The 139,862-nt window shown below is 44.9% G+C and overlaps 10 protein-coding genes, 1 long non-coding RNA gene and 1 other non-coding gene across 23 annotated transcripts in view; 4 read left to right on the plus strand and 8 right to left on the minus strand.

The window, feature by feature from the left end:
• The first annotated feature begins 5,946 nt into the window (after positions 1 to 5,946).
• LOC115540134 (hydroxycarboxylic acid receptor 1-like) lies at positions 5,947 to 14,750 on the plus strand. The gene is made up of 4 exons (XM_030351191.1): positions 5,947 to 5,954; positions 6,570 to 6,695; positions 6,806 to 7,229; positions 14,583 to 14,750. Exons 1-4 carry the CDS (start codon positions 5,947 to 5,949, stop codon positions 14,748 to 14,750), a joined length of 726 nt encoding a protein of 241 aa, XP_030207051.1.
• A 9,725-nt stretch (positions 14,751 to 24,475) lies between these two features.
• Positions 24,476 to 33,652, minus strand: dhx35 (DEAH-box helicase 35). Its single transcript, XM_030354759.1, has 21 exons — positions 33,570 to 33,652; positions 32,944 to 33,071; positions 32,724 to 32,816; positions 32,297 to 32,374; positions 31,859 to 31,963; positions 31,708 to 31,769; positions 31,548 to 31,617; positions 31,351 to 31,410; positions 30,930 to 31,042; positions 30,730 to 30,826; positions 30,465 to 30,623; positions 30,057 to 30,267; positions 29,178 to 29,302; positions 28,934 to 28,988; positions 28,505 to 28,695; positions 28,345 to 28,422; positions 27,877 to 28,006; positions 27,673 to 27,754; positions 27,508 to 27,579; positions 26,719 to 26,830; positions 24,476 to 25,618 (listed from the first exon to the last, which is right to left on the minus strand). Exons 1-21 carry the CDS (start codon positions 33,607 to 33,609, stop codon positions 25,580 to 25,582), a joined length of 2,100 nt encoding a protein of 699 aa, XP_030210619.1. The 5' UTR covers positions 33,610 to 33,652; the 3' UTR covers positions 24,476 to 25,579.
• Positions 33,653 to 33,863: 211 nt separating this feature from the next.
• Positions 33,864 to 37,000, minus strand: rab5if (RAB5 interacting factor). The gene is made up of 4 exons (XM_030354772.1): positions 36,687 to 37,000; positions 36,166 to 36,269; positions 35,898 to 36,027; positions 33,864 to 35,025 (listed from the first exon to the last, which is right to left on the minus strand). The coding sequence occupies exons 1-4, from the start codon at positions 36,792 to 36,794 to the stop codon at positions 34,984 to 34,986; spliced, it is 384 nt and encodes a 127-aa protein (XP_030210632.1). The 5' UTR covers positions 36,795 to 37,000; the 3' UTR covers positions 33,864 to 34,983.
• A 1,935-nt stretch (positions 37,001 to 38,935) lies between these two features.
• Positions 38,936 to 53,213, plus strand: zhx3b (zinc fingers and homeoboxes 3b). 2 transcript variants are annotated; one of them, XM_030359158.1, is made up of 7 exons: positions 38,936 to 39,141; positions 46,428 to 47,341; positions 47,439 to 47,543; positions 47,768 to 49,381; positions 49,702 to 50,526; positions 51,606 to 51,933; positions 52,051 to 53,213. In XM_030359158.1, the coding sequence occupies exons 2-7, from the start codon at positions 46,604 to 46,606 to the stop codon at positions 52,059 to 52,061; spliced, it is 3,621 nt and encodes a 1,206-aa protein (XP_030215018.1). In that variant the 5' UTR covers positions 38,936 to 39,141; positions 46,428 to 46,603; the 3' UTR covers positions 52,062 to 53,213. The 2 variants fall into 2 exon arrangements, with proteins under 2 accessions (XP_030215018.1, XP_030215010.1); XM_030359150.1 differs by having other exon boundaries at positions 39,139 to 39,389.
• Positions 53,214 to 53,465: 252 nt separating this feature from the next.
• Positions 53,466 to 84,844, minus strand: plcg1 (phospholipase C, gamma 1). The gene is made up of 33 exons (XM_030359138.1): positions 84,454 to 84,844; positions 83,420 to 83,707; positions 79,774 to 79,926; positions 79,119 to 79,212; positions 78,672 to 78,719; positions 77,879 to 77,963; positions 77,435 to 77,521; positions 76,956 to 76,978; positions 76,660 to 76,729; positions 76,420 to 76,521; positions 75,328 to 75,446; positions 74,647 to 74,732; positions 74,080 to 74,200; positions 72,918 to 73,086; positions 72,499 to 72,621; positions 72,200 to 72,301; positions 71,687 to 71,874; positions 69,184 to 69,384; positions 67,655 to 67,774; positions 66,774 to 66,954; positions 66,487 to 66,564; positions 65,666 to 65,769; positions 64,822 to 64,915; positions 64,514 to 64,583; positions 63,714 to 63,877; positions 62,895 to 62,991; positions 62,534 to 62,758; positions 61,682 to 61,830; positions 60,410 to 60,524; positions 58,367 to 58,528; positions 57,523 to 57,611; positions 56,360 to 56,634; positions 53,466 to 56,088 (listed from the first exon to the last, which is right to left on the minus strand). The coding sequence occupies exons 2-33, from the start codon at positions 83,634 to 83,636 to the stop codon at positions 56,049 to 56,051; spliced, it is 3,951 nt and encodes a 1,316-aa protein (XP_030214998.1). The 5' UTR covers positions 83,637 to 83,707; positions 84,454 to 84,844; the 3' UTR covers positions 53,466 to 56,048.
• Positions 84,845 to 85,291: 447 nt separating this feature from the next.
• Positions 85,292 to 96,423, minus strand: top1b (DNA topoisomerase Ib). Its single transcript, XM_030359169.1, has 21 exons — positions 96,255 to 96,423; positions 95,947 to 95,971; positions 94,403 to 94,499; positions 93,705 to 93,831; positions 93,561 to 93,616; positions 93,252 to 93,350; positions 93,001 to 93,091; positions 92,808 to 92,893; positions 92,446 to 92,561; positions 92,225 to 92,346; positions 92,012 to 92,134; positions 91,701 to 91,888; positions 90,674 to 90,818; positions 90,058 to 90,201; positions 89,243 to 89,428; positions 88,486 to 88,554; positions 88,250 to 88,364; positions 87,977 to 88,104; positions 87,734 to 87,828; positions 87,227 to 87,376; positions 85,292 to 86,476 (listed from the first exon to the last, which is right to left on the minus strand). The coding sequence occupies exons 1-21, from the start codon at positions 96,285 to 96,287 to the stop codon at positions 86,374 to 86,376; spliced, it is 2,298 nt and encodes a 765-aa protein (XP_030215029.1). The 5' UTR covers positions 96,288 to 96,423; the 3' UTR covers positions 85,292 to 86,373.
• A 349-nt stretch (positions 96,424 to 96,772) lies between these two features.
• ncoa6 (nuclear receptor coactivator 6) lies at positions 96,773 to 109,592 on the minus strand. 6 transcript variants are annotated; one of them, XR_003977142.1, is made up of 17 exons: positions 109,332 to 109,592; positions 108,287 to 108,628; positions 107,977 to 108,132; positions 107,738 to 107,860; positions 107,030 to 107,149; positions 106,059 to 106,946; positions 105,524 to 105,667; positions 103,641 to 105,177; positions 103,422 to 103,540; positions 102,892 to 103,274; positions 102,553 to 102,789; positions 99,498 to 102,462; positions 98,625 to 98,681; positions 98,487 to 98,514; positions 97,943 to 98,308; positions 97,537 to 97,673; positions 96,773 to 97,141 (listed from the first exon to the last, which is right to left on the minus strand). XR_003977142.1 is itself a non-coding variant. In XM_030359092.1 (17 exons), exons 2-17 carry the CDS (start codon positions 108,579 to 108,581, stop codon positions 97,095 to 97,097), a joined length of 7,278 nt encoding a protein of 2,425 aa, XP_030214952.1. In that variant the 5' UTR covers positions 108,582 to 108,628; positions 109,332 to 109,591; the 3' UTR covers positions 96,773 to 97,094. The 6 variants fall into 6 exon arrangements, 4 of the variants coding, with proteins under 4 accessions (XP_030214952.1, XP_030214984.1, XP_030214962.1 ...); XM_030359092.1 differs by having other exon boundaries at positions 97,943 to 97,984; positions 109,332 to 109,591; XM_030359117.1 differs by lacking the exon at positions 96,773 to 97,141 and having other exon boundaries at positions 97,943 to 97,984; positions 98,243 to 98,308.
• A 365-nt stretch (positions 109,593 to 109,957) lies between these two features.
• On the minus strand, positions 109,958 to 117,519 carry ggt7 (gamma-glutamyltransferase 7). 2 transcript variants are annotated; one of them, XM_030361413.1, is made up of 16 exons: positions 117,334 to 117,519; positions 116,574 to 116,989; positions 116,218 to 116,444; positions 115,931 to 116,082; positions 115,724 to 115,841; positions 114,568 to 114,635; positions 114,026 to 114,099; positions 113,672 to 113,865; positions 113,253 to 113,340; positions 113,004 to 113,131; positions 112,603 to 112,691; positions 112,342 to 112,494; positions 112,093 to 112,207; positions 111,855 to 111,992; positions 111,644 to 111,743; positions 109,958 to 111,502 (listed from the first exon to the last, which is right to left on the minus strand). In XM_030361413.1, the coding sequence occupies exons 2-16, from the start codon at positions 116,785 to 116,787 to the stop codon at positions 111,327 to 111,329; spliced, it is 2,034 nt and encodes a 677-aa protein (XP_030217273.1). In that variant the 5' UTR covers positions 116,788 to 116,989; positions 117,334 to 117,519; the 3' UTR covers positions 109,958 to 111,326. The 2 variants fall into 2 exon arrangements, with proteins under 2 accessions (XP_030217273.1, XP_030217282.1); XM_030361422.1 differs by having other exon boundaries at positions 116,574 to 116,789; positions 117,334 to 117,481.
• A 1,115-nt stretch (positions 117,520 to 118,634) lies between these two features.
• Positions 118,635 to 128,529, minus strand: tp53inp2b (tumor protein p53 inducible nuclear protein 2b). Of its 5 annotated transcripts, XR_003976206.1 has the most exons (5): positions 126,482 to 126,789; positions 123,971 to 124,357; positions 122,700 to 123,243; positions 122,289 to 122,606; positions 118,635 to 121,106 (listed from the first exon to the last, which is right to left on the minus strand). XR_003976206.1 is itself a non-coding variant. In XM_030351943.1 (4 exons), the coding sequence occupies exons 2-4, from the start codon at positions 124,092 to 124,094 to the stop codon at positions 122,351 to 122,353; spliced, it is 924 nt and encodes a 307-aa protein (XP_030207803.1). In that variant the 5' UTR covers positions 124,095 to 124,357; positions 128,362 to 128,529; the 3' UTR covers positions 118,635 to 122,350. The 5 variants fall into 5 exon arrangements, 4 of the variants coding, with proteins under 4 accessions (XP_030207803.1, XP_030207786.1, XP_030207815.1 ...); XM_030351943.1 differs by lacking the exon at positions 126,482 to 126,789 and adding an exon at positions 128,362 to 128,529 and having other exon boundaries at positions 118,635 to 122,606; XM_030351926.1 differs by having other exon boundaries at positions 118,635 to 122,606.
• Positions 128,530 to 131,522: 2,993 nt separating this feature from the next.
• On the plus strand, positions 131,523 to 131,594 carry trnaa-ugc (transfer RNA alanine (anticodon UGC)). Its single transcript has one exon. It is a non-coding gene; the product is annotated as a tRNA-Ala (tRNA).
• Positions 131,595 to 134,673: 3,079 nt separating this feature from the next.
• On the minus strand, positions 134,674 to 139,060 carry LOC115547497 (uncharacterized). Its single transcript, XR_003977378.1, has 4 exons — positions 138,636 to 139,060; positions 136,378 to 136,449; positions 135,124 to 135,236; positions 134,674 to 135,025 (listed from the first exon to the last, which is right to left on the minus strand). It is a non-coding gene; the product is annotated as an uncharacterized LOC115547497 (long non-coding RNA).
• Positions 139,061 to 139,383: 323 nt separating this feature from the next.
• Positions 139,384 to 139,862, plus strand: part of snai1b (snail family zinc finger 1b) — a 2,793-nt gene continuing 2,314 nt past the window's right edge. The window contains exon 1 of the mRNA XM_030365715.1: positions 139,384 to 139,709. Coding sequence (XP_030221575.1) covers positions 139,634 to 139,709 — 76 coding nt within the window. The 5' untranslated portion in view covers positions 139,384 to 139,633. The remainder of the gene's footprint in view (positions 139,710 to 139,862) is intronic.

Below are 139,862 nucleotides of genomic sequence, written 5' to 3' on the forward strand. Positions count from 1 at the left end.
GATGACAATGGTTCCAGGACATAACAATTCTTTCTCTAACAACTCAACAACAAATGTAATCTTTGGAAACTGTGGAATTCAATTACCAGCACTTTTAACATACAACCAAGGAATGGCAGTCACCATTCTGATTCCTTACATTGTTTTTTGTCTCCCAGCCAACCTATGGGTGATGTGGCTTATCACTCACGGAACAAAGGACTCATTGGCAGCTGAGCTTTTCCATCTAAATATGGCAATATGCGAGACCCTTTTCCTGTTGGGGACTCCTTTACAATTTTACTGCTTGTTTGACCCTGCTGGTAGTGACCAAGTTGTTACATACATGCTTTTGGCATTTTCAACGTTATTATGGTTCGGCCGTCCCCTGTTCCAGTGTTGCATCTGTGTGGAGCGCTACCTGGCTGTCATTCACCCTTTGACCTTCATCAGGTAACCAATAGCATTTTCTGGTTCCAGTGAAATTTGCCAAAACTGCTGAGGTTGTGTTTGATTCGATACGAACCAAATGCTATGTTGCATCATGTCATTTTTTGACAGATTCAAGCCCCTGAGATTCAGAGTAGTCTGCAGTGGACTGATGTGGGTCGCCGTAACAGTCATCTTGTTGAGCATTTGGAAAGTTTATAAACCATCACGCATTATTACAATCAGCTTTTTCATGACACTGTCTGTAATTGTGTTCTGTTGTTTGTCAGTTCTTTGGTCCTTGAAGCAGCCAGGGCCAGTAAAGACAGAGAGGTCAGGGGGTAACAATATTAAGAGTAGAGCCTTCAACATAATTTCATTGAATCTGGGGATTCTTTTGGTTACTTATTTGCCTACCTTGGTGATCGCGTCTTTAGAAACTATTTTGTATCAGGATATCTTTGGTTATCTGTTTACTCCTACAATGTATGTGACAATGTTGGGTGGGATTGCCCAACCTTTACTTAATCTGCACAAGGCTGGGAAACTGCCTAGGACATAGGTTTAAAATAGTTTAAAAAGATACAAGAACTCGTTATAACGAGAATTTTTCTCTTTTCTTTTCATCATCATCATTTTTCATAATTTTTCTCGTTATATTGGGATCTTTTCTAATTATATTGAGATATTTTCCTCTTATATTGAAATCTTTCCCTGTTATATTCAGATATTATCTTGTTATATTGAGATTTTTTCCTGTTTAATTTAATATTTTCTCCTTATATTGACATCTTTTCCTGTTAAAGTAAGATATTTTCTCCTTGTATTGACATATTTGACTGTTATATTGACATATTTTCTCGTTATATTGACATATTTTCTTGTTATATTGTGATATTTTCCTGCTATATTATTTTTATTTTTTTGTATATTATTTTCTTGTCAAACATATAAGTTACAAAAACATGAATACGATTTTATTAGCTTAAAATGAATTGGACATAACCGTAGTGAATACTGATCGATAGTGATTTCAATAATGTTATCAATAAAATCACCCCCTGTAACTGATGAAATCTATTAATAAAAATGCTGACCAGCCCATATGTCTCTATGTTTACAATAGTTTTACAATAGACACTACAAAAACCGCTACAACTCACACTACACAACGAGCTGAGCTACACTAGTTCAACGTGGTATCACGCAGTTTTGTGCTCATGCTTGAGAAAATTAATCTATTGAAATCATCCCAGAGTACGATTGGCCGACTTTTTGCATACTACACAGAAAGGAAAGTTAACCCATATATTTTGAATGGGAGTGTTTCTCCGACTACTTTGTGCTACACAGAACAACTTCTGAACCAATCAATTTCAAATGGGACTTCAGAAGGAGTGTGCGCAGATAGAACAGTTCACCCTTTAGTTATACGACGAAAATATCATGCAACACAGAACGAAATGTGAACTAATACCGATACCGCTGCTTTGGCTATCTGCCGATACCGATATCAGTCCGATACTTTGTTTGACTCTTGAACAAATAATAATAATAATAATAAAGGAATGTAATGGAAGCACTTTGTTCATGATTCCCAATTAGCCACCTAAAAACATCTCACAAAAAAAAAGTTAAATGCCTTTAATCAAGGAAAAAAGATGTGAACAGAGTTCAAATCAAAGCCCAAATGGAGTAAACAAGGTAAACATTCACAAAATTTAAAAAATGTCAAATGGTTGGAAACATATAAAGGGAAGAATTAAACAAATAACTAAAGTGATACATTTTGAATTAATTTGAGATAAAATATAGAATAGCTGAGCTGTTAAAGCTGGTAGTTTGAAATGGTTGAATCAAGTGTGTGTGCCTTTGTGTCTCATCACTTGTAGTAACCAGGAAAAGTGTTATTGATGTTATTCTTTCACATGTAGTTTACAGTTTACTACTGCTGGCTGAGTTTGTGTCCACTGGTAATTGCCAAATACGCAGACTTTAGATGTCAATCTAAAGTCTGATTGTTGAGACTAATGCATTGCTAAATATGCCCAAAGATAAGTTTGTTTCCCAAGCTCTCTACAAACTTTTGGACCTATCTCCTTCTACATTTTTTTCACCTAGGGACTCCATTCCAATTTTAAAATGTTCAGATTAGCTTGGAATCACTTGCTACCTTTAAGAGATTCAAATTTTTTTATATTCTTTTTTTCAATGTTAGTCAATGACAGATTTCATTTTCAGCATTTAAACTTTTTTCAGAATCTTTTTTTTTTTCATACCCGCTTTCATACCCACTTTTCCAGTTGGTCTCATTGACGTTGAGGCTAGAGCATGAGGACTTTCTAGATGATGCTCTGGCCCAAGGTGGCTATGAAAGCTTACCATTGCGGACGTCAAGGAGCCTCAACAAAGTCAATATTTAACCTTGAAACACCAAGTGAAGATGTTTAACTCTTCACATTATTTGTTTCACACCATTTACAATGCATGTTTACATTGTTTACTCCATTTAGAATCTGTTCAAATCCCTTGATTTGATTTAAGCCATTTCACATTTCTTTACTTCTTACACTATGTGGCTTTACTAAAACATACTTTCAACCTCACTTTGCCCTACAGCACTCACCGCATTTTCTGCAGGAACTGCATTTTCTATTTTTCATGAAGAATTGTTGTTTCATAAATCAGATACAAATGAAAATAATCAGGACAAACAGTATTTTGTGAGCTGTACCTGGATTTCATTTGTTTTATTTATCACAAAACAATTGGTCATGTGTGACAGATGAATATAGATTGTTGAAAGCTGTGTTCTATTAGACAGATGACGAGGTGAGCTGAACCAGAAGGCTGCCTTAGAAACATACAACTGACAAATTGTAACACCTATTAAGACAACTTTTTACCTCCAAATTAAACAAATTGCCCTCATTTTTCATTGCAGTCAATAACAAATTAAAACCAATGTGCATTAGGCCTGCTCTCCCTATGCATTGTTTACAACAACTTGTAGAAGAAATTCTTCATTATGGTAATGATGAACACTGAAAATACAATGAATTCCATCTCTAGTGCCTTGCTACTACCTTCCTCACTTACAGCCTCTTCTGCCAGGAGGATGGGTTCTGAGACCCCCTGGTACCTCCTTCTCAGCCACATGAGGTTGATTCACCCCATTACATTATTTTTCCACTGCATGCCTGCATACCTGTAGCCAGTTATGAGGTCACCAAGGTCAGGACCTCAGTAATTATTTTTCATCTATTTTTTTTAATTTCAACTAAAAACATTTTGGTAAATTATCTGCTGTTGAGAACTTGTCTGTGTTGAGTGCATGGTTATTGTATTTTAGACTGCCTACTTTGTGTCCGCCGTGTGTGACATCTGGTTGTGTGTGCAGGAGCAAAGTAAACTATTTTTCAAACCGTGACTACGGCCCTTTCTGTGAGAACCACATTTATTCAAATATTTCTTACAGATTGACATGTACTGCAGACTATCCCAACAAAGGCCTTTGCACACGATCTGCATGATTCAGTGCAGACACGATCATTGCCTGAAGTTGATTTTATTTGTTTATTTAAATATAAATCAACGGTAGCATTTGCATTTGATTTTTTTAGTTATCCAAACACAATTGTTCATGTTTGACAGATGAATATAAACCCTGAACAATTAGAAATGCATTGTTCACAACAACTTGCATGTGACATTCTTCATTATGTTACTGATGAACACTGAAAATACATTCAGTCCATCCCCAGTGCCTTGCTACTACCTTCCTCACTTACAGCCTCTTCTGCCAGGAGGATGGGTTCTGAGACCCCCTGGTACCTCCTTCTCAGCCTCATGAGGCTGATTCACCCCATTACATTATTTCCCATCTGTATTTCCACCTTATTCCTTTCATCATGCATTTCCTTAACTAAATGTCTGTGATTATATATGAGTGAAATCTGTGAGCCTACCTATGAGGTCACCAAGGTCAGGACATCAATAGTTCGTCTTGAGGGAAAATAAAAAAAAATGTAACTAAAAAACCTTTTGTAAATTATTTGCTGTTATTTGCTTTTCTGAGATAAGCGCATGGTTATTGTATGTTAGACCTCCTACTTTGTGTCCGCCATGTGTGACATCTGGTTGTGTGTGCAGGAGCCAAGTACACAATTTTTCAAACCGTGGCTAGGGCCTTTTCTGAGAGAACCACATTTATTCAAATAATTCTTACATATCTACATGTGCTGCAGACTATCCCAACAAAGGATTTTGCACACGATCTGCATGATTCAGTGCCGACACATTTATTGACTGAAATTCATTTTTTTTCTTTATCTAAATAGAAATCAAATGTAATATTTGCATTTGATTTTCTTAGTTATCACAACACAATTGGTAATGTGTGACGAATGAATGTAAATTGATGAGAGCTGTGTTCCATTAGTCAGATGACGAGGTGAGCTGGAAAGTCCTCACGAAGGTCCACACGCTCTAGCCTCAACGTCAATGAGACCAACTAGAAATATACAAAGCTGCTATTAACCATCAGGCTGCATTAGAAACAAAAGAATATGATTTGTGCTACGATAACTAAAATCTGTAAAGTAATGTTCTGTTTTTGTTTTCTAAGACCTATTTCAAGTCATTCTTCTAATCTAATCTAAACTTAATTGTTTTAGATTATTTCATTATATTATATAGGTTAAGGGTAGTAATAAATAGATATCACGCGATTTCGTGCAAATGCTTACGAAAATGAATCTATTGAAATCATCCCAGAGCGTGATGTCCGACTTTTTGCGTGCTGCACAGAAAGGAAATTAAACCTATGCATTTTGAATGGGAGTGTTTCTCTGACTTTTTCGGGCTACACAGAATGACTTTTGAACCAATGAATTTGAATTGGGAGATTTTCTTCGACTTCAAAAGGAGTGTGCCCAGATAGTACAGTACACCGGCCCTCTAGTTATATATACATGAAAACCACAAATGCAACAAAGGGTAAATGCCGTATCATGGATCATGGATACTTCCTATATTATTTGCAGCAGACCTCCTCAAAAACTGAAACTAAGCCCGTCCATTACCACGAAATATCGTGCTACATAAAACGAAATGTGAACCAATTAGGGCTGTAACGATACATCAACTCACGATTTGATTTGTATCACGATTTTTGGATTTTTTTAAATTAAAAAGCATTTTATTTAAACAACACTTATCTAACAATTAACTTAATGTAACATTTAATAACAAATAATTCGGAAAACCTTGAACAGAAAGAATACTATTAAAGTATAGTAAAATTAATAAATAAATAACTAAAGATTAAATAAATGAAGATTGCAGTTGGAGGATGCTTGCAGGTAGGCAAAAAAAAAACTCAACTAGTTCTGTTGTTTAGGCTAACGTATTTTGAAATATTAATGAATAAATAATAGTAATTTGAATAGTTTGGTAGCACTGTTTATTTATCACAACACAATTGTTCATGTTTGACGGATGAATATATAATGGGGAAAGCTGTGTTCCCTTAGTCAGATGACGAGGTGGGCTGAACCAGAAGGTTGCATTAGAAACATCAGACAGTTTGGACTTTTAGAATTTGTGTTACGAGTACTGAAAGCGGTAAAGGCATTTTCTGTTTTTGTTTGAAAGACCTATTTCAAGTTATTCTTCTTATTACTATATAATCTAGACTTAATTATTCTTTCTGAAAAAGTAGGTTTGGAATAGTAATCCAAATGTTTTACTTTTAAGGAAACCTTTTTGCTGAGCCTTTTAATGCTGGAAGATCAGCCAAATCAGATGTGAAACTATTTTCAGGAGCCAAACGGGAGCATTTGGGGCGATGACAATGGTTCCAGAACATATTAACAATTCTTTCTCTGACAACTCAACGAAAAATGTAAACTATGAAGCGTGTGGAATTCCACTCTCATTACCAGGGGTCATTATATACAGACAAGGAATGGCCGTCACCATTCTGATTCCTTGCATGGTTGTTGCCTCCCAGCCAACCTTTGGGTGATGTGGCTTATCACTCACAGAACAAAGGATTCATTGGCAGCTGAGCTTTTCCATCTAAATTTGGCAATATGCAAGACCCTTTTCCTGTTGGGGCTTCCTTTACTATTCTACTGCTTGTTTGACCCTGCTGGTAGTGACCCAGTTGCTAAATACCTGCTTTTGGAATTTTCGACGTTAACATGGTTCGGCCGTCCCCTGTTCCAGTGTTGCATCGGTGTGGAGCGCTACCTGGCTGTCATTCACCCTTTGACCTTCATCAGGTAACCAAAAGCATTGTTCTGGTTCCAGTGAAATTAACCTTAACTGCTGAGGTTGTGTTTGATTCGATACCAACCACATACTGTGTTGTATCATGTGATTTTTTTTACAGGTTCAAGCCCTTGAGATTCAGAGTAGTCTGCAGTGGACTGATGTGGGTCGCCGTAACAGTCATCCTGTTGAGCATTGGGAAAGTTGATGAACCAGAAGGCATTATTACAATCAGCTTTTTCATGACACTGTCTGTAATTATGTTCTGTTGTTTGTCAGTTCTTTGGTCCTTGAAGCAGCCAGGGCCAGTAGAGACAGAGAGGACAGCGGGTAACATTATTAAGAGAAGAGCCTTCAACATCATTTCATTGAATCTGGGAAATCTTTTGGTTACTTATTTGCCCACCATTGTGATCTCATCTTTGAAAACTATTTTGTCTCTGAATATCTTTTTTTATCTGTTTATTTCTGCTATGTGTCTGACAGTGTTGGGTGGGATTGCCCAACCTTTACTTCATCTGCAAAAGGCTGGGAAACTGCCTAGGGCATGTGTTTTTACGGCAGTAAAACCATAGTGGAAAAATAAAAATAGATACAGGAACTCGTTATAACAAGATGTTTTCTCATCATGAGATCATTTTCTGGAGATCTTTTCTCGTTATATTGAGATATTTTCCTCTTATATTGAAATCTTTCCCCGTTATATTGAGATCTTTTCTCGTTATATTGAGAACTTTTTCTGTAAAATGTACATATTTTCTCCATATATTGACATATTTTACTGTTATAATTACATATTTTCTCATTATATTGACATATTTTCTCGTTATATTGTGATAATTTCCTGTTTTATTTTGGGGTTTTTTGTGTATTATTTGCTTGTCAAACATATAAGTTAACAAAAACATAAATACGATTTTACCAGCTTAAAATGACTTGGACATATCCGTAGTGAATGCTGATCGATAGTGACTTCAATAATGTTATCAATAAAATCACTTCCTGCAACTGATGAAATCTATTACAGGCGTCGACATTAACGGTTGCCCGCTTGCCCGGGGCAACCAAAAGTCATATTTGGGCAAGTTGAGATTGATTTCTGGTTGCCCGAACGGGCGAGTGGATTTTGGGTGGATGTTAATAGAAAGGCTATTTATTCAAATGTTTTTAGAAACTGCAGAACAACCTTTTTTGCCGCAAAATAACACAAAATATAAGTATTTGCAATTGATCAGCGCGCCGTCTTCTCTTCTCTCGGAAAGAAAGAGTTGACAGACCCGCATCGCTTCAGTACGAATATAGCCCCGCCTTCTGTCACTCGCAGTGCGTTCTCTGGCCGTGATTCGAAGGTGTTGGCTAAAGGTTAGCCACCAAAGCTAGCATCGAAAGTGCAGCGCCTCTGCGAACGGTTTAGGTAGAAGGAAAATGGAGTAGTGATGGAGGAGTGCAGTTTGGAAGTACTTTGGATTGAGGCAAATTACCAAGGAAAGTCATATGCAAGAACACGGTTTTGGGTTTCATAACTGTGCACATGCACAGCAATAGCGATCTTTTTCACGAAATTGGACCCTCACAAACTATATATTACATGAAAGCTGAGCCTCCACTTATTCCAACAGTCCAAACCATATCTTTCTGTGACTAAAACTCGCAAATAACAACTCAAGAAGAAACGTCCCCTTTTCTTTTAACAACCAAAAATGAAGTATTACCTTTGTGATTTTTGTCAACAAAGTTGATTCTGGTCGAATAAAATCACCATAAACAGATAACCCAGTGTCTGGGCCAAATTTTGCAACTAAACATGGTATTTTCAATCAATGAATAAGAGAAGGTTTCTTAGGAAATAGGTAAATTGCCTTCAATCAGAAAACTTATTCTTCAGCCCAATCTAGTGGCCATATGTTTATTTGCGAGTGTTTGGCTTGGTGCATTCGAATATATTTGCCCTGAAATTTAAATAGAGGTGTCAAGTGTCAAAATTGTAAGATATCTACCTTTATTTGTGTCTCATAGTAAGACATCGCTCCCAAATGATAACGACCAACTGATAATTATTTCAGGTGGAAATGTTATCTTCCACTTATGCTGTGTTCCATGGCTTTATTCACTTTAACCAAGTATCATCCCCATTGAATATTTCACTTGCACAACAATCTTTCTTATGGCACAAAGATGACATTGTCGCCCTTGCAGTTTTGGAGATATACTCTATTTACTTTGGGTATGTTCTTTCCTGAAAAAAACTTTTCCCCTGATATCGAAAATGGTATAGAATATCGATATTTTTCCAGGTATAGTGTCAGTTAGAAAATCCAGTATCGTCACTGACAACACTACTAGAAACGCGATTGTGATTATTCAGTTAGAGCTACAAGAAACGTGAAAGTTAAAAAAGACATATCTTTGCTACTACCTCTGACATTTAGTTAAGTACATTTGCATGAAATCATGCAGGTCTACATATAACTTGGCGATAGCTTTAATAGGTTGCAACGATGGACTGAAATCACTTCATGGCACGATGTGACCGCTCGATAAATAAGTAAACAAAGGGAAGTTTGTTATTTTTTAAACACAACATGTGTGGAAGCTAACATTCAGCTTCAGTCTGAGCTAGGATGATTTTTCTGAGCCCCCCCAAAACCAGGCCGCGTGCCTGGCAAAAAGAGGCCTGTTCAAGATTCTGATTATAATTTGGGCAAGTGAACATCACATTCGGGCAAGTTGAACCTGACCTGTACTTGCCCGATGGGCAAGTGCTTTTGAAACCTTAATGTCAATGTTTATTAATACAGGGGTTGACATTGTCAACCCCTGTATTAATAAAAATGCCGACCGGCCCTTACATCTCTTTGTTTACAATAGACACTACAGAAACCGCTCCAACTCACACTACACAACGAGCCGAGCTACATTAGTTCAACCCGGTATCGAGCGATTTCGTGCTCATGCTCACGTAAATTAATCTATTGAAATCGTCCCAGAGCACGATTGTCAGACTTTTTGCGTTCTACACAGAAAGGAAAGTAAACCCATATATTTTGAATGGGAGTGTTTCTGAAACCTTTTTCTGCTACACAGAACTACTTTTGAACCAATCAATTTCAATCGGGAGAACAATTAATGGGACAAAGAAATCAAGGGATATTTAGCATAGAAAAAACATTTGTGATTAATCGCGATTGCTCGCGATTAATCGTGAGTTAACTATGACATTAATTATTTAATTAATTAATTATTTTAATCGCTTGACAGCACTAATTTAAATATTTAAATATGTATATATATTAGCACAAAAAGTAAGGAAATTTGTGTTTGGTTGATTATTTCTCTGTGGTAACGCTGCTTTTTGGCAATAAATCTTATACCGTTAGAAAGCCTGTTTAATTCACTTTCAAATGGTGCCCCATTTGTAAGGAACATGCATTTGTGGGATGAGCAGCAGCGCTGAGTATGTGGGTTGCGCCCATGAAAATTTTGATTTGCCAAACAGGTCATTCTGCCATTGACTCGTTTGGTGTTTGGTGGATTGGATGATTGAAATTTGAGGAAACAAAACATATTGCCAATTTAACAATTTATTCATTTCACAAACAGGAGCCTCAGTAGTGTGTGGAAGAACCATACACAGCCACAACAGCCTGGCACCTCCTCCTCATGTTGGTCACCAGCCTGGTCATACACTGCTGTGAGATGGCATCCCATTCTTCAACCAGTATTTGGTCATACACTGCTGTGAGATGACATCCCATTCTTCAACCAGTAATTGTCACAAGTCAGCCAACGTGGTTGTGTTGGTCACTCTGGCACGAACAGCACGCCTAAGCTGATCCCACAAGTTTTCAATGGGGTTGAGTTCAGGACTGCTAGCAGGCCATTCCATCCTCTCCACTCCCACATTCTGGAGGTAGTCTCTGAAAAACCCCGCCCTGTGGGGGCGAGCGTTGTCATCTTAGAGGATAGAGTTCGGTCCCAGACTGTGGAGATATGGGATTGCCACTGGTTGCAGAATCTCATCTCTATATCTCTCTGCATTGAGACTGCCTCCAATCTCAATGCAGAGATTTTCCAGTGAGGGAGATGCCGCCCCACACCATCACACTGCATCCACCAAAATATGTTATTCTATCGGTGCAGCAATCAGCATAGCGTTCTCCACGTCTTCTCCACACTTTGACCCTACGATCCAACTGCCGTAGGCAGAATCTAGACTCATCACTGAACATAACGTTCCTCCACATGTTCAGGTTCCAGTGCACGTGGTGCAGACACCAGCGCAAACGGGCCTGACGGGGAAGGGCAGTCATGGCAGCACTTCCTAAAGCCCTATGAGACCGGATATAGGCTGTGTGTAGTGTATTCCGGGTTGTCTGGGCAGACAGCCGTCGGCCATATCGTCCTGCAAACCTTGACTTAAAATCTGTAGAAGACAGCTTACGGCACCTAAATGCTGACAGGGTGATGAAATGGTCTTCTTGGGGTGTCGTCTTTTTGAGACGCCAACTTCGCGGCCTGTTTCAGACATCCCCCATTATATGGAACTTGGCCTTCAGTTTGGAGAGGGTACTAGGGCTCACTCCAAATAATGCTTCAATTTGGTTTTGCGGAACACCAGCTTGAAGTTACACTATTGCAAGGGCCAGATCAGTCAAACGTGGCATGCAGATTCTTGGAGCAGACATTGACTGTAGCTGAACTGACAGTAGTAGGGCCCATGCTCACAGGTGCGGCAGCACCTGGGGGTACCAGAAGCTCAAAACAAGTGTCAATAGCAACAGCAAAATAACCTGTTTGGCAATGGCAGAAAAGATTTGGCAAATTTTTCATGGGCGCAACCCACATACTCAGCGCTGCTGCTCATCCCACAAATGCATGTTCCTTACAAATGGGGCAGCATTTGAAAGGGAACTAAACAGGCTTTCTAACGGTATAATATTTATTGCCAAAAAGCATTATTACCACAGAGAAATAATCTACCAAACAAAAATGTCCTTACTTTTTGTGCTAAGTTTATATCGATTCATTTTCTTTCGTTGCTTTGAAAAGTTCTGGTGCAAATATCTTAACCCCTGCCCTCGCGACATGCCTAATAAATATATATACCAAGTGAAGATGTTCAACTTCACTTTATTTGTATGGACTTTGTATATATACAAATATACATACATATATATATATATATATATATATATATATATATATATATATATATATATATATATATATATACGTATACATATATATATACATATACATATATATACATATATATATACACACATATACATATGTATATATATATATACACATACATACATACATACATACACACGTACATACATACATACATACATACATACATACATACATACATACATACATACATACATACATACATACCAGTGGCGGCTGGTGGTTTTTAAAGTGAGGGAGGAAGGAATTGGCCCGCCATTGGCCTGCTTGCACTGTTGGTGTATGGTGGCATAAGAATGTGAGACTCAAGTTGTTTCAGGGTGTTTTGGTGAACTACAAAATAGCAGGGAGGGAGTTATGTGAACAAAATGTATACAAAGCCACCAGTGGCATCACTGTAATTTGAGAAGGAAAGGATGCAAAGCATATTAGTCAAATCAGGCCTACTATTGATTTGTAAAAGTAAATAAAAAAATCTGGGCCTATTATTGGGCCTATTTTTGCCCTCACTGACTGAAGTTATTTAGCTATGTTTATTTTCAGTTAAAATTGCTTGTAATGCTACCAGTAAGTCATGCGTACCTAGCAAACCATGTAGCACTCACAACACTGACGTTGCCATTACTTCTGATGACCTTGATTTTGGGAAGTGGTCTACCTCTTTCTGAATGAATGGAATGGTTTTTGTAATAAGACGTTAACAATGTCCTCCGTTTCCAATGTTTCCATTGTGCATTTAGGATCTCGCTATCGCAGATTTCACTTACTCTGCGTCTCTCAGACTGAGCACCGCGGCAATGCAGACCGGGTTTGTTATCGACAGCGTTGCCAGATTGGGCAGATTTCCCGCCCAATGATAATTTTTCCAGCCTAACATGGTTAAAAGTAGCCCAATTGGGTGGGAAATCGGACCAATCTGGCAACACTGCTCAACATCCAGGGATCCTGCTTATTGGTTCATAGCGCAGACGGATAGATTTTTGCGCGAATCAGACCCCTTAAGGTCCCACCCACTCAGAGGAGGATTTTCCTCCTCTCTTCCATTGAAACCCATGTTATCCACCGGCCGCCAGTACTTTCGGGAAAATGAATGGGAGTGGACGGCGGCGGAGGGAGGACGTTCCTCCCTGAAGTAATTGTCAATAGGCGATAGGGGGTGCTAATGTCCCTTTACCCAGGGAAACGAACATTATATATTCAAAGGCAATAAAGTAGTCATATTTAAGGGCATTAATTCATTACAATAGTCGGGGCAATCTAAATGTTTTATTCTCAACAATGTTAGGGAGGATCTTCCTCCCTCTCCTCAATGGAGAAGCCTCCACTGATACATACATACATACATACATACATATATATATATATGTCGCAATACCTCTTTTTCACTTCCGATACCGATACCAAAGCTTTGGCTATATGCCGATACCGATATCAGTCCGATACTTTGTTTGACTCTTGAACAAATAATAATAATAACACAGTATATGGAAGCACTTTGCTCATGATTGCCAATAAGCCACCCAAGAACATCTAACTTAATAAAACTTTAATGCCTTTAATCAAGTAAAAATAGTTCAAAGCCCAAATGGAGTAAACAAGGTAAACATTCACAATATTAAAAAAATGTCATATGGTTGGAAACATATAAAGGGAGGAATTAATCCAATAACTAAAGTGATAAAGTTTGAATTCACTTGAGATGAAATATAGAATAGCTGAGCTGTTAAAAATGATAGTTTGAAATGGTTTAATCAAGTCATGTGCGTGTGAGTGTCTTTGTGTCTCATCACTTGTAGTAACCAAGAAAAGTTATTCTTTCACATGTAGTTTACAGTTTACTACTGCTGTCCGAGTTTGTGTTCCCTTCTAAAGCCAATTACACACTTACAGATCCCTGCCTCCATTAAAAGGATTGGTCAAAACAAATGTAAAGCGCAAAATACTGAAATGCCCTGTTAACCCAGATTTGAGCTAATCAGACTTTAGATGTCTATCTAAAGTCAGATTGGTGAGACTAATGCATTGCTAAATGTGTCAGATAGATAACAGATAAGTTTGTTTACTGAGCTATGTATACCACCATTATGTCTCACACACATCAGGCAGGCATGATGGGACGCCGAACAGCAACTGTAGTAAAAATGATTCATGCTTTTCATCAACCTCCCCAACAGGCTGTGTTTGAGCCCCTGTTCAATGTGCTGTAGCCGTGGTAACGGCAGCAACAGGACCAGGAACATCATCATAACTACTGGGGGAGTGTTTGGATGCGGGTCTGTGGATTCATCTTCCGTTTTGATAGATTGACCCCAGGGTTCTCGATTTGTAAACACTAAAAGAGGCAGGCTCGAATCAGAAAATAAGTGAGAGCAGACAAGAGGACTTGTTGGAGAAAGCGTGATAAATGAGTGACTGAGATGGATAACCGGTCAGTAAAGTATTGAAGAGACCATAATTCTGTGTTGTTAGCAATTAATTGGCCACCTCTGCTATACTTTCAAATGCACAATAAAATGACAATCATATTAATGATGATAATACATGATTAATGATGTTACAGTACTACATATAGGCTATATACAATCTATTTTTGTCTGACGTAAATTGTTCCATCACATAAACTACATCTAAGGCATTGTGAGAAAGAACAGGCATACACCCAAGGTATTTCATCTCTCCTGCCCTGGCCCCCGGTTCAACAGTGGCCCAACCCAGTGACCTATCAGGATAACGCCAACCCTGAGCCTCCTCACAGTCCTCTGGGGCCCAGGGGCCACCGAGGGCCAGAGAAGGTGCCGGCTCCCAGAAACAATAGAGGAGACTGTGTCCGGTCGGCCAGCGCCCGGGCTGAGGCAGAAGGCGCCCCGTAACCATTGTTCTGCCATCCCTCTGACAACCAGTGATTTAGCACCGGGGCTGCCCCGGGAGCGTTAGGGGAGGGACAGCAGTGTGTGTGTGTGTGTGTGTGTGTGTGTGTGTGTGTGTGTGTATGTGTGTGTGTGTGTGGGGGGGGGGGGGGTTCAGAGTGAGGCTCCACGCCCCCCCCCCCCCCCCCCCCCCGAACCCCTCCATCCGTGAGATGGCCGAATGAATCATGACTGACCCAATGTTGGGCCTGAGCCTGGCCTCTCCGTATCCCCCCCCCACCCCCCCGAAACCTAACCCAGCCCCCCATCCACCCCCATTGCCCTCACCTCTCTCTGGACAAACATGACAAATCTGGTGTTTATTTACTTAAAAAGACCTGGAGAAGTAGCTAAGGGGGGGGGGCGGATAAAAAACTGTGTAAAATCAATACTAACTTAGCAGTTCTTGCCCTGCTGCGGCCAGTCAGGAGTGTAATGAGGGCCCCAGGCGGCGCGGGACGCAGCTGGCTGACCATCGGGAGCAGAGGTTGAAGGAAAGACTTGCAGGAAATACGAGGCCACTACCGAACGCATCTTCAGTTCAACCCGCTATTCATTCGAGCGTTGCCGTCATATCGCCGGGTTATTAATTAGCCGTAAACACAGCAATTTAATATTTTTCATGTGATTCTGTAAACAGTGCGCGTGTGCTGATGAGTGATGCCTTCGTCCCGTCTATAACACAGCAGCCACGGCCCGAGGTGCTGTCGGCGCATGTTTTCTGTCTGATCCGGGGGAGATAGAAATGTCTCAGAGTTGGAGTTCAGACAGAGGATCATTGCATGTCTCGGAGAGCCCCCCAGGCTCGGGGACAGAGGGAAAACAGATAAGGAATGCCCCCGGGGTGATGAGAGGCTGGGGGGCCGCCGGCGGGCCGAGCCCTCAACAGAAACAGCAGCAGCAGCAGCAAACCATCAGGGTCTGTGTCATATCCTACATCACGTCAGCCGCCCATTCCATCTCACCACGGGCAGAGCATACACGCAGCATTGGCCATGGATGAAAGTGGTAGAAAATGGGAGTCATTGTAAACCATTTTCTGGAGCCCCGGAGCCCACCCCCCCCCCCAGCAACCAAACCACCAGCACAACCCCCTCCATCTCCACCCTCTTCTTCCACAGTTCTCTTGAAGACAAATGGGTCTAGGGTAATGACAGAGTGCCTGGTCCACAAATCAGCAGCGGCCAGCCTGCTCGTCCGCTGCTTCCTCCTCCTCTTGCTGCGGCTCCGGCGCGCCCCCCCTCCTCCCACCCCCCCCCTCGCCCCTCCTCAACCTCAGCCCTTCCATTAGTCATGTGCACGCGGGCAACAGCAGCCAGCAGTCGTAATTAGACAAGGACAAATCGCCAGCCACGGACACGGACGGGTCCGGCCACTAAATAAGGCCCCGTTTCCATACCGACCAAGTGGGCGGCGAGCTGGACCAAAGAGATTGGGGTATAGGAGACTGGAGCTGGGGAGGGGCGGGTACTTTTCAGCCGGTGCTACACTGTGGTCTCGGCCCTGCCTGGCCACTCATTCGTTTCCTTACAGGTCTGTGGCTCAGAGCCTCCTTGCTTACCGTACATCCCCACTCTTGCCTATGCATCCTCATCGTCACAAACACTTAATCGGCTCCAAGATGGAGCCCAGTGGTGTTGATGTGAGTGCCAGTGTAGGCAGTACACCTGACTCTGGGGTCAAAGTGAGAACATGATGGAGCAAGATGTCAGTAAAATGTATACTGCAATTTATCATATGTATAATTAAATTATTCCATTCTCTGAAATTATCATTTTGAAAAGAAAATATAATTTTGTTGACCATAATGGGTTAACATAATTTATGTGAACCATATGTATTGCCTTCCACATGGATTATAATGCTAATAATGTAGTGCAGGAACATAAACAGCACGTTGTGCAGTTTATCCCTTTACACGGGTAAGTCGTTTTGTAAAAAAAGCAACAGCTTTGAGGTTTATTCAAAATAATTGCTCCTTACAATACCATTAGATAAAAGGAAATTGTACTGAAGGTCAGTATTATAGATACCCTATAGATAACATGAGTAAACCCTATTTGATTTGCTTTACCACTTAATCGCATTTCAATTTAAGAGGTTGCAGTTTAACCAACTCTTAAATGATAGCGTCTGCATTACAGAGTAACATTTGTTAAAAAACATTGCAAATACTTGAAAGTTCAATTAGTGTTGTTTAAAGTGGTCAAACTGTTCATAATTTTTTTTTTATTGCATATTATTTGTCCAGACGATTTCTTGAAAAACCTGAAGCCTCTGCTGCTATCCATCTTTTATGCTCGTAAACTAACTTTGTTCGTTTCAACATGGCTCAGGATCCAATACCATTAGTAGGTGCAAGCAAAAAACCTTCCAGGAATCAATGTTTATATGGGTTCAAGAGAAACGTATAGGTTAAAAATGCAACAGAGCTAGAAACCCCATACTGCAACTCTCCCTCCCACACCAGTCAATGCAGGACCACTACGTCACTTGTTTTTGCGGTTGTCAAACCCAACTCCAAATAAATAAATTAAGCAAGTAAAGCGAAGCAGGAGCTATAAAGAGGTTTCAGGGTACATTAGGCGTAACATTAGATGGGTGGAATTAGCAAAAACGAAAAACCATCAAATCGCATTACACACTGCCAGAGAAACTAGCCGTCAACAAAATATAAATTAGTGCTATATCAAGGTGGAGCGGGCTGAATCTCCAGAGGAGTATCAGTAACAATTGTTTTGGCCAGGTCAGAGCTGCACCCCGCCTGCTCCCTTGGTGGAGCGGGGTCGACCATGAACTGACCGCCACACACACATACATACATGGCATGCTCCAGCAGAGCAAACTTTATTGATCTCCATCCTAATTTTCTAATTAGTTTTTTATTGGATTTCATAATCGTCATCAGGACACATCAAAAGAAACCCGAAACCCCAGCAAGATTTTCTGCCCTCCTCGACATAATTTTTCGAGTTTCATTTTTTTTTTCTCAAATGAAGCCATGTATTCAATTTCAACACCCCAGCTGTGAGAGCAACCCTCTGCTTTTTTTTTTTGCTTCACTTTTCCACCCCAACTCCTTGGACAGCAAACACTGCACAAACACACCATTTTTCCCATGTGCAGTAAGTGATGTTTAGCATCGCACATTTTCTGCATGATCTGCTGCTATTTGTCACACTCCTGCTCTCCCCCTAGTCGCCCCTACTTGTGGCGTTCCTTAAACACGCGCAAGGAAGCCAAAAGTGCAAAAGAAAATAGTTAAGAAACATTGTCCCTTGCCGACAGTTATTCTGGGCACTGAATTATCAGTGTCCTCTTAGTGTCCCTTATAGGCTTCCATGGCTCAGGTTAATTCATGGGGACCAAAGGAACTCTAGCCACCCCTCGACCCATCCATTAAAGGGACGGAAGGAAATAGCCGTTTTTACACAAGAAAAAAAACAGCATGATGGAAAATGTATTCAACAATTTTCGGAACTGAAGACGTTTGCCAGCTGGCGATTTCTCCCAGCACATGTAACATAACACGCCCTCCGCTATCCTGTCACACTGTCTCTGGGCCCTGGATGACACCAGTTAGTGGGTATTTTTTTTAACACAGGAAACGTGGTTGTAGTCCCAGTGTACTGTAAAGCTCTGAGATCATCAACGCGCTGAGAGATTCAGAGTCCAACCTGGGGCCATAGTTTCCAGGAAATACAAAGTTTGGCCGTGAAGCGGTCATTACAAATATTTGTGTGTACCATTGAGAGATTGATGACTCATGAGGAATGAAGAATATCAAAGCGGTTAAGAGACGAGGAACATTAATATTCTCTTAAACAGAACGGGACCATTATCACGTCATGATAAACTAAAAACTACAGACACAACTGTCAAATTAAAAGGAACGGGTGTTCATTGGGTAGTCCGATGGCTCACTATTGCTTCAGTCACCCTCAAGAAAACCATTCATTCTTCATTTCTAATAATGCAATATATAAATCAGAGACATTGCTTTGGTGCCATTACTATTGCAAAACCTTTTGAAATCTCCTTGGTGAACACGGCTGTGAATTACAAAATATGTTACGTTTTGGCAGGGACAGCAGCTGTAGCAGAAGAGTTAAAGACTAACAAATTTGGTAAAAGTAATTCTCCAAGTCTATACAAGCCAGGTTGGGTTTTGGCCTCGATCCTTGAAGTTCTGCCAATATGCTAGGATATTGTCCTCTACTACTTTTCTCTTTCCCTGCACCCCTCAATCACCACCCTCGGTCAGTATAAGGTGTGTAACGGGGCCACAGGTCAGTGGAAGGGGCTTAAATCCCGGTGAAGATGTTCTTGGCCTTGATCACGGTGCCCATCGATCCCTGGCTGATTCCCACTCAGATACGTCTTATTTTATTAGTGGCTTCGGCCTTCTACCGCCCAATTTCACTGTGATCAATACCAACATCGGGATAGCCCATATTTTTCTCACTTTTAGTGCCTTAACACTGTTTAACCGTGTCACCTGATAAACGGCACGCCCTTCCCAAACACTGATTTCCTATTGATTTCTCCTTCATTCTACCATTCCTTCCTTCGTCACTCTCCCATTGTTTTTATCTCCGCTTGTCTCCCTCTCTTCTCCTCACTCAATGCCTCGCCTCCCCTTCCTTCGGTAGGGGAGGGCGCTATGTCGGCCATTTTACTATCCTCTCAACCACAGTCACTCATTCTGTTGATGGTGATGGTGAGCTCAGTCATGCCAGGGCACCTTGAAATCATGTACTTCATCATCGCTCTTAATGAGAATAAGTGAAGTATTATCCAAATGCCACATCTATGGTTCATGAATAATTCGTAACACGGCAATCATTTAAAACAATTGGAAGTCTCTCGTGGAAAGTTTTCGCTATAAGTGAAAAAGAATTGCTCAGTTTCTTAAAAAAAAAGTTGACATGGCATTAAGGGTTCATAGCGTGCCATGTACTGTTGCGCTAACCTGCAATGTGTGCATGCATACAGGCACCTATACTATGTATCTGTGCACGCAAGCATGGATGTAAGGGTGGCCAAGTATCCAAAGAGCACAATATAGTGCACGCAATGCAACAGATGCTATGACAACCTGGTAGGAGACAGCTCCATCCATCATCACTTGTAGCCCTGATGATCAAAGCAGGGGCTGGACAGGAGAGCAGCATGCACTGGGAGTTCCAGCAGGCAGCATAGAGTATCTGTGTAAGACAACCTGCAAATGTAAGATCTAATTCAAAATTAGATTAAAAAGTTACGAGTGGATGACATTCCTGAAAAATAGACATTCCTATTGTTTTTTAAATTATGTAAGATATAGACCTAAATATAGGTAAGAGTTATTGCTGATAGTCAACTAATCATCCATATCAACTAAAGCAAATATTATAAATTGACTGAGATTATCTGTCCCTATTACAGTTAGAACTGTAAAATGAGGCCCCACAACATCATGTTATATATTATTATATTGTTTAAGCGGCAGGGCCTGGCTAAGTCAAATGCTATCCTTTTTAATACTGAAACATTTTTAACATAGTATGAAAGCACATGGTTTACGGATGGAAGAAAAACAAGTCCAGGTCTCTACAAACAGTCATATAAACAGCATCTGTAAGAAGATCCACTCACACAAGGTGACATATTTTATTAGTCCTCCACCCCTGCACTGTAACAGTGGGTGACGTGATGAACTGACATCTACAGGAAAGTTACACTGAGAGGGAGGAAGCCCGCTGAGGAACTGACCATGAAGGCACGATACGAGAGTGGGTGAGAGCAGAGACTTCCGATTAACACAAACGGAGAGGGTGCAGGGAGCTCCCCGAGAGAAGCAACCAGCATTTTGAACAGCGTGATTTTTTTTGAAAATACTGAGCACATCTGCACCAGGTCTGTATCAACGGCCGCGACCAGAGAGGAGCTAGAGCACCAGCTAGTGTTGGCGGAGCTTCACCGCCTGTGAGCGCGCCTCACACCCAACACATAAATCACGAGCAGGGGAGTGTAAAATTCAATCGGCTCCTTCCATCCATTTCACGTGAAGCAGACTGAAGGCTGGCCTTGTAGTGCCTGAAAAAGAAGGAAAGGGAAGAAAGTGGAGGGGCTGGGGCTGGGGGGGGGGGGGGGGGTTGTGTGCAGGGAAGAGGCGCTCCCTACACTTCATCAGGACCCCTACTTCATAACAAATGGAGTGTCTCTACGGCGGAGGAGTGCCATCAGAAACGCGCGTTCTCTCTATCCATTTAATTCCGGCGCTGGAGGAAGGGTCAGGGAGGGGAGCAGTGGGCGCGGGGTTCTGTTCGCCGCCCGGCGCTTTCCCAGTCACACAGTAAACTACCTTTTAGGAATTGTTTCTCAATAAGAAATGATCAGTCCATTTATCTGCACCAGGCGGGCCTGTCTCCTCACCCGGACCTCCAATATTTTTCGTTTGACCTGATCAGGGCTATAAACTAGGCCGAGACACTTTCAATTTGTCACCCGGGGAGGCCTCTGCAATTCCAGGCTACTGATTGCATCCTACCTAGCAAATGTAAAAATCACTCCCCTGCTTGAATCTTCTTTGTTTTGGGGGCCGGGGAGGGGGGAATATTTTCAGCCAAGCTGTATCCTGTTTTCATGGAATGATATTATTTCACGTCCATTCGTGTCATGAATGCGATGACGCTTTTTGTTTTTTAGAGCTGCTGTTCAGATATATGACATTGATTTGGATTTATGAGGTTGTTTGGTATCGTGGATATCAAATACAATTGCATACAGGTTTTGTACCTTTTTTTCCTGCCTGGTCTGAAAACTTGCTTTTTAGGAATCAAATTTGGTAACCTCATTAAACAGTTTGGGCTGACTGAAATGAACTATGAATGGCTGTTCCTTCTTGATCGTCATTATCCACATTAGTAATGATCGTGCCATAAAATGTAGAATATAGTCAGGTCTATATGAAACATTCTGTGCTATTTGCCTGCGTGCTAAGTTACTTATTTCGAACTTGCAACAGTCTTGCGCTAATACATTTGGTTAATATGTGGTCAAAGAAGGTGGCCAGATATTTGATATTTTTTGGAACAAAACGTCCCAACAGAACATTTTGACCTTCCCCAGTTCTTATCCAACATTACACTTGGGCTCACAGTGCTATACCAGTGTTTTAAAGAACCAGCCTAGACCATTTAAAACTGTTAGCCTGAACACGTCACGCTTGAATAGTCACCAAGGAGAGAAATATTAACCTGTTTGTTTTCTTTCAAAACACGTATAAACTTTGAACAGGGGTAATTACAATTCACACCTGACTTCCTTTCCCATTAAACCACCAGAAACAGTTAAACATTCCTTAAATTAGATGGAACATGTCAATGATTTTTTTGAAGCACTGAAACACCAAGGGAAACAGTCAACCCCATACACACAACCTGTTCAAATTGCTGCCTCGTTCAAACCACATGCCCACTATTAATCACTGATACATCCGGCTGTCATGCCTGGTATCATGGCCATCGTTGCACAGCCATAATGGTCAACTGAGTGGAACACAAAAACACATGCAGATATTTCATCTATATTGTCTTATACTTCCATATAGGCGATCGTGATATTTGGACTCACTCAGGTCAAATCTCCTCTCGTGTTCTGAATCGTCGACTGCTGGGCTTCAACCTGCTATGCTTCCAATGGATCCTGTAATAGCAGCAATAATACAATATCAATGGCGAGCACTGAAGGAATTAAGCTTTGGTGTGTAGTACATCTGCATGATTTATTGATTATTTATTTGCAATGTGCATTTCTAAATAAGTGAAATTACATTACAAAGAGTTGGAATGTGTGCTAAATTGAGAATGTAGGCCCTGCTGTACCTGCTTTTCAATTCCTAAAAGCATCTTTAGGAAGATCTTTATAATGCATTACTGAGGCAATAGCACAACTAAATGGTTATGGTGTGGGACTGTGAACTGCATTAACACAAATTCACACATTTTCCACTGGACATTAGATTGAATCCAGTAGCATATTTCGATTTTACTTATTTATTTGTCCCAATAGGAACATAAATTATCATCGGCTTTGTTGGTTTAAATTCACATTGTGCACCACCTGAATCAACAGGCGGTTTAAACTAACGATACAGCTCACATCATGTGAAACAGTTTGTGTTGGTTTTACACAGCAGCCATGTGTCCATAGTTGAGAAAGTTGTTTTTGTTTTGTTGGTTTGAGTTTGAAAATACCTTAGAGTTGCAATTTACAATTTAAAATATTGCTGCTGGGCCTGGGCCCCACAAAATGAACATCATAACGAGTAGATAATCGTACTTCCGGATTCATTATCCCGGATCCACGTGGTGTTAGGACCTATATCTGAAGGTATTTTCGGTATGGCTTATTTTCGGCAGAGTGGATGACCCCCTCAGAAACTCCTTGCAAACGTTGATTAATTTAATCAAATTAATTTAAAAAGTAAATTTAGCTGAATAATGCTTTAACCACATTTGACATAAAACTGGTAATCAAGCAGCATGCCTGGTCATCCGGAGCCCGTACTGACTCCAGCTCATTGGAGATATAGCCTACTATACAAATATGACGACTACATCAACATTATTTTCATGTCTAAACCTAAGTAAACACCGAAATACATCCCTAATAGAAAGGGGCTCAGTGGAGTCGAATACAAAATTATAATTCTGATTTAGACTAGATTATTGAAACCTTTACGTCCTCCTCGTCGGGAACGCTCCTTCCCTTTCTTGCAAAGTCCAACATTGACACCCCCTGGATAAGTAAGGCACTGCATGCAAACAACAGTAACAGCATCCACAGGCATACCAAAGACATGGGAACACCTCAGAGCATGGACATACGACTTTATTTGATGGTGTATTCAAGAGATGATAGGGAACAGAGCGCTTTGTCAAAGTTAAACAACTACATGGTTTTAAATGTTATAGTTTGGCTGCATACAGATTCTGGGTACCAGCACAAAGGTTAATGAATCATTGTATACGACTGCTATATTTGTGATTAATCTATACACTGATTTCCAATATATTACTATATATCACATGCAGTAATTCCTCAGATTTCTACTTATCTAATCAGTTCAAATATTTCTTGAAATTATTGTGTTGTCCTTAAATGGTTAACGGTCTCACTTGATCTAGTTATTTCAAGAATACGTCATCTAAAAAAATCATGCAGGCATGAGTTCATAACGTTGTGGAGTTTACTTGACAATTTCACTTTTATGAACCAAATGTAACAATACAAGAACTATTTCCTTGCTCAACTGATTGCTTTCAATTCCTTAACCCAACATTTTAACTGAAAATATTTAAATAAAAAAAAACAAGGATAAAAGAGAAAAATGCATGAGGTAGGCATTCTTTGAAAAAAGAAAAAAGGATAGAATAACTAAAGATGAGGTTGATGCCTCCTGGGCACCTCCCGTTGGAGGTGTATCACCCACTGCCAACTGGGAGTAGACCCCCGTGGTAACCCAAGGATGCCCTTAAGGGATTCCATCTCCTAGCCTGCCTGGGAACACCTAGGGGTCTCCCTGGAGGAGCTAAACTAGAGGAAGTTGCCGGGGGAAACGGGCACCTGGACTGCGGCTGTACCCGCCCTAATGCCACTGTAACTAAAAGTGGAGAACCGGTTTTCAAAAAGATGGATGCATGAACGGATAGCAAGAAATGTTTTAATCAAAAACGTTGTCATCAATCCTGACAACACGAATGGAAATGCAAAAATGTATTTGAAGTAAAAATAAACAATACAGCAAGAGGGGACAAAAACATAAATGCTACTTTCTTTCTGATGCTGTTCAATGAATGTATAAGTGGATGCAAGCACAGGAACAAATGGCACTTCATTTTGGTTTTTGAATTCACAGTTTTGTAATTCAAACGCTCAAGTTTTACCTTCACATTCCATTTGAGAATAGAAAGTGAAATATGGTTGATAAAAAATTGGCACAGTGTGGTATCAAGGCTACTTTGATTGAGATAGCCAGTTGTACACTGACAACAGTTTGAAAACAGTAGTCCGAAGGAAAACAACTCATTCACATTTGTCATTCAATCAGGGGTCATCACATGAATTTTAAAACATTTCCAGCCACAGCAAGAAACATTAATGTGTTATTAAGGGACAATCAAATTAAAGATGATAAGCTTCCAACATTTTAAAATGAAAATTTGCTCTGCATCGCAAACGAAAACCAAACAGAAACAAACAACAGAAAGAGGCACCCAGTCTATGCGGCAAGATAATAAAAAAATAACTCCCTCAAAAGTAGAAAATCCAAACAATCTGATGTCCTTAATTTTTGTGCTGCACTGCAACAGGAAAATATACAGCTTTATGAAACAAAGACGCCAAGCTCTAGGGAATAGGTCAGTCTCTTACAGAGCTGTCATTGAAAACACTTATTACTATCTACAGGCATGTTTGGTCGCCACTATCTGACCACATCTGAAAGGACACAAGTAAGGCACATCCTGAACTCCTGCCACATCCAACAACTGACCAAATCACAATCAGACACTCCGCTGGCTTCTAGACAAAATAACAAAAATAACTAAAACCGCTTACAAACGTAAGCAAATCACCAGTGTCCAATCTAGCATGGCCAAATAGGGCCTCCTTTGTGGAGGGGCATGACTGTGCAGATGAACAAGAAGTTACGTTACATGTATATATAAACAGGAAGATGGGTGGGGGCACAGTGGTGCTTTAACTGTGGGGATAACTGTGGTCTTCATGGCTGATCTGGGTAGGTCTCAGAGAACACGGGATCTCTTACTGGCTAGTGACCCATGCTAAAGGAACACAGAGAATAATGTATGTGGTTAGAATCAATGCATGACACAGTGGGGAGTCCACGATTAAATACTAACAATATGACTGGATTATATCTGCAAAATGGGTTGGCATACTTAATTTCTTTTTTTTTAACTGCATTTGTCCCATAGGATCTATTTATGAACAAGCTCCACTATATTTAGTAACAAGCTCCAAAAATATTTATTTCGAACATATATCATGCAGTGTTTCCCACAGACCAGGTAGCAATGTGTGGCTGGGGGGGGACGGGGACGTAGCACGTGGACTGCTGGGGGGGGGGGGGGGGGGGGGGGGGGGGGGGTATAATATATACAAACTATAACCGCATTTCACATTAATCGCAATTATTACTCGGGTCTTCTAAATGCCATGGATCGCTCCGTTCACTTGCATGGGCCCATAACAACTTCCAGCGGTGAATTATATTTGATAATTCACCGTTGCCAAGTATAATCATGAGTATAATTGACCGCTGTCAAGGAAAACAAAGGATTTTTTGCCTCTAATGACGTCTTTGGTATCAATCCGCAAGTACCGGTAACTTGTCAACCCCAGCGTCTTCGCTTGCAAAGCGACGTCAACGTATTTGGTGGACTATTCCTCTGCTGATCAACACTAAGAATGCTGGTAACAAATAAATTGTAAAAAGACACACCATGTGAAGTTATTTTTTCGTTTTTGCAATTTGCAATTATTTTCGAAAATGACCGGCGTTCTATACATTATCCCTTACATATCCCGCTGCTTCGGGTTTGCCTTTGTAGACACGTTGAGAGGAGGAGCGGGCGAATCCGCTGTCAGTGCGTGTGCATGTATGATACGCGGGTTTATCCAATAAGTGGTAACCGCGCACCATTGGCATGTATGCACACTTGTCTCTGTGTGCGTGTGTGAACGAGAATGACAGGGAGAAAGAGTGCTATACGGAGATTAATGAACGGAACGATATTTATATAAAAAAATCGCTTAAAAAAATAATCAATTTGTGGCGCTCGGTGTTGATTTTGTGGCGCTGCGCCACACATTGGTCTATGCATGGGAAACACTGTCATGACTATTTGTGAGTTTTCCTTACCTGGGCTTGCTTGTAAAAGTGTGGGGCCAACTCAACCAACCAGGTGGACTCCACAGCAGTTACGTCACGCATGTAGTACTTTGCCGTCTGCACCACTTCATTATAGACCACCCTAAGAGCAACATGTCGAGGAACATAAGATAAAAGTTAAGTGACACAAATCCACTGAGTTAAAATGTTAAACAGGTTCAAACTAATTCCCTGTATGTGTAAGTGTCTCTGTTCAATATCCTAAGAGAAGGATATTTTTCCTCACATGCTCGAGATTAGCATGCTATTTTGGATCACAGATTCTCGAGATTCTCGAGAGTGGACACCATTATATCCAGAGATTGTAGAATGATTCCAGGGTTTAGCAACATTTCACAAATTGGTTCAGAATTAAATTTGATGGCTTCATCCGGTATTGATCTAACTGAGCTAGGATGGAAGTGTAAGGAGCAGGTTGTTGATTGTTTGAAAAGATACAAAACATTATCTTTTCAAAAAGGGAACTTCAGGGTGTATTGACGCCGGTATCAATAGGATCACATAAAGAATGGTTGCGAAAACAATCAACAGCTTCACATCCATTATGGCCTATCTGAAAGCTAAAAGAGGAGGCAAGCAAACAAATCACTGAATCCAATTCACAAATAATGGTGTCTACATTCTGGAGTCATACTAGACAACCTGTGGACAGGCCCATGGGTCCAAAGTAGCAACCCTATCCGTTAGAGCCATGGATATGACAAGGCTGATGTTTGCATGCTGTGCCTAATGCCTTTAAGGTGTACTGTGTGTTCTTACCATTTGGGAGGTTTTTCACCGTACAACACAGAACTTGGGTGGATGTGAAGCTCACGGTCATCCCTTAATGTCCTGCAGAGAGTGGAGAGCAATGAGGGTAAATATAGATTCCTGTCAAACGATTATAAGAGTTGGAACACTTACACACGACTAAGAAAGACTCGCCTGTAGGAACCTGAATGGTGAATCCGGGCTGCGTTGGCAAAGAACCCAGCAACGATGCACCTAAGGATCACGTCTGGGTCGCCTGTGCGACAAAACAAAAAAATACCATGAGTTACACCACCCATCACTCCGTGCACCGATCAAATCACACACAAGTTCTCTCTCTCACACATTCAAACAGACATGAAGACACACACGACATACCTTCGCTGGAAGTCCGCGGTACCTTGAACTTGTTCATGAGCCGTCTGAGCTGCTCCCTCACAGTGATGGCGCGCAGGAGGCCCTTGTAATTGAGGAAGTGCTCCTGGCACCATTGGGAGCTCTTCTGGTGCTGCAGAAGGAAGCATGGGGGGTGGGTAGGTAGGTAGGTAGGTAGGAATACTTGTAAGCTTTAAAAACCATTTATTATTTTGTCATCAACGGAGAGGAGCTCGTTGGAGCAGGCTAAGGCCCAATCCCATTTCTACCCCTTATCCCTCCCACTTACCCCTCCCCCTTGTTTTGAAGGGGTAAGGGGAAGGGGTAAGGGGCAGGCATAAGGGGTAGAAATGGGATGAGGTAGAAATGGGTAGAAATGGCATTTCTACCCCTTACCCCTTCAAAACAAGGGGGAGGGGTAAGGGGAAGGGGTAAGGGGTAGAAATGGGATTGGGCCTTAAGTGTACGTACCTTGATAAAAGCTTCGTACACGTTCAGCATGGTGAGGTGGTCTCCTTCGGCAACTGCAAACTTCCGGTGCTCACGTGCCTGAAAAATAAGATGTGCGTGTCAGGTGTGTGTGTGTGTAGCAATATATAACAATTATTTATGCAAGCAATGATTCACTTACAGCCACTTTCTTCTGATTGGATGGCACCACGAAAATATTTTGAATCTGCATCATGGCCGCGATGGTTACAATCTCTTTGGAGCAGCCGTAATTCCCTGCCTCCAAAAGCATCTTGGCAAACATGGGGCTCAATGGGAACTCTGCCATCCGTACCCCCATAGGGTCAGTCAGACGTCCATACTGGTCCAGACCTGAGCACAAGATCACAGATGCACACCAGGTTTAAGGCCATATAATGGTAAGGAGTTTCAAGGTTGAATATGTTAAGGTAGATGGAGGAGTTAACGCATGCACGCTGCTATTAAAGGATAAGGACAGAGGGAAAAGGGAATTCCCTGGGTGGGTTGGGAACCTCATGCTTGAACAGAAGGGCTTAAAACCTTATCTCAACAGTCCCTGCACCATTGTGCTGCCCTATTTGTCTCTCACCTCCGAGAGCGTAGAGCAGTTCAAGCGCTTGGATCATGGACTGAGCTGGAGGAGGCTGCATGAGGAGAATAAAGTAGAGCAAGTAAACAAAATATGTTGATGCGTTTAGTTTCACCATGGAAGTCATCATAATAATGGGCTCTCAATATGCTGAATTTATTTTCCTAAGAAAGCAATCACAATGAAATTAGCTTTCACAAGGCACATCCCAGCCTCGCTTGGGATGCAAAGCGGGTTCCCTTACAGAGAGGAAGCTGAAGCGCAGCACGTTGTCGATACCGAGGGCTTTGAGCTGCAGTATGACGGGGGCCAGATTAGTGCGCTGCATCTCTGGCACAGTAGAGGCTGGCAGCTTCTCATAGTCCTCCTCTGTTAAAAAGGCATATAGAGGTGGACAGAATTTGATGAGACAGCACAGGGGTAGACACAATGTGACAAGACAGAGCACACACACAAACAAACGTGTAAGGCAGGGATGGGCAACTTTCATGATAAAGAGGGCCACATTTTTTATCATAACCATCGGAGGGCCACATCACTGCACACTTCAACTAAACGTGAGCTGAGAGAAGCTACATAATTTTGAATTTGGTAGTTGATTTCCAGTATTCTGGTGCATTTTGGCGATGGCCACTACCTAAAAAATCGTCCAGAATCATAACCTATGTACGGTATGTTAATTGAACCAACATACATTCATTTCATGTTTTCCATGCTCAAACAGCCACATGAATGGTCAGTATTTTTATCAGTGCAAAGGGCTCACATACATCATCATTCAATGAAGTCAAAAAACTGAAAAACAGTGGCCCAACATTAAGTGCAACAACTCAATGAACTCAAACCCAACAAACAGTTGTAGTAGTTGTAGTGGCGACTTAAGTGGATCTTTAATGACTGATATCGCTTCTAAGCAAACTAGACGCATGGGTTTGCCTTTGAATTCTATGAATTCTTCTCATCTTTCTTGAACGAGTTTTCTGTAACTCGATCAATTATTATTATTATTATAATTTTTTTTTTTTTTTTTTTTTTTATAATTATGTGCGGGCTGAGTGGGCATGCGGGCCGCGGGCCGCCAGTTGCCCATCCCTGGTGTAAGGCATGCTTATTCACTGCATACCTGTGTATAGTCGGAAGCATTTCCCAGAGCGGTTGCGGCCAGCCCTTCCAGCCCTCTGGCTGGCCGAGGCCTTAGATATGGGACTGACCACCAGGGACTCGATGGCAGTGGAAGGGTTGTAGGCTCTCAACTTCACGAATGCACAGTCAATTACAAACACAATGCCGTTGATAGTGATGGAGGTCTCCGCTATGTTGGTGGCCACAATCACCTGAGGGTACAAATAGTCGAGGTTCAGATTGACTGGATTGGTTTGGAGGTTACAATGCTATACACAAATTGTGCGGTGAGAATAAAACAAGCTGTGAACAAACATACATCATTTTGAAAACAACTATGGCAAATCTGAATGAACAATAGGTGCGGAAAAAGAATCCATGGAACTAGTACACCAAAGGAAGCGTTCACCTTGCGGACAGTGGGTGGTGCCCTCTCAAAGACCTTCATCTGCTCAGCGTATGGCAGTCCAGCGTACATGGGCATCACCCGCAGATATTTCTTCATGCCGTAACGTGACAGAGAGCGAGCCTGTTCCTGGAGCAGAGAAACCACCTTCTCCACCTCTTCCTATAAAAAAAAAAATAATAATAAAAAAAAAACACAAGAATATTTAAATGGTTATGAAAGATAAAAAAAATACCTTATCCAGAGGAGATAGATCATGGCTACTAACCTGCCCAGTGAGAAAAGCAAGAACATCTCCATCATCTTCTGTTTCATGGATCTTCATCACAGTTTCCACCGTGGCCTTCACATAGTCTGGTACAGGACTGAAGAACCAAACAAAGACAGCAGACAAAGGGGTTTAGCGACAATACTGCCTGCAGTTACCTACAAAAAGGCTGTTATTCAGGTTGGCAGTTCCTTGAATACCTGATGGTGTAGAACATGTCCACAGGGAACGTGCGACCTTCTACTGTGAGTATACCACACGTGTCCTTGTTAGGATCTGCGGTCTCGTTCAGGTTGAAGAACTCTTGGAATTTCTTCAGAGGAGGAAAGATGAAGCCAATAAAAGATTTGAGCATACGCGAGACAAAGAGAAAAAAACACCCCCTTAGCTATTCTGTCAAAACTCCACTAAAAAAATGCGGCAACTCGATACAAGTGATAATAATGGGGATGACGTTTATGTCCAGATGAACAATACGTTGTGCTACATCCACTTTATTTGACGCAAACCGTGCCAGATAATATCTTGCCTGGAGATATCTACCGATCTCTTGTGAAGGCATTGCTTTGAGCTCCGTCTGGAGGGCGTAACAGTGCAGCTGTTTGGAGGGAACATAATCACCTTGGCATCCAGTGTGGCAGAGGCGACGATCAGTCTCAGGTCTCGCCGCTTCTTCTGAATCTATTCCAGGGAGGAGAGGATCGGCAGCCAGGGACATTGAATGACAGGATGGGGTGATGTGAGTGTTGTTGACTGAACACGACGATAATTTATTTGTGCGGCAGTATACAGTATGAATGTCCAAATATCAATGTTACCTTCTTCAGTAATCCAATGGCGATGTCCGTGTAAAGGGTTCTCTCGTGGGCCTCGTCCAACATCAACACGCTGGGAAAAATTAACACAGTAGACTGTATAGGTCAAAAATGGCTTTTCTCCTTCAGTGCAATGCTCCTGTTTAATAATATATTAGGCTACCTGTATTTTTTCAGAAGAGGATCAGCCATCATCTCACGGACCAGCATGCCATCTGTTAGAAACTAAGGAAGACAGGCACGAATAAGCAAATACTCTGATTAACAGATATCACATATGTCAGAAGATGAATGACATTCAGAAGGAGTAATACCTTGATTCTGGTAGCTTGGGGATCAGAGCAGTCATCAAATCGGATGGTGTATCCCACCTCGTGTCCCAGGAGGGCCCCCCTCTCTTCTGCAACACGATTAGCCACCTACCAGAAGATGGACAGACACATCTTAGTCAAGTCCGTTTACGTTATTTTCAACCTGCATCTCAATGAACATTAGCAGGTGATTGGTGAGTTTGACAGGGCGGCAGTAGCTCAGGAGGTACAGTGGGTTGGCTGGTAACCAGCGAACGATCCCCAGATCTTCCTAGCTGAGTGTCAAGATGTCCCTGAGCAAGGCACCTAACCCTAACTGCTCCCGACGAGCTGGCTGTCTCCTTGCATGACCGGCACTGCCATCGGTGTGTGAATGTTTGCATGAATGGGTGAATGTTTGGCCCATGTGACGTTCATGTGTCTTCGAGTTTAAAACCTTACAGAAATGGCTGCGACGCGGCGGGGCTGTGTCACTCCGATGACTCTTCCCTCCGCTGCCCAGCCAGCCTCCAGGAGGTACTGAGGAGAGGAACATCAAAAGGGCAGGGAACACAATGAGAACAAGAGCGACGCGGGAAAGAGATAGACTCAATGAATGAGTACAGCAGGCCAGGCATGAAACAGAAAAGTTTGGGCTCATTTGTTCTGAACTCAAAAGAGAACACAAAGCATATTTTGAAGGTTGTGTTGATACACAATGGGGAAAACGCCGGTTGAAGGACACGATTCAACTGCTGCATTGGAGAGCACTGCGGCTTTTTTCGTTTGGTGCATATTCTACGTAGGAACATCTGAATCTTGTTGAATCCGGATGCATTCAAATGGTTCAGGGTTCAAGGACCACAACTGAATCTAGAGCTGTACAAACCTGAGGAATTTGTGTGGTTTTTCCACATCCTGTCTCACCGACGATGATTACTGTCTGGTAGCTCTCCACCAAGTACAATACGTTGTTTCTGTGCTGGAAACATATTTTAGGGAATATATGAATAGAATATATTGTGTAGAAGGTACAACATACAGTCACACCAATGAGTTAACTACTAGGTATTTTATCCATTTAATACTATTGGATAGTTGTGGGCAACCTTAAAGACAGGGAGTTTCTGTCGTTGCTTTTCTATGGAGAGAGCAGTATGCGGGTTGAATATGACTGGGGAACCGGTGGTCTCAGACGTGAGCTCCCGCTCCTCTGTGATCCCTGGTGCCTCTGATCCTGGTGGAGCAGAATGGGATAGTATATGGTTGATTGAGCATCATTGTCTTTTTTCGATTACAGCTACTGCAACAACACAGGGAACTGAAACAGTTTAAGCATTTATAATTGCGTACATGGATACATTTCACATTAACTATTAAATAAATACGTGCTGTGTTGCTCGTTTATAAGTACAGCATGCCATTTGCGATCAGCATAATGGTATGGTACACAAAAAAAATCAGCCAACAGAAACAGCACCACTGCCATTTCATTGTAAACCTTCATACTTTGAGACCTCTTCTTATGACACAGTGCAGTCCTGCATTGCTACTCTGTCGAGGCAGCGGAACCCATTGATGAACTAGCTGCAGTCTGCATATCACGCAGCAACCACCGAAAGGTGCGTCATAGGGACTGACGACAGTCCAATAAGTCACAGAAAATGATTAACTGCTAGATAGAGAAACAGAAACAATGTATTTATGCACAAAATGCGTGTTTTGCCTTACTTACCCGGCTTCCAAAATTTCATCGTGGAGAGGGGAGTCGCCATTTTGGCTCTACGTCACATATTTCTCAATCGGTCGGTGACGTCACGTGTCGGGATTTCGAATTTTTGAATGTCACCCAAAGACTAGGTAGGCCTACGCATCATTCTACTGAGTGAGCTGAAAAATATAACAATCATGCTTCGTCATTTTACTTTTTCAAAAGGCTTATATTATTCAACAAACCATGCTTAGGACATATTTCAAAAATATTGCCTATGGTTAAGTCAAACGAATTAACAATCAATCACAGACAATCTCCTGGAAAATGGAGGCTACACGAAGCCTACTTTATTGTGATATTTCAAAAGAGCCCAGTCAGAAAATACAATCCTCGCAAAAACCTTCCATGATGTACCTACTATTATCATTAGTCACCTTACAATGGCTGTCATTAAATGTATTCACTATAAAATACTGAGTGGTCTGTTACATCAGTTGAGATATAACTAATACATAGAAAAAAACAGCATGACATAATATGGACTTAAATCAAAAAATTAAATTAAATTTGGGACATTTATAAATCAGGGTGTTTAAACGAGTTCCAAAATATTAGGTAAGAACTTATCAGGAAGCTACACATGTAAAAACTAAAAGAAAAACTTAAAATTAATTATATCCACTACTTACAATCCATCCAAGACAAATGACACCATACATACTAGTAGCAAATCATGGCAGTGCATATAACAGTTCAAGCTTTATTCAATGGACTTTATGCCCTTCAATACATGCATATATTGTTCTTTGTTTCTTACGCAGTCTCCTAGTGTGGCAGCATTGGAACTGTTAGGTCTGGACTGATTGATTTTGATCAGCCAATTTTAAAGTAAGATATTTGTGTATAAATCACATGTTAGGTATAGGGGCCAATAAAGCAGAATAATCCTGAAAATTAAGAAAAGGAAAGCCAAAAACTTGAATGTATTTTGTTTTGTTATCAAAAAAAATGACTTGCTGCATTACACTCTTAAAGACTGACATGTGGTGCTTACATTGTTTTACCAATGGCCAATGATGACATCATTTCAAAACATGGATTAAAACATTTCATCACATCAATGTTCCAGCAAGGAATTGCAGTATCTTTCCCAACTAATTTCAAGTTAAATAGTGTTTCTTAATGGATCATAACGTTGTCGGTTGGAGAAAGTAAAACATATTTTAGAGGAGATACAGAGGTACGTGAAGTATCTCTGGGACTGTCAAGACCTATTGTAATGTATTTAGCAATGATGTTCTCCGAAGGAGCCGCTCACTGCTCAAGGGAGAGGTCCTGCTGGTACCGCTCTCTCTATGTACTTCTATGCTGTGTCTTGACATTTTTCCTTCAATTGAAATGTTTGTTTGAATGAATTCTCCCCGGTGGTCTTCTCTCATTCATGATGAAGTGCTGTGTAAAATATTATCCACACCACCTGGGAAGAGAAGAACATAAAACACAATCAAGATGAGTATGGTGGTCGGGGTACTGTGCTTGGTCAGTGTGTGAGCTACAATCTGTGGAATGTGATTGGCCAAATTTCCTCTTCAGTTTACTATATTTCCAAAAATGTGCTTTAACAGAATGTAAATAATAAGGCTATCCAATTAATTGTAGGGCAGTTTTCATGTGTATGAAAGGATTTAGCGCCCAACAAGTATAACATCCATGATATTGATAGTCTCATTTGAGACTAGAGGCGTTCATTGCCTTGATTGGCATTAGAGTCATGGAATAAAGAAATGGACTTGAATAAATTGTGATGGGAAGCCTTTATGATGAATAAGATTGGGACATTGTAAAACTTAAGTTTCTGTAAAAAAAAAAGGCTAAGTGATTTGCTATAGCTATTGTTATCATCATTATTATGTTTTTCAGTAAAATAAAGCACGAATCCAAACAGCATTACTAAAAGTGGTTTCCATTTTCAAATAAATGTAATGAGTCAAAAAAAAAATCAATAAAAGGATGCATGAAAGAAGTATTGTCTTTAAGAAATGGAACGGTGTCGCCCTAAACAGAAGCCCAATAAATTGCATTAGCTCCAGTCAGCTGAATATGATGAAGGTGGACGTGTATGCCAGCATTAGAGAGAGAATTGGGGGTAGAAGTGTAACATGCAAATAGTTTGATGGAGAGTTAACACCTTAAAGCCAGAAAACTGGCAGATAATCATATAAATAAATCGTACATTCTATCCTCAAACCATTTAAATTGTAAGCAATTGCTTAAAGCTGATTTATACTGCAAGTTCACTTGATTACTTAAAACGTCGAATTGTTTGCATAAAGAGTTGAGAATCTTTACCAGAAATAAAGCAAAAGATGTCATGAAGCCTTCTTTAGTGAGTTCCCAGGTGCCCCCATACTCCTCCTCGTCAATCTGCTGGAAACTACTGAAGTACACATAGAGAACGCCAGCATTGATGATGCAGAATCTGAAAGGAAGAAAACAAAAAGGATTACCAAAATGCCAATCTTTATAATATACAAGGCTATTTGTTGCCTATAAAAAAAAAAAAAATAGGACTTAATGGTCAGCTGGAACAAAAATAACGGTAACAATCAATACTTACATGGCTATTCCCAAGAATCCCTTCAGTGGCGCGACACCCCATACCACACCAAGGATTATAGCAATGATTTGCCTGATCCAATAAATTACATCTAAAAATTCATCCTGTTTAAGAAAAGATTGGCATGATTAATGTTGAGGTATTCATTACCATACTTGACTACTGCGATAACAATGAATAACATTCATATTATGCATGCAATAAATAGGACCCAAAAAGAACAGAACCTTAGGAATAACCCTTTGTGGGTAAAACGATGGATAAAAGCACTGCAATTCTTGTTTGTAATTGTTTTAATTGTGGGTCAAAAGCTTGTGTGGGAATAGAGTATGTAATACCCAGCAAGTGTTAGTTGTGTGTACACTGTTATCCTGCTAAGGTCAACGCTAGGGGGAATAACATTTCCAATCCTTCGATGACGACAAGCGAATAGATTTAACTATATGGCAATTAAGCTCTGCAAACTACACTACTACAGACTATAGTCCTTGTAGACTAGCCGTCCGAGGCCCTCTGCTTACCTTCTCCTCCCAGACAGCATGACTGTTGAAGGCTTTGCCCCATGAGGACTGCTTCACACCTCCGTTGACGAGATGGATCTCTTCTTTCCGCTTGGAACCGTTCCTCATTCTGAGTTTGTTACGCCGGTGAGTGACAGAGATATTCGGCTGAACGTTCAATCCAGTTAGGTCGTTAGGCAGGACAACTGTATTTGATATTCCTTCGGTTGAAAGTTATTTAAATGTCTTTGAGTCAGTGAGGAGAAATAAAACCCTATGCTGATATGACAGATTGCGGTCCAGCAGAAAAATCAACGTTCTGGGCATGCGCAGAGTAGTTTGACCCCAGAAACGACAACCAATCACAAACTGCGACGTCGCTTCGACGTTAACAAAAAACAACTTGATTTTCGACAGTGCCATCTAATGACAAGATGGTTGTATGTCATGTCCCTCATGTCATGTCCCGGCAACTCACGAGGGACACACCTCCTTTTCCAAACTAAGCACAGAACAGTCTGTTACACTTGTATAAACTTTAGAAAGAGACATCAGTATGACATTATCACCTGGCACTTAGCTGATGTCTCAAGAAAGCCTGTAGATGTCCTCACAAAACATAGATACATGGCCAGTTTCGCAAAATTATCAAATGGGGTCCCACCACCACTAATAGTATCGACCTTCAATGGGCTGCAAATTGGAGTGCTACATTTGCTATCACTTACGTCCAGCAGAATGCCGCCTCTGCATTCAGTGGCAAGAAACCTGATGCACAATATTGTAATGGACTGCACCTCAATTATTCAAACAATACTGCTGGCCCTTATATTATTAGATCCCATTTATTAGATAATAGATGAGTGAAAACTACAGCAACTAAATGTGTATGTAATATTCACATGTGTGTACAAGTGATTCAATTAGGGCTCCTCTTTCAAACGTTCTGCAATAGTATTTACCTGGTTTCATGACTGCCTGGTCTTGGAAAGGTCCCAGGTTTTTCAGTTAGTTTGCTTTAAGTTGATTAAACAAACCTTTACTGACGAGTATTTGCAATATAAAAGTTACATCAAAATAAATGATAGGAGGCTCACAGGTTATATCTGACACAGGAAAAGGGTCCACAGCAGAAAAAATGCTTTTACTCAGGCCATAATTGTTTCTGGCTCTCAATCCAATTGCAGTGCATTGTTTGGCCTATGGCGATATTTGAGTTGGCTGGATACCGTTTGTTATTGAGCCTGGAACTCCAGCAGAGGGCGTTCTTTGTCAGAGCCGTTAATTAAAACATGTATTTAAATTCCGAACTGCCCATCTAACCGTTACTTACAAATCACTGTTGTATAATTTGTTTCACTTATGTGTTTTACTTAATAATTATTATTTGATAATTACACGTGGTCTGTGTGCTTTTGCTTTCTGTGCAATTAAAGCCTATGGTAAAATTAATTAGACTCCGTCCCTGTGTCGAGGTAAACCAATGTATTGTTTGCAGAAGTATTGATTTCTGTTATTGAGTGGTGAGAGGAAAACGGCGCTGACTAAACAGTTTTCAAAACAATATGGATATGTTTAATTAATATTCAGGCAATGACACCCTTGTAATTAGCCTATGGAAATAGAGCCTACATCTAATTTGACATCGTAGGCCTATAAAACAGAACACGTATAAACCATCAACAGATAGGCCTAGCGCGCTCATTCACACACCTTTAATACCTGAAGAAAATAAACATATGTAAAACTACGACAAAGAACCAACTCACAAGCTTGGTTGATTGGTGTGGAAAGTGATTGTGGTATATTATTTGTGTCCAATTGCAGGCCTTGGATGACAACTTCCCGAACATAACTTAAATTAGTTTTTTGGAATGTGTGTGTGCGTGTGCGTGTGTGTCTATCCGAGCGTTTGTGTGTGTGTGTGTGTGTGTGTGTGTGTGTGTGTGTGTGTGTGTGTGTGTGTGTGTGTGTGTGTGTGTGTGTGTGTGTGTGTGTGTGTGTGTGATTGTCTCTTTGTGTGGCGGGGAGAGAGTGTAGGTGCGTGTGGGTGTGTGAATGTGTTTTGGGGAGGGCACGGATACGTGTGTGTGTGTGTGTGTGTGTGTGTGTGTGTGTGTGTGTGTGTGTGTGTGTGTGTGTGTGTGTGTGTGTGTGTGTGTGTGTGTGTGTGGGGGGGGGGGGGGGTGGGGGGGGGGGGTCGGGGTCCTAAAACAGTGCGCAGGGTTGGCTTTCAGGAAGTTACCTTGGGGGCAGGTAGCCTGGTAGCCTGATTGCGAGTTAATTGAGGAAGATCTCGTATCTCCCATAGGTCATCCCAAACTTGAGTACCGCCGTTCACTTTATTATTGTCATGCATGATGATGGGATGCCTGTCTGACTCACTTGCTTCTCTCCACACACAGTGGAGCTCTCACGCCGACTCGAAGTCTCGACCGTCAGTGACGTTTGCATCACGTGTCTGTCTCTTCACTGGGTACGTACGTCGTATTTTCTTCCACTCTGCCTGCCTGATACCGAGAGCCATTCGAAATAAACAAGAGAAAGGGGCCATTGTGCGACCCTGCTCCAGTGTCACGCTCATCATCCATCGATTAAGAAGGGGGATATACACCTTAGTATAATACATAAACAAATACCAAGTAATGTATCTGTCTTGCTGAAACCGTATCATTTTTTTTTACTTTTCTACCGCTACCATAACAGTTTGGCTTGGACAAAGAGGTGAGTGGGGATTTTACCGTATGCTAAAAAGTGTTTGTCTACCTTTCCAAAGTTGCAGGAGCTATATTAGCCTACCTTTGCGGGCTGCGCTAAGCAGCGTTGGCCAGCTGCATGTCGCTTGCTTAAAATGGCGACAGCAAGGGGGCGATTAGTTTTGGGGGCTTGCCTTTGCTATCACTTTAAATCGGCTCGCGTGTTTGTGAAGATTGAATGTATTCGGGCTGTGAAGTTATTAAGGCTCTCTCCAACTTGAGCGCAGGATCAACATGCGCGCTACATTGTACGAGCTTTCATTTTGAGGAATGCATCAAGCGGCGCTCACAGAGGCGGCTCGTTTTTGTATCGTATGACAAATACCACTATCCATAAGTTTGTATGATTAACCTATACATGATGATAGGTGTGTATATGCCTAATACATATCCATACCCCTTGGATTTAAACCCCCCCCGTCAAAGGCTTCTGCGATACTCTGCGAAACAAGTTTGAAACAATCGCTTTGTATTGTTTTTGTAAATGTTATAAAAATGGTTATTGTTCAATTATCTGCCGATTATTATTTAGTTTTGCCTATCTGTCTTCATGTTGGCGTTACGTACGCAATACAGCCAAGGAGTACCGAGTGATCCTACTCCTAATTGTACTGACCTTTATAATATTTTGACAACTGTGTATGACTGATGTTAAAAGTCCGTTATGCTTTCCATAACACGTTTGTTTATTATGTTTATTTGGTAGACAAGGCTTATACATAGTTTTCCACAGTTAACATAATGTGAATGGATGCTTTGAGTTATTTATCATGTCAACTGTTTCACGAGTGTGACTTAAGGAAGCAAGCCAAAGTTTTAAAAACTACTCGTCTAATATCCTCACACAGAACATCAGCCTAATCATATTATCTATTCATCACTTATTTTCCCTCGGTTTAGGCAAATTAGCAGATTTGTGTTGCGGATTATTTTTTTATATATGTATGTGTGTGTGTGTGTGTGTGTGTGTGTGTGTGTGTGTGTGTGTGTGTGTTTATTTGTCCATGTATATATGTGTTAAATAGCTTGCAGGCTGGATATCCCTTGCCCTGAAAATGGCAAGCAGATGGTCTTTCAACAGGTTTATCTTTATGCCCCCACAGCATTACATCCTGTTATGATGTGGTGGCGTTGATCTGAACTGATGGCTGTTACGTCAACTGACTCAACCTTACTTTCTAGAGCTCTCTCCCGACTCAACCTTACGTCCTAGAAATTTTTTCCTACTCAAGCTTACTTCCTAGAGCCCTCAGCCTACTCATCCTTACTTTCTAGAGCCCCCCGCCTACTCATCCTTGCCTCCTAGAGCCCTCCCCCTACCCATCCTTGCCTCCTAAGGCCCTCTCTCTACTCAACCTTACTTTCCAGATCTTTTTTCCTACTCAACCATACTTCCTAGAGCTCTCTCCCTAATCAACCTTACTTCCTAGAGCTCTCTCCCTAATCAATCTTACTTCCTAGAGCGATCTCCCTACTCAACCTTACCTCCTAGAGCTCTCTCCCTACTCAACCTTGCCTCCTAGAGCTCTCTCCCTACTCAACCTTACTTCCTAGAGCTCTCTCCCTACTCAACCTTGCCTCCTAGAGCTCTCTCCCTCCTCAACCTTACTTCCTAGAGCTCTCGCCCTACTCAACCTTACCTCCTAGAGCTCTCGCCCTACTCAACCTTACTTCCTAGAGCAATCTCCCTACTCAACCTTACCTCCTAGAGCTCTCTCCCTACTCAACCTTACTTCCTAGAGCGATCCTCCTTGGACCTTATGCTTTACACGTCCTCCATCATGCTCACGAGTGTTTTCACAAGCCTCTGATTCATATTTGGTCTGCCACGTTATCGACAGAAAGGGGGGCCAGGGGATGGATTCATTGGCTAACTCAATTGTTTATTGTAGATCCCCATCTTGACCATGATTTAAACTCAGGATGAACTTGCGTCTTAACCCCCGACCTCTTCATTTAAAAATTGGCGTGATAAACAAATAAATCAATAAGTGAATGAATTAATGTTTGCTATTAGTCGGGCGGCCGACTAGCCCCGCTGCATTAACATTTGGTGGTCAGTGGCTGCCTCTGATCTGGTGGCTGGTAAACAGCCTGTGATGTCAGCCATTTTAGGTTGGAACAGCAAGGAGCATGGTGCTCCGCCATTTTTTTCTCCCCCTCCCTCCTCTCTCACCAATCCACTTTTAACGCCTGCGTTGCCAGTGGCCTCAGTAGTGCAGCCTCCTGCAACTCAGGCAGCCATCCGCACAGTGACCTGAGCGGGCTCCGCAGCAGATGGGGGTGGGGTGGGGAGGGGGGTATGGGGGATTGTGTAGCGGCGCGGAGGTTGAGGTTAGACTCTGGTTGCTAGAGTTGGAGAAATGCAATTATCCCTCAGCCAGAAGAATACCAATTTCCGGTTGGTTCCAGGCTAAATATCAAAACAATTGCCTGGTCAGTAGATGTTTCCACTCTGGCGTGTAAAAAAGAAAAGAAAAAGAAAAAGAGAAAATGCTCTAAAAGTGAACTTTAGACCGTGGCCTGTCAGATCGGAGCATGGCTGCTGTCGTGTGTCGTGGCTCCTGGAGATAACGTGTAGGACATCCATAAACAGGTTGGGTTGAGGTCTGCAGATGGCAGAAAATAAACTGATGGCCCTGGCGGGTATCAGAATCACCTTTACTCTCTCGTTCTCCAGAGGGCCTCTGCTGAGGTTTGTGAACCGGCTTGGAGGGGCCAAGCAGGACACTGGCCACGGGCAGATGTGTGGACAAAGTGGAGCACTGTGAGGGAACAGGAAGAGACGCCATCGGCTTTGGCCAATCGCGCGGGACGGTGGCAGCGACCACACCTAGCTGGGAGACATGAACGCCGCATGAGAGGCACTGAAATAGGAGCTGGGCAGGGACTCTCCAATCAGCACTCACTGTGCTGTGTGGAAAAACAAGCCCATCAAGAGCCTGGATGGGGTATGAGGTGTGTGCATGTGTGTATGCACACATGCGTGTATGTGCGTGTTTGTGTGTGTGTGTGTGTGTGGGGGGGGGCTGCGCGCAGTGCCACGCTCGCTTGTGCTTTAGAGAAATGAGCTGGTGGGAGAGAGGGGGTAGGAGGTGGTTGCCATGGGGACAGTAACACACCAGTGGCGCTGCCGACCTGTCTCGCTGGGCCCAACTTGCTCAGAGGGGAGTGGAAAGGGGGGGAGGAGGGGGGGTTGAGGTGCTGTGCTGTGGGGGAGAGGAAACAGAAGAATTGGATAAGTTGGAACACAAAAATCGTCCGTTTGTCACACCGTACCCGTACCATTTGTGGAAGACTGATGCACGTCGTTCGGACGTCAGAACAGCCAGAACGATCGTGATTCAGGATCTACAAAGAGTCTTGTTGTGGGTGCGTTCAGGTAGACTCTGAGTAAGCTAGACTAATCGGAGGCCCTCCGGATGTGTGTGTGTGTGTTTCAGGGAGAGGGAGTGACTATGAAGGCTATTATTGGCCTCGCACACAGAGGATATAGCCTCGGCCTAGACTAAAGTCAGGCCAAGGGATGAAGGAAGGTGGAGCACTGGCAATTCAGGGACATTGCTTGGACATGATTTCAAAACAGGACTTGGCTATTCTGTTTGGATGTCATTGAGTCTCTCTCTCTCTCTCTCTCTCTCTCTCTCTCTCTCTCTCTCTCTCTCTCTCTCTCTCTCTCTCTCTCTCTCTCTCTCTCTCTCTCTCTCTCTCTCTCTCTCTCTCTCTCTCTCTCTCTCTCTCTCTCTCTCTCTCTCTCTCTCTCTCTCTCTCTCTCTCTCTCTCTCTCTCTCTCTCTCTCTCTTCCCCCCCCCTTCGCTGTCTCTCTCTCTCTGTCTCATACACAGTAAAAAATGGCCGCCACAGTGCTTCGGTAAACAAGCCTCACACAGGCATGCAAGTACCCACCCCCGCACGCCACGCACACGCACACAAACACATACATAGACAAACATGAATGTACGAACACACACACACACTCAATGTCTCCCCCTTTATTCACAGGAAACCCGCGTTTGCAAGCTCTGACGCATTTAACAGGCGTGCAGAAGCTCTGTTGCCATATGGTCAGTGAAAGCGTAATATTTCTGACCTTAATTCGGCTTGGGCTATTGCCGTCACACCAAGGAGCCAAAGACTCTCTCAAACGCCCGGTGTTGTTGCATCAAGCCTAACCCACCTCAAAGGCCTTATTTTTTATTATGATTATGAAGTCCTTCACAATTGCCCAACTTATTTTTCTCAGCCTCTGCGTCTTGTCGTCCTCTTTTCGACACGTTTCGCTCGTCACCGCTTCTCTTTTTCTGAGGGATGCGTAACTTTTCCCTAACTTTTTTGAAATAATCTTTTAAGCTTTTATTCACACGAGGAGCTCTATGGGGTGGGGATCCTTAGCGTAGGCGTTGGGAAGCGGTTACAGTTAACAGTTACATTCCCCCCCCCCCCCCACCCAACCCCGTTGTCGTCGTCTTGAATACCACGACTACTGCTCGGGCTTATCCAGATGTCCGCAAGGAGAACACCGTAGACGGCGCCAATGTAGATTGCGTTCAGGGTGGGTATTCCTCGTGCTAGCGGTGGCGACATGCGTGGCGCTATTTAAACGTGGTCACCCGTGCACACATTTGTAGCCCAGGCGTTGAAGCCCTCAGCACTCGGGTCGTGTCCAGTGGCTAGAGAGCCCGGCTGGAACATTCCAGACTTCGCAGTGCAGCGAAGGAAGGGAGGGGGGAGGGAGGGAGGCAGGGAGGGAGGGAGGGAGGGAGCGTGGAGCATTGGGGGAACGACTCTGATTGTAGTGCAGAGCAAGAGTTGTGTGTTGTAGAGCGGGGGTTGGTAGGGAGGGTGGTATCAGAAAATTCCTTGCAGAAACACCTCAGTGCTTCCTCCGCGACTGTTAACACCCCTTCTTTCTCTGCCTCCCTCTCTTCCTCCCTCGCTCTGGTCTCACCCCAACGCGGCTGCCCATCCCCCATCTCTCTCTCTCTCTCTCTCTCTCTCTCTCTCTCTCTCTCTCTCTCTCTCTCTCTCTCTCTCTCTCTCTCTCTCTCTCTCTCTCTCTCTCTCTCTCTCTCTCGTGTCATCCCCCTACCCCACCCTGCAGACCCACGTGATGGATGGCTGGGACTGCCCACCCATAAGCCTTTGTGTTTTGGTCATGTGACCAGCCTGCCTTGGCAGAGCTGTGCCCCCTGATGCAGAACTGAATGGCAGGGGGTGTAGGAGGGGAGCACAACAGCCCGAGCCAAGGGCAGTTACACTCCCTGGGGGGTGAGGAGGGGGAACATGGGGCATCACGTTCCCCTTCACAGTGGCCAACTCAGTTTGCCTGTTAACCCCTCGCACGCCCACGGCACACACAGAGCTCTACCGTTGGCGACAGAAAAGCTGCAGAAAGATGTTGCTCAGCAGTGTTTTCAGGGTTCAGACAACCGCCGCCAATGACGACCAATGTCGAAATGGGGTTCTGTCACTTTGTGGCGTTTTTGTTTCACAACTTCTGCAACGCGGTTTAGCCGGGCTGCGGGCCTGCGTCGGCGGACCAACTTAATATCGGTACCGTCAGAACTCTTATCAGCGCTCCAGGAGAAACTCCGGATGCTAGCGTCGCCTCGGCGGTGTCACTGGGCGTCGGACTCAATCCAGTTGCGCGAGGGGTTAACTGAGCTAATGCACCGTGACCTTTCTCTGGCGAGGCTCGCCTGCGTGTGGGCGTGCACCAGAGTGGGAGCGGGAAGGCAGCGGAGCGGGGCCCGGAGCTGGGTGGAACAAGAACTGGGTTACTGCGAGATGGCGTTGACCTATATCACTCATCGCACAGGCGATGGCGAAGCTTTGGCGAGAGCTGAGCCTCGGCCAGATTATCTAGGCTAGACGTAAGCAAAGCAGTCTGACTCGTGTTGGGGAATGGTCGTGCTGGATCACGCTGTGCCGGTACTGTGTGGTCGGTCGTCATCGTCGTTGTTGTTGTTGATGTGGCCGCTGAAGTCACGCAGGCATCAAGGTATTCCAGGAAAGCGGAGGTTAGACCAGCAGGCGTTGGAGGCTCAGCGTCAGCCGGGTGCAGTATCATTGCCCTGCGCTTCCAACGCCACCGTATTAAGGTCTTCGCAAGCAGTGTTGGTGGTTGGAGAAGGGTGGGGTGGCTGAGGGGAGGTGAGGGGGGGGGTGTTCTACTCCACACAGGAAGCGGCACCATTTTGTGTGGCGGAGGCAAGGGATTCGGGGTAAAGGTGACTCACGCCGGCTCTGATTCTGATCATTCCAGACCGCGTGCTCATCCACACCTCAACGTCGTAATTAGTGGTCAGCTTTTTAAAGTCACACCTTCTCAGGACGCCCGTTCACCTGAACCAGACGAGTTGGCTGGCTCTCTCGCTCCCTCGCCACCGTCTTCTCATGAAGCCAGTGTTCCGGTTGCAAAACATGGCGTGTATTTTTACTATGTGGAACCGGGGAGGTTTGCATAAAATAGAATGATGGTGAGCCTCCGCTGTGGGGGTGTGTTTGAACGAGGGGAAGTGAGAGAGGAAAGGAGTCATGGGGGAGGGGTAGGAAAGGGGTAGACAGGAGCTCTCCCAAAAAGCCCTTAGTGAGGGAGCAGGCTGAGCTTGAATACCCTCATAAAAGAGATAGCCGTGAGTTTCTCGGACCGGGGAGGTGAGGAGAAAGAAGGGATTTTTTATTGGAGAGGAGCAAGCGGTGCTGAGACTACGGGGGGTTTAAGTGGCCTCTGGACCTTACACACATATTTTTTTTTGAAAGGGGCGGAGCGGGGGGGGGTGTATTTAACCTAAAGGACAGAAAGTTGTGTGAGTGCTTGAGTGCTGCTCCGCTGGGAAAGCATAGGGTAGGGCACGTCTCTTGTTGTTTGACGCTCCGATCATCTCTTCTCCTGTGTTCACAACTTTACCTTGTATGTCTTTGTGTATGAGGAATCCAGCCTTACAGGTGTGGGCTAACGCTGTGCTGCTGTAGGACTCTGACATTTTCCTGTTTTTGTTTCCAGTTCTCCTTTGAAGTTGTACTGAGGACCACGAAGGGGGCCGGCCTCCGAGAGCTATGGACATTGTCCAGAGTCCCCCCCCCCCCATGGCTGGCCCATAGGCAACCGGGAAGCAACCAGCTAGCGCGTCACCCTCCGCTCACAGCGACGACCAAACCAGCCCCCGACCCGCCGTCGCCATGGCGAGCAAGAGGAAGTCCACCGTCCCGTGCATGATCCCCACCAAGCGCGTGCACCTCCGGGAGGAGCTGGAGCAAGAGCCCCCCGTCCTGGTCCGTCAGGCCTGGGGCTCCGCGGGGGGCCGGCACAGCCCCCTAGACCACGGGGGGGAGGGCGGCAAGCAGGAGGTGGGGGAAGGGGCCGGCACCTACACCTGCAGGCCCTGTAACTTTGAGACCCACGACCTGAACCTCTTCCTGGACCACGTCTACAGCGGGCACCCGGACTTCCGCGCCGACCCCAGCTTCCTGTGCGTGGACTGCGGCGCGTCGGCGCCAAAGTTCGAGGGGCTGGCGCTCCACAACGCCCGCGTCCACCCCAGCACGATGAACACCACCCTGCAGCTGCGGAGGAGGGAGCGCCGGGTGGTGGTGGAGCAGAACCTGGTGGTCGAGCCGGACGCGGCGAGGGACTCTGAGATCTCCATCACCAAGACCCCCATCATGAGGAGGCTGAAGGGGAGGTCCGAGGCCAAGCGGATCGTGGTGTCCCACGCGGGCTCGGACGACTCCTCCTCCTCGGACACCGTCACCGTCTCGTCCTCGAGGCTGGTGGAGAGGAAAGACACTCCAACCGTGACGGTCACCCACGTCCCCACCATCGTTCACAACGGCGTCACCAAGGTGTCCCTGCCCTCGGCCATCCAGATAGTCAACGGCTCGGGGTCGCTGCCCATGCTGAAGACGGCCATCACGCAGGTCGGTCTCCATACCCTACCTACCTTCATGGGTCCTTTTCTCTCCTTGCGTTGATTTAAAGATTTAAAACGGCCCTTTCACCGACTCTCTTTTGAAGGTGGTGTCAGTGGTGCAGAACAGAACCTTTCACCAGTCTTCCCCCATCACGGTGTCTTCGGGCTCGTCCAACTCTTCCTCGGCTTCTTCTAAAAACCTTCCCAAGGTGTCCCCGTTGTTCTCAATTTGTTTTTAAATGTGTGACTCGATTTTTCTCTATTAATCATTTTAATGATTACGATGATTGACGATGTGTTAATGTTTTTTGCTAAATGATGAGTAGTTGTCTCTTAATGTGTTCCTCTATTCAAACAGTTTGTCAAACAATGTTTATTTGACTATGTATGATCGTCATCTCATGGTTATTTTCCCAACTGACTTTGTGTCCAGGTCATGATTCCTCTGAGCAGCATCCCCACCTACAGCGCCTCCATGGACTCCTCGCCCTACCTCAAGACCTCCTTCAGCAAGTTCTCGTACCCCACCAAGGCGGAGCTCTGCTACCTGACCGTGGTCACCAAGTTCCCGGAGGAGCAGATCAAGATCTGGTTCACCGCCCAGCGGCTGAAGCAAGGCATCAGCTGGTCCCCCGAGGAGATCGAGGACGCCAGGAGGAAGATGTTCAACACCATCATACAGACGGCGCCCTCCGGCTCCAACCACCAGCGGCAGACCTCCAACCAGCACACCATCACCGTCCTGCCCGCCACGGGGATCCCCCACATCCTGCAGGGCTCCCTGGTCAGCCAGGGCGGCGTGATCGTCACCCAGCCCGTCATGGCAAACGGTTTCCAAGTCAGCGGCCCGCCCATATCCCTGGCGGTGACGCCCAAGCCCCAGGCGACGGCCCGGCCCATGATGCAGGCCCGGCCCGCGGCCGCCCTAGTGGCGGACAAGGGGATCAGCATGGTGGTGGGGACGGTGGGCAGCAGCAGTAACGGGAGCAACGTGATCATCAACAGCAGTAGGAGCCTCGTAGGGGGAGCTACCAGTATTATCAGCAGTTTCAGCGGGAGTAACGGGATCCGTAGCAGCACCGCCGCGAGCGGTCAGGCGAGCGTCATCAACCTGAGCCTCGGCAACAGCAACCATGGCAACACCAACGGCAAGATCAACATCGTCAACGGCAAAGTGAGCCGTGCCGCTGTCGACGCGATCAACGGCAAGAGCAACGGTGCCGTCGACTCGGCCAAAAGCAGCAGCAACAGCGGGGGCGGCGACATTAAGAAGGTTCAGGTTATCCAAGCCAGTGCTGTCAAGAGCGCCGCTGCAAACAGGCCGAGCACTGATGTCAAAAACCCCACGGACAGCAAGGGCGCCGACGGCGGCAACAGCGGCGCAAACAAATGCATCGCCAGCGCCATCGTCGCCCCGACGAGCGTCTCCATGCAGGCGGTCTCCACGGCGACCGGCTCCCCCTCGGCCCTAAAAGCGGAGGCCGCCTCCTCCTCCCCGGCCTCCAAGTCCGCCTCCCCCTCCCCCGCCTTCCACCCGAGCGGCGCGCCGGGCTCCCGCACGCCCAACGCCCTGCTGGACGCCAGCTGCAGCAAGGCCAAGAAGTCCCAGGAGCAGCTGAACGCGCTGAAGGACAGCTTCGTGGTCAACCAGTTCCCCGACAACGACGAGGTGGACCGGCTCATCTCGCTGACCGGCCTCACGGTTCGAGAGGTGCGAAAGTGGTTCAGCGACCGCCGCTACCACTTCCGCAACCTCAAGGGGTCCCGCACCAGCGCGGGGGCAGGAGGAGGGGGAGACGGCGGCGGTAAGAAGGGGGGTACACCCGGAGCTGGGGGCGCGGCGGGCGGGGGCGGCGGCGGCGGCGGCGGTGACTTGGACGTTCCCGATGGCAACGCCGGCGCCAGAACCCCCCAGCAGGCCTCGGCACCGCTGAGCCCCAGTCCCTCGCAGACCCCCACGTCCCCCACCACGCCGTCCCGCCGGACCCCCAGACCGCCCTCTCCAGACTTCACCGCCATTCGCTACAAAGAGCGAGAGCCTCACCAGGTGAGAGATGTTGTCTGTGTCGCATTGCAGAACAGGAAGAACAGGAATGTAAAACGTTTGTATAACAAACAAATCATTTTATGTATTTATTTATTTATTTATTTATTCATAAGAGTCACTACATTATAAATTACATTTGATGCAAGATTTCTGAGCATGAAGGGTTGAGAAAATGCGAGGTTGAACTTGGCACTTGATACAGTCCCAACACATAAAACATCAAGTCTGGTATTTTGGATGAGCGAAGACCCTGTCAAAGCGCTCTGCGTCTCACCCTTTGCGACGCCGTGAGTCAGCCCTGTGCTCTGTCCCCCCCTCAGCTCAAGGCTCTGGAGGCCAGCTTCGCCCAGGAGGCGGAGCCCTCCGGGGAGGAGGTGGACCGGCTGCGGGCCGAGACCAAGATGACCCGGCGCGAGATCCACGGCTGGTTCGCCGAGAAGAGGAAGAAGGTGGCTGCCGAGCGCAAGCGGGAGGAGGCGGAGCGGGCGGCGAGGGGCGCCGCCGACGACACGGAGCCCAAGGAGGGCGCCGACGGGATGACCGCCGCCAACGGCGTGCGGCGAGAGGAGGCCGAGGACAAACAGAAGGAGGACGGCCTGGGGGAGCCCAAGGTCAACCCCATCAAGATCAACCTGAAGATGCTCAAGGTGACCGAGGCCAACGGCAAGCCCGAGAGCGAGGGCTCGGAGGCGGCCGGCGTTCCTCCTCTCCCCGCCGGAGCCTCGCCCTCGCCCTCCCCGGCCCTCCCCTCATCCGCCACCACTAAACAGCCTCAATCCCAGTCCCCGAGACCCTTGGCCTCGGCCGGCACCACCACCACCACCACCGCGGCGGGCGCCATCATGCCTAAACCCTCCCCTCTCCGGGGCAAAAAGACAGCGGAGCAGCTACACCTCCTGAAGCAGGTGTACGCCCGCACCCAGTGGCCCAGCGCCCCCCAGTACGACGAGCTGATCAAGGGCACTGCGCTGCTGCGGCCCGAGGTGGTGCGCTGGTTTGGGGACTGCCGCTACGTGCAGAAGAACGGGCAGCTCAAGTGGCTGGAGGCCTACCAGAGCATGGTGCTGGAGGAGGACCTCCAGAAGGACAGTGCGCAGACCCTGCAGACCCACCTGGACGCCCACGGAGGCCTGGAGGACCCACAGGTAGGGCCGCCATGCAGGTTTAGACACAGCTCCGTCCAGAACACACACACACACACAGGCAGTTCTGTAGTGGATTGCACTGTATGGAGGTACTATAGAGGTGAACTGTAGAAAATCATGTCATGATTGATCTGCTGCTACTGCTGCCAGTCTATTAAGATGTTATCATCGGAATCGATTTTTTGCTTTGCTGTACTTTATCTTGAATACTACTCATTCATAGAACCACTCACTTATTTTCTGCGTAGGAAGATGCCTCAAATTTTTTGATTTACTTCCATTTTCAAATGAATCCTCTGTTGCAATGATTTACCGGTTAAGTTCTCTGCCAGGATGCATAACTCTGACCACAGGGTTCGCTTTAAAGAAAACAAGACTCATCTTGGCCAATATCTTCTTCTTTCTGAATGACTATATCTCCACAAGTCTGGTTTCAGGCAACCAGACTTTAGTTGTCATAAATTATATTGCTATTATTATTATTTTTATCTTTTAATGGTGACGGCAATCTTTCTTTTAATATTTAAACATCACATTCTCTTAACAATTGATAAATGTTGCTTGTTAAATCATGCAAATCAAAAAAAAGAAATCTCATAGAAGACCACTCGATTGCGTCTACCCAATGCAATAAGTAAATTTATTAAAAAATGTGTTATTGCACAATGGATAGCGATAATTGTAACATCTACTTATGTGTTGTGGAATAATTTAATTAAATAAACCTTTGAATTATTGATATTGCAAAACATTACACTATAACAACTGCAAACCAAACTTTTTATATTTGGATTCTGCTAGATGCTAGATTGATACCAGATTGAGTTCCTTGTTAATTACTACTTGCTTTCGAGAAAATACTGCTTCCTCGAAAGATAATCAAACAAGGTGTTACTCGTAATTATTGGAGCCTCCCTCTGTAGTTTCAAAAACCTCACCTATCCACATCTTAACCTTTTTAAAGTTTACTGCTTTTTTGTTGTAAATACGTCACAAACCATAGTGTAAGAGCCATTACCATACCAATAAGGGTAAGTGTCCTGTGATTTAACTGATCATTTCCTTCGGCCCCCTGCCAGGTGAAGGAGCTCTCCCAGGCCAGCGGCCTCACAGAGGACCTGGTGCGCTACTGGTTCTCCACCAAGACCACCCCTCTCCCGCCTCCCCCACAAGCCCAGGCAGAGGCCGCGGCTCCGGACAGGACGGGGCACGTTTCACCAGGGACGGCCGCAGCAACGGAAACGCACGAGAAACCAGAGAGAACCGGAGCCTCCGAGTCCCCGCCGCTGAAAGCCCCGGGGGAGAGTGAGGAGCCGAAGGCTGACGGAGGAACAAAGGAGGTGGAGGAGGAGGAGGAGGAGGAGAAGGAGAAGGAGGAGGAGAGCAGTGAGCCGACGCCTTCTAAAGGTATGGCGGCCTCTCTGGGCTAATTAACTTTGATATGTGCTCCGTAGCGGCTTAATATTTCCCCACGCAAAATGCCCACAAGCTTATGTTTCCGTGTTGTTTTTGTTCTTGCTACAGGAACAGATTGAAGCTGGGTTGGGGGGCGTCTACGATGCAGGTGGTCTGTTCATAGTAGGGGCAGAAGACAGCAGATGTGATTGTAACAAGATCACTGGGTACGCACCCCGGAGCCCCGCCCAGAAACCCCTTCTCCCCACCATGTGGAACGGACACTCTAGTGACTATAGCCCCCCTCCTGTACAGCTGACCCCCACCGACCATCCACCACCACCACCCCTGGTCGCCTGTACGTTCACACCTTGCACGTTTTCTACTGTCCTCCGAGCCGCCATTTTCCCTTTTTCCAAGGAGGATCCTGTGAGGGACAAGTGAAGGGAGGGAGGGGGTGGGGGGGAGGGAGGGAGGGGATTGGCTGAGGGGGTGGGGAGTACTGGCTGTGTTTGTTCCGCCTGCCTGCAGCCATGGCTGAACTAGGGGCGGGGGGGGGGGGGTAGGGGCGGGTGCAGTCGGGACTGACTTGCCGGGCCGGGGGTGTTACAAAGCCTATACAGTCGGCGGACATCAGCCAAGTCTACCCCGGGCCGTAGAGCTGTTGGCGTACTTAGAGAGAGACCTTTTTGTTGGGGGGTTTGAAACTCAAAACTGCACAGCTCTTTCAAAGGAAGGTGCTTGCCCAGGCCTTAACATGTAAAATTACCCCTATTTTTTTTCTTTCATCCGTGTCTTAACCACACAATTTCCGTTCTGCAACAATGCACACATCCACTTTGGTTGATTTTGCTTACAGCTTACCTTGATTGTGTTGGGGAAGCTGTTTGCACTGCATCATGGGATATCAATACACTGCTGATGTTTATTCGACTGTTCGGTTTATAAATTTAGCATAAATCTGTTCACTTGCTTTTCGGTACTTTGTTGTCCAGGCCCATCTGCTTAAAGTGGACATGTAACGGTTAGATAAAGTAGGGGAAAAAAGGCTGGAATTGTGTCAGTAAGCACCCTAGTCTGTTAACAGAATGCAACACAAGGAGTTGGGACTGAAACGTTTGTTTATTAGCATCAAGTGCTTCTTTGCGTCACGGACGTGTACCTATGTATGTTTTTATGGAACTTTCTTATGTAATAAATCCAACTGTAAAAGAACTTTGAATCTTTACGGGAGTTCCTAGGCCTGATGTACTTTTTACAGATATTTGCAGAATAAACTAAATGGAACAATGCTTTGTTTGAATTGTAGGTGTACAGCCACCATTAGAGGGAGCAAGACCAATATCAATATCATAATTACCAGCCAATTGAGCTAGGCATACCTGTATCCTACCATTTCAATTTGCCTTTTGATCCAGACGTTATCAAACTATGATCAGGACTCATGTTTTTCTGTTCCCGTTATAATCCAATTTAAGCTGGTGGCTAAACTGCAGATCCCAATGTGTGTGCAGGTGTGTCACACCAAAAAAAAAAAAATTAACCTTAGTTGAATAAGTACTTTATTTAATGTTCAGGCTTGAATACGTTTCATATGAAAAAGGCAAAAAAATTAAAATGAATACTTTTCTCCATAGCTTAGGCACGTTAAAAGCAAAAAGGCGTTTGCAAATGAGACAAGTCGGTTACAAAAAATTCTGACCAACAAAACATGTCACTGGGTTCCACTACATGATTAATGTGGCAAAACAGGTGAGCATGGACACACGCAGACAGGCACATTGACATCAGCCGGCCGCTCGGCCGCAGGAGCGTTGCAGCATTGGAGGGAAACATCGCAGCAACACACATCAGTCACCAGATCAAGGGGGCAGGGGGATTGTATCAGGGTGCGAATGCTTTGTGTTCAAACTAATTCTTGAAACCTTGGGCATTAGTAGGCAATTATGCCCTTTAACTAGTTCTTACCATTATGGCTTTGGAGTTCTGAATATAAATACTGAGTTAGCATATTATCAATTAACAATTTGATGCACATATACAGCCAAGGAGGGAGATCGGGGATGAAGAGATGACAAAAGCTGTTAATTCACACAAGCGTTTCTCAAAGTTTACTTAAAGGTGACAAGACTATGCAACAAGTATAGTCTTGCCCCAGCATAGTCTTGTTTCTCAAGACTTGGTACAACACTGCTGCAAGTTATAAAGCTTCTTCCTCCAAACTCGCATTTTAAAATATGGATGCAATGATCTAAAAAAGGTTAAGTTCAGAAGGATCAACGCTAGACTGATTGTTAGCCTCGAGTGTCTGGAAGCAAAACACTCAACTTCAACGGAAACATTTCATAAAAATCATAAAACGTATTTAACAGTGTTTGGGGAATGCATTTTTACTGTCACATTAACACATTTTAAAACCAACTCTGAAATTAAATATCCTCCAAATGCAGTGCAGAAAATACATAAAACTATACAGGACGACATGAGGCTTTCTGCTTCGTACTGGCAAAACCTATTAAGCCATTTATCAATTAGCATTCTGTTCGAGATTAAAACATGACCAAACATGAACACCAATGTGACGAGAAGCTCCAACTGTACACAACAGACCACAGAATCACTTTGGAGACGATCTTTAAAAAACAAAATCCAAAACATTTCCATCGGCAACTAAATCTAAATCCAATGAGAAGTTGTGTTTTGCATCATCGGTTCTATGGCTTTAACTGTTATAGGGAATGTTTAGTACAATGAGGGGGAAAAAGAGGGTGAATATACCAATTCATAATACTTCACAATTAAGTCAGACATTCCCGAAAAATAAAATAAAACTAAACAATGGGAATGCAAGGCTGCCAAAGAAACAGAACATTTGTAAGATGCGATTTTAGCTTTAATAGTCAACATCGAACATAAAAAAAAATATCCAATGTTTTGGGATGTTTACCTTTAGATATTGAACGGCCGATATGAGTAAAAAAAATAATGGTTTAAAAGTGCTGCAAAACGACTCTGGTCAAAGGACATTGGTACGGTTAATAAAAGAATCAGGATGATGCAGCCGCGACGCAACACAACCAGGCAACCTCCCGGTGATTCCACAAGGACAGGATGCAGGATGTCTGTGTGTGTGTGTTTGTGTGCGAGTGAGAAAGTGTGTGTGAACACGTGTGAAATTGGCAACATAGGTGCTTCCATAATACGTTGGAATAACACTATTAAAAATAGCCATAGAGAGCCCTCGTGTTTTGCGCATATACAGCAAAAAAAAAAAAAAAAGTCACATTATGAATGCTTAAAAGTTTAAATAATGACAATTATAATCATAATTATAATTTGAAGACAAAGACGGGAGCTCTTGGAGAGCAGGTCAGCCTCCTAGCCCGCTGACATCAGGAATAAATATATATACTTGTCTATGCCAGCCGTAACCGGGGGTAACCGGCGCCAACAGATTTGTACAGCTCTCTTCGCCCTCTGCGTCGCCGCTAATTAAAGGGGCACCGCCAGAGTCACGTCTGAGGAAGAGAAACACAAAAAAAAAAGGAGAAACGACAGCTACAATGGGGCTGGAATGGTGCGTCAGCCGTAGTCCATTTAGTCATTTTTGTTCTCATGTTGTTGACATCCGTTGCTTCATCCTGTCCTCCTCCCCGCCCCCCCCCCCCCTCCCGCCTCGTCACCCCCCCTGCTTCCTCTTCGTCACCGAGCCCCGCGCTCTGCAGGCAGGTGAAGGCAGCCCGCTGAGGAGGAGGAGGAGGGAGAGGGGGTGGGGGGAGGGCGTGGGGTGATGTCCGAGACTGGGAGGGCGAGGGTGGGGGAAATAGTGTGTGTGGGGAGGGGATGGGAGGGCAAGGTGGGAGGGGGAGGAAAAGCGAGGTAGGGAGAGCTGCCACAAATGTAGGCCAGAGCGAGCGGCGATGATGGTGGTGGTAGAGGAGGAGGAGGAGGCGTTTCCATGGAAACAGTCTTCACAGCAGTCGGTGACATCATCGGTACGGTGGAGAGTGGCCCGGGAAGATCAGGGTGGGGACGATAAGTAGTTGGTGGTGGATGGGAGGGCGGGGGTTTGGGGAGGAGGGCGGGGGGAGGGCTGTCATGGAAACGTGTCTCGATTGGCCAGGCCCCTACACGCGGTTCTCTCCGCCCACCCGAGTCCTCCGCATCCTGGGGTTGGGACAAAGGGAGAGAAGAGCTCCACATTAAAAGAAGCTTGGGAGTGGGGGCGGCCGGCTTCACAACACAGGGGCCGGTTCCATGCAGACGTTTTGGGGGGTCCGCGGGTTTGGACCCGACCGCAGCGTCGTCAATCGTACGCAGAGAACACAGAACCCATGTGTGGTGTTCGTGCCCTAGATAGCTTCGTCAAGATGCTAAGAGACAAACACCTCCGACACAAACGCCTCCACAGCCCCCCCGCAGCCCCCCCGCCGCTCACCTTCTGTTCTGAGAGTCCATGTGGTCGAGCAGGGCCTCCTGGGAGACCCGGAAGTCGCCGATAGGGGACTGGTAGCGGCCGTCGAAGGGGCCCTCCCTGCCGATGTAGTCGGCGGCCAGGGGGAGGGGGGACTGGGGCACCGGGGAGGGGGCGCTGGAGGAGGCCGCCGCCGGCGAGGAGCCCGCGTCCACCAGGGGCTCCACCTCCGCCACCGCCGCCGGCACCGGGGAGGCACCCGGCGCCGGGAAGGGCGAGTGGGCGTCTCCGTTTTCATCCTTAAAGATAGAGAGAGACAGGGAGACACAGAGAGACAGGGAGACACAGAGAGACAGGGAGACAGGGAGAGACAGGGAGACAGGGAGACACAGAGAGACAGGGAGACACAGAGAGACAGGGAGACACAGAGAGACAGGGAGACAGGGAGACAGGGAGACACAGAGAGACAGGGAGACAGGGAGAGACAGGGAGACAGGGAGACACAGAGAGACAGGGAGACACAGAGAGACAGGGAGACACAGAGAGAAACAGAGAGACAGGGAGACACAGAGAGACAGGGAGACACAGAGAGACAGGGAGACACAGAGAGACAGGGAGACAGGGAGACACAGAGAGACAGGGAGACAGGGAGACACAGAGAGACAGGGAGACACAGAGACAGAGAGACACAGAGAGACAGGGAGACAGAGAGACAGAGAGAGACAGAGAGACATGTGTGTTAGGGTTAGGGCCGTGTGTTAGGGTTAGGGCTGTGTGTTAGGGTTAGGGCTGTGTGTTAGGGTTAGGGGTAGGGCCGTGTGTTATGGTTAGGGGTAGGGCCGTGTGTTATGGTTAGGGGTAGGGCCGTGTGTTAGGGTTAGGGCCGTGTGTTAGGGTTAGGGCCGTGTGTTAGGGTTGGGTTAGGGTTATGCAAACTAATATTTAATTAATGATGGAAAAATACTAACTTGTGCCAAATAGATATTTTAGTAACAATTAACAAATATTAACAAAGGGTTAGGTAATGACTAGTTTGCTATTTATTATGGCACCTTATAAAGTGTTACCAAAAATATTATTACTGTCAAAACAAATACACACATCGCTACCATCAGAGGTCATTGCAATGCGACGTCGCGATGACGCAGCCCTATTATTAGCCCTGTAGCTTTCTCCAGACAACTCACCCTGTTCCTGACGATGTCAATGTGGACCAGTAGAGAAGCCAGCTCCAGATCCTCATTGTAGCTGTTCTTCAGCGGCACCGATCGATAACCTAGCACAGGGATCGGCAACTTTCATGATAAAGAGGGCCACATTTTTCATCATAACCATCGGAGGGCCACATGACTGCACACTTCAACTAAACGTGAGCTGAGAGAAGCTACACAATTATATATGATTTCCTGTATTCTGGTGCATTTTGGGGATGGCCACTACCTAAAAAATCATCCAGAATCATAACCTATGTACGGTATGTTAATTGAAACAACATACATTCATTTCATGTTTTCCATGCTCAAACAGCTACATGAATGGTCAGTATTTTTATCAGTGCAAAGGGCTCACATACATCATCATTCAATGAAGTCAAAAAACTGAAAAACAGTGGCCCAACATTAAGTGCAACAACTCAATGAACTCAAACCCAACAAGCAGTTGTAGTAGTTGTAGTGGCGACTTAAGTGGATATCTTTAATGACTGATATCGCTTCTAAGCAAACTAGACGTATGGGTTTGCCTTCGAATTCTATGAATTCTTCTCATCTTTCTTGACCGAGTTTTCTGTAACTCGATCAATTATTATTATTCTTTTTTTTTTATTATGTGCGGGCCTGACTGAGTTAGGATGCGGGCCGCACTGAGTGAGGATGCGGGCCGCATGCGGCCCGCGGGCCGCCAGTTGCCAATCCCTGACCTAGCACAACAAACGCATTCGGTAGACAAATCGTGTCAACGATGCTAATTATGATGCACTCACTCACTTTTCTCCCCCCCCCCCTTTGGGCCCCATAGAGTAATGAGAGTTACCGGTCTTGAGGCTTTTAATGTGGAAGGTGGCCTGCGCCAGGAAGTTGAGGTCGTTGAACATGTCCATCTCGTTGACCACAAAGCGCAGGAAGGCGAAGGCAGAGTTGCAGATGGTGAACTGGAAGGCTTTGCGCGGCCACGTGGGGTTCAGTCCATTGTCCGCTGGGAGCCAATGGGGGGAGAGGAAAGACCCGACACGATTGGTTTACATTCATACTCTGATCAGACTTTTCACTCTCATTACAGCACAGCAGCCAAACATGTTGCCCAAGCATAATAATGGGACAAACCACAGTTGTGCGATTACACTTCTGCTTTGGACCCAAACCACATATTAAACATGATGAACGTTTCCACATCGCGCAGTACATCAGAATGCCTCCAACATGGAGCAGCATGAGGCACGCATGCGGCGCTCTGCGTGCACAGCTTCCCGTGTTGCTCGACTAAACAGGAAACAGACCTGCAAACTCCTCAGAGGAAAAAAGGTGACAGTGTCACGGGGGGATTTTTTTTTTATTGTAATATACAAATGACACTACTCTAAGCGTGACTTAACAAAACTCTTTATCAAAAATCAATGTCAAAACATCCTTAAGGCTTATAAAAAATATTTTATTTACAACTGTCACCATTTTTAGAGACAAAAAATAATTATTATTCTGTGAAGTTGATGAATTGTCACTTTTAGGTTTTCTACCCAGTTACCAAAAAAAGAAACATTTGGAATAGTATGCGCTGTGGCAAGCACATGGTTTGCATGTGTTACTTCGAAGGCAAAAAAAATCTAAAATACAAGAAAACACAAAAACCTACATTCAACCAGTGGGGTATGGCCCCTGACTCTCTGAGGAGGTAGGTACCTCCAGGTACCACCTCCATGCCAGGGCGCCCTGAATTTATGTTTATTAACAGCTCCTCCACCGGGGTCAAGACAATTTGAGGGCCAGATCCAGTCTGCCGACTGTCGGCCTATTCACGATTTGCTTAAAAAAATGGCTAATTTAAATTTATACCAATACGATGGTGGCAAAAGCTTACCAGTTTATATGTTTTTTATACTTAATTTCTATACTTGATCCGCTGACCGCTTGGAAGCCATCGGAGTACATATTTCTTTAGAAGAAAGGGGTTATGTGGTAGGATCTTTAAGAATGCTTAACTGGGATATTAATATATTCATGGCTCAAATATTAAGGATCATGCTTTTGAGGTGTAACTAACGCATTTACGCGGTCAGCGATCCGCTGCCAGGCTTTGGTTATCCGGGTTGCAGAGGCTTTAGCGTTCCCTTTTCTTGTGATAATGTCCTTCTCCTCGTCATAGCTCTCCAGGAGAACCTGAAGTTCCATTTCATTGAAATAAGCGGCCCGTTTCGCCATTTCGAACAGGGTTTCCATGATCCATACATCACGTCTTTTTAGGTTTGGCGGTGACGCGCACAACCCTGTGTTAACCAACCCCGAGTTGATTGAACTAATGCATAACCGCTGCTGTGGAACCGAAAACTCTGGGTTAGTCGGCACAGGGTAAATCAACCTAGAGTTCAGCGTTAACTCAGTGTTTGTTAAACCTCCGTTCGTGGAACACCCCTCTGTACGAGGGTTTCGCAAGCTCTCTTGAGTTGTTTGGCGCGCATGAGCGGTAGGCGACCGTCTCATCCAATGGCGAGCTCAGTTGGCGCTGTGTGCTTCAAGATTCCGATTGGCCCAGAGAAATGTCAATCATAAGAAAGATTCTGAAGCAAGTGCTGAGATTCCGATTGGCCCAGAGAAATGTCAATTATAAGAACGATCCAATAATTGTTCTATTATTCTGGACCCCCCCCCCAAAAAACAAAACTCTCCGGTTCTACACGATTCACGTGAATGACCAAATTGACCAAGAAAACGGCGATTGTCGCCGAAAAGCGACAAGTTTGCAGCTCTGAGGAAATGACTTGGGCTGAGCAGGCCCTCTACTCCACTCCTCTCCTCTCTGTGCTCTTGGACAGGGGCAGGACAGGGGGGGGGGGGCAGAGGGAGAGGAACGGTTAGCCCTCACCTGCCGACTCCGTCTTCAGCTTGGCGCTGTCGTACTCCGCGCCGCAGACCTCGATCTCGATCAGGGGACACACGATGCCACGCCCGTGCTTCGGGAGATGGCGGGCTCCCAGCACCTGGAAGCAGCCAACACACTCATCAGTACAACAGTGGTGTCAATGACACTGTAGGCCGCAAACCAGCACTAAGGGGACGAAAACCAAGGAACTACAGTTCCCAGCGGCCATCTTGGTTCTGAACACGTGATGGGGAGGAAAAACTGAATGTGGACCGCCGCAAATGGAGTGAGGCCAAGACCTCATCAGGTACTTCTGTCTGTCTCCAGCCACCCATTTATCATTGTCCGTCACCACCATGCTACCACAGCAGAGCCAGGAAATAAAGCCTCCATCAAAAGTTGGCCGTCAACTTGACAACCACTACACAGCCAGCCGTGCGATGTTCTGACAAAGTCCAGCCAGGTGCTGGGGGGGGGGGAATAGGATCGTTTTTCCTGGGCATGCAGTGAACAAAATATTTTACATTAATCGTGTTTTTAGACTTCAAATCTGGTACAAACGGCAAAACTATAAACACCAACTGTTGGAGTTGTAAGCTGCCTCCAATACCACTACATGAGAAGATCTCTCAGGATGATGGGATCAGTGTTGAGGCTAGAAACACAAGGTGAAAAGCGAGTGAATAGCCATCTGAATTACATTACATACCCTGCTTGTTCCGCACACAGCAAATATTGAGACAGAATTACATTTCAGGGGGCATTTCTTCCCAATGATGCCCATAAGACATTGACGTGGCTCGGGTCAGTGCTCTCCCATTCCCAAAGCCTTTTTTGTTGTTAAATCTGTTACATCAGATATTAATATCTGTCCAATTTGCTGTTTTTGCCAAGCCTTTAATCAAACCGGTGTCATTACCCCATCCGCTGAGCTTACCATTCCACCGTGAACAGACATCCACGTTGTGAAGGCCCTTATATTGTCCTCCTGCATGTGTTTACAATGGATGTAGAAGCCATCGGGTGTTTGTGCTTTAAAGCCAGCACGGAATAAACGTGCCACCTCCTTTAGAACATTATGAATTATTTGAGAACACTAACGTCATACGTTAGCACATCCTACGTTGTGCAAGCTTGTGCCATTAAGGGTGCCACTTCGTTCACCCCTATGGTTGTGCCGGAACTTTACAAGTAATGCAACATCGTCTCACACACACACACACACGCACCCACACGGCTCAGGATGCATATGTGCGGTTGGTTGCTCTCTCTCACCTCGATCTCAAGAGTGACGGCCTCCAGGCCCCGCAGCGTGTGGCGGTCGAAGGGGTCAAAGGTCTCGTCCCTCATGATGGGGGGCTGCAGCACGTACCCGCTCCGGCCGTTGAGCATGAACAGAGCCTGGTTCATCTGCATGGGCTTGTCTGGACGCAGGAAAGCGGACCACGAGAGCGAGAAAGAACATTTAGAGGAGGAAGAAGAATTAAGCACAAAGTGCTGGTGGATTTCTTCCTTACTCCCTGACCTTAAATAGCAGGTAAGATGCGCTCGGATGAGTAGGGTCAAATGATGGCACAAAATCTTTCTGCCTTGAAACATCGTTCCAAGTCCCGGGGAAACGGCCTAGTCCCCCAATACAAAGTTATGAATAGCAAGCCTATGAAGGTCATAATGCATCGCTAATCTTTTACTTAAACATGCCTGGTAGCCTAAGCCTTGTATTGATTTGTTATCGGGATTTATGATGCATGAGTATAAAATAGTGGTTTGCAGATAATTGCTTCCACCCTGTGGCAGCAGAGAGCGTAGCAGCTCAAGGCACATTTGAAACAGATGCTTGATCCTTTAACGAAAGATGAACTGTAACCCATGACCCAACAATCATGTCGTCCCCAACCTACTACGGATCAATAGCGATCATATGAGAAGAATGCGCCGCAATTAGCCTCTGATACTAATCTCTCTTGTGACAGACTAGCCTTGAATAGAAGCTTCTAGTAACTGGACTAATATGTAAATCCTAGTGCAACCGCTAACTGGAAAAATATTTAAACTGTAGGGCACCTGCTACCTGGACTACACCTTAACCCGTAGGGTACTAGCTAACTAGACTGAAGCGGGGCCCACCTGCGGTCTGGAAGTTGAGGGCGACCAGCTGAGAGCCGCAGAGCCACATGGGAAGGGGGTCGTAGTTGGAGGAGTCCAGCCGCTGGCCGCGCGGGTAGATCCGGGACAGCTGCAGACGGTTGTACTGCAGGAACTTCTTGCCCTTGATCTTGTTCACGTACTTCTCCGCCTTGGTCTCGGGGAACGACGACATGTCCCGGAAGCAGGCTCTCTCCCTACCGATCTCTGAGGAGCGGGAAGGAGGGTGGAAGAGGCATGCGTCAGCGTCGGCATCGTCCCATCTTCATTCCAATCTATTGTTGGGATGGTCACTGATCGCGTGGGGCGCTCCCTCTCTCCACCCCAGGGGAACGGTGCTTACTGTCTTCGTCGAAAGGCACGGGTCTACAGTAGACGACCAGGTCAGAGAGTTCCTGTGCGATCTTCTTCCTCCTCTCCATCATCTTGCCCTCCTCCAGCTGGGGACAGACAGACAGTTGGACATATGGCGACGCAAAGACCTGCATGCAGCTACATGCGATTACCAACAGACTCGTGCTTTACCCTCAACCGACGGATGGATATCAACATCATTGGAGAAAGGAGAGCAGCCAGAGAGATAATGATGCTGGCGTCATAGCGACCCAGCCTGTACTGCAGTGGTACCCAACCTTGTCGGTCCCCTGATGCGCATATTGGGTCGCAGGAGATTGCTGACACAAGCTATAGATATTAGATGATCCATTTAGTTTGTTTTCAGGACTCATAGACGGACTGTATAAACGAACGGACAGCCTATTGATTCAGAATTACGTCCACCAAGACATTGTTATAACCGTCTTGGGTGATTGGGTAAAAACGATTTTTGTTGCAACATTTGCACAAAAGTTATAGACACAAACATTTTCAGAGCTAGAAAAAGGGGTCGCGGGCCAAAAGATTTGGCGTTTGCAAGCCAATAGCACCCGCCTTGCTGCTCAGGCAATGGAAACATTATCAGGACTTGTTGGATTGTGTGAGCGTCATGCTGGGCCACCATTCTGTTGATAATAATTTAACGCAAAATCATTCATTTTGTATCTTAATCCAACGACATCAACACATGCATGTCAAGTACCCACAGAACATAAACCTAATCGCTAATCAGTGGATACCACCATGCTGTTCTGTGGTGGCTCAAGACCCATTTCCTCCTCCTCACCTTGGCCTCTGAGGTCATGGTGACCTCCCGGATCTTGGCCACCCACTCCTTGAGCTCCTCCGAACTGCTGGCAGCGATGTCCACCACCTGGCCGGCCCGAGGGGACGAGGCCGGCACCAGGGAGAACACGTGGGGCCGGGAGCCCTTACCCTCCGGCCGCACCACTACACACACACACACACACACACACACACACACACACACACACACACACACACACACACACACACACACACACACACACACACACACACACACACACACACACACACACACACACAGAGAGAAAGAGAAAGAGCCAGAGAGATACATAGAGAGAAACAGAGAAAGAGAGAAAAACAGAGACAGAGAGAGGCACGTTAGACCCCGGCTGTGTGCGACACTGACTTTCTCATGCACTAAAGTAACGCGGCCACTAGATGGAGCCAGCGAGCGGCATGTGGGGCCGGGACATGATCGGGTATAGGATTACAGCAGTAATGGTCATTTATTGACCGGATTACACAATGCATTGCAGACCAAGATTGTGAGAGAGGAATGAAACACAAACAGCGAACCGCTCGTGGTATCGGGGGGGAAATGGTAGTACAGTGATGCGCCTGATAGGAGCGAGAAGAAAATATGCTTTTGGATTTTGTAGAATTGGGGCAGAGATGTGTATGTTTATGTGCATTGTGACCAAGAGATGCACAGAGAGAAAGATAGAGAGAGACAGACTGCCCTCTGGCAAGGAGACTGTATGCTACGCAACCCCGCAGCACGGCACAGAGCCGTACAGGAAGGGGCGGGGCTACACTCACCGATCTGACAGGAAGACACGTCCACACTTCCTCTCAGCAGATCTCCCAGAGGGCTGTTCTCCGTCATCTCCTGTAGGCCCCATGGAGAGAGGGAGCGAGAGGCGAGGGAGAGGGAGAGGGAGAGAGAGAGAGAGAGAGAGAAGAAAAACAAGCGCAACGCAACGTTAGAGACCGCCTTTCCAAACATTCCCCTCTGAAGTAGCCATCACACAGGAGATTAAGTTATGGGTCTCAACAAACGTAATTGTAAAACCAATCCACTGTGTGTTTTTGTGTGCGTCTGCGCGCGCGCGTGCGTGCTTGCTCACCCCCCGGTCAGGCTCGGCTGCCGACGGGCTGATCTCCTCCACGTAGTTGGCGGGGAACCACAGCTGCTTCTTCCCCCCACAGTCGCCCTTCCACCTGGGGGACACAGACAAGAGGGGCCCGGTTGGTTCCTAGGTGTCGGTTGGTCTCACAAACCAGATTTCAGGTTCATATCTTAAAGGTGGACGAGATCAAATCTGGGTGAGCGGGCCATTTCACTTTCCCTCGCTTCCAATTTGTTTTGACCAATCGTGTCGCCAAAAGCGGGGATCTGCAAGCGCATATTTAGCAAGCACAAACTCGGCCAGCAGGGGTACACTATATAAAAGTGAATATAAGGTTTCAAATAAACCCTGTGAAGACTAGCAACTGTAGGAATTCCGCTTATTCAATCCCCTTCTGAAGTTTCATTCTCTCGCGCTAATGTCTGGTTTGTTTCGTTAGAATTTCTCCGTAAAGAAGCAGGAAACAAGGAGTAAGACTGCCCCTCAGTTTCGGGTATCTGAACCAGGATCTGTGCAGTCGCCCCACAGAAGTTCTGCTGTGACAACGTAGGACTGTGTAGGATGATGTATTTGGAAACTGGTTTCGGTTTTTATTACGCGGTGCTGACTGCTGCCAGGGAACGCAACAATGTGAAATACTGCACTTTTGCAGATATGTAGTTTTGTGTTTTTTTCCATTGCTGATGAAGAAGTCTTGGTGTTCAAATCTGTAATTTCTGAGGGCACTCAAGCGCTGCCAGTCAAACAGCTTTGTGTCTAAATTAATAAAATGACCATCTGCCACTGCAGTCATTTCTACAGATGAAGCAAATCTCTCCCGAATAGCGCGGCTGTGACTTACCAGCCTCCCTCCTGTTTGTCCACATTGGAGATGGTGGCGTTCTTTATGAAGGACAGTTCGTCATCTCTCTGGGCCTTGTACTCATACATGGCCCTCACAGTGCACTGTGAAGGGACAAAGGAAACAACACAGAGAATCAGTACACACACACACACACACAGGGCCGTCGGACTGCGGGGGAAAGGTGGACAGTTGTGGGGGGGCCCAAGGCAGAGGGGGGGCCCATGGCAAAAAAAAAAAAAAAAATTATTCCTTTTGAATTATCCACCAGCCCATAGTGCTAGGAGTCGCACACGGCCACGAATGGCTGATGGACGTTCAAACCTCAAAAAGGAGGAATAAATAAAAAAAACTAAATAAAATAAAAACCGGTATCAGTCCAGAATTCAACCTTCGGCGTATCCCTAAATATTTGATGAGTTCCCTGGGGGGGGGGGTTTGTACTGCCCAGTCAGAGAACAGCGCCTTGTCGCCTCTGCTGGCCCGGTGATGGCTCCATAAACACAGGCGGTAGGTGGGAGAGCTGATGAGGCACCCTTAAGTATACAACCAGGGGATGTACCCAAAGACTTGACAAGGCGTGGCAACAATTATTTACCTACTTGGAGATATAAACCTGTAATTAACTAAGTGACTAAATGTTACACTCTGTAACCAAACTATGCGGAACCATTCATGTTCGCCCGGGAGCAGTCTTCTTTTATTGTATTGAAGTTAGTATTGTAATCAGATTTGTTCTATTTTATTGTATTTTTGGTCTCACGTCAATAAATGAATGCTCTGAAAAACAAACAATGAAAACATCTGAATTACACACACACCTTAAATGTGGGCATCTGATTGGCTTCCACGTAGAAGCCTGGGTTTCTCCCCTCGTAAAGGGACCCGTAGTCTGGCTCCTGATAGGACAAGAGACGCACCTTGGGTTACAATGAGGGGTGGACCTTCAGCGGGAGAAGAGCCATGTCACATCCTCCGCACAAAACGCAAATCACTTTATGATTACACAGATCAGGAAAATGTCTCCATTTGGTCATGGCCCATAAAGTCATTGCAGCCTATAGAACGTTCTATGGTGTTTTTGTGTTTGTGTGGGCGTGATTCTCACAGCGGTGCCTATCTTCTCCAGTGTGTCCTCATTGATGGGGTAGCGTAGCTTCATCTTGCGGTACAGCGGGTGCTTCTCGTAGTAGCTGATGAGGTCCACCAGGTTGTCGAACTCCGAAGTGCCCAGCACCACGATCTGACCCTCCTGTTGCACGCGGCAGTGCTTGATCTTCCCCTCCGCCCTGAGAACGGCACACAGACCTCATTCACCATCACCATCACCCTCCTCATCACATTCATCTCGCCCATCAACATCATGCCCGCGGTTCCCCGGGGAACAGCGGGCATCCCCGCCGAAATGCAGTACAGTGATTAAAGACATTAAACAATTTTGCAAAAAATGAATCAAATGTAAATGTTCTTTAAATAATTTTTAAGAACATTTTTATCAACAATATGAGTGTCTAAACGTCAACCACGAGATGGGGGTCAATGCTGCTTTTGGGTAGTGGGGGTTTAAACAATAGGACATACATTTTCGTTTTGTGCTGTACAAATGTTTGACTACAAAACTTTTGCAGAAAAGGTTCTTTGCTCTATAGCTCACACAAAATAATTACCAGACTCAAGAGTGGTAATTGTTAATTGGGCTTGTTAACCTGGATGTTACATCGCAATGAATGTTATTGGTAGGAATGCTATTTGGGGATCATTTCCCTTTCTTCCTTTTCTTATGGGGAGACATTGTTGTGTTTGAAACACAGCGTTTCTCATGCGAGACACGGCAAAACAACATTTTTATTAGCCTAGGTTACAGTTTATTTACGTTGCTTTTTCATCACAAAATGGCAGAGTATACCAAACAACAAATCCCATGATGCAATCTGAGGTACAAGCCCTATGGCCTGTTTCAGAAGGCCGGGAAAGCCTTGATGGCATTACCTAAAGGAGATGGCGAAGGAGTTGGGCTCCGTCCGCTTGCGGACCAGGAAGGCCCCATCACGTGGAACCCTCATCAGCATGTTCTCTGCGTGGCTCCTGGACAAGTTGGCATGGTACCACCTGACGCACACGCACACACACACACACACACACACACAGTTCAGTACATACCCTATTTTTCTAAACTATATTCCTAAATCCACTTTTCCAAAAAAATAAAGTACATAAGGTGGATAAAAACCATCAAAGTTAAATGATAATATAACAATAATCCTGATTCTGGCGGACAGTTAACCACCAGTGAAATCAAAGAGACGTCTGCCTTTGAGGCACGAGCGCAGCATTTGATGATGTCATCCGTGTCAGTTGAGCAGGCTGCACAGGACAGGGATGGGACAGGACGGGGATGGGACGGGACAGGACGGGGATGGGACGGGACAGGACGGGGATGGGACGGGACGGGGATGGGACGGGACAGGACGGGGATGGGACAGGACGGGGATGGGACAGGACGGGGATGGGACGGGACGGGGATGGGACAGGACGGGGACGGGACGGGACAGGACGGGGATGAGACAGGACGGGGATGGGACGGGACAGGACGGGGATGGGACGGGACGGGACGGGACGGGGATGAGACAGGACGGGGATGGGACAGGACGGGGATGGGACAGGACGGGGATGAGACAGGACGGGGATGGGACGGGACAGGACGGGGATGAGACAGGACGGGACAGGACGGGGATGGGACGGGACGGGACAGGACGGGGATGGGACAGGACGGGGATGAGACAGGACGGGGACGGGACAGGACGGGGATGAGACAGGACGGGGACGGGACAGGACGGGGATGGGACAGGACGGGGACGGGACAGGACGGGGATGGGACGGGACGGGGATGGGACAGGACGGTTATGGGACAGGACGGGGATGGGACGGGACGGTTATGGGACAGGACGGGGATGGGACGGGACAGGACGGGGATGGGCCAGGACGGTTATGGGACAGGACGGGGATGGGACAGGACGGGGATGGGACAGGACGGGGATGGGACAGGACGGGGATGAGACAGGACGGGGATGGGACGGGACAGGACGGGGATGAGACAGGACGGGACAGGACGGGGATGGGACGGGACGGGACAGGACGGGGATGGGACAGGACGGGGATGAGACAGGACGGGGACGGGACAGGACGGGGATGAGACAGGACGGGGACGGGACAGGACGGGGATGGGACAGGACGGGGACGGGACAGGACGGGGATGGGACGGGACGGGGATGGGACAGGACGGGGATGGGACGGGACGGGGATGGGACAGGACGGTTATGGGACAGGACGGGGATGGGACGGGACGGTTATGGGACAGGACGGGGATGGGACGGGACAGGACGGGGATGGGCCAGGACGGTTATGGGACAGGACGGGGATGGGACGGGACAGGACGGGGATGGGCCAGGACGGGGATGGGCCGGGGAGGGACGGGACGGGGATGGGCCGGGGAGGGACGGGACAGGACGGGGACTTACTCCTTGCTCTCGTGGGCATTGGTCTGGGGAACAGGCTCGGTCAGCTTCATCTCAAACTCGTTGCAGCGCAGCGCCACCTGCTGGTAGTGCGTGATGAGCGCAAACAGCGTGTCGAACACCAGGTTGTCCGTCAGATAGAACTTGGGGCTGCCCGCCTCCTGCCGGGAGTGGATCCGGCAGTGCTGGACACGCCCGGAGCGCCTGGATCGGGACGAGGGAAGACGGCAACATGTTCACCCAAACTGGATCGTTTCAATATCGCTCCATCCATCCAGTCTCTATTTAGTCATATTTTCTAGCAGATGGTTTTGATCCAATTCGACTTCCACAGTGAATAATTGTTTGCATTTCTTAAAGAAGCAGGGAGTACACAGGGCTGTGGTGCCCAACGGTTTAACCAGTGACCCCATTTTTCGGTCATTTGATTTTTGTGCATCAACATCTGCCTGTTAGATCATCACATCCTAGTGGAGAAGTTTGCTTATTGCTATGAATCCGTAATTTGAATATAAACACTGTTGATCTATAAGGGGGGACATAATACACTTAAAAGTACAAATGCATGTATATCAGAGAACCCTGAGGCTGGGAACCACAGCGTTTAGCTGTAGAATATCAAACACCTCAACCAGGAGACCACCCTTTACCCTACACTACCCACTGGACTAGGCTACCCACTAGACCAGGGGTCAGCCCTTTTGCGCCGCCATTGCGGCCCTTTGGCAAAAAGAAAAAATAAATACCATACGTTTGGGGGTTTTATTTATTTTTTTATAACTCACAATTAATATTGATTCAATTTCGGATGAATTTTGTCAACCATACATTATCAATTAGTAAAAATAAACTGCTTGTAAATAGCATGAAAAAAGTTTCGCTCATGCAGGGCCAAAGTGTTGCTGGGAATCAATCCAACAAGACTACTACTGAGCATAGAACTTGAATTGTTTGAAATGTTTACCAGGGTTGTTATTGTTAAGATTATGTTTCACTTTCAAAACCAGGTTTAGGCTGATATTTTCTATGATGCAATGATATTAATTTCCTTTGCACAAACATGAACTGAAACTGCAGAGCTAGGCCGACTCAATTTCAACTTAAAAACCTGTGAGTGGATTTTTCCTGCTTTCCTCCCTCATGTCTTCTACTAAAATCTAAAAAAAAGTTAATTGTTCTGTAGCCTATGTTTTATTGCAATTGCATATATTCACAGCATAAAAAAACTAAAACTGTTGTCTATGCCGATACAGGCTAATTTAATTGCAAAAGTAGCTAAATAGCCTATGACAAAAAAACGATATGCAGCCCCAGACAGCTATCCACACCCCATTTCTCCAACTACCCACTCAACTACCCTGGACTGCTCACAACTAACTTATACCCTAGACTAGAGTCTAGAGTATTGGTTAGTCTATGGCCTAGACTACCAAATATGCTTCCTAATACAAACTGATCCAGCTGTAATTTAAACCCATATGCGTACCAGGGTCGGGCCCCTGGTACGTAACTGGGACATTGATATTACTCAAAACTAATTTGAGGGGAGGCAGAAGTCTGGGTCGCAAACATTTTCAGACATAGAAATAGGGTCACGGGCCAGAAAAGGAGGGGAACCCCCAGAGGAGCTTTAAATGAACCCCTTTGATGCACAGGTCCTTACTCCTACTGCAATACGGACTGTGAATCACCCATGTTGCATGGCTCAGCTTTGGTGTAAAATCTACGATATACGTTTACAGAAGAGCTCTTTGTGGAACAACAAAGACGTTTTTTCTAACAAAGTATGAAATGTGGTAGAACATGCAACACAATTGTTCTGTCAACCAAGCGATTCAATTCTTCTGTCCCACAGAGCGATACCAGTGCCACTGAACGGGATTCAGGACACATCATCATCATGATGCCTGCAGTGGTACTACAGCAAAATCTATAAAAATACTCACAATTAGATATTTGATCTGCGCTCTGCAGCCCAAGACACAACGCTTGCGGTCACAGAGACCAAAGCGTGACTAACACTGCATTCCATCAATGACTAAACCATCCGCCATTGATCTCGCCCTTTGCACCCGGTTCGCATCTGTGAAACCACGCAGATCTAAACACAGGGCCGTAGATAACTATCTAAATCACAGATATGCAACGCTGGGCTCAATCATTCACCATGTGAAACCAAATAAAGTGGACATCCTCTTGGTTTGACGCTTCAAACCAAACATCACTCCTGGCATCAGGGAGGAGGTACACTCTCAATAGGAGGGCCAAATCAAATAGATATCCGAGATCATTTGTTCCTTTAGCTGTTGGGTTATTCTAACAAGCTGTAGGCCTAGCTATAGCACACACACTGTCAGGATGACATCTACTGTATGTTATAGAGATTTATGTTTTTAGGTTTTTTATGATGTGTATTGGAACCAAATTTCCCCTCGGAGACACAAGTACCATCCTATCCTTCGCCATCCCACAATCACACGTTTTAAAAAGCAGCAGAGCAGCGCACCAGAAGGACAGCGTGTAGTCCCCCACGAAGGTCTCGCTCTCCCGGACCAGGAAGGAGCCGTCGGGCGCGCCGGTCTCCAGGCAGTACTCGGACAGCAGCCTCTCGGCGATCTGCCGGCCGTCCCGCCCCGCGCCCAGCTTCCCATGGAACCACTTCTCCGTCACGTGCTGGTCCATCCCGTTGGTCACCTGGGTGGGGGGGGGGCAGGGTGACACGTTTGTAAAAAACACAAGACAGTCTGGAGGTTTACCGCGACTGGCTGGCGTGTCTAATAATGGGAGCAATGAGGAGATATTGCTCGGGGTGCAGGGATACGGAAAATGATTGGTCGATGTAGATATTATTAAGCGTATCTTGGTCCATAGAATACAGATAAGAATCTGATTATTATTTGCAAATAAAATATTTTTTAAAAGTGGTTGTTTATGGATATAAACACAGCGGCAATGTAATGGCACGAGAACAATTTCTGGACTTGTGAACTATACAACAAGTCACAAGCGTCCGCCTCACCTCTCGGTGCTCCTCCTCGTCTTCGTTGCCCTGGTTACTCGTCGTCTCCTCCGAATAGTAGATCTTGGTGTTCGTCAGGACAAAGAAATGGGAGTACCACTCCTGTAGGGCCGAGTGAAAGAGACGGGGGTGATCAAGAATCAACTGCGATACAACTCAGCGATGGGGGTTTATTTTAAGATGCGGTTGCAGAGTGACACAAAGACACAGCTGCACCCAAAATGACATGCCAGCAATCTCCCATGTTTCAGCGACAGTATTAAAACCAGGAAAGGCAGCAGGAGACCAGAGCCCCTTACATGGTTGACGGGGTCCTCCAGGAACAGGATGCCATTTTTGATGGAGTTGCTGATGTCGTTCTCCGAGTACGGTGTTGACGTAGGCACCTCCTCGGAGGCACTGCCCTCCGCCAGCTTCTTATGCTGTGGGGGAAGTAGTGAAAGGAAGAGAATGTGGAAAGGGGGGAGGGTTAGACAGGAAGAACAGAAAAAACGAAACCAGTTAACCACAACCTTCTTCTTCCTAAACAATTAAAAAGATTGTGACACTTGCACCCACATGATAATCGTTTTATTTTTTTCGAGCATCCTCCTTTAGATAGCAGTGTGTGTACCTTTTCTGGGTCACACACGCATATCGTCAACGATGTTTATGTAATTAGTTGGGTGATGATGATGATGACGATGAGGAGGATTGACGAAGAAAGCCTCTCCCTCACCTTGATGAGGATCTTCCTCTTCAGCTGGTTGGGCGAGGGCAGGCCGTCGGCGGAGATGTCCACCGTCTTGGTCAGCAGCATATCCCCGAACACCTTCTTGAAGTTGGTGGCCATGTTCCGCTGCTGCACGATGCTACAGTGGTCCTCGATGGACAGGATTATGGGATATCTGTAGGGTGGAGGAGGCAGGGAGGGCATTGAGGCTCGAGGGTGGCCACATCCCGCAAGAGACGGCAACACTTTAAAAGGCAGAGCTCCACTTCTGCGTCCAGAAGGTCTGAAAAGATCCAGGTCCCATCCAGGGACTTTAATAGACTCTTTTGTGTGTCTGTGGTCTGAGCGTAGCAAAGGCGTGCGGTCCTCTGAGAGCAATGCGTTATCCTTCTCTGCAGAGCAAGTAATCGCTGATTGGTCGAGGCGGGGGGTGGGGGGCGGGGGCTGTTTTGGTTGGTTTTAGACAGCGGGACACGGGAATAAGGTGAATGCTCAGGCAGGCATCCCCTTATTTTTCCCGATACACCATTTATCTGTTTTTTTAGCAGCCCATTTTCACACGGATGTATTGATTTACCGAGATCTATCTAAAGCCGAAGGAGTGTCTGTAACGATGCACATGTGTGTGTGCGTGTCTTTGGATCCCTCGACAACCGTTCCTCCAAGCGACCTCACACTCTGCAGGGGGACTGCTGAGGTCCTTAGAGGGGGCAGTTTTCCGACGAGGTTCTCGCAGCGATGGGACACGCTATTGTATCTTTAGTGGAGCGGACATATACCAACCCCTCGTGTACTGGTAAACATGACGTGGACGTAGAATTGCAGACATCGTCGTGCCGCTTGGCAAAGGTACTGTGAATTCAGTTCCGTTTGCCTCAAACACACTCTCCTTGCTGTTTAGTCACTTCGTCAATACTTTTATCCAACTTAGTCAATACTTTTTTTATTGTTTATTGTTTTTAGATAGTTGTCCCTATTAAACAGTGGTTGGGCTTGGTGCTCAAGGATTCCTGTGGAGACTGACATCTGTGGCTTCACCGATTGCTTTTCTAAAACCGTAATGTTGACCACAAATTGTCTACCGACATTCTACCGTAATGCCTAATCTTTCCTTCTCAGAAACAGGACAAAAATAGGAAAGGAGTAGGTGGAGTTCACTGACACTTACTCAGAAGTGACGAATGCATGTTCTTTGATAGTGGCCAGCACGTCACAGAATTTGATCTTGGTGGTGAGGGTGTGACCATGGTAGATGACAGGCATTCCCTCTGGGCCGTCCCAGCAATCCACTAAACACACCAAAAAACACAAACACTGAGATTGTCAGCAATATTAGATGGAAAAAAAAACAACATGGCCAGTATAGTTACATCATTGATCATGAAAAATATAACACAATACATAATAATGTCATTCCAGATTTGATTATTCTCACAGTGAAGGAGCCCTTTGGGGACAGACAGGGAGATAATCGTAGGTTTACATGTCAGATGCATTTATTCTCGTATGAAGCGACCTGAAGCCGTTCCAATACTAGAAACCAGTCTTACAAGGGTTGGATTTATGACCATGCATAGTGCAGTTATGCAACCGTGATCCCTCGCTTATTGTGTGCAGGTATGTTCACGTGCGAATGCCTTGGAACTCAAACTCAACATTACACAGAACGGGGAGGGGCGACCCTGGGCAGTGACACTGTTGACAAAGAGAGCGGGTGCGCGGGCAGGTGTCTCACGCTCAATGCAGCGGCAGCCCAGTCGCAGGCAGCGCGAGTACGCCTCCAGGGATGACTCGCTCGAAAACTGGTCTCCCGTCAGGTAGCTAAAAATAAACACACACACAGCCGGATCAGAGCGCACCTGGAGAGGTTTCCAGTCACAGCGATGACGACAACGGCACACATAGAGCCAAGGGGCCGCACTGTTCACACCGGTACGCCATGCAAACACATGCAGACGGTCCCTTACCAAAGAGGGGGGCCAAGTGACAAGGAGCTTTTGTCGATTGAGGGTAAACACTCACCACTTCCTCTTTCAGGGGGTCCAATCGAAACACCCTAATCAAAATCGAAACGTTTTAAATCCTTCTATGCCCCCGTGTATTGTTTTACAACTGGCACATAAATTCAGCATTTGAACTCCCCTTTCACACACTTTTCAATCGAGGGAAAAGGACCTGCCCCGGCATAATGGAATCCGGGTTCTTATTGTGTGTTAAAAGAAACACGGTTTTATCTGATGTGTTTCCCCCCGGTGAATTTCAAAAGGCCGGTTGCGGTTGGACGTGCCCCATAATGGGGATGATGACAAACATACACTAAGGACGGGACCCCACATTTAAAGTAAAAGTAAATCTGATTTAAGGAGTAGGTTGGGGAGAGGAGGAGAGTAGATAGGCTGTGGCCGCCGGGCCTTACGTGTTGTGTGAGGAGGAGATCCAGTAGTGGGACAGGGGGTTGTTCATGTCATCAGGACAGACCGTGTCTAGGGAGGCATCCCATATGGTGTTCTCTTTGGAGAACAGGTAGGTCAGGAACTGTGGACGGACACGGACACAGACACAGACACAGACACAGACACACACACACACACACACACACACACACACACACACACACACACACACACACACACTTAGTGTTACCAGCTAGCAGTAGCAACCAGTGTTTGTACAGCTCTGGTACTATAACAAACCATCTTCCTGGAATAACCTGCAGAAGAAGCTCAAGCTGCAAAACCTAGTTACTCTCAGTGAATTTAAAAGGTGTTGTAAAGAGTTTGAAGTCGGACTCCATTGGAAATTGCAAATGTTTTAGTCAATGATCTAAATGTGTTATTACTATTGCACTTAGTATTGAACTTGTACTTGTCTTGTGTTTTATGTTGGAACTGTGTACTGCTGTCCATCTTGGCCATGTCTCTCTTGTAAAAGAGATTTTAATCTCAATGGAGACTAAACCTGGTTAAATAAAGGATATGATAATAATAATAGCAATAATAATAACAACAATAAAAACCCTGACAAGATTCATTTGAGGATGAACTAAACTTTGAACTGCTAAATCCCTCTGCCCTTCTTATTAGTAACAGGCCAGGTGGAATAGCATAGCGCTCCTTGCGGGGGGGGGGGCAAAAGCCGGACTCTGTATTCCTGACACTTTAGACCACACTCCAACAGGCTTTACTTGAAAAATAATACACTGTACTTTAATATTACAGAACAAAACTGAAAAAAAGTTAAAAAGTCTACCCTTCTGGAACCCGATCTCACACACTTCCTGTTTTCTCATGTCAAATGAAAACATTGACGCTATTGGATCACGAAGAAGCCCACACCGCAGAGGAAAGTGCCATGCACACAGACTCCGTGTGATGAGGCCACCTCAAACCAAGCACACACACACACACACGTAGATCAGCAGCTCAGCTCAGTAAACCCCCTCAACAACCAGAGAAGAAATGAAACGTAAAAATGTTAATAGAAAGCCAGGAAGGTGAGAGATGTGTACCTCGTCTTGATGGAAGTAAGGCTGCTCCACCTCTCTCAGCGGGTCTTTGAGGTAGCCGAACATAAATTCCTGCACAACGTTGCTGTCTGCGGCCCAAAGCTCCTGCATTTACGAGAAATGCAAATTCATAAATAACAACATTGGCATGGCCAAGACTGCCCATTATGGTCAAAGCAATGGGTGGTATCAAACAGTGATAGGCAGAACCAGTAAGGGGAGGGGCCAGAGAGAGGCCTTTACCTTTTGAGTTTCCAGAAGGAAACCCTTGAAATCCTCCAGACTGATCCTCTGTTCCGGTCGGTCAATGACCCTACCACACGACAGAGTTCATTTGACAATAAGCAACACCTTTATAACACGACAGTTGGGTATGCAGCATGCAAGTATGGGCCAATGCCTGTGTGTGTGTGTGTGTGTGTGTGTGTGTGTGTGTGTGTGTGTGTGTGTGTGTGTGTGTGTGTGTGTGTGTGTGTGTGTGTGTGTGTGTGTGTGTGTGTGTGTGTGTGTGTGTGTGTGTGTGTGTGTGTGTGACCTACCTCTGTATAAATGGAATGTCCATCTGAAAGAAAGGCAGGAAATAGCACATGGCCAGGGGTTTAATGTAAATCAATGAGACAATGATCTAGAACAGAATGTGCCCCACATGGGAATGTGGCTTAAGGCGAAATATTGGTTGTGCTTAGTCATGGGGGATAAGATGGGGGGGGGGGGGGGGAAATGGGGTGCATAGGGTTGGAGAGCGCAATGAGGTCATCCACTTAATCTGACCCCAGCCCGCACCGACCTTTGTTGCAGATATGCGAGTGTGTGCGTGTGCCCCTAATGGCCTGGGCCAGACCATTTAAGGGCTCTGTATTGATCAGGCAGCCATTTGAGAGCAGACGAGATAAAGAGGGGAGTGGTTGGAGAGTAGCCGATATAGGATACCAGAATACTGAAAGAGCCGGGACAGATGTCTCCTCTGCTCAGGGCAACACTTGCAAATGTACTTTGTGTGATGTCAAATTGAACGTACGTTTTTCTGTGCGTCAAACATGAGATTGCGATAGAGATGAGCAAACTGGCTGAAGGACACGTCGCCGTTCCGCAACTCCTGCGAGTCCTGCAGGGAAAGAGAGAGAGAAAGAGAGAGGTAGAGAGACACAGAGATAGAGAGAGACAGAGACGGAGAGACAGAGACAGAGACAGAGAGGGAGAGGGAGAGAGAGAGAGAGGGAGAGGGAGAGGTAGCGAGACAGAGAGAGGTAGAGAGGTAGAGAGAGGCAGAGAGAGGAGCAGACACAGAGACACAGAGGGAGAGAGGAGTAGGGAAAGAAGAACAGAAGACAGTGGGAGAGAGGGCTGTAAATGGTATTCGGCTGAATCCCCTGACGTTCATCCAAAACAATATCTCCTTAAAAGGAGGAAGCAGGTTCAGCGCTGGGGTGCCGCCGGACCGCGATGAAGGGAAGGAGCGTACCGGAAGCTTCTCTCGGAGGAACCTCATGTTGGGGACCCTGTAGTTGACTTGAACCAGCATGCTCTTCAGATCCTTACAGGATATCCTAAATCGCACACGCACAAACACACTATGTCAAACTCAAAAACATGATTATGTACATGGTGAGAACAGCCAACATTGTCTTGCAAAATTTCCCTCAGCAACATCCAGGACAAAGCTACCAAAAGTTTAGACAACTACACATTGCACGTATGAAACATTTCAAAAGCAAACGCATGCATGTTCCTGAAAACTGTTTCGACAAAAACACTTTCTTCTTAGCCAGTGGGCGACTGTTTTGACCCCCATTGTTACTGGTGAGCATAGAGATCTGAGCAGCAAGAGACAACACCGTCTACGGCCAAACAACGATGGTTTTAAAACAATTCGTCACCACACACACACACACACACACACACACACACACACACACACACACACACACACACACACACACACACACACACACACACACACACACACACACACACACACACACACACACACACACACACACACACGTCTGATGTGGGTCTTCCATCCTCTGCAGTCTTTTTCCTGCTGCAGGAAATGGTGCTGCAAGTGGCAGAGGGGCTTCTTCCTCCGCTACACCTCTCCAGCACAATACACAACTTCTGCGTGTGTGCCTACATGTGTGTGTGTGCTCCAAGAGTTGCTGCATTGCAAGCACTATGCCCAACAAGCGCTGCACACCAACATGATGGTTCTATAGAGACGTTATTTGAGTATTAAGACGCGGAGGTCAGCTTACTTGTCTTCTCTGTTGCGATCGACAGCGTAGAACTGTTTCCGTAACCACCTAAAGAACAGAAAATACAAAATAGATGTATTTACTTTCACAAAATAACATTTGATCACTTGCATCACTATATCAAACGTTAAAGCTGCCGTTTCTGAAAAGTTGGATCAGAGTTCAGTTTGCTTAAAATGGCTAAATGTATCTGGTTAATGTCACCATTGACCTGAAATCAATGTGCAACCAAAAAAACTAAAGAGGGCAGAGGTTTGACACACTGCCTTGGTGTGCGAGTAATACGAAAACCAGCTTTATAAAGTAACCTTCTTAGAGGAAAATGTGCGATGATTTTAGGACCGAAGGACCTAGGTAAGACATTCACCCTTCAGCATTCTCAGTGTTGCTGAGAATACGATAACACGCGGAGAAGAGGTGAGTGCCGGCAATAAGCAGAGGGTTTACCTCTCGATCTGGAGCGGAGTAGGGGATTTGAGTGTGTCTGCAACAAGCCAGTTCAAGCCCTTCACCCACATAGTCATCTCCTCATCAGAGGTAGCTAGGACACAAGACAAAATCAGTTAATTGTAGTTATTTTATGTGAAACATATTTAGAAAATGTATGAAATTCAATAACAACTATAACTACTACAAAATATCATCTCTAGAATGATCTGGTCAAGAAATGGTAAGCGTTGTGTTTGACGTTGAGTTTGATAAGAGCTTTGAATGTAGTGCCACCATGCTTATTTTATACAATTTCAAAAAAGTGTTCCCATGTTGAGTGTTTGTTTCATGCTTAAATAACAAAAGTACAGACAGTCTGCCAATGGGGATAAAATACTTAAATTCCATGAACAAATTCATCTTGTAATTAATTTCACAAAATAAATTTGTGTTTTTCCCTGTGCTGTGCAAATGCATGTGGCGCACATGCGTGCCCTGTAAACCGGTGTGTGTGTGTGTGTGTGTGTGTGTGTGTGTGTGTGTGTGTGTGTGTGTGTGTGTGTGTGTGTGTGTGTGTGTGTGTGTGTGTGTGTGTGTGTGTGTGTGTGTGTGTGTGTGTGTGTGTGTGTGTGTGTACTTGTGTACGTGTGCTTGCGTGCGAGGTTGTGTGTACCTGCAAGGCTGAGTGCTTTGAGGCGGAACTCGGAGCCATGCAGGATGACAAAGCAGTGGGCCTGGTCAAGCCGTCCAGCAGAGTCCTCCACATAACGCTCAAAGTCCCGAGACTTCTGCCCAGGGCGGACCTCCTTAATCTCCCTGATGTCAACTGGAGAGATGGACACATAAATAAAAACAGAGGAACAAACAGGTCCTGAATACAACATTTAGAACAGAAGACATTAGATTTTAATGTTCGAACTTCGTGGTAGCATTTATTTCACGTTTATATGAAAATGGCCTAAAATCAAAGCTGGGCTTGGCAGGTTCTGCAGGCATAAACATAATAAAAACAATAACACTTTATATAGAACTGCGCTACATCTTTTGACCACAGAGTTAAAAGATACAACCTCAAGCCACATGCAAGACTGAGTGGATCGGAAAGAGAAACCTCAAACGGGTCAGATACGACCAAGAATCAAGCCAAGGATTTGCCACGGATCAGAGAGGAATGGAAATACTTGTAATAAACACGCGTCCTCAGATAAAACCGCATGTAGCCTGAATATTATCCAAGCCAGAGAAATAAAAGAGAGAAAAGGTGCTGACTGTACTGTATAGTTAACGAATACATGAACTACCGGTATATTAGCGGCGGTTTAAAACAAAAAAAAGATACTAGTCTGTACACATGCAGAGGCATGCACTTTGTAGCGCTCCTGCCTTGCTTCCTGAACCACACATCCTGTCCTGTGCTCTGTAGAGCTAAGAAGGGCTGCTCTCTTCTCTTGCCGCAGTTTATTTTTCACTTGCCAACACACACACACACACACACACACACACACACACACACACACACACACACACACACACACACACACACACACACACACACACACACACACACACACACACACACACACACACACACACACACGATTTGGGTCTAAATATTGTGAGCTGGTATTTGGTCAGGAAACACGAGAGATAGCCAGAGGTGTGACCTTACCACCAGAGAGCTGAGGAGTTTGCATCCTGTTCTACACCCCCACGCTTCCTCCAAGCCCTCCGCCCCAACAATCAACTCCCACCATCCCTTCATTAGCCTGTCCAAACTCTCCCTCCAACAGTTAACGGCTACTGATCAGTCCTGATCCCAAAGGGTATTTTAAAAAGACACTAGCGAAAGATTAGTATTTATGTTATGATACGTACCATTAACTCATGTCTACAGTCATAATTCAACTATTATAGTATAGCAAGTTTAGGATTTCAAATTTTTTTATTATTTTACTGCATCTCCAATACCAACCATTACATTAATATCGCATGTCTGATGGAAGGTAAGTTAAATTCTTGGTGAATGAGGCGCAGGGGTCTAAGCATGCAATTGGCCAACATAAACTCTGTCAACTTTAAGAAACGATTAAAATAATTTCCGAGAGACTTGACATTTCAACCAATACCAATAAAGCTTTTTTCCACTCTGCCTAATATAAATCGTATAATGGACTAACACACAGCTGGGGAGCGTGATATAGTCACTGTTACATGCACGTATTCAAATCATAAAATAAAAAATATTTCAAAAATATATAGCCTATATTAACAATATAACAATCATGTTAACATTATTCATAACATTGTTAAGAATAATTACATTATTTTGACAAACATTATACAATAGTACATCAACAAAGGTATCCTCCTCCAATGTGGTGCCTAAAAGATAAAACTCTTTAACCTCTGTATGAAGTTTGTCAAATATAGAAAACTGATGAAAACAACTGGTGATTCAACAAGCAACTGCTATCATTTAGTTAATTAAGAAAGGACTTGTTCTGGACCAATTTTATTGTTGTAACATGAACACAATGTGTATTGTAATAACGTTTTTTGTAATGAAGATGAAGAATGTCATCCACCCTTTCACAGGGTCATTCACTCAATAAGAAAGTCTATTTTAGAAATAAGACATTGCTACTATCTGCATATCACAACTACAGGTAGGTAATTTTTCCGTTTTAAGAGCAGCTGCAGTCTTGTACAATGCAATGACAAATGTCTGCATACTTTTCTGTCCACAGTTTAACCCCAGAGTTTCGCTGGTGGTTTACTAACTGGTTAAGTGAGTCCTAATGACCTCGTTTGTCTATCCATCATTGTTTTCTACACAGAAACATGTTTGCAGTCTCTCCTTGGTTTGTTAAACATACATAATACATGGTATTAGACTTTCAACAAAAGAAATGATTCACAAAAACTCCAGGAGGCATTACATAAACTTCTCCAATGTATATTTAAATGATACTTTTCCAAGAACTTCCGAAATCCAAGACGGCCCCGGTTTAGTCTGCCTTGACGTTTGAAAGATGTGGAATGACACATCACCTTGTGATCTACTGACTGATGTTATAGACCGGATCAAATTTCTCGGAAGATAAGGCAAAGCTCGATCAGGACCATGGTCATCAATATAAATAGCAATAGGTTATTATGATGCTATCTGAAGTGACCACTGTAGACTCTGGGACGGCAGTCGGTCAAACAAAAAAACTATGTTGGTTGTATTGAATTGTGAACGACATAAATGCCTTATTGGATCAAGAAGGCGAAAAAAAGATGCACTGTGTCCAGAAACAAACCAGAGGAGCGCAAAAGAAAACGCCTAGCCAAACAAAACCCATCCAGGACCAATCAAGCATCCACTTTGAACCTGTTTTACACCCATTTTTTATTAACCCAAGGTACACAGGTCTGGAATCTTCCGCCACATCTTACTGATTACGGGGCCAGCCCAGTGATCCCTGTTGTTCTCGTGAACAGTTGCACTACTCCACACATGTACATAAATGAGCGGTCCAGCCCCGTATCGTCTCCCCAGCCGTATCGAGTGTCTGACATGAGATCATATGCCCATAAAACCATGGCACATAGAAGATGATACCAAGAGATAGAGAGAGAAACACACACACACACACACACACACACACACACACACACACACACACACACACACACACACACAGTGTCTGGGCTGCATCCAGAGCAAAGTGCAGCTGTGAAGCAGGCATCCTGCTGCCCAGGAGGAGACAGACATATGACACACTGCATGATTACAACCGTAAACACATACTGGTGGTGTACTACCGTATTTGTAATACCTCATCAAACTAGGACCATAAAGCCAAATGTAAATGTAGCAAAGATAGATATTGTAAAGATAAATTGTAAAAATATCTACCATGTTGTGATTTTACTCCAGAGATGGTCACAATACTTGTTCACACTTGTAGTGTTTTATACAATACTTGAAACACTACCTAACAAATGTGAACGAGTTAAATAAAAAAGGGATATACTACAGTTTTGTCAAAGTAAAGGCTATTGGTTGTTTAGTAAACCGTGGGTGACTGCTGTTATGCATTATTTCAAAAGATGGTTTTGTACAATGTATGGAGGATATTATATTGTCAAATGCATAATGGCCTTTGTGGCAAAACTCAGAATTCCTTTGTGGTGTGTACTTATCCACTTGACCCCTTCACAACCTCAGTGTTGTTTTATCTTTATGAATCTTTGTAAACATCAGTTTTGGGAGTGCTATCTTTAGACTGATACCTTTTTTGTGGTGTGTTGTGTTTGTGCGTTTTACTCACTCTCTCCTTCTATTTTATCAGTGCCCCTGGTCCAGACAATCGTCCGGGTTTCCAACTTGACTAGAAAAGTTCTTCTCTCCGGACGCTGGGACTTTTTGGAGTAGAAAAGTGTCAACACTGTCCCCAGTTCAAGGTCCCTGTAAAGGCTGTTGGTCTCCGCGTCATTCTCTGTCCACGGCCCAGCACCGTTGGAGAAAAAGCCTGGCGTTCCAGCCATGGTCACTTCCCCTGTTTGTTATCCTTTTCCTTTCTGAACACTTTCCTCACTCCAGTCTCTGACCGAGATACCTACAAGAAAAAACACGGGAAAACGAATGAACACTGCTCCCAGTCCCTTACACCCTATAGCCAGCACCCATAATTGAGGCAATAGTACAGTACAGACTCCTGCCATGGTTGAATTAGTAGCAAAGAAAGTATAGAGTACGAAGATCAATTCAACGGGTACAGAATCCTGTTAAATGTAGGGTGTGCATAAAATATCTATATTATATAAATAAAATAATATAATATACGTGTCCAATTTTGTTTAGCAGGTGACGGAAACTAACATGACAGCTGCACCCAACAATAGACTACAAGTGTCGTGGGGGAGATTTACGAGGCTACTCGTTCCCGAGAACTTTCCTCCAGATCCACAGGTTTGACTCTTAATCCAGGGGACGTTTAATAGGATTGGGATTCATCGTAAAGTCCTGTTCCAACAACGAGGTGGCCTATAATCTACTGGGATCTATCGCAGTAGAGGCCAGTTAGTCATAAAGTTTCCCTGTTTAAGCCCCTTTGGTAAAAAACGGCATGAACCGGGACACCAGCGTCGGCGCACCAAAACAACATGGGACATACAACATGGGAAAAAGGACCAGTCGGGACATTTTTTTCAGGGCGCACACAGAAGTGGAGGACAGCGTTTGCTTCGCCCTGCTGTTAAGAAGCAATGGCTAATGTGTGCCTCTGACTAAATAGGTAGCAGCAGCGGTGCAACACATGTTATGTTCGCTCTTTCTTTTGTCGTACGCGTCGTCGGGTCCTACCGTGTGAAAAGAAAAATCAAGTGGAAGAACATGCGAGGAGCCGCACACCAGCAGGAGCTAAACGCGTCTCCCTCTTTCCGTCTCTAGCGCCGAAATCTCGGCGACAGCGCATCGCCGACGGCCCGTCTTCACCTCCCGCCTTCCCCTTCGTTATCCTGATTAAATCATAGCGGCCTCCTGGAATGGTGTCGCCGTCCCAGCAGGAATGATCCCTTTTCCCTTTTGAGTCCCGCAACAGTAGTCCATGGAGAGAGAGCCGTGTCGGCTCGTACACAAGTTGGTCTGGTCTAGAAGAACGGCTGGGGCCCTTCCCCCCGTCCGACCCCTCCGGTACAACAAAGCGGTGGATAGATCGGCCTCTTAAAGAAACAGCATCTTTCACTTTACCCTGCCTCGCTGTTGTAATTAGCTGCTCACAAATGTCATTTACTGTGGATGATTGGCCCGTTGACAGCACTACTTAAAACGAGATGTGACGTAAACTAGGTATAGGAATGGGCTAAACATATCCCAGATAATAACTCGTATGAGGCAAAGACATAACTGTGTCGTAGTAGGGCTATTTAAGTTCATCAAATATTTCACTGTCCAAAGGCTACCTGAAAGTTAAAAGCTGGTTTTCTTTATTGTATAACGTTGGACAACTTAATATTCTTTGTTGATTTCATATTTGCACATAGTGTTGTTATGTAATTGGATTGATGTTAGTTTTCACTGATCAGTAGGCCTAAAATACGCCGATTGACAGGATTAGGTTTGATTAGATGTCTTTATAGGACACACTGTGTTAAGCTCCTCTCTCTCATGCTTTGGGTGTTTAAAAGACTAAATGCAAATCTAGTTACTGTAACTCATACATGTATTATTTTTATTAAGATGACACTTGGTCATTAAAATAAATGCAAATAAAACTGACAAAAACCAGAAAATTATGCTAAACTGGGAAATTCTAAAAACCACAAAGACAGATACAATGACGGATTAACATTAACATGTGTCATTTAGCAAATAATGCTAAGGGTAAAAGGCAGGCTACACATTTACATAAAAAGAGGATATCTGTCACTTTCCTCACAACAATACAAAAAGCAACACGTCACAATAATATACAACAATACACTTTTGTGATCGTTTTTGGCAAATCCCCCTCAATACCTCTCACATCACTTTTTAATTAATTTGGAAAAGTCTTGTATATATCACTCACTCCCAAAGTACACCATTTAGCCACTTCACAAAGCAGAACACTGTGTTCTTGAAGATGTGAAACTGCCCAAAGCAAGATCAACATAAGGAAAGCGTGTTGGTCTCAATGTGATACGCGTCTTTTAATACATGGAATGTATGCAACAAAAAAGGCAACCATAAATATGTACATCCCTGAAATAAACTAATAAAATTAATGAGAAATAAAAGACAAGAAAATTGTGGGCGCCAACAGTTCTGCTTCAGCATAGCGTTGTGGTTTCTTCTCTTCCTTTCGGTGGACAGATTTCACAGTTAATTTCATGAACGCCATCTTCTTCTGAATCCTCACGATCTTACACACACATAATCCATTTCATTGTATTTCTTTATAAAGAGTGGGAAAAAACAGGATTTCCTCTTCATTCGTTATCCTATTAGAATATAGAATCTCTCAATAAATAATGGCTTATGAATTTGACTAAGGCCTTGTCACACACACACACACACACCATCACCACCAGCCCTTCTGGCAGCCTGGCACATTGCTTATCTGTGCATCTCCACAATTAACCTAAACACACAACACAGATATACATCCGCCGTGCTCAGCCTCGGTCGTGTCTCATTCAGTCCTTCCTGACCACCCTGGATTGCCCACACAGTGGAATCATTAAGGGAAACTACAAACTACAATCAAAAGGCATGAGTAGAAAGGAGGGATGGGGAAATTGGTTAGAACTCAAAGTCATCTTCTGCCATGTCGATGGCCCAGGCAAACTTCTCTCGCTGGGTTTTGTTGTAGACCTTCTCGATGGAAATTTCCCACTTCTTGCACCTGCGCAGAAGAAGACGAAAGGAGCAAAAGAAGGGTCAGAGATGAGGGAAAACCAGATAGGGCTAGGAGAGGGCTAGGGATGGGCTGTGGCTAGGGGAGGGCTAGGTATGGGCTCAAGCTAGGGGAGGGCGAGGGCTAGTGGAGGGTGGGCTCAGGCTTATCCTGTGGCCCAGCCAAAACACAACAGACAAGGAGGGAGAGGGAGAGATCCACATACTACCATAGTAGAGGAAAGAGTTTTTAGTGTGTGTTTGTGTGGACGCTCCCGAGCCTTAGAAACAAACCCCATTGTTCCTCACTCTCTCTCTCTCCCTCAAACACACACACACGCGCACACACACACACAGACAAACACACATTTCTCCTCTTATTTTGCTTCTGCGGCTGTTAGTTGTTGTTTTTTTCTGTCTCCTCTGCTATTTTTTTTGTTCCCACAGCATGAAAGCATTTCCTGCCTTTCAGTCACAGAGGTGTATCTCTAACGGCCCTTTTCGCTAAGAAAACATGCAAAACACACACACATAGAAACACATAGACACACAAACACACCATGCTACTATTATTTCCACATTTAGAGGGATGGTTAAAACCCCCTATTGCTAACCTCCACCTATAATACTAATATAGTATTATAGGCATATATATTATATATGCCACCTATAATACTAATATAGTATTATAGGTGGCATATATAATATATATGCCGTGCCAGCATTCCCTCTGCAGCAGCCTCAATAGGGACATCAGTACCAGGCCACAGAGATGCGGGGGTCCAGGTAGTTGAGCTTCGAGGTGCCCAGAGCGATCTGCTTGTTCTCCTCTCGGTCGGTCGCCTGCATCTGAAGATTCATCAGCTGCTCTTCTATCCTCTGTACTGTCTTACGCTTAGTCTCCACCGCTCTGACAGAGAGAGAGAGAGAGAGAGAGAGATAGAGAGAGAGAGAGAGAGAGAGAGAGAGAGAGAGAGAGAGAGAGAGAGAGAGAGAGGGAGGGAGAGTGAGTGAGTGAGTAAGCGGGTGTGAGAGAGAGAGTGAGAGAAAGAGAGAGAGAGAGAATAGTGGGGGATGGGCAGCCGTGTTGGGGTGAGACCAGAGCGAGGGAGGCAGAGGTTGAGAATGATTAGATACATGATCATATTTTACGAGATTGATGTTTAAAACACAGTGGAACAAAGAGATGACGATAGAGTTAAAGGCATGATGGTGTCACTTAGACTTTAGTGCAAGGCCCGGCTGGTGAAGAGGATGGTGGCCTCACTTTTTGCTCTTTTCGTCGTGAGAAGCCTTGTGATCTGCCTTGCTAGTCTTCAGCTGTTTCCTGGAAGTGGCCAGTTGCTTCTGTTTGTCATCAATCTGGAATCATCACAAACACACTTCTGTTCACCTGCTTTCCAAAATATGTATCTATGAATCAATTACCATGGGGCACATGCAACTCAATTATGCCGCCGTTGACGTAGAAAAGCATGAGTTACACTGAGTGAGGTGGCCATGGTTTTACCTTGGTCTGCAGGTTCTGCATGGACTTCTCAAAGGTCTTTGGTGGGGCTCTCTGGTGGTTACAGAGGACGGCCACTGCCCGGTTGGCCCGGTTGTAAGACAGGATCTTGCCGGGGAGGTTGTCATCGGCTGTCCACAGGAGACGAGAATAACAGCAGGGAAAACGTTATAGCAGACAAGATTGTTTGCTTGTATGAATATAGACTCAAGTGGTGTGAAGTTCCGTTGATGTGTGCTACATCACAGAGGTTTGTGAGAGCCTGCGGTCGCTCACGGGAGGTGAGGGCCTTGAGCTGCTGCTGCAGGGTGATTGAGGCGTTGTAGGTACGGAACACCTTAGCAGTCAGGCCGTCCATCAGCTCCTGTAAGTGCTTGTTCAGAATGGAGGTCTACCGGGAGAGAAGGTAGAGCAGTGAGTGGAGAGTCAGTGCGACAAAGAGGAACAGCCTCGGTATAAATGACAGTGTGTGTGTGTTTGATTGTGTGTTTGTGTTTGAGTTTGTGTCATACGTTTAGTCTGTCGAAAAGGTCATCTTCGGGTTGCTTGTTCTCCAGGAACAACTGGAGATTCTTGAAGGCCTGAAGATGTGGATTTTGTATTAATACATATTCAATTTAATGAAAGATACTACACACAAATATTTGAAATAATGAATGTAATGTCACATGTCTGCCAGCTGGGGATGCCATTTGATCCTTTTCAGGATGGAAAAGCACAGGTGTTTTTGTGTTTGTGCTAATAGGGAAACGGAAAGGATTTGTCTTTAGATATTTGTTTGTTTAAGAGGAAAAGAGAAGATGCTGTGTGTGTGTGTGTGTGTGTGTGTGTGTGTGTGTGTGTGTGTGTGTGTGTGTGTGTGTGTGTGTGTGTGTGTGTGTGTGTGTGTGTGTGTGTGTGTTTGTGTGTGTGTGTGTGTAACTAATAGCAGGAAACAGACTGCCCCCTGAGGCAGAGTTGACGGAAAGTGTTTAGGGTCTGGTTCACCTGTCTGTGCAAACATCCTCCTTATCTCTCCCTCGCACTCAGACACGCACAAAAACCACAGCTGACCTGTTGTGACCTTATTAACGCTATTGCCGGCTTTATGGAGCAGCCAAAAATGAAATAGTGTCAATTTCATCCGCAATCTCCAATCCTACATCATCATCACACGCAATGTCCCTGTTCCTTTAATTTGAACTATCTCTCTTTGTCTCTCGCACTCTCTCTCTTTGTCCGTCACTCTCTATCGCTATCTTTCTCTCTTTCTATCTGTCTTCATCTCACCCTCTTCTCCACAGGGATTTTGTTGTAGTAGCGGATGGAGTCCTTCCCCAGGAAGTCAAACTCCACCACATACTCCTGGTCGTCCATCTTGGGGTAGAGGTTGATGTGCTCCACCCTCAGGGAGCAGCAGCCCACCGTGTCCGCCGTCTCGCCCTCCTCCTTCTCGTTACCCGCTCTCAGCGCCAGCTACAGGAGGGAGGGCATACTGCACGTCAGCATCACCAGGCTACAATATGGCCAGAGCCTGGCTAGGGCCTGGCTAGGGCCGGGCCTGGCTAGAGCCTGGAAAGAGCCTAGATGGAATTTCACTTCTTCCATTACTCCCCAGTTGAAATGTAGTGCAACACACGTAAACACAATGTAACCCAGGTTACTAGGCCCTTATCAGAAGTCCAGTTTCAGTTAATTGATTAGATCAATAAATTAATAACATAGATAAGATAAATAGGATTTATGATTGAAATCTTAAATATGTCAATAAATAGATTAAAGAGATAAATATACACAAGGTTATTTATATCTGTTTAAAAAGATTATTTTGTTTATTTCAAGTGTGGCGAATGTGCCTTTCTCATACCCCTTTCTCCTATAGCGATCTAGACTTCTGATTTTCTGGCCCGAGAGTTAATTAATGCACTGATAATTACATCTGTATCTCCCAGTCTTTACCATCGGCGGTTAGAGCTGATCCTGGTTACAACAACACTATTATGCCTGCTGTATTCCTTGTCCCCCTTCATAGACGGAGCCAGCAAATACAGGAATATTAGCTAGACATCCATTCCCTCCAAACTGAGACCATGTTTCCTGCTCACTTTGTCTATGAAGTAGAGCGCCACGGCTCTCTGCCGGATCCTCATCTCCTTGGACTTCCAGTCATCTCTGTACTGAGTTCGCAGACGCTCCACGCATTTCTTCAGCCGTCGCGCCGTCTCGTACTTCTGCCAGTCCTTCTCCCCCTGCGTGCGTGCGCGCACACACACACACACACACACACACACACACACACACACACACACACACACACACACACACACACACACACACAAGCAAAGAAATATATAGAAAGGGAAGTGAGAAAAGAAAGTGAATTATTGAGAAATGGAGATGAATAAGAGGGAAATGTTAGAGAGAGAGAGTGAGAGAGAGAGAGAGAGAGAGAGAGAGAGAGAGAGAGAGAGAGAGAGAGAGAGAGAGAGAGAGAGAGAGAGAGAGGGAGAGAGAGAGAGAGAGGGAGAGAGAGAGAGAAACGGTAAAGAAAAAAAGAGATTGTGGTCGGAAAATATTCAGAAAAGTGTGTGAATTCTTATGAACATTGTGGGAAAGGAAGAAGGATGTACATCTGATACATCTAATGTATTTTGTTCAATCCCATACTACATGAGGGGGGTTGAGAGACGAGGCGGCGTTGGTGCACGGCCACACGGGTACCTTGATCCGGGAGCTGGGGTTCAACATGATGTACTTGATGGAGCCCTGGATGTTCTCCGTCCAGGACACCAGCCACGTCACCTTGTTGTCGTGGCGCAGCTCCTTCCAACGCGTCCCGGCGGGGGGCTTAGGGTGCTTTGAGTCCCTGGAGACGGGAGAACTACATGTGAGCCTGTGCTGTTGACCGCTAGAGTCTGATGTTCTGCTGCTGCAGTCATGTTCTGCTGCTGTTGGGACAATGGAGAACGAGCGTGGCAAAAAACACAATCTGTTGAGGAGCAATAACGTGCAGGGTAATCGTTTCCCCTGGGGAGAAGTTGTTGTTTCTACAATAACAAAGAGTACAGGAAGACTACATTTGACACAGTGAATGGGTAGCAAGTGTGTGTGTGTATGTGTGTGTGTGTGTGTGTGTGTGTGTGTGTGTGTGTGTGTGTGTGTGTGTGTGTGTGTGTGTGTGTGTGTGTGTGTGTGTGTGTGTGTGTGTGTGTGTGTGTGTGTGCGTGCGTGTGTATATCTGTGTGTGTGTGTGTCCCTCACTCCCTCTATACATGTGTGGCTGTGTTCGTCTACGAAATATGCCACACGCATCTCATTTCATGTCCAGAACACAGCACACTGTAGGCGGAAGGAATGTGATAACAACTAGGTAAATTAACAAAAGTGATTCTTTCTGTCGACTGCTGAAACGGAAACTGGGGACCATAACAATAGGACAGGAGAAGGGGAAGGTTATAGTATGAAGGAGAGGTGTAGTGTATGATAAAAAAACAGGAAACCAGATCAAAACCGACACGTATACATCATGATCATTGTTATTATAAGGCACCAGAGAATAGTCATCAACCCACAGTTAGTGTTTCCTCTTCCAGAAAGTTGATATGAATCACACACCTGGTATTAAAAGTGTTAACAGGCTTGAACATGTCAGGACACATGTGGACGGGGACTCCACCTTGTGGCCGGTGGGCGGAACTACATGTGACAATGGCCGTGGATTAGCCGTGGGGATAGCTAGGTCACTCACTTGCTACAGTTGATGATGATGTCCTCTGGCCTGATGCGGCGCTTGAGCATGCCCATCTTGGGGTGGTCGCCTCGTCCGCGGAAGAGGCCGGGGGGCTCGATACGGAAGTTTCCGATGCGCTCCTTGTGGTTGTCCATGAGGCAGAAGCCGTACTCCTGGAGGATCCTTTCGTTCTCCTCTTTGATTTTCTGGGGGAAGTGTTCAAAATGCCATCAAAACTCTGTGCACCATTACGTGTGGTAGATGTCACAGGGTTATGGTGTTGTTCATGACTATGGTTGTATGCTCGTGTATGGATGTCGTGTGCTTACCAGTTTCTCATCTTTCGACATCTGTTTCCTGGCTTCTGATTGGGCCTTGAAGTGCTCGCTCATCTCATTGAAGTTGCACTTGTTGAGGTCGGTGATCTTTGACTTCTCCTCTGGTGTCATTTCCTAGGAAGGAGAGCCAGAGACGAAGAGATTGAGCAACGGTGCAGGTGAAAATGAATGCTTTGGAAAGGGGAAAACGAAGCGGCCCCTCACCTTTCTCCAGTCTTTGAAGAAGTTCTTCCTGAAGATGTCCTTGGTGGTGTACTCATGATCCAACATCTTAGCGAAGAAAGTGGCTACCTCCTCAGCAGGCGGGCTCAGTTTAATTTGCTTACCTTAAGAGAGAGAGAAGCGCGTTCACACATCACCATGAATTGACCCATCGTCGGGAAGTAACATTCTCTGCAGAGTCTCAGAAACACTGTGATCCTCACCATCGCAAAAAAACCTGACGTGGAGCGGAAGGGGCTCGTAGGGGAGGGCAAACACGGGCCCCTTGTGTTCCAGGAAGCGCCACTTGGACCCGTCTGTGGCCCTCTCTTCTTCCCACCTTACAAACCAAACAGAAGAAATAATAAAAAACCAGACGGGAACATTGGTGCACAAGTGCATACATAGAGGAAGAATGCTAACCAAAATTCTTTTACCTGTAATTTAGTATTTGTGTTTTACTTCTATTTGTATTATAGTCGTTACATGATTTCTTTCTATATATATGCAGTATTAAATGGCTAAATGCAGCAGATGTTCATATGCTGGTACATGAGCAGAACAACTGTATATTCCTTGAACTCACCATTTCCACTTCTCTTCCTCCTCCTTCTTGGGTTTCTTTCCTTCCATTCCCTTTTTGACCTTTGTCTTTTTTTTGGGCTTTATGTCCTATAACAGATGTCAAGAAGATATAAGCCCTGGTTAAGAGATATGCACAAAAATTAAGATCCCATTAACTCAGTGAATATGTGAAGGAAGGCCCTTCCTCAATGTACCTCCTCCTCCTCTTCATCATCGTAGTCTTGTCGCCTCTTCTTGGCCTTCTTCTCATCCTCTTTCTTAACTTTTTTGGGCTTGCAATCAAATCTAACAAAAAACAAACAAAGACATTAATGATGCATGCGCCTCCCTGGCTGCAGTAGTTATCCATACGCTGCATGTATAACTATGTATTAACGCAAATGTAACATCAGCAGCACCTCGCCCGTCTGACTGTATTTGTAACCATTGAACATTTGTTACTCACTCCTCGTCATCTCGTTCCCTCTTGGTTGGCTTCTGTTTGGGCGAGGGGTCAAATCCATTGTCTTCCGGCTCACTCTTAATAGGAGGTGGGCTTTTCTCTCTGAGTCAATGTTTCAAGACATAGATAATGAATAAACACTAAAGCCAGCTATTGAGTCTATTAAAGCCACCCACCAAACTCATTACATTCCTTATTATTTTCTTTGTTGAGTCCTCTTTACAACGTTTGAATAAATTCACCAATCAAATAAATAATATTATAATATAGTTACATAATAATGCTACACTTCTCCGCTAAATTATTGCATACCTTGCGTATCCATTTTCATTTTCCCTTTTCGGTTTGTCTATGTGGATTGGTTTGACCTGTGAAGATACAGAAGAGGGTACTTTAAGAATCTGTCTGCTGCAAAGGGTTTGTAGTAAAGTCAAACAGACGTCTGCGAAGGCAAACCTTCTCATCTCTCCTCTTCTCCTTTTGTTTTTCCCTGTGCTTGTCGGAGCTGCCGTTGCTGTGTTTCTGCTTCTCTTTCTCTTTGTCTCGCAGCTTCTTCTCAGAGTCTCTCCCTTCTCTGTGCTCACTGGGAAAACAGAAGTCCAAACAGAGAGGTCATAGGTCCGGGGGGCAGGGGTGAGACGGGGGCTACTTATCAGACAGTGATTAATTCCTAACTTATGATAGTTAAGAAGACATTAACAGTGAAAGGAATTAATGCTGATATCAACTAAAAAATAAAGAGTAGAAAATGTCAGTGCATAAGCATGACTAGGAAAATACACAATAGCACAGGAAATCTGTATTTGGTATATGTTATGGATTTACCAAATACTTATAGATGTATTTCTTTGATTGCTATTAAAGGAAATGTGTTGCTTGACATATAACAACATAATACATGAATCTTGATCATTTACTGAAAATAATGTCTAAATTGTAAATATTGCTTAATTATTTGCTTTATGTTTTTATATTTTAATAATTTACAATCACAATAATCACAAAATACAGTTGACAATCAACAAAAGGTTGGCAGTAGTAGGATTAAAGGTATTGACTGAATAGACATGTAAATTGTTATCCTTTGAGATAGAGCTCTCCACTTAAATGAATGGTCAATACAGGAGAGGAGACATTTGTACAGGGCTCCCTACCTGTTGCTGTGCTTGGCTTTCTCCCGTTCCTTGTCTTTCTTATGGTCTTTGTGTCTGTGTTCTTTGTCTTTGTGCTTGTCTTTATGCTTGTGAGAGTCTAAAGGGAAACATTTGTGGTTCACTAGACATGTAAAAACACTTCACAAAAGATGTTATCGTATAATTCATCTTGTGAATATGTCTAAAATGACACTCCCGTTAGTATCACTTTGATAGAATTTTGAATATGTATTAAACTATCTACATCAAAATATATTTTTCTAATAGTAAGATAAAGTAATAATAAAAGATGACAATAATTTTTACAATTAATATTATTTTACAATAGAAATGAACAAAGCAGAACATGGAAATACTAGGTCCATTCAAATAGCATTTGGAACAACCTATCTTTAGGCTATTCCACCCTCACACGAACTTGTGGTCAAAAGTAAAGCCTTAAAAAGGTACATGATGAGCAAGACAGAGAGTTGATAGAATACAACCCGTGTGCTTTCTAGGAAGCATATCTTCATCAACAGAACCAAAACTAGAAGAGGGGCTTTTCCTCCTGCTTCAACCAAGATTATTTTGCTATAGCAACGTATTCTCAATTTCTCTGAAGCAGAAAGCCCACAAGACAAGACGGTGTTATTGACCAAATCATTAAAAAGTAAGTGCGTAAGACCAAAGAACAATTAGGACACATTCTTGCACTATTTCGGTCAGAATATATAAAGTGCGAGCGGACTTGGCCTTGATCATCACCTCGTGGCGCCCCGCTGTCATCACAGCTAAACAGCGGCTGAAGACATTCCCATAAGAACAATAACAATCATCACTCTGTTCTTATGAAGGGGGCTTGGGCCGAGGCCTACTTTCCAAAAAAAATTGTCACAACATTTGTGGATCGACACAAACCTTCCTTAAGACAAAATTAATGGCCACATAATAAACATGTGTTTAATTATAAGGAAATCAATGCCATATGCTTTTAATCATGTATTTTACCTATTTTCTCGTTTGAAAAGTTTACAAGTAGAGTTAATGATGAATCCTTATCGCCCTGACGAAGCAATACAACGCTGCGTGTAATATCATACAGGCACAATACATCTGGTCAAAGGACCGCAATACCGGCCGACAGGGGAGATATGCTCCCGGCTTTCGCCTCCATATCACGGCAGGCACTTCCCTCACTGGTCGGCACCCTGGCCGTCAGACAGAGAAAAAGAAAATGGCGTAGAGACTAAGTCCTCAACCCCAATTCTGCTACTTTCGGCTCTAAAATTAGGTATATTTGCACAAATATTTAATAAAGCTATCGCATGCATAATAAACACGACGCCACGCACTTTAAGAATCAAGCCTTAGAATACAATATTTACAATCACAAGGGTAATTTTCATACCCTGTTTTTGAACAATAGACGCAAGAGAGTGGAGGAGAAGGGACTTAGTCTCTGGGACGCCATTTCTGTCCTTTAAAACCTAACAGTAGACAGTTCATGATACACAATAGAAATCAGGCTAAATGTGAATGAAAATCGTTACTGCATGACCTACCGTTTGTTTTAGATCCAGAATTGACCTGAAATTTTGAAAGACAAAGGTATTAAATATTTCTACTTTCTAAATGCCGGTGTCTTGGTTATTCAAGTTCCAGTGGGTCGAACAAGAATTCCTGGATACATCACCACATTTAATTGCATCCGCACATCAATCAAAACTATGATCGTGATAAAGATAAGTATTTGAACTTATTTACTTCTATCCATTATTGCATACCCTATTATTACTAGCCAACCACGACACTTATCAATACATAACTGATGTGTGACAGACGTATAAAGACATCGCTGACAAAGAGCTACCTGGTAATCTGGATTTCTATGATCTCCGCTCATCTTCAAGTTGTTGTGTAAGTAAAATGCAGCCACAGAAGACGGTTGTTCAAGAAGCGACGTTGGCACAAGCAATCCTTGATAGTCTATGGAATGGAGGCGGTGTGCGCTGGTTGAAGTCCCATTATTAAGGCAGTGCGCATGCTCATATCAATTTGAATGGCGAGAGGAAAAAAACTCTGTGGGGTACCTCCCTGACAAAAAAATCAAAATAATGCATAAGTGACTCAAATACGAGTCAGTTACAAATATTAACGAGGACCCATTCAACTTTCTATTTAATGGGATACCATTTGAACATCGATTAAGGTAAGTTGTAAGAGACAAAGACTATTTGAAAGGTTATAATTTAACTAACTTCTGTCAGTACATTAATGCCCTACCCCATTAAACACACAAATTGTATACATTATTGGATATATGTATTGTATTGTTACTTTGAAAGTCAGCAATAAACGAGAATATATACATTTTAAATAATACAAGGATTTCACAAGACAAAGCAGTAGAAAATTTAATGGACTTTTACAACATAATTATACAATCATAACAAGATCTAATATCGGTCTTCACGTGATTAATCCAGCATTAAAAAACAAAAATACATCATTCACACAACCTCATAACCACACACTAACTACAAACTCACATAATAGCAGGGACAAAACAGAATTTAATTATTTTAAAACAACAATCTGTACATGGGTTACTCACTCCAGTGAAATTCATAATTCACGAGCAGGAAACCATTATCAGATGATTACAAATGTTTAAAGTACAGTTCACAGGGTACCACAACTGCAGTCAGGCCTATTTAGACTTCCTTCGTTTGGCCTGAGTGGGACTCGCTCCAGTCTCTGCGAAGGACAAACAAGAAAGACCATCGGTTGAGATGCATGCGAGTGGAAAGATTGAGTTACAGCAGTGTTACAGAAATCTCTTTGTAGCTGAAAAAAAAAAAAAAAAATAGGCATTCATGACAACCAATTGTGGATTATAAAGTGATAATATAGTACAGGTACAAGAGTACATCAATGTGTACTGCTGTTCTGACTGAAATTTCTATTGTGATAGATATACATTTCCACAGTAAATGTTATCATTTAATTAACATAAAGGTATATAGCCAGTCCGACACACACACACACACACACACACACACACACACACACACACACACACACACACACACACACACACACACACACACACACACACACACACACACACACACACACACACACACACACACCTTTGGAAGCAGCACTGGAGGCAGCGGGCCTGGCCGACCTCTTCCTCATCCCGCTGTCCGCTACGGGCTCGTCCTCCGCCTCCTTGTCCGCCCGGGAGCTCCTGCGACTCGGACCCTTGGGCTTCTCCACAGCCACTCTGGAGAGGCAGACAGAGGGAGAAAACAAAGCGAGACAGACAAGAGTGGGGAGGGAAGAAGTGGTTGTTAATGAGGGTAGGCACAGGAATCCTTTAACCCTCCTCTGGTCAGAGTTACAATACCACATGGGACTCGGGACTCGGCTGTTTCTCCTCGTCTACCACAGATACTGCCCGTCTTCAGCCCCCACCGTGTCCACTACGAGGTGGCAGGGTCGGCGTGGTCACTGCGTGTGTCTTGGCAGCACCAGTACGGCTTAAATACATACCTTGGGACTAAGTTGATGGGCGTCTTTCTTTTCTTTGCCCATCTGTGATAGAAGTGGAAAAACAGCGGTAAACTAAAAACTGTGGTGCGCACAAAGCATGAGTTTACTTCCCCCTTCATATTTTTGGGAAAATTAAAATAAACCCAAGAAAGAAAGGAATGTGATGGCCATAAACAGAAGGTGAGAAGATCAGAGAAGAGGAAGCTTAAGCCTCATCCTTAAGAGAATGAGTACTGCGGTTGATCTATCTTTGAGACATGCATTTGAATTGTTGAAATGTTGCATGCCATGCATACATACCAAGTGTTGGGGCCACGCGGATCATTGATTTCACCATGTACCCCCCTGGCCAACCAAATGAACTCCCTGAGTTTCAGTAGAGTTAGAAATGTCTAAGCATTTCCCGTTCACAAGCACTGCACTTTAGACGTGGCCAACTTTTGAGAACATCGGCAGAATGGTATACCTTTATGGAAGCCCAAGCCCACGAATCACCACATGGTTGAAAAAATAATAAATGGTCAATATTATTTCAGGACCTCACCCTTGTTCTGTGACGACTTCTTCAGATGCTGCAGAGAAAAAAAAAAAGAAAAAAAGGTTAGCATCAGTCATAATCGAGAGATATAGGATATATAGCATTTATAGTTCCATGTAAGAAAGGAAATAAATTGGAACATACTTGTCTTTTCACTGGCGATAGGTTCCTGTGACTGTGGACCGGCGGGCTCAATTAGTGCTGGGGAAGATCATGAAGACATGTCAGCTCATACATACTAGGGATGTGAATAACTAAAAATTTTCATGGTCAAATAATCAGTGGGTGGAATGAACGAATAATCGATTATTCGATGTGTGCCGACATTCACAAAGGCAGCCATGGATCATCGGCAAAACGAACTGCTAAGTAGTTCCACGTCGAATTGTCTGTTGTGAAAAATGCATTCAACTGTAATCAGAAACGTGGTTATATGCTATAGACCCTATAGTATCTGTTGTATAAAGGCTGGGACGAATTTCGAATTATAAATATGTACAATGCATAACGTTAGTTCTCTGGCTCATAGCTGAGCGGACTAGAATACCTCCCGTTGCCAAGTCGTATCTAAGGTCCGTCCTATCTACTGTTGGAGTGAACAACGTTTCCGTTGCATAACAGCAGCAAGATGCAGTTTAAGTCTATCAAGCCCCATGTTCTCGATGTTAAAATGTTGGTTTGTCTGATTGTGTTTGTGTCTGTGGTTGTGTTTTTGTTCTGTTGTACTCTTGTGTATGTTAAGAAAGCAATGATGCACTGTGCCCAAGACAAATTTCCCCACGGGGACAATAAAGTTGAACCTTGAAACTTGATAAGAACCTTACGGGAAGGTAATGATTGTTTCAGGTATTAGTCAAACCCTCAGGCGTTACCAGGGAAACAAAGTTAAGGCTTGTGATAAACTTTATATTTGAATGGGAAAAAATGTTAACGGTCCAAATGTTAAAAATCGAATATTCTGAATACATACAACGGAAAACTCAGCAGAAAGTATCCCGGGAGTATCCAAACACCTACCTGGAGGGACTGGGGCAGACTGCGAGGGAGGGCCCATAGCTGGGGACTCAGACGGGGCAGCAGCCTCTCTGTTGGGGTCAGGCGGTGGCGAGGACGTGGATTGGGCCACCTCTGAAGCCGGCACAGTGGGGGCTGGCACAACGGAGGCTGGGGGACTTTGTACAGGGGCAGGATTGGGGAGTGAGGTAGCAGAGGAGGCAACGGTGGGCATAGGAGCCACAACAGGAGCCTGGGTGATTTTAGTCGAGACAGCGACGAGTGCAGAACTTGAAGCCTGGCTGGGGGCCTGAGCAGGGGCCACAATGGGTAGGGAGGGATTTGGGATTGGGGATGGAGAGGACACTGCGGTGGACACTTTAGAAGCAGCTGCCGTGGTCTGGGTCACTGGCGAATCACTTTGACTGACTGGACAGGCAGAAGTAGAGGGCGGGGCTAGTTGAGCCACAGATGCAGTCGCAGGCGCTGCAGGCTTCTCCCTGGCGCTCTGCGGTGGGTCTTGTGGACAGGGCACAGGGGCGGCCACCTGCACAGGCTTACTCTGAACCAGAGCAGGAGAGGGAGGACCCACGGGGCTCTTTCTCAGCGGGGTTGTGGTCCCAGGACTAGAAGAGGTGGGCGGGGAGGCCAGGGGGGGCTGAAAGGGTGACGATGGCGGGGCAGGAGGGCCGAGACGGGTTGGCGGCTGGCTGCCTAACGGACTGGACTTCTGCCCGAGGGCTACCTGTACTACACTTTCAGTTTTGATAGCCCCACAGTTTGTCTGCTGGGGGGCCGGGGGTGTGACAGCTGGGGCCGGTGAAGACGTATTGGTCGTCAACGGGACCTGGCCCCCGACTGTTCTAACGGGCTGAGCACTGGATACTGTAGTGCCAGAGGGCTGGGTGGAGCCTGGAGCTGGCGAGAGCTGGATGTTTGTGGGCACTGCGATCGGTGCTACCATGGTTACTGGCTGGGACACCACGGTTGTGTTGGGGGCCACAGAGGCTCCAGGGACCTGGAAAATAGGGTTGATAAATACAGGCTTGGTAGTGATGAACTGGGGCGGGCGGGGGTTGGGGGTCTGCTGTCGGACGTCCTGCGGCCTAATATTTTTGTTGGTAACGACCATAGTTGCGACCATGCCTGGTGGTGCCTGCGTCGCGGGGGCAGGGGGGATTGGATTCGAGGTAACAAACACAGTAATTTGACTAGAGGCGATGGGGCTTGACGCGGCGGGTAACTGTATGATGGAGTGAACAGCAGCCGCAGGCTTGGGGCTAGGGCTGGGCTTGGAGCCGACAGAGCCGGTGGTGAAGCTGGAGCAGACGGCCGCTAGAGGACTGCTGTTGCTAGAAGAGGCCGACTGGGGGGCTACAGCGAGGGTGGCATTAGTGTTTGGAATCGGAGCAGAGGCGTGGGTAGTCGTGGCGACGATGCTCTGAGTGGGATGGACAGCTTGACTCAGGGAGGGCTTATTGTTGAGGCTGGGGACGGAGGTTGGATTAGTGTTAACGGTAGTGCTCGCAGTTGTCTGCACGCTAGGGCTGCTGGTGGGAACGCAGGGCGCAGGCTTGGGTGGAGCTTCCATTTCCACCTGGGCAGGGGCTGGAGCAACCGGGCATGGAATGTCTGAGTCCTGAGAAACACTGGGCTGTTGTCTTTCTGGAGCCGATGGAGGCTTGGGACTCTCCTTCGCCACGTCCCTGGCAGGCGCGCTCTGCGTGGGCCGCGGAGGCATACCAGCTGAGTTGGGGATTTCCAGAAGCTGATTGAGAGACACTGGTGCGTCCTTTGAAGCGGACAAGGCCTCGGGAACAGAGTCTGGCGTGGGTGTCGTGTTCACAGGTTGCCTCTCAACCGAACCTGCTTGCGGTACAACTCCGCCCTCATGGGGTGTGGGGACACGGGGACTAGCCATTCTAGTAGGGGCAGATAACTCTCTGGAAGGCTGAGGATGGGCCATGGATTGGGGCTGAGGCATGGTTCCCTGGCTTTCCTTGGGTCCCTCAGTGGGGTTACCCTGCATGCCAATGAAGGTGTTCTGGGCAGGCTGAGTCTCGGGGGCGGCAGCAACTGGTGAGGGCATGGATACCAGATTGGAGGCTACTGCGGGGTGGTTCAGCATCATGGCAGACCCCGGAGCATTTATCATCTGCTGCTGGTTGGGAGGACCAGCGAGAGCCATCTTTGTCCCCTTCTGCCTCCCTGGACTTGGAGTGGCTGCTTTCCGGCTGGAGGCTGGACTGGACCTTCGACTGTTGCTGGGACTGGCTCTTTTGGCCTGCCCTCCGGACTGCTTGTCCAGCTTACTACCTGGACCTGCCGCCCCACCTGCAGAAGAGAATGACTGCTGCCCATTGTTACCATTGTTTCCACTGCCGTTATTTGTGCTGCCTTGCAGGTTTAAGTTCGGTGGGGCCTGCCCTATAGCCTTCAGCGTAGTGGGGTTCAGACCCTGTTGGTCAAAGCCCCTATTCAGGTTGGGTTGCCTTGGAGGCAAGGGAATGTTGATTTTAGGGGGGAACAGCCCTGCGATGGAGGCATTGAGTCGCTCCGGGGACAGGTTGATTTCGGACGGCTCTGTGCTGGGGGGCCGATTAGTCGGAGTCAGGGGGTGATGGTATGGCCTGGGGCTTGCCCGGTTGGGGGTTTTGGGCCTGGAGCTCTGCGAGGTTGTAGGAACGTTAGGGAAGTGGATGCCAGGCATGGGGCCCCCTTGTTGCGCCTGTGAGGGGAGCTGCTGCTGGGGACTGGCTCCAGGGTGCTGGGGCATGGACGGCGGAAGAGGGCCCTGCTTCATCATGTGAGCATTGGATGCTGGATTGACCATCATCTGTTGGGCTCCATTTCCAGACTGCATCACCAGCTCTGGGACTCCGGGCCTGCCCTGCATGGTGTGGCCTCCTCCAGGGGCCTCTTCTGTTTCAGACCCTTGAGAAGCCGGCCCGACATCTGGATGAGACATTCTCCGCGGTCCTCCAGCGAGCTGGACAGGGAACAGCACATATAGCGTAAGCGTAAGCAGAGTGAAAGTCTGAAAATAAACGTCACACAAGTTTTCAAAGCAGGTCCTCACCTGTGCGTTGACGCCCAGAGGCATCCCTCTAGGTTTGTCAGGTGAAGGCGGCACTCCTACATTCCCCTGCAGGTTAATCATCGCAGGCATACCTCCTTGTTGGGAAACTGGCATTCTGTGAACGTCCCCTGGATTGACCATCCCCCTGGGAGGCAGTTGACCTCCAGGAGGAATGGACATACGATTCTTAGCCTGTTCCTGCTGCATCTTCTGCATCATCATCATCTGATGCTGCTGCTGTTGGTGAAAATAGTTTGTCACAATCTTAAACTGGGGACCTATAAATATATGTATTGTTGTTGCTATTGAAGAAGAGCATTAGAAGGGTTTTAATCTTACCTGCTGTTGAAGGTGTGGTGGCTGGGCTTGCTGCTGTTGTTGTTGTTGTTGCTGCTGCTGCTGCTGTTGTTGTTGTTGCTGCTGCTGCTGCTGCTGCTGCTGAAGCTGGTGAGGATGCATTTGAGCCTGGGCTTGGCCAGGAGGCTGGGTTACGGCCATCCCCTGTTGCCCCTGCATCTGCATTTGTTGCATCTGCTGCTGCTGCTGTATCTGTTGCTGCTGTAATTGCTGCTGTTGCATCTGCTGCTGCATCTGCTGCTGTATTTGCTGCTGCTGCAAGTGCTGCATTTGTTGTTGTTGTTGCTGCTGCTGCTGCTGCTGTTGGATAAACTGCATGGGCACCTGCTGCAACACCCGCTGCTCTCCGGGTTGGGCAGTGAAGCCTACAGAGGTAAGTAAGTAAAACAATATTATTCCAATAAAAACCAATGTATACACATTGTACAGAGTGCAAGTGCAATTACCAGAAAAAGGACATGCTGAAGGAATTTGATGACAGGTTAGATATACATCGATATATCAACAATTACCTGCAGGCCTGTTGGGAAAATCAGGGAGTTTAGGACCAGAGGTATCCATGACTAAACTGTGATCTCCAGCCATCCCAGGTAGGTCAGAGTCCTCCAGACCAGAAGCCCCATCCAGACCACTGAGGAACGAAAGACAAGTTGCAACAAATAAACATACTGCAACATAGCAGCAGTAATCAAAAATGGGAACAAAAATCACAGCGCGGTGTGCTGTCTTACCCCAGGCCATCAGCTTGCTCTCCAACTTTAGGTTTCTTCTTTCGCGGGGGTTTCTTCTTCTTGGGCTTGGCCTGGTTACTACCCCCTGCTCCTTGCTTCGCTCCTGGCCCAAACTGGCTGGCAGAGATATCACTCTGGAGCAGGTTGACCAGCAGCGGGCTGGTCAGCGTTACATCCTTGTTAACAGGGAAGCCCCCTTGTGGTCCCACTGCCCCCGCCATGGGCATCTGCCCTTGGAACTGTGGGTTGAAGTTCATGCCATGCCCTTGAAAGTGGCCGTTGCCCACCTGCATGTGCTGAGGGGTTCCCATCATGCCTTGCGGCTGCTGTCCCTGCATATCAGGCAGCATCTGTTGGACACCCAATTCACCTGGCCCGCTGTTTGGGTCGACCAGTGGATGTTGGTGTTGCTGGGCTGCCTGTTGTTGTTGTTGTTGTTGTTGTTGTTGTTGTTGTTGCTGCTGCTGCTGTTGTTGTTGCAACATTGCCTGCTGTTGTTTCTGCTGCTGTAGCTGCTGCTGCTGCTGTAACTGCTGTTGAACTAGGGGATGCCCAGCAGGCAGCCTCATCTGCTGCCCATGCATACCCATCACCTGGTTTGGATTCCCGGCCATGGGAACCTGCTGCTGCTGGTTCATCTGTTGCTGCTGCTGCTGTAGTTGTTGTTGTTGTTGTTGTTGCTGCTGCTGCTGCTGCTGTAGTTGCTGCTGCTGCTGTTGCATTTGTTGCTGTTGAAGCTGGTGCTGTTGCTGCTGCTGTAACTGCTGTTGCTGGAGTTGAGCCATTTGTTGTTGCTGCTGTTGTTGTGGAGTCAAATGCTGCTGCTGCTGCTGCTGCTGCTGCTGCTGCTGCTGCTGCTGCTGCTGCTGGCCGACCTGGGCCTGGAATGGAACCATGTTCCCTGGAACATTTGGTGAAGGGCCCCGCATCATCTGGCCAGGCATGACCCCCGCCGGAACCTTTCCTACAAAAGCCTGCTTGTTCGCTTGCATCTGATTGGGAACCATTTGTTCCATCATGGTGTTCTGTTGCTGTTGTTGTTGTTGTTGCTGCTGCTGCTGCTGTTGTTGTTGTTGCTGCTGCTGCTGTTGCACTTGCTGCTGTTGTTGTTGCTGCGCTTGCTGCTGTTGTTGCTGCGCTTGCTGCTGCTGCTGCTGCTGCTGCTGTTGCTGTAGCAGCATGGCCTGGTGCCCCTGGCCTCCAACCATCTGACCCTGCCCATGCATCACCCCCTGGCCTTGTTGAGGCATCAACTGCTTGGGTGGGGTCATCCCTCCTCTCTGCCCCTGACTTAGGGGCCTGGAGAGGACCGTCTGACCTCCACCCTGGCCTTGAACCATCTGGCTGGGGGAGGAGGACACGGGCTGGGCCTGATGCTGGAGGCCCATCATCTGGGTTTGGAGGCCAGGTTGCGTCTGGCCCATACTAGCTCCGGCAGCGGCACCAGGAGGCTGACCGCCTGGTACACCCATAACATTAGCTTGGGCATGAGGCGGTCCCTGCATCGTGTTGGGAGCAACGGAAGATGGCTGTGGCCCTATTTGAATAAGAGAAGAGCAAGTTTTAAAAACGATGTAGATCATGTTTTTGGTACCAAGAATCCCATAACTATGAATAATCACATTTAGAAATGGCATAAATCCAATACCTACACAAGCTTAAATAGTACTTTCCAATGAAATCACTAAACATAATGGCATGTTATCATAAATGGCAATATATCCATCACATTGAAGATTCCCTCAACATTGAAAGCCAGGATAACTAACTTATAGGGATGCATCGTTATCTTTGAAAGCCTTTAAGCCTTTTCAACTTTAATGAAAGCCAAGGAAATGTGAATCTGGTCGTTCTTTATTTGAAGAGCCATGGCTCCATGTTACCTTGATGAGGCATGGCTTGACCGCTCTGAAGCTGCTGACCAGCTCCCCCTCCTGGTGTTCCAGGGGTAGTGCCACTCACTTGACCCTGCACAAAGTTCTGGTTTCCAGTCATGTTTGAAAAGCCCATGGGACGCTTTTGCATGCCTGCAATAAGAATTCAGTCCATCAGTTATGTCATACAGACTATCATTAGTCAAACTGTTTTAATCAATAACATTTTACAATCCTCCCAGTATAGCATAGATGAATAGATAGATAAACTATAATGTTTGTTAAGGACGCAATCAGAAACATTTCAAATAAGCTAAAATAACCTAGACATACAAGCAGTCAACGCTGATTTAAATAATGTTCTCAATAAAATCCAACCCTACAACTATAGATCTATTCCACAAATAACATTAGCTGGTCACACAGTTGCTAAGCAAGTTAGAGTGGACAGAACACTGTTCCCAAGTTCTTTTAATCCTGAAAGTCTCCCGCCTACTACAATCTTGCATATTGAGCCTTTAACCAAGAGCTTAAGTCTGCCTACCTGGCATTGCACCTGGATGAACTTGGCCCCCTGGCTGTCCATGCTGAGGCATTCCCATAAAGCCTTGCTGCATATTCCCTTGCGGTCCGAGAGCCGCTCTTCCTGGGGAGCCCACACCCTGGGGGAAACCCTGTGGGGTGGTCGGTCGCTGGGCCATCATTGGAGGGGTCCCGGGGGAGCCTTGCTGGAAAGGAGACGAGGAGGAACCGGGGGACTTGGCGGCAAGGTTACCCTGCTGTCCAGGGGCGGGCGGGAGCGGCGGGGGGGGCCTAGGGGGTCCTACTACACCCCCAGGGCCTGTCTGAGGGCCTTTAGGCTGAGGGGCTGCAAACTGTCCCATGCCACCCTGTTGCTGCTGCAACTGACCCTGTCCGATGGCATTAAAGACCTGTCCAGTTTGTTGGCTGCCATATGGGTAAGGAGGTGGAGGGTGATTGGGAGTCTGAACGGCAGCTAGGGAAGGGGGGCGCTGACCGATTTGGCCTTGAGGAGGTGGCTTTCTCCATGCAGGGCCCCCTTGGGTGGCTGGTGGCTGCAGGACCCCAGATGGTAGCTGGTTCCAGTTAGGAGGAACAGCCATCGGGCCAGAGGGGTTGAACGGAGGTCTAGGTCCAAGTTGGGACAGCTGCGCTTGCTGTTGTTGCTGTTGTTGCTGCTGCTGCTGCTGCTGCTGCTGTTGTTGTTGTTGTTGTTGCTGCTGCTGCTGCTGTTGTTGGTGCTGCTGAAGCTGTTGCAAGGCGGCAGGGTTAAGCTGCCTGCCAACCTGCAATGCTTGCATGTGATGGGCGGCCTGCGGGGGCATTTGACCCGAGCCGTGGGGACCCGCCTGTTGGTGCTGGAGTTGCTGCTGCTGCTGCTGCTGAACTGACATCATTGGGTCCATCCCGTCTGGGGGAGAAGAATTAGGGTTTAATTTTCTCTGAGCTCCACTTATGTTCGATCATAAAGTAAGGGAAAATAAAGTAACAAACCTATTTGAGTGGTTGATCCTCGACCTCGGGGAGGCATCTGTCCACTGCCGCCCGGAACCATCACCTGCCCGGCCATGCTGGGCCCAGGGGGCACCATTGATGGATTGGGCATCCTCATAGCTAATAGTCAAAACACACATGGTCTTAATATAGAGTTCATGCAGGCAGTCTCACACACACACACGCACCATAAAACTATACAATTAACTGGAAGATAGTACCATATGTTTAGTCCTTTGGTACCTGAGGTCAGTGGAGTAAGGAATAAGCTCAGACTCTCTGGAGAATATTAGTTTCAATTGAAAATGTATTTCAGCGTTTATAAGCAACCTGGGCTTTACCATGATTCAGTAACTACCTGTCGTAAACCATTTTCCGATAATGGGACATCAAGTCATGGTTTATTAAGCTCAACCTTTCATTATTTTAGTTACATTATTTATTACTGTTTTTTAATGACCTAGTCAGCTAAAATAAGAATGTATGATTCTGTTACTTATGAGCATAGTGTTTTTACGTTGTCAAGCGAGCATCTATTCTATATTTCTACTCAGACTGTCTTTAGGTTTATGCATTGATTAATAATGGTTTAAATGGGGAGGACTCCTGTTATTTAAAATGAGCGCACACACATATTACATTATGGACCAATCAGAATGGTGGGGTATGAAGATAGATTAAGGAGCGTTAACCGTGTGTGCATCATACCTGGACCAGGCTGACCTGGAAACCCCATGTCCATTCTCATCTGGCCAGGCATCCCGATTGGCCCATTCACCCGGACCTCTTGGCCTCGGTTCTGGCCCATGGCGACGTTTATGGGTCCCTCCCCTGGACACAGTAGACAAACACAAAAGAGCAAGCTTTAGGTCAATGTTTCAAACATGTGTACTTGGTCAAAAGGTTGGGTGCATGCGACACATATCAATAAATGAGCTCTGCCATACCCTCTATTTGTACTGAGAGGATGCCCAGGTCTCGTAGCTGTTGCTGGTTGTTCTGGGCCAGCAACCGCAGGCGTTCTGCAGCATCCCTGGGGATGTTGAAGGTAACACGTACGCTGTTCCATTTTTCCACGCGCTTTGGCTGCAGTGTCTCTGAGCCTAGAAGGAGAATGGAATATGATGAAGACAATAAACTGAATTGGTAGAGATGGCGGGTGCAAAATGGGATAACATAAGAAGTTGTTAGCGCAGATGATCGGAAGCGCGTGCAGCCTGCTAATAAGTGATGCTTTACAAATATCCGACACTTTACCTAAATCAATAATGCTGGGTATGCCAATTACAACTCTGTTGAGTTTTTCTGCAAAGTCTTCATCCTCAAGGTTTCCTTTAAAAGCAACAAAAATTGTAAAATGTCCCTCATCCCCATTGCTCTCTTCATTGCATTCTTGCTCAACACAGTCCTCTTGTGTTCCGCTTCCTCCTTGGCAACCACCTGTATCTTCTACTACATCCTCCTCTACTCCAGAGTCCCCATTGGAGTCATTATCACCTTCCAGCATTTTTGCCCCCGGGGGCAGCTGAGGTGGAATATGTGGATGTGCCATCCTCTCCCTATACTAGGATTGGCCTGGTCAAGCTTAATCCGGTTATGCTGAAACAAAGGAGGAATGGATTTTTTTAGGTCCCAATTTTAATAGTCAACTTCGAGGATTACTAAATAAGGACACACAAAACGAAACGTTTTTAAGATGTACAGTCTCAAAGTAACTGAATCTGTTTATGATCAGCTAGATCTGCTAATGCCAGTTCCTTAAGCTTTGTAATCACTGTTCCTGCCCAAACACAATATGCTGTGCAGATATTGTATCGATTCAATGTAATCGTTTTGTTGTGCAGAAAAGAACCCGATTTTCTCCTAGACATATGCATACACGCTCCCAACATAAAGCTGATCCAACGTAATGAGCTAGGTCCTTATCTGTCCGCATCACAGGCCTCGGAACAGCCAACCCTCCAGACAACATCTGACACCTGAGAAATTATGCTTTACGTCATCCAGTACATGCTTGCAAACGCTACGTTATTTTGTCATGTGACAAGGTGCTTTTGGTAAGTATGTCACGCAAATACTTTTGAACACGAATGGCAATACAATACGTTTGATAACGGCTCATTAAAGCCATAGGTAGCCAGCTAGCTAAATCTGGCTAGGCCATTAGCATTAATTCATCGTGAAAACATTGAACAATTCTGAACCCCTAAATTAGGCGATTAGTCGGCTTGTATTGCTAGAACTAACTCAGCAGAAAGTACACAACTTGATACAAAATAAAAACATTTATTAAAAGGCTTACCAAACACATCCATGAAAATAGAAATGTATCAGTTCGGCCTCTGCGAGCTAGAGATGCTAGCACAACATGATCACATCAGCAGCGCTGCAGGAAACCAGAGCCCGTCACTAAGGTTCCTAGTTGTTTAGGTTCCTAGCCCGTCACGAAGGTTCCTAGTTGATTAGGGTCCAAGCCCGTCACAATATTCCTAGTTGCTTAGGCTCCTAGCCCTGTCCTAGCCCCACACGAAGGTCCCTTGTTGTGTAGGTTCCCCCAGCCCGGCAGGAAGGTCCCTAATTGGATAAGTTCCTAGCTGTCATTAAGGTTCCTAGCAGGTCAGATAGGTTCCTAGCACGTCAGTCTTTCCAACCCCGTTTAGTAAAAAATAAGTTTAAATGTGCAACATCCACCAAAGATTACTTTGAAATATACTTCAATCAATAAAAGAAAGCATAAGTCATTAATTCATACATTTATAAAAAAGGCCCAAATTAGTTAAACATTATTGGACAACGTTATTATAACAATTCGTCTACATACAAGGACAATATAAATATTGCTTTATTTTATTCAATCCCTATAAAATGCATGATGTTTCAAAGTATTTTGCTGTGTGAGAATTGGGGGAAATAAACATTGCTCTCAACCTTTGTGCAAACATTTTATTTTTGGGCATAAGCTTGCTTTTGATCAAAATCAAATACAAGAATAATAAATAATGCAAACATGAGCTGCATGTGCAAATAGGTATTTTAAGACAACTTATCGTAAAGTGAAGGCAACAAGAAACAACAGATTATGTGCAACAAGCACCATTCACAAAAACAACTATGGGTGTGTTGTCAGAAAGCCAGTATTGATATTTCTGGAAGTTAACTTTACATTGCAGGAATTATATTACCAATTGTGTGCAATACAAGACAATATTTATTGTAATTACATGGCAAAATGAAAAAAAAAAAGTTTAACTAATTAACAAAAATTGTAACCTGATCATTCGTAAAATAAAGATGCTCATTTGCACGCACAACTATGTATTTCTTATAAAAACATAAAACAAAACATTTAAAGTGAATGAAACCATGCACAGTAGTTTTTCTTAAAAACATTTAAATGCATTTATTTTACAACTGCTAATAAGAAACCACCTCCCCCAACTACATCAAAACATTTTATCGATTTGATCCTATCCATAACATAAATAGTAAAGTGGTCCAAAGGAAGTTCTGATTGCGCTCACTAAAAAGGTACAGTCCACATTCAAAGCATGTGTAGCATCCAACAATTATCGAGTATTTGTATAATTTATTTGATACATTTTAAACTTTGTTTGATTTTACTTCTCTTGTGCTATACAAGAATACATAAAAATAAATAACCCAACCGATGGTCTGTGTTCAATGCCAAACCAAAATTGGATACTTTCGTTTGTCATTTATTAATTCTGAAACAATGTCTTGGAAAGAACACATGCTAGAAAAGGGTTTAGTGTATGTCGGTGATTTAAAATAGTTTGACACGCGTCACATCTTGCATCGAAGCTGCAGTTGGAAATTAAATTCCAATTCAACCGTGGCGCTACCCTTTCTTTCAAATGGCGACGAACGTTTCATTTCATTGTTGACGAATACACAATGGAAAATGGCTGTGTCGGTCAGTGTTATGAGTTGCACTATATAACCCAGAAAAATTAAGTTCTACGGTGGGTTAATGTGACCTAGGACCATCAAGCAGTATGTAGAGACAAAGGTTTCCGCTAACATCCCTTGATATTGTTTGATTGCGGAAATATCGACAAAATAAAAAAATTACTGATCAGTAGCCTTGATTCGTCTTCTAAAAAAGGAGATGTCTTTATTTGCTCATCGACTAGCCATCATTTCACCTCCTTCTAGGCCCCTAGCCCAGGAATAATTAAATTCCCGGCATGAAAACCTTTAAACGTGCATTTTTGCTAAGGTAAACCTATCTTTGTAGCATTTGAAAACATCCTCCATCTCCATTGAAAGGATATGGCTAGGGCATGTTCATAGACATGGTGAGAGCGGAAGCATCTGCACTCCTGGGGTCCTTCACCCCAATAATGAGATCATTGGTTCTCCTGGTCCCCTCCACCAGTGACAAGACACCCGTCCTCTTCACCTCATGGCCTTTGGCCTGTAGGACCAAGACATCCTCCTCCAGAAACTCGGCTGGATTGAATGAAGATACATACAATTCAGGATGAAAAGTTTGAGTTAAAATAAAGAAGTCACTGCTGACTGAGGTAACGCCAATAATCTAAACATTGGGTGTGTTGAGGTTCTACAAACATGCTTAAAGTTCATACTCACAGTCCACCAAAAGGGTGTTTGGCTGTAACTGTGGGTGGAGTCTTCCATATGCTAAGCTGTCGCTCAAGTTCTTACGGGACGACAGCACATTCATCAGCACCTATGAGATCAGAAGACAGTCGGAGATACAAGGAAATATGTCACAATCAAACAAGCCAATAGTATTTGACTTGGGCATTGATCTATTTAATCTTGTAAGTGATTGTATAACCTGTGTAATGCTGCTGAGGGCCCTCTCTCCATTGGAAGATCCCAGGGCTACATAGGTGCCACACATCCCCACTGCAGGTCTCACAGCTGTGGGCATCAGAAAGGACATGGGCCTTTTTCCAGGCTCGATGTTGTTGTGCTACAGTTACCAGGGCAGATCGAGGACCAAAACTTTAGAGATTGCTCAAGGAGTTTGGTCAAGTGAATTCATTAGGGAAATACGTAAATGTTAACATTACTGGGTTATGCTCCGACGTCTGTGTTTTATTTGGCCAGGAAAAGGCCAGGATCTGGCTATTTAAAAGGATCCCTGAAGAAGTAAGTATCCCACTTCCGAATGGCTTGTTCAAGGAGCTACACAAAAACAGAATTAAAACATTAAAATGCAAATAATAATGCATAATAAAGTTTTTCTTTTTTTCCAGGGTGGGCATCATTTAAACCCCAACCCAAGTAGATAAAAATAAGCAACTGAAGCTCATCAGTACCCCATGACGGACACTATGAAGTCGTCGGGCCCCATGACCATAACCTGGCTCGCCACTCCTTCTTCCTCCAACGCAAATGAAGGTGTGTAATGACCAGCAGGGAACGCCTGAGTGTCGTTGATCATCTCCCGAAGTCGTGCAGCCTGGGCCTTACTGGCAGGAAGAACAAACCACATGAAGATAATATCAATTAAATATGCGCCAATGATTATTACTGTCAAACCTATGAATGAATAACCAATCAAACCAAGAAGAACCTACCTCAGCATCTCAGACACTACCTCCAAGACTGAACCGTTGTACATGGGGTCACCAAGTCCGCTTGCAAGAGCCAGTGCTATTTTCACAGACTTGGGGAGGGCAAGGAAAAAAAAAAAGTCATCAATTCGTTTTCAAGTACATACACTATCGGTCAACAGTCTTCTCATCACAGACAACAATACTTTATTTGGTGTAGTGAATCAATGTAATTGCCCTGATTTTACTGAAGAATCCATCCATTTGGTCTAATTCAACATTTTAAAAATTGTGATTCAAAACATTGATATTCATTCATTATTCATTGTAGGCCACAACAAGATTTTCACTGGCCTTATCTGTTGACCAAAGTATTTCGTTTTTACCTGTACAAAAATAATTCATGTGAATATATAGAATGTTACCTCTGCTATCCAGTGGTAGGTGCTATTCCTGGGCACCTGGTTAGTAATGTTGTAGCCTTCCAGGATGTTGAGAGCTGTGATCAGGGCCACGCCAGCATGTGGGGCTGGGGCCGCCATTACCTGGTGTCCTGCACAACAAGAATAAATAGGCATGATGATAGGCAAGATCATACGAGTCCATTGAGAAACGCCTTAAAATTAATGAGTCAACGATTTTTATTTCCATATCTTATCGGAGCTGGTGTTTACCTTGATAGACGACCTCAGCTGGTTGCCTTAAAGCTGTGCTGTAGGTTGAAAAGTCATTTTCAGACACCACTCCTCCCCTTGCTTGAACCTTTTGAAAATATATCATGGTACATGTGAATACACCGTCTTCTGTTTAGCGTCATTCATTAAAAAATTTGATATAGAACCTGAACCACATGTTAAAACACACAAAGTACTAAATTGTGTATCCCAATATTAGTACAACTGCACAATATTTACAGATTATAATACATAATCTATATGGTTATATTTTATCGGGAGGTTTCTTCTGATTCCAATCCCTATTTCGATTTCAGTAATTGCGGGTCTTGATGCAAAGGATGTTCCTATACAACGTTAAAAAATAAGAATAGAATCATCGATTTCTATGGGGAAAAAAATCTACCGCAGAGACTCACAGCAGCAACCATTTCTTGGGTCAGGTTTCCACTGTAGAATTCAGAGATCCCCTTCGACGCAATCTCATCCAAGATGGCCGCCAGATCAAGCCGTCGGGTGAAAAAGCCTGAGATGGGAGGCTGGCCGTTGGGTAGGAACATCTTCATGAACGCTTCTGACATGCTCTGGTTCTTAACTGCAGCTAAAGCTTCAGCTATGGAGAAAAACAAAATGTCCAAATTTGCCAAACCAAATCTTTACTGCTTGATACATGCATGTTATACATCTTTTCATCATAACGTTTAAGTGGGGACATTTGAAGTGAAATAGCAAGGACAATAATGCTCACTAGTTAGTACAGATTGACTACACACCCAAATCATGGCTAACGTTGAAGCCATTTCTGGCCACATCTGCTGCCAATGTAACGACATCCTTCCATGGCAATCTGAAATTGTAAAGGTCTTTCAAGTAACACTGGGTTAACAATACTTGAATCTTGTGTTTGAATATTGAATGTGGCCAACAAGCAAGAAAGAGTGGTTTGTTCACTGCCTTGAAGGCTTAGGCCATGGAACTGGCTGAATAATTGCATAGCATCAATGTAATTACACACTGACACTACAGGGAGAGGTTTACATTGCATGTTCACTGAGCATAGCTTCTGATTACAGAGCGACTACAACTGCGGAAGCCCTCAACCGTGTTTTATCCAACACCATTATCGAGCATGAGCCCATTTCAGCCCAGCACTTAGCATGGTAATATAAAATTAAGAAAAATAAATGGGCCAAAAAGATGAACCAATAGCCTTTTGGGACGCCCCTTCGTACAGGAAAAAACAGAAATGGATGGTCCTGTAAACAGGAACCAAACACACACTCAACAGGTATCTTCCCTAAGTGAGTTTCAGTACCTGCCATAGAGCTGGTGAGCCTCGTGCATTCCACTGAGCATGCCCGGTACGCCCACAAGCAGGCCGGGCTAAAAGGGCCAATAGGAAACAGTCACTGACTAGGGTTGTAATACAGTTCAGTTTAACATGTTATGCCTCACTGGGGCATGATACACAAACAAACACATCACAAATACATCACAAATTACTTGTAAAAGTTAGTACAGTGACCATGGCGTTTGCAGAGGATTTAATAAACACTCAACCTTGCTGCCCAAGTGCTGCAGGACCAGCCCTCCAATGACTTCTTACCAGGCCCCGTGGCCAGGCGAAACAGGATATCTCACCCCCAGCTTCCGGCTAGACAGTTAGCAATTTTAATGGCTCAACCGGCGAACCACCATATTTTCAATATGGCTGCAACCCTCTGGGATTTGTGATTTTGGCAGTTACATCAAGAAACTTGTCAAATCTCAAGTAAAATCTATTCAGGTCATCCGATAAATCCATGTAACTATCCAAACAACATATGGATTGGTTTGATTATTCTGGCCTGTTATTCTATTCTATTCTCAGACCATCCCACAATGCCTTAAGATTTGTTCTCCTGTACGTCTCCTGAATTCTTTCCTTATACTGTAATTTGGACCTCTTTATTTGCAGTTGGTCCTCATTCCTCAGATCTCTTTATCAAATCCACGAAGGAGCCATTTGTTTTGTTGCAAAATCTTTCATTATATGTTCGGATCAGCCATTGTTAAAGGTAATTAAAAAGTCAAAATGAAAAGACAATCAACCATAAATGATCCAACTTGTAAGCTTCTGAACTTGTATGGCATATTTATCATCATGATTTCATCTACATATTTTCCTATCCATGTATGCCAAATACCAGACATATGTTAATGTCCTCTACAGCCCAACTTCTATGAAGGCTATGAAGGCAGGCATATTATTTTGCTTCTCCCTACCGTACAATGTTTGCAAGGAGCCAATGCACAGCAAGCTAATAATGGGTGTTGACACTTGTGTATAATCCAAAGAGATCCTCAAGGATCAATTTACGTTCCTCCTCCCTCTTTCCCTGTGACAAAATCCTGTTTTACTTGTCCTTTCCCATGCTCTATGATAATGTGGTCACGTACAAGAGTAAAGCAACAGGAACGCAGTAACCTACCTTCAGCTTGAAGCCTGCCTCCAGCATTTCCTCGCTGAGAGACAATGGGGAAGTCTCTCGGAAGTCAATAACCTGCGTCTGGTTCTTCCGGATGTCGTGGACCAACATCACTCCGCCGCTGCAGGGCACGTCCACACAGAACCAAGTCAGACTGCTGTTGCTTTGTGCCGTTTCAGGTCAAACTAAAACACAATCGGCGGAACTCACCCTCCAATCCCAGAGGTGTGTGGGTGGATGACGCCCAGACACAGGGCGGCGGCGATGGCCGCGTCCACACTGGATCCCTGCCTGGCCAGGACGTCAAAGCCCAGGGATGTGCACTGGGACACATCAGTCACCACTGCCCCCTGGTTATAGATCTACAAACAGCAGCAGAGGACGTTGGGGAGGTGGTTGGGAGTTATGTGAGTGTGTGTCTAAGTGTCCGGCAAATGATACGAGTCAAGGCAAAATAAAACATTCAAGGGACAGCAAAACAGACAGACGGTGCACACCTGTGGGTCTCCAAAGTATATCTGCATGATGAGAGCAATGGTGACCCCTGTAGCAAAGGTGAGACACGCGGTGATGATGACCGTCAGTCCGTCCCGCTGGCAGGCACAGCCCTCTGCTAAGGGGTCCACGGTGGTCTCCTGGAGGGGTGAGATGTCGTGGCTGGCCAGGTCCGAGGCCGACGACGGGAGACGCTGCAGACGTGCAGACTTCAAAAACCCATCTGGGTCTGTGGAAAAATGAGTTTGATTACAAATTGAACAAATCAAACGATTTACGTAGATGATAAGCAATGCAATGGCACTATTGCCATAGTGGGGGATTGCAGACAAAGATGTATGGCAGGGAATGCTCTGACCTGTATCTTGGTCGCTGAGGCAGTCATCATCTTTGCGAGATCTGAGCGCGTTATCTCCAGAGAGCACCTCGTCCTCTGGCAGCCGAGGGAAGCTTGTGATGCTCATGTAGTCGACCGGTGAATACGCACTGCCTAAAGTTGTCTCCTGATTTGCGTCTTTATCTGCTATAGGTCCACTTGGATACCCTGCATTTTCGACTGCCGGATTGTACATGACTAGTTTGAGACAAATACAAATATGCAACTGCTATGAGAAGGTGGAATGCTATTACAGGTTTATGATTTTGCCACCAAAGAATGGTTTAGGCCACCGCTCTTGATCAGACACTGCTGAATCCAGACGCTAAATGATTTCTCGGATGATGATGAGGATGATGATGATGATGCATATTGTTTGGAAGATCCATGTGCAACATCTGTGGAGGGTCGAAAACAGAACATTTTGCAGAGGCAACAGACTCGTTAAAGCCACTTCTTGCCCGCATGTTTGTCATGACATTCAGCCACGCCGATATGCTGTTGAAACACGATAGCAAATAGACAGCAAAAAAGAATAGCGATAAATAAAACATTTAAATGGGGATGTACGCCATTCTCTTTCAACAGATGAACAGCTGACATAATCTATTTGGGGTAGTGCGCGTTGGATACTTTTTTTAAGACGACATTCGGTAATGCACAACTATTACATAATTTACCACTTGAAACACAACTCGAATCACGGGATGATACACACTGTCCATTGATCAGATGCTCTTACCGTCTCGAAAAGCAAGCCTCCTCCGACTACTTGAAAGCAGCTTTTATTATGGTAAAGCAGGTGAATTCAAGAGAATTTGCCTCACAAATCACAAGCTACCGGATCCATGACGTCAGGAGGGAAACGTCACCGCGTTAAAGACGCACTAACATACTGTCGAGGCGTGGAAACCTACAATACAGGCCAACCACGCTCTGCCTGTGCTACAGGTATATCCAATAGGAGGTGTTAAGAGTTACAGTGACTCAATGTTTTGTTACAGGTATATCCAATAGGACATGTTAGATTTACAATGACTCAATGTTTTGTTACAGGTATGTAGGAGGTGTTTGAGTTACAGTTCAATGTTTGTAGTCATACAGTACATATATAAAGGAATGTTGGCGTCATTAGAAGAATACTGCATCTCAAAAAGCTTACTAATCCTAACCCTAATCTACCACTGAAACCATGTCCAAGCATTTCAACACGGGCTATCCCCATGACGGCAGAGGGAGGGTTATTTTCATTTTGAAATTATCGTAATTCTAATGCTCAATTAAACAATATATATTATTTATGGCCAATTCTAATCTTATAGACAATAATACAGTTTTTCTCCTTTTCAGATGGGATCCGGTAAAAACATAACCCCGGTTTCGCTCCTCGGCAGTTAATACACCCAATCGCACAGCAACTTTCTGGCATATCGTTTTCACCTCAAAATACCAACTTTCGTTCGTACGGTAAAACTGGCGACGTCCTGGCAGATCCTTGATTAGGTTACTAAGTTGCTAGAGAACGTTGTTCTTGCCCGCCAGCCAGTCGTCTTGACGTCTCGTGCAAAGTATGAATTCCTCTTACAATTTGAGCTATCTTCTTCAGGGAAACGAATTTCCAACGCTCAAATTAGCGTTGGTCAGGCCAAATATTTGAAATTGTGTTTAGTATAGGCTATGTGTATGTTTCACTGAATTCCTTTCAAGCAGAGTTGCAAGGAAGGAAATTGGGTGAATGGATGCTGGGTCGACGGACGATGGATGGTGGATGGATCGATGCAAGGCCGTTTCTGGACTATGCTCCTGCTAACTTTTCAGAACATTTCAAGTGAGTGGAATTTTAGGGGCAAATTTATTTTGAATTTCAATGACCATAAGGTCTGGGACTTTTGACCAAGGCCGGATCTAAACAGGCGGCCGAATAGAATCGACACTAATGAATGGTGGTGGATAGATAAAAAAACTGATAAATAGGTAGAAGTGGTTATGAATCCCATCTTTCTTCACTGCATTCTCCTTGCACGAAAAAATAGAGAGACACAATTCAGGTTTGAGCTTGAGCATTTATTGTTGTTTTGTTTTTGTTAAATTTTCTTTAGTTTCTTTTTTTTTTGGTGGGTACCTGTGTTTTCTAAATGGATGCTTGAAAACCCCATCCGTTGGTTTTGCATAGGTCTCGCCTGTCAATGGACGACTGTCCTTTCGGGTCAAGGGAAGTTCAGTACATCACAAAAACCATGCAGAAATAGTGAAAGGCACAATCACCACAGATATCAGATACACCAATTTTGTAGGTCTATTTGTCGTTTTTTTATTGGGGAGATGTGTACTCTATTAGATGTGACACGGGGCGTGAACCCTGACATGTTTTGAAGCTGCCATCATTTCAGGGCGCAACATACATATATAAAACTCCCCAGACATTCAACCCTTTTATTTTTTAAAACATCTTACAATGTGAACAACTCTTCTAATAACTATATTGTAAACTACAAGCTTACTCCTTTGTATGTTTTTTAATTTGATTTATTTTGTTGCAGATACTTATGTTTGAATATGATTTACCTCTGACCTTCTCTTCCTCTCTACACGCACACATCTCTCACACCTCATTGGTTCAACCCACTTGTGAGCAACCACTTTCTTCCCCGTAGTATTGGATGACAGAACCTAGCCTTCCACTAAACAAACACCACACTGCACACAACGCCCTTCGTTAACATTACATTGGTGAGGAAGGGGAAAGAGAAAGGGGGAAAAAAAACAAATGAATAAAACAGAACATAGTGGTAGCTCTCTGTGATGGTAAAAAGCACCCACGCCCACTTGTGATCTCTCCTCGTCTTTGCCTTTGATTTTTTTCATTCTTTCTGTGTGACAGCTTTCTGTTCATACACCACAGGCACAGCTTGTTAACCTCCGAGGCACAATCATGATAGAAACCCTCGTAGGGATTAAGGCAGCATTAAAAATAATAAATGGAGATCTTTGAGGTTGTGGGCGTGTACATCAGTGTCCAACCCACTGAGCCACTGGACTGTTGAGACACATGACACATTCATAAACTAAAGAAAAGACAAATATATAATATTAATAATTATATCATAAATTATTCTGAATAAAACATTTGTTTAAAGTTTGTAGATTGTGATGACGAGGTAAAATAAAATATAGGCCTATATGTCTCGAAAGAACTGGAAAGGGACGGTAATTTCCAAAACTAGCTGAAGGAATCCTCCAACTCAATCATTATGTCAACGAATCCTCTACCACCGCTTCCAGAAAAGCAGGAGGCCTATTGTCCTTTTTTTGTCTTCCACTAGGGGGCAGTGGTTGCTTATGGCACAAATACTGTGAACCTAGCCATGTTCCCAAAGCTCAATGCAGGACTTGAAAGTGGAGTGAAACCCACTTTTGGCCATGGAAATAGATAGTAGAGGTGAGGCAGAGAGAGGATTCCCTCCAGTCATGTTGGAAACCCCTATGTGGACTGAAATCATGACAGGCTTGACATATAGGAGCATGACAGGTTATTTACAGAGACAAATAAAATACCTTTGTCCATATATAATCTTTTTTTGTGAATTTTTTAGATTTAGCATGTTATGAAACATTCTCTCTTACAGACAGTTTAATTAAAATAAAAAAACTGAAAATAAATCAACAAGCACACTGCACACAACTATAAATTTGACTCACAAATGTATAACAGTGCAAACTTACATCCATGTCTCAAATAATTTACATTGGTATATATTCATATACACTTCAGCACCATCGTTTACTATTGTTGTTTGAATATATATATCAGTTAGCTTGGTCAGGTGGACCCTGTTACGGCTAAATGTGCTGTAAGAGAGAGAAAGGAGCTAAAAAGATGTGTGTTGTGAGAGAGATGGAGAGATAGAGAACAAGAGAGAGAGAGAGAAAGAGAGAGAGAGAGAGAGAGAGAGAGAGAGAGAGAGAGAGAGAGAGAGAGAGAGAGAGAGAGAGAGAGAGAGAGAGAGAGAGAGAGAGAGAGAGAGAGAGAGAGAGAAGCCAAAAGTGCAAAAGAAAAAAATAGAGAGAGCCTGTCACCAATGAAGGACAGCCTGATCAAGTGTGTGTGTGTGTGTGTGTGTGTGTGTGTGTGTGTGTGTGTGTGTGTGTGTGTGTGTGTGTGTGTGTGTGTGTGTGTGTGTGTGTGTGTGTGTGTGTGTGTGTCAGGGGCGGATAATCTCATGTTTCTTCTCATCGTCATCATCCTAAGCATTGTGTTTGTCTGCAGTGGTAAGGGAGTTCTTTTTGTGTTTTCACGGATGTCACAATATTAACAACACGCGCGCACCACTGGGATGACATGTGCTGGGCTTTTAAAAAAAAAAAAAATCTTTCTGGAAGCACCCTCCTCACAGATGATTTTTCAGTTCATTCGGTTAAAATAACGTTAATTAAAAGTGTACTTTCCGTGTTTCACAGGGGGAAAGAATGTGTAAAGTTTTGAATATCCTTGGACATCCAACGGAGAACGAATGAAAGATGATGAACAGAAAACAATGTTATAAAACTGCCCTCCATACCACTCTGGACCTCCTTTACCCTGCCCTACATTGTAGCCTCCTGCCATGCCACGAGCCTTACATTTGGTCAAAGCTTTTGTCAAGTATATCTTATACGTCTCTTACAGACACAGAAAACAAGAGTTCATGGTGACATCATGCTAGTTATTATGTTTTAGAAACCACCTTATTAATGTGCTGGTTGTTATTGTTATTAATCCTATGCCACTTGCTGGTTCCTATAGTGATGTCATCACACAGACTCATTAACAAGGTTGTTAACTCATAGGCTGCACAGAGAGCCACAATACACTTACTTTATCTACCTTATCTAACCACACCCTCCTCTTGCAGTATCAACTAATGCAACTCATTGTATTTTTGTTCATCCTCTTCCCATCCTCTACTTTGCTTATATCTTTCAAACAGCGATAAGAGGTGAAATGCCAACGGTTGTTTCAGATTAGTAAATTGACTACCTCTTTTTCATCTCAGCTTCTCTTTTTCTAATATAACGTGATATATTATCATGAGAAGAGGCCAGTCCAACACAAGAGAAGCAAATTTCTGGCATTTCCTCCTCACTTGCTACATAGTGGTACATCCCTCTTACTCTCAAAAACAAAAAGAGAATGAGGTTTTGGTACAATCCCATTAAATCTCAACTTCATTACATTATTCAATCTAATGTATTTTACTGTACAAAATTAATTCTGATTAACAGAGAAAGTACACCCTTAATTTTTTCTTAGAATTAATATAACTACTACCACCAATCGTAAACAATAATATCTGGGATAAAATAAAATAAAAAATATTTTGTAAATGAACATCCTTTAGGTTTCAGTTGCAGGGTAAATTGAGAACAAACTAATATAGCACTATTTTATTAAAGTCCGGGGACATTCATATTTATATTTGTTGTTTTGCAGATCTACAGTGACTTTAAACATTGTATTACATTCCTAATCATGTTTTATATAAGAGAAGAAAAATTAACTCAGAATATTTGTATTGGGTGAATGAAGCTAGTGCTAATTCGGGGTGACAATGTAGCAGTTTGTGACTAAGCCTTCAGAGCCTGGGGTGTATCTGTCTAGGTGCAACGTGTTGATGTCCCATCTTCTGTATGTGAATGACCTTGTACAGCATGTATGCGTACCCTGGGTGTGACTATGATCTAGAAATGCCTTCAGAGTAAACGGCCCTCCCCGGCGAGGACTAATGGCAGACGCTGCGGTTTCCGGGCTGGTGAAGGAAGGTGTTTCTGGCGTGTGCGGCGTGGCGTGGAACCTGCTCCCTGACGCGGTTCTGGCGCTGGATGCGGTTGCGACCCAGGTGGCGCCTCTCGATGCGTGCCTTCCCGCGCTGGACCCGTGCCACCTGGGTGACCTTGGCCAGGGCTCCGGCCTGGGCAGCGGCTCCACGGCTCGCCCTGGTGGGCATGGCGGGAGCGGCGGGCTGGTCGGCTACCCTGCTGCATTGTGGGGGCGGTGGAAGGGGGATGGTTAACGCGCTGACCAAAGAGACGGCATCAACGTTTGTTTCAAGGCGGTGTCCGAGCTCCTACCTCATGCTGCCTGCCAGGCTCACGCTCTCCTCCCCCACCACGGAAAGGTTGCCGTTGGAGACCATGGAGAGGTTGTTGGGGGAGACGTAGACGGACATGCTCGGGTGTTCGATGAGCAGGTCCTCCATGGGGCTGGCCTCGGCAGTGGCGCCCTCTGCAGTGAAACAGGGGGGAGGGGTGACAAACCAACTCTCATCCATGCAGCCTCTTTCCGAGCCTGTGCTACTGCTACCACCCCCACCGCCGCCACATTCACGCCCGGATCCGGGGGACGCGGACAGCGCCGACCCTTCGGCCCGTCTGGACAGGGTCCCGGGCGTCGAGGCCCCCGAGACCCGGGGCCGGGACTTGGCACACGGGCCTAGCGGCGTCTCGAGCTCTCGCGCCCGGCCCCTGTGTGTCCTGCGACGCTTGAGAGGTGGGCGGGGCCACTCGGTCTCTGCGAGTGTCGTTTGCATGTTGTCCTGACGGTTCGGTTGTACGTTGCCCGGACATGATTGTACCACCCGCTCACACTCAAGCGGGATCGTGCAATCACCTTCCACTGAGAGCACGACGAGGGGCAGATCAGGGATGGTTTGACCAATCGAGGAATGGTGTTTAGGGGAGGGCGGGCGTATTGCATAATTTGATGCATAAGGTTTGAGAAAGCCATGCAGGGCATGAGGGGACAATTTTAAGTGGGGCACGTTCGCACACACACACGCACACACACACAAACCAGTGTGGGGAATGTGAGGTTGTATGAATAAAAATTGGTAGGGGGAGGATTGGGTAAGGACACAACACAGAACATAAACGTAAGAATCATATCATTAGTTATGTGTACCCTCTAAGCTCCTCTTTGTTATGTCCTTGACATAATGTTTGTCTTGAGAGGTATGTTTAAACTGCAAGGATCATTAAAATGGCTTTTTACTAAAGGGCCTAAAACATTATTTGCAAATTTATGCAAATATATTGATATATTACCTTTGTCATGATTGTGATCATAAACAAAGAGGGGAGGGGTGGATTTTCACAGACAATCACATCCACTTCCATCACAAGAGAGAAACAACACTGACCGAATGGTAGCAATAGTGTGAGATAGCACTCCTCTGAATTAAAACCCGTTATGCACCCCTTTCCGTCACTCCTGCCCATCAATAGCTTTTTTTTAAACGTGCGGTGGCTTTGACATTCGCTTTCACAGGACCCCTCCAACCTTGTGGTGGTGGGTGGATGCTGGTTGAATTGAAAGGGCTTGGGTGGTGGGAGGGGGGACTCACCAGGCAAGTTGACCAGCATCCAGCCCTCCTCGTCTGCCTCCGTCACACAGGGGTTCTCCCCCTTCAGCTCGGCGGCCACCTCCTCCACCTCTCCGAAGAACAGACTGCTCAGGCGCTGGAACATGGCTGCTGCTCTCCCTGCTGTCCGATGGACCCGGGCCCTCTGATGTCTCTTGGTTTTTGATCCGCTAAACAAAGCTGTAGCTGCCTTTTGTTTTTTTGGTCTTATTTATTAACCAATTTTGTTGCTTGTTACTTGTGTTTGATATATTTATTTAATTTGTTTCCTAAGCTTGCTCCGCTGCTGGATCCCTGTGCTTGCTGGACAGGAGTGTGCAGGCTTCCGTAGTGCAAATGTAAGGTTTCACTTGGTTTTGAAGCAAAGGCCTGAAGAAAGAGGAGGGGATGAGGAAGATTGTTATTATGGAGAAGAGATGTTAGACAGTCTATTCCACTGCTCAGCTGTCTATTCGCTGAAATATAATGGCCCAAGGCTCAATGCAATACAACAAATAACAAATCAAACAGAAGAAACATTTACCTTCATTGAAAGAACATTGGATTGAAAATAATAAGAATAATTAGAAAACCGTCCATCCCTTCTTGAATTTTGACAAACATTGTAAAGTAGCAGAGTAAAAAGTATGTATAGGCCAACAAAAATAAGCCCTTGTTGAGACCAATAAAGAGAAGGGAAGTCCAGTTACAGTGAAAACCATATAAGAATGAGGGACAAGGGCAGAAATAAATGAGGCAAAAGACCTGGCCTAGATCCCAACATGATGATATAACTTCACACAGCTGGTGGAACCGTTTCGGGTTACACATAACATAGAGGTCAAGACCAAACCATCTTAACAGTCCTGGGCTGTACAAGACCATATGTACGGTCTGTCTGTATGAAAAGGTTATGTGAATGTTTGGTGAAGCGGTTTGGGGAGTTTGAAAGAAGAGACGTACATGGACGCTTGTCTGAAAAGTGAGACTTCCTGCAATTATTTGACTGGTCGCCATGGTGACACTGACAACAGGGCAAGTCTCTTTAGCAGCAGTGTCAAGTAGGCCGTAGGCAGTTTCGCCTTCTGGAAGTTTATTAGTTCCTCAGGCAGAGAGCATCGTTTACCAAGAATACAATTAATAAATAATATCCTTGAATAAACACGCATTGATACAGAGTTTTTTTCTGCTAAAGTATCTATTTTAAGTTATTTAATATTGCAAAAAGGTAATGTGACCATGTTGGAAGGTCAGTGAAGTCTAAACTCTTGGGTAGAAATGAAACAGAACAGTTTATGAAGAGCAGCAGTAATCGCAATTAAATAAAAAAATAATCGTATTCCGAGAGCATACGTTTGTTTGGTGTAGGATCAATAACAGATGAATTTCTGAAAATAAGAGGACCCTGCACTAAAAAAATCGAAAAAACGTTTCTTATTTCTCTGCTCCCTAGCCCCCTAAAATCCTATTGAATTCCAGTTATGTTCAGAGCTCCCAGCCTGCCCCTTTAACGCTGGGAGGAGCATATGTGCGCAGGAAGGGAGGGTGGGGGGTGGGTAAAAAATAAAAACAAGACTTCAGTGACGAAACAAATCCACGTCACTGAAGCTGCAAGTAGGCTCTGCCTCATATACAGTATAATGGTTAGCCCACCGAGCGGCAAGAGAAAAAGGGAAAAAGCAAGAGGAAAAAAAAACGAATTTAGGGTTGATGGCGAAAGTACAGACCCTTACTACACTACCCGTCGTTTTCTCTGTTGAATAATACCGAATAAACCGATTCAAGCATATTTCTATGTACAGTGAAATCACTTGACATATGTCATGGAAAAAAGACTGCATCCAGCAGCCAATGTTTACATTTTTATATGTAAAGAAATTCTAGAGACTTCTTGGGGGGAAATCTGGCCTGTAGGCCTATTCAAGTCTTTAGGCTATTAAGGTTAACCATGAATTATCCTGTAAGCTTTCAGCTAAGGGTCAAAGCAATGACAGTTTGGCTCAGCTGCATAGCAATCACGGAATACATAGATAATGCCATGGGGATTTCATAGCCATAACGTAATCGCTCGATTGTGAAATTAGAGCATATTATGAGTGATAAAGCAACACTCGCCAAAGACCTGATTGAACAATATATTCAGTGCGATCCCCAATAGAAGGATTGGTCGGGGGTTGTTATATTTTGAGAGACTGGAATATAGATCACTGAAGCGTCTCAAAGACATCATTGCTTTGAGAAAGACGACAAGCGAATCTCTTGATCCACAGCCTACACGATGCAACGATAAACACATCAGCAACTGTCGACAGTCAACAACTGTAAACAGGCATACTACTGTTGTGTCGTCCATTTATGCGTTTTGTGTTATGCTTGTGGGCCACATCTGATATATTTTTAGGCCCGAGAAGGGTGCACAAAACAGTTGTAGTTTGACACCACTTTAGCTCTCAACCTGACCATAATCATGCAACACCAAACGTAATCGAGTAAAAAAGTAAAGGAACATCTTACCTGCCTTTGTAATATAATTCAAGTTGTAAACGTGATCTCACACACAAAGTAGAAACGACAACAACTCGTAAAGCATAGCTTTAGGTAGCCTTTAAGTGAGGTAGTTATAACACTATAATAAAAAAATAAATGGCTTTCTTCTCAGAAGAAGGACTTCATGCAATATTTTACACCGACGTTTCTCTTCAGATCAAAACATCTGCAGCTTTCCTATTTTTCGTTTATTCCCTGCAGATCGACGTTCTGTTCTGTTTACTGCCGCCTCCAGCTGATCCTCGGATCAGAATGTAGAACGTACAAAACAGCTGATTGTGAGATCACAATACACTCTGAAACGCCCTTTTCCCCGCCCCCTTCACGGTTCGACCTATCAGAATATTACACAAGACGCAAACCGGGCCTCTTTATAGCAACCGAGTGGGGGTTGGGAGAAACGAGCTGTCACCCTGCACCCAGATTGAAGCTCGGACTTTTCCCACAAACGGATGATGTTCATGGTATAGACTGGCAGAAGGCAAACGTGTACGGGGGGTTGTTAAATCAGAGAATATAAGGGTTTGTTGTTAATAAAAAAAAAAATGGGTTAGTTGTTAAGTTAGTTTGCAAAAAGTATCGTTACATGATTGCATTCTTAATTGAAATCGTGAGCTGAATTGATCCAACAGTTCAACACATAACCACCAAAGCTCCGGCTTTATTAGGCCTACATAAAGGCAACTCAACTACGAAATTGTACATTTCCATTTAAGCCTTCTTCAATTGGTTCCATCCCTATATCACATGATTTATCGTTATACATAGTTAAATCAATGGAACAATATAATGCTTCAACGCGGAGGTTTATTGCATACTTGGGAAACATTAAATAGTTTGAGCAAACATGGGCCTTTATTTGATTGCTAGTGATGAAGGATATTTCCATCTATGTAAATACCGTTGCTGTCCCCGTGGTTTATAACCATGACAGCTTCATTGTCAAACATAATAGCGCCTCAGTAGTGCAATCTTCGAAGTGTAGGTTTCGAATTTAATTTGTAAATAATAACTTTCCCCTCCCCTTCGCCGTCTTCCATTTTCTGCTCCACATCTGCTGGGCCCTCCGACTGTCCGTCAAACCAGGCCAGCCAATGAGAAAAGCTTTATCTTCTGAATGCAGCACTCGAGGAGCCAATCAAGGTAGGAGATAGAAAACCATCTGCAGGCTGTCCCACAAATAATCCGTCGCTACTAGTGTCCCATTATTTAAAGACACAGCTAACTGGTGAATCATCAGTGGTCCGTTGTGGCGCATAGAGAATGTGTGTATGATTGGTTTGTGTGTGTTTGTTGGAACGGGGACGGAAGGGTGTGTGTGTGTGTGTGTGTGTGTGTGTGTGTGTGTGTGTGTGTGTGTGTGTGTGTGTGTGTGTGTGTGTGTGTGTGTGTGTGTGTGTGTGGGGGGGGGGGGGGTATTATGTGCATTATTATTAACTATGCAAGAGTGGTCAATGTCATGAGCACCAATAGCCACGCATTTATTTCCAAAGATAAATTTATCTTTGGAAACACGCATACATAGACTACTTACTCAGCATATTTTTTCTACTTGTTTTTCAAACTTGTGACCTCACCAGAGGAAAATAGATAAGGGTGGGAGAGTGGGAGTCAGAGAGAGAAAGAGAACGAGCGAGAGAGAGTCATATATATATATATATATAGAGAGAGAGAGAGAGAGAGAGAGAGAGAGAGAGAGAGAGAGAGTCAGAGAGTCAGAGAGAGGGAGAGGGAGTCAGACAGAGACTTGAGTTCAGCGACTAAATACAAAGTTGCAACAGGAGCTCACTCAGAGCAAGATGATAAGGTTTTTGTGCTATACAGTTACCAGGTGCTAAGCAACTTACCCAAAAACGCATGCATATATCGTCCTCTCTGCGTTATGATCATATTCCTGCCCCAGTACCTCAGTGCAGACCAACCTTTAGCCAGGACACCCTGTCATGCTCTTCATGTTGGTGTTTCGGATCAGAACGGAGTCCCAGTCGCTGTCCTACCTTTAAATCGTGTCTATATCTTGCCATGCTCAGAGTTAAAAGCATTCATATCTGTAAAAGGATTGGGATATTCACAAGAGAAGAAAGGTCATGGATTATTCAATGCTCAGCGGAGTAGAATATTAACACACCAGGATGACACGCAGAGACGTGTTTACCTATGTCATGGCCACCTTATGACATAAGTAAGCACCTTCACCTCACATCACTTGCTCCGGGGGGTTTAGTCTGAGGACACCTGCTGGGAAGGGGTCATGTCGTTTTGCAGGGCTATCACTTGTTTTTGATGTGACCTTTACCTTTACACAGGCATGTTGGTACAGGGCTTCAAACAGGATTCCTACCCTTTTCAAGGGTGCATTGAGCACTAGGGGAGAGGTCACAGCAGTGTGTGTGTTTGTGTGAGTGTGTGTATGTCTGTGTGACTGTGTTTATGTCTGTGTCTGTGTATGTATGTGTGTATGTGTGTGTGTGTGTGTGTGTGTGTGTGTGTGTGTGTGTGTGTGTGTGTGTGTGTGTGTGTGTGTGTGTGTGTGTGTGTGTGTGTCTGTATGTGTATGTGTGTGTGTGTGTGTGTGTGTGTGTGTGTGTGTGTGTGTGTGTGTGTGTGTGTGTCTGTATGTGTATGCCTTTGTCTGTGTCTCTGTCTGTTTCTCTGTCTTTGTCTGTTCCGGACCACACAACCCAACAGCTGATCCAGGGTGGAATGCTGCTCCGTGCTCTTGATGACCCGGCATGTGAGTAGCATGCAGCGTGTCTCACCAGCCACACCCCTCAGTACAGCTGTTGTTTGTCAACACAGGAAAAGGCGGGGCTGGAAATGACGACTGTGAAGGCCTGTTTGTAGACCACCTCTCCTCCTGAGCACACTTGGAAGATAAGGCCAATGATAGCTAAAGGAAAGGGCCCAGGTGTTTCGTGAATTAAACTGGGATGTTCACCATTGCATTAGGCCTGTATAGTATCACTGGGCCATCACAAGTCTTGAGTTATTTGGATTTGGCTTATAATAGCATTCCGTGTTTTAAGGCGTGTGCTGAAAGTAAAAAACCTGTCTTGGTGGAATCCCTTCTCCACCCCAAGCATTGTTATTAATTTAGTCATAATCAGTTTCCGTGTAGCCATTTTGTTTGCAAACTAGCGATGTCACAGTGACGAACCCGTGTGCACACGCTTTTATTTTGGTGCCCCTTTCTTGGCTCTCTGCTGGGCCCTCTCTGTCCCCTCTTGAACCCCCTGCAGCCAGACGATAAGATCCCTGTGGCAGCTGATAGACCAGGGGCCTCTGGCTGGCCTCTCTCTGTCAGAGGAACTCTCCCTTTCCATCAGCTCACAGCTGATACCGCAAAAAAGGCCACGTTTTGGCCCATGCCATACAGCAACAGGCGTCATGTGCGTCATTTGCTGTTTAAAACTGTGCGGCAACCTTTTTGTTGTTGTGAATCCTTTACTTTTGATTGTATGTTTTGATTGCCTCCAAACTCACTTGGGATAAAAGAGTCTGCTCCATGTCTACATGTGATGCAAATGATATAATATATTTACTTCATGATATTTGTATGTATTATGTTATAATAACGAATCATGCTTGATCCCTGTCCAGACCTTACTGGGGCTTCTTCGGATGTTATGGTCCAGTCCAACAAACATGTTCAGATTATGTTCGGTAAAGAGCTTATAAAAGTAATCTATGATGTTTTTTTTCAGTGAAAAGTGATTTGTCAGAGGAAATGTCAAACTCAAATGCACATTGAAAGCCAATAAGGCCTTATCCTCATAGGGTGCGATCTACGACGGTAACGAACTGATAACCCTTACCAGTTAGAACATTGTGAACAAAGGATAAGAGGATAAGATATTTTCTAGAGCAAGCTCTGGGTTGATCTGTATGTAGACTTAATCAACACAGCTGCAGAGATCTGGAGTGTCCTCTTTGCATCTGGGATATAGGTGACCTGCTGAAAAGTGACTGCAGGTGGAGCGAGACTTAGAGAAAGAAAGAGAAAGAGAGAGAGAGAGAGAGAGGAGAGAGAGAGAGAGAGAGAGAGAGAGAGAGAGAGAGAGAGAGAGAGAGAGAGAGAGAGAGAGAGAGGGAGAGCGAGGCAGAGAGCATTGCATTGTATTGTATAATTAGCTGAATTTCTTTATCAAGGTGTTAGGGACAACAGAGTCTTGTTTGTCCTCAACAAACCCTGGTCCGCTCTTCAGCCCTGTTTTGCCCTTAAGCGCTTGGCCGTCCCTCACACTGGGTCCTTACAAGGCTAGAGCAAACAAGGCCTGGGAGCAGTGTCCTTGGCACTGGTGCACTGGAAAACAGTACGGGACGGACTATGCTATTACTGGTTTGGGAGAGAGGGGAGAGGGGAGAAGGAAGAGTGGAGAGAGTAGAGAAAGAGAGGGGAAAGAGGAGAGGACAGTCCTGCTTTCACACTCGAAAGTGGCCTATTTTAAACCATCCCCACGGATTAAGATTATCATGGATGATGCAAGTTTATGTTTGCAGCAAAGATAGTCATTTTTGCTTCTTCTCTGCCATATGGTTAAACTGATGAGCTCATATAGATAGCACTTATAGCAGGTCTAATCTCCCTTGTCAAGTCTGGATTCTGGATGGAAAATGAACCACCATGCTCTGTTTCTCAACTCGACCCAAAATGAACTTGTCCTATGACTAAAATGACACTGTTTAATCTATATTAAACCCTTAAATGTTGACCATTTCTTGGGTGGAAGGTGAGTTTCAAATGAATGTTTGAATTGATTATGACGGATTAGAAAATATGTAGGACTCAATAAATCCTATTTCCCCGCAGGATGACGCGTTGGTTAACGTGATACGTTGGTGTGCATAATGCTCAATTCTAATTTTTAAACGGAACAGACTCGTACTCGTCAAATAGAAGATGACATAAATTCGTCTCAAACAAGACAAAAATAACTATCTCTTGGTTATATAAATAACATTCATCGTAATTTGTACAAATATGTAAACTGCTCCGTCGAGTTACATTGGGGATGTAGCTCAGTGGTAGAGCGCATGCTTTGCATGTATGAGGCCCCGGGTTCAATCCCCGGCATCTCCAAGGAACTATTTTTCCCACAATTTTTGTTTTAATCTTGGGACATAATTTATTGTATTCGGTAAAACCTATTGTACAAAGCAATTTTTTTTGGGGAATAGGGTATTTAAATAAGAAAATAGGCTACTCTTCAGATTCTTCTGTAAATAACCCCCCCAAACTGTACGATTAAATACAGTAGGCCTACTAGCCAACTACTTAGCTTTAATAATGTAATTTAGCACACGCATTTTGCATGGTGTGCAGGTTATGCAGGCTATATGCTTAATGGTTATGTTCAGTAAAACATTTACCATAAAAATAATGAAGGGGTGGAGTTTGTTAAAGAAAAAAAATCGATGGCCCAGGCATGTCTATTAAGAAAGGATTGCGAAGAGCACCGCAAATGTACAGTAAGCTAAAATGGAAAAAATCTCTGGTGATCATGCATCAACGTCAGCTTAGATTCAGACAAGCCAGAGTGCTGGTGGGACACACTATCTAACCATGAAACAAGACTACTTTGAGGTCAAGCCCCTGCATGTGATGTTCCCTGTGTCCGTTACACGTAAGCCTGCTCAGGGAAGCACATTATGATCTAAAAATACTTTTTTACACAAACGCCACGCCACCTTTCCCTGTTCCAGTTCCATGCCTCACGATCCACACATTTTCTGGACGGGGGGAAATGTCGTTTGCACGTGCCTCTGCCTCCTAAAACCAGATAAGACACAATCTCCCACAATAACCACTGTAATGAAACCTTTATTTATTTTAATAATACAGAAGAAGAAAGAAGAAAACCTACATAGATTAACAAAAACATCCAACAGGAGTTATGATTGTATGGTTCTTTACAGAGAAACAAACACTGTTTTAAAACACCTGTTTGCCTTCTGCTGTTGCAAGTATTGAAAGTATTGAAAACGAATTCAGCCTCTCTAAAGATTCCCTTTCTGAACTGAACAAACCCATGCTGGTTCTCCCCAGAAAAAGGACCTCCCTTCTCTACATCTACCTTGTAACAAACCAAGGTAAATATGGTCTTCTTCTTTCCAGTGAGGTCATGTCTCGTACAAGTAATCCGTTTAGAGCTGATCTGTAATTAGCTTTGAAAGATGACGGTAGATCCATTTTTTTTTAAAAAAAAGGGGTACGGACACATGGTCCAAAGTTTAAGGAAATGTTATGACTATATTTTAGGCCTTTAGTCTCGAACAACATTTGAAGAAAAATCATTATGAATGCAAAAAAAAAAAAAAACACAACGGTGTAAGAACATAAAGTCAGTCTTTAAGTCCCACTCATTGTGGTATTAGGTTGCCCCCTGGTGGTTCATCACAGAAATAGTCCAGATTTCCAAACCATTTGGCTCACATATTTTTTTTACCTTTCAAATGTTGTTGTATGAGGCCTCTGATGAAGAAATTATCTTATATTTACGCTATAAGTACGTTTTTAGGAAATTTTATAAATTTTGCAACGTTGGACCTAGCTGGGAGCAGAATTTCTGTATTTGTACTACTATACAAATATACAGAACAACTAGTGGATCAGTTGCGGGGTTGACTGCTTATTTAGACTCATAGCAGGATACATCAAGAATAAAAATCACACAGTCATATTTTTTATGGAGTCATTTTTTAATAAAAATATAATTATGAAATAAAAATACAAAACTGAATATCGTCTCATTCCCAGAGTTCAGCCATGTTTATTTGCTATGGTAGTCCCAGAAACAGTTTTTTCCTCTGAAAAGCAAAGACGAACATGACACTTGCTACATATGGTGGTTTTGAATCCATTAGTGCAATATCTGCCACATCCTCTGTTGATTTTCACTTGCATATGTGCGTGCTGGGGGATGTACCGATGGCCTCTTGGTTGGGACCCCGTTTAGTGACCCCCCATCACCTGGGGATGGTCTCTTCAGTGCATTCAGAGGGCTCCTTGATGTTACATTCTGTATTGATGGGCTCCAATTGCCTGAAGATGGTTGCCCCGTCTTTGGTGTGCTGAGAGTTGTGTTCACCTGAAATGGATTGGAACAGAATCAATTGAGATACATGTCAACATGTATCTCAATTGATATAATATAATAAACAGTGAAATAGCAGAGACGCATTCTTACCAGGATGAGAGAGGATGCTAGTAGGGCCTGATACAGTCTCTTCTTCATTATGTCTTTCACAGGCAACTTGTGAGCATTGCAGTCCCGCTTGTAGAGGAGCCAGGCTTTGGTCACAGCGAGGATAATCGCGTGCCAGAAGATGTAGACATCCCAGCGGTGCAAATGAGTCCAACAAATCCACACCTCCCATGTATATGTTGTAAGCGAATGAATTTCTCTTTGAAATGAATCATCTTATCTTCAGAGTTGCGCTCTTCCGGTACCACCTGCAGGCATTACTCTCTGAATGAATCAAGCCATGGTCTGAGTTTCCAGGAGTTTGTCTTTCTTTTCCGTCTCCGACACTTTCAAGTTGTTTACAACATGTAATGATGTCAACAGAGATTGGAATCTGTTGCGTGACATCAGATCAGAAACATGGGGGTACTGTGTGTCTGTCTCCTAATACATACGGACTCCAGCCATCTGCACTAGGCCCATCTTCAGACACCTGCCAATCACTTTCTGAATATCACTTGTATCAGTATTTACAGATGTGCAATTCTTCTGAGAGTTGTACTCATTTGTGGATTTCATCAGTTCCTGAATCATGTCTTCTGACCCAAACTTATAGAAGTACTCCATTGGTGTGTGGAGGGAAACCTCATCACTGGTGATATCTGGTCCAGAAAAATCTGTTGTGGTTTGCTGTCTTTTTTCTGTTATTTCTGTTATATTTAGCCAAAATGTATCCAGATAATATAATTCAGAAATGAAAAACACATCAATGTATCTCAGACACACGCATCACACATGCGTGTGTCTTCTTGTAGAGGGCTCATCATCATAATTTATTGTATGAAGAGGCACCAGAGGGCACCCAATAATTTTTTTCACATGTAAAGGGCAGCCAATAAGGCACTTTCTCTCGTATTCGCCACTCTTGAGCCCCCCCCCCCCCCCCCCCCCCCCCCCAGTCCGCCACTGCACACACACACACACACACACACACACACACACACACACACACACACACACAGAGAAAGCGTTCCCTTCTTATGTCCTTTTACCGTGGATCAATATCATCGGAGTGACGTGGAGCTGTGTGCGATCGACCTGGAAGCAATACCTCACTGTGGTGGAACACAAGCTTCCCCTGCATTACAGCGCGGTCAGAAGACTCTGAAGCAGAGACGCTCTGGAGCAACAGCGCCATCTGCCTGCAGAGGCTGGCCTTTCTTCTCTCCGGCGTTCCCAGGTTCAGAGCTGCGATCGGGTGGGTGGAGGACACTTGCCTGAACGGCGGTGAGGTGCCTCCTATGGCTCTGGCACCAGTGACACATGGCTGGGAAGGGGAGCAGGTTGAGGAAGGTGGTGGCCCGCAGATGTCAAACGCTTGGAAAAGTGGCATGACATCCGGCGCTTGCAAGAAGGAGACATTACCTGCTGCATGTGCATGGTCCTGCGATCCCCTTTGGATCGAGAATCTGCGAAGCCCTGCACTGACGGAGTGAGAGAGGAACTCAGTCATCCAGTCCTCTGTTCTTAAATGAGCTCTGGAAGAACAGAGAAGAGGGACTCACAGTCAATTCAGTTAAAAGGTGAACACAGGGATCCCTGGCTTCAGAAGTTCAATGTTGTTTTTCTTCTTTCTACTATGCATTAGTTATCATTTAAATTATAAAAGATAACAATAGTAGTGATCATGATGATTCACAATACAATGATGATTATAATGACGTAGTACAATTACTATTAAATACCGGTGGTAGGGGACATCGCATAGCATTCAAATAATTGTTCTGAATGGGCTAAAATTGTGTTAATAAATAGTGACTTCAATTATATTGGATGCTACTTGAAAATGAAGAGACACAAAAATGTGTGTGTGTGTGTGTGTGTGTGTGTGTGTGTGTGTGTGTGTGTGTGTGTGTGTGTGTGTGTGTGTGTGTGTGTGTGTGTGTGTGTGTGTGTGTGTGTGTGTGTGTGTGTGTGTGTGTGTGTGTGTGTGTGTGTGTGTGTGTGTGCGTGCTACAAATTCGGTGCATATTGGCCCAGTCGCACAGTGTGAGGAGGCTTGTTCTCTCAGAGGGCCGATGCCTCTCTTTTCTTCATCCTCATTATGAAGCACTGTTGATTCAGACATGCTCAGTGCACCAGGCGTACGCATTGAGCTCTCAGTCCCATTGGGGCTGGAGTTGTGTCTGCACTTAAGTGTGGTCAGAAGCATGTAGTCGGTAGGGTATTATGGCGGTGAGCCTGGAGACAGCTCTAAAACCACATCACCTGGGATCACGTTACAGGACATCCATACCGCTTTAAGACCATCACTTACCCCACACGAGCCAAGCTGCTCCATAACTGATCCAAACTTTGAACCGCTGAAGAAAGCATCTGTCGTCTCCTTGCCCGCCAAAATAGCAGATAAGGGGGAAGGGGGGTGGGGCGATTTTGTGGTGGAAAACAGCTTCTTGTTTTCACCTCAAAATCTGATATTGGATTTGATTAATTTGCATTTTAGTCTTGGTTTCATTGGAAAGAAAATAATAAGCCGCATTTTACTGTGGTTGTTTATCCGATTATTTTGATAATACGACAGGAAAATGTGCATGAATAAAATCATTGATGTTGATCCTATCCATGTAAGACATGTATTCCGTTTTCTAACATGGTGCTTCTGTATGGGAGTGTACTCACTCCATACGAGCAGCTCTGCATTCCTGAAGGATAACCTTATCTCACCCCTGCTGGGCCTGCAGACATCTCCACCTACATGCATGCAAACAACAGAAACACATGGTGGCATCACACAAACAACCAATCCAAAGATAGATATCTGCTAAAATGTTAGCTTGCAAAACTCATTGGATGAAATCAGTAATACAAAGCATATTTACAAACTTGTGAACAACAAGGCAGGTTGTGGATCCATTCATTCATTCATTCTAATCCACTGCTTATTTTCACAGTGTCTCTGGTAGACTTTGAACGCTGCACTATACTTTGATATACAATGATATTCTGAGAGTGGCCTTCCGTAGTAGAGGCTGGCAAAACACCCACCCTGCTTTACATTTCAATAACAGAAAATGAAATAGCACCACTCTCTGAGACAATAGATGGGCAATCACAGAATAGTCTGCTCTCTTTCACATTCAATCGGACACTGCAGAACAGGTCCTATCCAAATGCAGGTTCACAGAAGAACTCCTGTACTGAATGGAAATGTGTCTTTGGAAAGGTGTCTGTGTGCAAATGAACTGTCTGAATAAGGATGATGCACTGCATCACTGATGGTCGTTGGAAACAGGGTTAGGGTAGTCAGGTCAACCTAAATATGCAGCGAAACAAATCAAGGTTTCACGTTTAGCTGTGTTACGTTCTACAATTATGAAATGTTTTCGAAATAATTGATTTCATTAAAATAATTAAATGTCAGGCCACATAATGATTATTATAATTATTTTAACTATGAACCTTAATGAAAGGGTGTGATGGCCAATCTCAAGGCCCGTCACTGTGTGACTGGGAAGATGAGATGTTTCCTCCCTAAGGCCAGAGTAAAGAACATCTGTTCTAAGCAGAAACATTTCACATTTAATGTCCTGTCTGTCTGCATGTCATAAGGTCACCCAGACCATGTTAGAACACATAAAGGTCTCCCATTAGCCCAGGAGTAGGCCTACAGACTATGTTCTCCCCAACAGCACATCTGATTTGGGACCATTAGGAGTTTTTACCTCTTTCACCTTATTTCACTTGTTGCATGACAGGTGGATTTTCTAATGATATTTTCTTCTTAATTCTGGCACGGCAGAGTAGGCCTTGCGTAGTTTAGCTTCGAACACGGTTATAACCTATTAGGCCTGCCACCATTCCTAGATCTAAAAACAGTTGTTGTCGATCTTTTTTGCATTGTTATTTTACATTCGAGCACGCCTAGCAATGCAGCCCATATTGTGTCATGCAGACCGACAGCAGCCGGCCTTCTACTTTCCCGTATGTCTTTGGTATTCGCCTTTTGTTTTTACAGCAGCCTTGCCCTCCACGACCCCCAGTCTGCTTGGCGTCGGCGTCAACCAGCCTCCTAACGATGTGTGAACTTTTGGGCATGCCGTGACATTCCACACGACCAGAACAATGGCGTCTTTAGACAGGTGCATAACGATTATCCCTTCCCGAGCTCTACCACCATATATCTTTGATGTCGTTGTGCACCGCTAAAAATGGCCACTTATGGCCGCACCATTCCGTTCTAATTTGGCCCCAGACAGTGACTGCGACCTGATGAGATTATCCACACATGGCCAGACTCACACTAACAGATATAGGGGGGAAGCATCACTTCTTCGTATAATAACATTTTAAAGAATGTATACATTCATTCTGCGTTTTGCATCAGGACTTTTGCAACTTTTAAGATAACCAAATTCGGCAATTGATAGCCCTCATTGTTGAGAAAGCGAGTCCCTTTTGCTGTGATAGTAAGTAGACTAGGCTACCTATTGACTGACTATACTGGCTTTCTCCAAATGTTGCTCTTTTCATTACATTATTCAGAAAACGTTGTTAAAACGATCAACATGGGCTTAACTAACGTTACCACTTAAAAGGAAAAGTAGGCCTATGTCTTAAAAATGCCTAGGTAAATTCCAAACCATTCCATGCAGGAACATGTAGGCCTATGTGAAATATCGTATTATACTATAATACTATAAAACTCCAAATACCAATGAATATAAATAATTTTGAGTCAAAGGAGTTTGTGTAACTTCATTGAGGTTGGCGGAGGTGGTAGACGACACCTCATGGGATCGACCTCCCTCCTGTCCGATCCACATTTGAGCCACGATCACAAAAGTCGACTAATAAAGTGCAATTTGTAGAGCCGTGTGTGCCTACAGGCCACCCCTAAAACCGCCACCACGGGGGGTGGGGGTAACATTTCACGGTACCTTGGGCAGTGACGAGCTTAGAGTCCATCATATTGTTCACATCAGTGCGGCTCGTCGGAACCCTGCTGTGACCGCGTGAAGGAGAACAGCAAGTCATTCATTCATCCGAGAGGTTTCCCGTCGCGTGAACTGCTTTTAAAGTCATTATTGCAGTGCGTGATCTTTTATGCAGCAGTGAAAGAACCGTGTGTGTGACCCTCTAAATCCAACGGCACAGGAAGTAACCATTTTTCTCAACATATCACTTATCTATTTTTAACACAGATCTATGGATCTAAAAACGTCACCATTCGTTTCCCTTCCCAAATAGTGGACAATAGTATACACATACAGCAAATATAATCGGCTCTGAAAATAAATTAATACAAAGAGAGGCGTTGGTCAAGTGTAATTTGAATCCAACAGATGACGCTGTAGAGCTCTTTTAAATTCATTGCAAATAAGTAACCATCAATGACTGTGCAGCTTGTATTTGACCAGGTAACATCAAAATAAAAATAAGAGGCACTTGCAAAAGAAAAAAAATATTGTAGCCTGGCTAATCCTATTTTAACTTTTTTTATTTGGATTTCTCACTTGAGTTGAATTGATACAGACACAAATAATACCAAAACACAAAATGTGTATCATTTAATTAGGCAACAACATTTCAACATTTTGGACACGTGTAGAACTTCACAGTCACTGTTTTCCTGAATGGGTGTCTTCGGGGCGGGGATTTGCGCGCCCTCCTACACACCCATCTACCCACCCACCCACTCGTCCCCCTCTGGTCACTATATGAAGGGGGGAACTTCACAACATCCAATTTAGAGTGCAACTTGTAGAGGTTTACCAGGCTGTTGACTACGGGCTCTCTAATTGGGAAGCACCTTTGGAACCTACTGCACGCAGAAGTTGAGGCGTCGGCTTCCTCGTGCACGTCTTATTCCGGACTTGAGGAACAGCTTCTTGGATTTTTGTTCTCCTTTTTGTCTGAACAACATTACATTTTCAAAATGCCTCGGTCCTTCCTCGTAAAGAAGTATTTCTCCCACAAAAAGCCCAATTACAGTGAATTGGAATATCAGTCTGGTAAGTTAACAATTAGCCTACTGTTATCTGTTTTCTTATATATTAGCCTACCACATTTGTGTTGAATATCACTAAACCTAAGAACTTCCGTAAATTCGACTTCCGATCACTTTAATAATTTTATGTTTAACATTAGACTTCCCAAATCATGTT

The sequence above is a fragment of the Gadus morhua genome, chromosome 1 (genome assembly GCF_902167405.1).
Source record: "Gadus morhua chromosome 1, gadMor3.0, whole genome shotgun sequence".
In the NCBI taxonomy this organism is placed as follows: domain Eukaryota; kingdom Metazoa; phylum Chordata; class Actinopteri; order Gadiformes; family Gadidae; genus Gadus; species Gadus morhua.

Excerpts from the sequence above, each read along its gene's own strand:
- LOC115540134 (XM_030351191.1), top strand. Across the intron at positions 6,696-6,805 it reads CACCCTTTGACCTTCATCAG|GTTCAAGCCCTTGAGATTCA; the intron begins GTAACCAAAAGC and ends TTTTTTTTACAG. Across the intron at positions 7,230-14,582 it reads AGGCTGGGAAACTGCCTAGG|TGGCCCAACCCAGTGACCTA; the intron begins GCATGTGTTTTT and ends CCGGTTCAACAG.
- dhx35 (XM_030354759.1), bottom strand. The coding sequence starts at position 33,609 with ATGGCGACTCCCCTCTCCACGATGAAATTTTGGAAGCCGG. Across the intron at positions 33,072-33,569 it reads GATGAAATTTTGGAAGCCGG|GATCAGAGGCACCAGGGATC; the intron begins GTAAGTAAGGCA and ends CTGCTCCACCAG. Across the intron at positions 29,303-30,056 it reads ATGCTTCCGACTATACACAG|AGGAGGACTATGAGAAGCTG; the intron begins GTATGCAGTGAA and ends CCTTTTTAACAG.
- rab5if (XM_030354772.1), bottom strand. The coding sequence starts at position 36,794 with ATGAGGAACGGTTCCAAGCGGAAAGAAGAGATCCATCTCGTCAACGGA. Across the intron at positions 36,270-36,686 it reads ATGCTGTCTGGGAGGAGAAG|GATGAATTTTTAGATGTAAT; the intron begins GTAAGCAGAGGG and ends TTTCTTAAACAG. Across the intron at positions 36,028-36,165 it reads GGATTCTTGGGAATAGCCAT|ATTCTGCATCATCAATGCTG; the intron begins GTAAGTATTGAT and ends TCTTCCTTTCAG.
- zhx3b (XM_030359158.1), top strand. The coding sequence starts at position 46,604 with ATGGCGAGCAAGAGGAAGTCCACCGTCCCGTGCATGATCCCCACCAAG. Across the intron at positions 47,342-47,438 it reads TGAAGACGGCCATCACGCAG|GTGGTGTCAGTGGTGCAGAA; the intron begins GTCGGTCTCCAT and ends TCTCTTTTGAAG. Across the intron at positions 50,527-51,605 it reads GAGGCCTGGAGGACCCACAG|GTGAAGGAGCTCTCCCAGGC; the intron begins GTAGGGCCGCCA and ends GCCCCCTGCCAG.
- plcg1 (XM_030359138.1), bottom strand. The coding sequence starts at position 83,636 with ATGGCTGGAACGCCAGGCTTTTTCTCCAACGGTGCTGGGCCGTGGACA. Across the intron at positions 76,522-76,659 it reads TCCTTCTGGAAACTCAAAAG|GAGCTTTGGGCCGCAGACAG; the intron begins GTAAAGGCCTCT and ends TCGTAAATGCAG. Across the intron at positions 71,875-72,199 it reads ACGAGGAGGAGCACCGAGAG|GTGACCAACGGGATGGACCA; the intron begins GTGAGGCGGACG and ends CCCCCCACCCAG.
- top1b (XM_030359169.1), bottom strand. The coding sequence starts at position 96,287 with ATGAGCGGAGATCATAGAAATCCAGATTACCAG. Across the intron at positions 92,347-92,445 it reads CGTCAGGTTTTTTTGCGATG|GTAAGCAAATTAAACTGAGC; the intron begins GTGAGGATCACA and ends CTCTCTCTTAAG. Across the intron at positions 90,202-90,673 it reads ACCCCAGCTCCCGGATCAAG|GGGGAGAAGGACTGGCAGAA; the intron begins GTACCCGTGTGG and ends GCACGCACGCAG.
- ncoa6 (XM_030359092.1), bottom strand. The coding sequence starts at position 108,581 with ATGGCACATCCACATATTCCACCTCAGCTGCCCCCGGGGGCAAAAATG. Across the intron at positions 107,861-107,976 it reads CCTCTCAGTACAAATAGAGG|GGGAGGGACCCATAAACGTC; the intron begins GTATGGCAGAGC and ends TACTGTGTCCAG. Across the intron at positions 103,275-103,421 it reads TTTTCCCAACAGGCCTGCAG|GCTTCACTGCCCAACCCGGA; the intron begins GTAATTGTTGAT and ends TTACCTCTGTAG.
- ggt7 (XM_030361413.1), bottom strand. The coding sequence starts at position 116,787 with ATGTACAATCCGGCAGTCGAAAATGCAGGGTATCCAAGTGGACCTATA. Across the intron at positions 113,132-113,252 it reads AGCTGAGGTCGTCTATCAAG|GACACCAGGTAATGGCGGCC; the intron begins GTAAACACCAGC and ends CTTGTTGTGCAG. Across the intron at positions 112,208-112,341 it reads TTCATAGTGTCCGTCATGGG|CTCCTTGAACAAGCCATTCG; the intron begins GTACTGATGAGC and ends GTTTTTGTGTAG.
- tp53inp2b (XM_030351943.1), bottom strand. The coding sequence starts at position 124,094 with ATGTTCCAGCGCCTGAGCAGTCTGTTCTTCGGAGAGGTGGAGGAGGTG. Across the intron at positions 123,244-123,970 it reads GATGCTGGTCAACTTGCCTG|TGGAAGGTGATTGCACGATC; the intron begins GTGAGTCCCCCC and ends TCGTGCTCTCAG. Across the intron at positions 122,607-122,699 it reads AGCCTGGCAGGCAGCATGAG|CAGGGTAGCCGACCAGCCCG; the intron begins GTAGGAGCTCGG and ends CCCACAATGCAG.